The sequence below is a fragment of the Cimex lectularius genome, unplaced genomic scaffold, assembly GCF_000648675.2.
Source record: "Cimex lectularius strain Harlan isolate CLEC.00 unplaced genomic scaffold, Clec_2.1 scaffold82, whole genome shotgun sequence".
Lineage (NCBI taxonomy): Eukaryota > Metazoa > Arthropoda > Insecta > Hemiptera > Cimicidae > Cimex > Cimex lectularius.
Window position 1 is genome coordinate 1,469,473 of NW_019392695.1, and position 144,179 is coordinate 1,613,651.

The window sequence follows — 144,179 nt, forward strand, 5'->3', positions numbered from 1 at the left end:
AAGAAAGACAGAATGGATAACAAATAAAGAGAAAGAAAGAAAGAGAGAGATAGGGGGGAGGGAAAGAAATAACGAAAAAAAAGGGAAAGAAGGAGAGGGAGAGGGTGAGAGTTGATGAAAAAATAAAGAGGGAGAGGGGAGGGAAAGAAAGAAAGAGAAAAGGAGTGAGAGAGAGAAGTAATGAAAATAAAGAGAGAGCGTGAAGGCAAAGAAAGAGAAAAAGAAAGAGAATGGTAGAAAGAACGAAGGAAATAGAAAGGGAAAGAGAATGGTAGACGAAGAGAATGATAGAATGAAATAAATAAATAATGAGATAGTGTACGTGAGAGAGGGAGAGAGAGAGAGAGAGAGAGAGAGAGAGAGAGAGAGAGAGAGAGAGCGTGAGCGTGAGGAAGAGAGATTGGATGACCAAATAACGAGACAGAGAGTTGTTGTTAATCCTCAGTGGTAAAAAATTTGCATTAGAAACTACAAAAAAAATTAAAAAAGACGCTTTAATTGAACATGCAAAAGAAATTGATCGGCAATCGTTATATGAAACAAGAAATATTGACCAAAAGATAGACAAGTTCAACAAGGATATACTGAGTCTACTAAATAAAGATTTAGAAAAACATTTTCTTTATCGTGCCAACGTTTCAATCTTTCAATTAATTAAGGTTTTTAGTTGAGATAAAAAAGTCAGTGTCACGAGCGGGATTCGAACCCACGATCATCGGCTAGATACGCCTCTCCTCTACCACTTGACTTCGATCCCCTCGGGCACCAACTTCCCTTCTCAACCGCACCTTTTTTTTAATTTTCCCTCCTTTTTGCCATTTTTCAAATGTCGTGTAATCTATTTGATTCTCGGCGACAAATTAAATGGCCACGGAGAGCTTTAGTGAAAAAAAATGGCAAAAAGGAGGGAAAATTAAAAAAAGGTGGGGGTTGAGATGGGAAATTAGTGTCCGAGTGGATCGAGGCCACGATAGCTCAAGTGGTAGAGCAGCGGCGTATCTAGCCGTAGATCGTGGGTTCGAATCCCGCTGTGTCACTGACTTTTTTATCTCAACTAAAACCTTAATTAATTCAAATATATTAATTGGTCAAGCGGACCACGAAACTAGTGAATTTAATAAGTTTCTATCTTTATTGAGATCATCTTCAGAGCCTGGGATTTATAAACATTGATTAAATTATACATACATTATACAATGATGTACACAATGTGGAAATTATAGGTTTAATTAAACAAATTCAAAGTGTGTGTTTTCTATGTAAATTGATGACTGTGATTAAACCTAAAATTTCTATCATTGTATAAATTCATTTTCACACCTTACATATCTTTGTATAATTTAAACAATTTCAATTAATTAATCTTTTTATGTAAGGTTTTGGTTGAAATGAAAAAGTTAGTGCCACGAACGGGAAAAAGATTAATTAATTGAAAGAAGTAATTAATAGACCACTAAATATAATGAATTTAATTTAAACAATGTTCATAAATCCCATGCACTGAAGATGATCTCAATAAAGATCGAAACGTAGCACGATAAAGAAAATGTTTTTCTAAACCTACATCACATAAGAACGCATCTCACGACCTCCAAATAATCATTAATTAACGGTCACTAAATACCACACATTTCTAATAAATTAATTCCCACCAGTATTGGATCTGAAGAAAAGAAAAATTCCTATAAAATGGATTACAAATGAAATAATGACGCTCAGAAAACACCGGGACAAAGCTTATAAAATATATCAAAAAATCCAGGCCCTGAGTGATTGGGAAAACTACTTTTATATTATTAAAGTGTTATTGTAATATGTGTTATAATAAATAAATGTGTTATAATAATAAACAGAAAATAAGAAACGAAAAAATAAACACTTCCATGACTTATGTCAGTATAATACAAACACAAAACAAAAGTGAAAAATAGTTACAAACTATGGTGCCGGAAAACAAAGAGATACAATGACGAAATCAAAGTAGATCTTGACGAATTAAACAGAAATCCAAAATCAAAGAAGTCACTATAAGGGATGTATTAAAAGCGATGTCCGGATGCAATAAAGGTAGACGAAGTGCCAATAAAGTTGCTAAAAATCATAAAACATGAAGTGAGTCCGGCACTTAATCACATATTTAATCATATTTGATGAAGTGCCGGACTCATTTCGTGTCCTATCATTTTTCATATCATTGCATCCGAGGTTTTTTCGGACATCGCTTTTAATACATCGCTGGCGGTGACTTCTTTGATTTTGAAGTTTTCTACTGTATATGAATATGCTTGATCTCTGTAGGATCGCGGGATCTCAGGGTTTATTCGGCTTTCAGCATTAGTGTTGCAAAATAAACTGTTTAATTCGTCAAGATCTACTTTGATTTCGTCATTATATCTTCTTTGTTTTCCGGCACCATAGTTTCTGACTACTTTCCACATTTGTTTTGTGTTTATATTATTCTGAAATAAGTCGTGGATGATAAATGTTATGGTTTATTGGATATTATTAAGTCAACTATACTTGTTTATTTCCTTCTGTCTTTATTTGAGGCACGCCTTTCACTCACTGTCAGAATGAATAGTCCGTTTCTTTTGTTACTTGTCAGATCGAAGTCGTTTCCATGTATTTTTGGATGTGTACTTTTTGGCTTTTGCATGTGTCTGTCCTACCAGAACACTGTGTCCTTTTGACGTCATTTATGATACAGACAGAAGATTATGTTGAATATCAGGAACAATGATGCCTTCAATAGTCAAGTTTTTGCCCTGGCATTTGACCTTTAGTGTTCTAATTTTGTTTCCCTTTAACACTTTACCATTTGCTATATAGATGGTTACATCTCTTTCCGGATTCCGAACAAGACACTCAACAATAGACCAAATTCACCGAGTAACGGACGTAATAGAAAAATCTCTCGAAGAAAAACAAATTTGTTCTGCTATCTTCCTTGATGTCTCACAAGCTTTTGACAAGGTCTGGCACGAAGGACTCATCAATAAACTAAAAGGTATGCTACCAAAGCGTATGTCGATATTATCAGTTCCTACCTAACTGACAGACTGTTTAAAGTCAAACAAGAAGATCAATATTCAAAATTAAAAATAATAAATGCAGGAGTGCCACAAGGTAGCATATTAGGTCCACTGCTTTACTTGTTATACACCAGTGATTTTCCGAAAATAGATGGAGTAAAAATTGCAACGTTTGCAGATGAAACAGCGGTGATATCACTAGGACCGACTATCACCCACTCAACCAAAATCCTCCAAAGATAAACGAATAGACAAAAAAAATGGACAATCAAGCTAAATCAACATAAATCAGTTCATCTAATCTTTACAAGCAAAAAGGTGGACCATGTTCCGTCGCTCACAATCGATGGAACTACTATACCATACAGCAATACAGCTAAATATCTGGGAATGACCTTAGATGCCAAGCTGAGATGGAAAGAACACGTGAAGAAAAAAAGGACAGAAATAGGTTTAAGGTATAGACAACTATACTGGTTGATAGGACGTGGCTCCAATCTTGCTATACAAAATAAAATATTATTATATAAACAAGTCATAAAGCCTATGTGGACATATGGTATTCAACTATGGGGTTGTACCAAACACAGCAATATCAAAATCATACAAACACTCCAAAATAAAATCTTACGTAACATGGTCAATGCACCTTGGTACATAAGGAATAAGGACTTACATAGGGATCTTAAGATCCCTGAAGTCACGGCGGAAATACAAAGATTTGCCGCCAAACACCAGGCTCGCTTCAGCCAGCACGAGAATGTGGAAGCGACCAAACTCTTACATAACCGAAACATGGTCAGAAGATTAAAAAGAACAAAGCCATATGAACTTATGTAGTTAAAAGTTAATAGTGAAATGTAAATCTTATTGTACCAATGGTTTTATAAGAATATAAACATTTATTTATTCAGTAATATGATTGTAAAATTAATGGTTGGTCTAATAAGACCAGTTTTAATAAATAAATTTCATTTAAAAAAAAATCTCTTTCAAGAGTTTTGACATCTGTTAATAGGGGCTTCAAGTCTTGTCTAAAAAAATGATTACTAGCTCCAAAATCAATTATAAATGTTATACCAATTTTACTGATTGGAAAGAGATTTGCAGCATTTGGATCAAATAGGTCTACATCTTTTTCTGCACTATTTGCATGCTGTTTTTCTTGATAATGAAACGATAAGTTTCTACGTCCTCCTCTATAATAGGTTCCTTCTCTTTCCCTTTCTCTTCTTGGATTCATGTGCTTGGGGCAACTGGTTTAAAAAGCAAGTTTTACTTCCACAGATGTGACAAGATTTGTCTTTGCTTGCTTTGAAGCTTGCTTCATTGCTGGCTAGCTCTTTTTCTACTTCTTCTTCTCGAGATTTGATTTTTACTTCTTCATCAAGAAGACGAGCCTTTACAAAGTCAAGTTTGATGTTGGATACTGTTTCAAGAGCAGTATTAACTGTATCTTATTGTGATGGAAGGGACAGCAATAAATGGCATATTTTGTCGTCTTCTTGAATTACAAGAACCTACCTTTTGTAAAGGTTTAAGTGAGAATATCCTATCCAAGTATCATGTTGGCTTGGGGGCATTTGTTATCAAAGCGTTTTTGAAGACGCTGGTAGTTTTCTGAACTGATGGGAATGGAGGATATTGCCTGAATTTCTGGATCTTGCAGTGACGACCGTAAGTAATAAAATTTTTGTATGACATTTATACGATTATTCTTGTGAATCATTGACGCATAGGTATCTCTGAAAGTCGGCCAAGTGGCCAAATCTCCGTTGAAATTGAGCAACTGGATTACTGGCAAATCGATGGGTCCGATCCGTCATCTTGCAACACGGAACTGGCATGAAGTGGTCCGTCATTGCATGTAGAACTGGTTCGGAAATAATGACTCTTGAAAGGACAAAGCTTCGAACCAGTAGGCTTTTGTCGTTTGCCTTAGTGTATCTAATGATGGGGTATCAACATTAATCAATTTGGCATATTCCTTTGTATTACGGAATACCGTGCAAAGCTTCTCCCACATGCCGTCGATTCGGGCAATCTGAACCTTAAAAATGTTGAGCCGTGCTGGGTCCTCGTGTAAGGTAGTCAGAATTTCTCCCAGATCCCTAATTTCCTTCAGGTCTTGACTAAGGTTTTGAAGTTCTTCTCCCAGCTCTAACATGATGTTCATATTTTCACGTTTAGATTCTATTTTAACTAATACTAGATTTAGACGACTTAAAATTAAGTTTAGGTAACCACAAATTTGTAGCGACAATTAAAAGTGTAGACCTGAGACCTACAAAAACGAAAGAACTCAAACCCATGGCATCGGAATAATTACTTTAATATTGTTGGCCACAACATACCGCCCACCAAATTTAATTATTAAATTTTAGAATCATAATCATTGTCTCCTTCTGGGAACAAAGGCGACAATTTAACCACTAGACGAATAAATTCACCTTCTGCGGTTTGGACCTTCACATATTGTTGGCTACAACACCTTGAATTATTATTGACTGTGCCTTCGCATCACGAGTCTCGAAGTTTTTCTTCTTATCCTTTTCAGCCGGGATTTCCCTAGTCAACACGTTGTCACATTGGTCGTGTTTCAAAATCGAAGTTATCGTAAGCAACAATTGTTGAAGTTCGTCGCCGTGAGTATTGGAATAACAAAACCTGTGCTTGTCATCGTGTCACAACCTTGGAATTACAGAATACTGCAGTCAAAATATAGTTCACGCGTTCAACAAAACCCTGAGCCCATAACCTGATAAATGTTATGGGTCATTGGATGCTATTAAGTCAACTACAGCGGAAGTGTTTATTTTTTTTTCGTTTCTTATTTTCCGTTTGATTTGATTTCTAAAAACACTTTTAATCATATAAAAGAAGCTTCCCAATCTCTCAGTCTTGCTTTTTTGACACTTTTTCTAAGCCTTGTCCCGGAGTTTTCTGAGAGTCATTTCATTTGTCATCTATTTTATAGGAATTTTTCTTTTCCCCATATCCACTATTGGTACGAATTTATTTAATCAGTACATTCTAGTTGAACTTGTCTATTTTTTGGTCAATATATCTTGTTTCATATAACGATTGTACTTCTTTAATTTCATCCTGCTTTTCGACATCGATTAATTATGGTGTACATTTAGTAAATTCAATTTCGGCATGTTTAAAATATTGAGAAAGGGTACGGCAAAACTTTCCATACATTTCGTTTTCGAAGTATAATAAATACTTATAAGGATTAAGTAAAGGTTACAAATCTTATTTAAAGATTACAAAAAAAAATATTATTGTTGGTATATTAATTTCATTTTTGGTCAACATAAAAACGAAAATGTTCTACAAATACGACGCAGAATATTCTAATTTGGTATGATTTAAAAAGGTAAATCGTCAAATTACTACTTTTGCATTTGACCTCATTTGTCGTGATTCTAGCGTTATAAAACCTTTAAATAACGACTTTCGCCGAAATCGGTGTAAATTAATTTTTTGACTGATGATTTCGACGACAACAAGCTCTAACATAATTTTTCTCAAAAGCTAGTTGGCCGATTTGCATAATTCGTTTTAAAGAACTTTTTATAACTGTATTAAACATTAAAATAAGACTATTATTTCTATTAAAAATATGAGATTAATTTACGACAAATACATAAGTCGTTAAAAAGGTGCGTTCCTCATCATTCAAATGGACCCTTTGACCATAAAATCCTTTTAGTCCTTTTTGAATTATACCTGTTTTAATCGAATATTCCCACGACTTCTCAGAAATCGAAACAACTTTCGAGGTAAAAAAATCGATCCATTTAAATTCAAACAAAAATTTATATTCAGGGATCTCTTGAAGTGCTTAAACCTCATATTAGTTTTGCCAAAAAAAGACCTAGTTTGCATGAAAAATATTTGGTTTTTACAAATTTTTTGGTTATTGATAAACTTTGATAGCTTCTACTATTAGAATAGAATAAATTCAACCACTGATACCGGGCCTACTAATCAAGTTACCTCATGAACTAGGACTCACCGGTGTCCTATAAGCCCAGAACGGGTGAAACAACAGATTTTTGCTGTATATGACACACTCTGCACATTACAACTTTGAGACGCGATTCGCAGATTTATTTATATAAATGCACTAATATTTAAACAATTTTTTGGTGATTTTAACTGTCTTCATTTATAATTTTTAAGTAATTTCTTTTCACAGTATGTATCTATAGGCAGTAACTTCTACTTCCACCCACGGCACATCTTTTCATCTCAATTTTTAATTGTTTATAATACATCGCTTGCTTTAAAAATTATTTCAATTAGTAGTCACTAGTAATTATTATAAATAGTTTTCATTAATCTGAAGGAATGTATGGCTTTTAGTTTTTTCTCTATTTTATTCAGGAGAGAGAGAGAGAGAGAGGAAGAGAGGGAGCGGGAAAGAGGAAGAGAGAGGGCGGGAAAGAGGAAGAGAGAGGGTGGGAGAGAGGGAGAGGGAGTGAGGGATTGAGAGGGAGAGAGAGAGAGAGGGAGAGGGAGTGGGAGCGGGAGAGAGAGAGAGAGAGAGGGAGTGAGGGATTGAGAGGGAGAGGGAGTGAGAGAGAGGGAGGGAGTGAGCGAGAGGGAGTGGGAGGGTAAGGGAGGAATGGGAGGATGTGGGAGGGAGAGAGAGAGAGAGTATTAATGTTTTAAGCTACATTTTAGTTGTAAATGTAGGGTAAGCGAAAACAAGTAGCTTCTACAAGTATAAAGTAAACGTAATAAGAAAAATTTCAGAAAACTTTTCCACTAATTCATACTCTAAAACGTCCCATAGCACAGGAATGGTGAAAATGGAAGGTGTCAACTAAGGGTGCCTCCTCAGTCTATATGTGTTCTTAATATTTATAAATTTGATGACTTGGATCGAAGTATCATAACGATCTGACTGCTGCCGTTTATTTAGGTTTGCTTGCAAAGTTCAATTGGTTATTTATTTCATTAGCATCTGTTTCACGTTGCTTGACAACTGAATCTTTTATTGACTTATGTAGTGTGTCACCATTTAATGACTAAATTAGTTTTATTTATTAAATTTTTTACATAAAAAATTTTAATTGTTTAAAATATTAGTTAACGTTTAGACAAGGCATGATAAGCGCTTTTATTTCTGTATCTCTGTTCTGCGAATTAACTAAAAAAAGGTAATTTCAGCTATTTTTAAATTGTTTAAATCAATACTGTGAGATCTAGGGACAAAACAATACCAACTATTCTTTATTATAACCCTTTTTAAAAAACTGTAAAAACAAACAATTTTATTACATAAAGCTCAAGAAAACTTAGATTGTAAACCAAAACGTTATATGCAGGCTTAACAAAATTATATTGTATTAAAATAAAATATTTTAAAAAGTTAATATATTTTGCTAATTATTTTATTATGCTGTAAGCTTAAAACAACAATTTATTACTCCCCAATTTTGATTATGCAATAGTTCTCTCGCAGCGGACATCCATCACATTGAGCCTTACAAACGACTTTCCTACTAAAACTAAAATTATCAACAAACATCGAAGGATCTACAGCTCTTTTAAAAGAGAGAGAGAGAGAGAGAGAGAGAGAGAGAGAGAGAGAGAGAGAGAGAGAGAGTGAGAGAGAGAGAGAGAGAGAGTGAGAGAGAGAGAGAATAATAATAGAATGAATGAAAAAAAATTACAAAAGAGTGTGAAAGAGAGAAATTGAGAGACAGAGAGAGAAAGATAGTAAGAGAGAATGAGTGTGAGAGAAAAAGAGAATGATAGAAATGATAGAATGAAAGGAAAAATAAAAAGAGAGTGAGAGACAGAGAGAGAAAGATAGTAAAAGAAAAAGAGAAAGTAGGAGAGGGATAGAGAGTATGAGAGATACAGAGAGAACGAGAATGCCAGAATGAACGAAAAAATAAAAAGAGAATGTAAGAGATAGAGATTGAGAGACAGAAAGTTAGAGAAAGATAGTAAGGGAAAAAAGAATAAGAGAGAGGGAGAGAGAAGGAGAATGATAAAATGAACAGAAAATAAAATGAGAATGTGAAAGGGAGTTAGAGAAAGATAGTAAGAGAATGTAATAGAGAGAGAGAATTGAATTGAAACGCTTTATTTATAATAATCGCAGATTTAAACCATATTGACCATTTTTACAATCAAAGAGTTTGATTTTACAAAAATAATTAAACCCCAAATATACAAACAAAATGATTATGGAACATATAATTTTAGCTTTAATCAGTATTACAAAATTTAACATATAGTGTGTAATGTACAATGTAACCTAACATAATTGTATTATAAACAAATGATTTCACTTTACAACTACAATTTAAAAAAAAAGTGTATAAACATAAAATTTGGAAGTAGGAATAAAAAAAAATTAAAAAGTAAAAAATATATAATTATACAATAACCATTTAATAAGTGCATTAGTGAACGCATTTAACAAGGCAGAGAAAAAATGATAAAATTGAAATTAAAAACAAAAAATACAATATATAATAAATTAAGATTTATGACACTATATTGTAAAATGTATATGTAAACATAATAAAAAACTTATATGTAGATTAATTGCCACAGAAGATGATTATACATATTTTGAAATTAGCATTTCTATTTATTTTTTAATTAATTTTCATTGTTTTATATTTTTTATTTCTAATGGCATATTGTTCACGATTCTCGTGCTTTTCAGTAAAAATGAGTTGCTAAATGTTTTGTTTTGTGTTTTGGAATTATCAACTGGTTTGAATGTCGACTATTAATATTGTGTAACAAAGTTGAAGGAATTAAGGATTAAGGGCGTAAGAGGTCTCCAGACCGTTCAAAGCTACGTGAAGGGTTCACAGGTTGCAAAAGTGTGTGGCTTGGGCATAGGATTAGGATGGATTGAAAGACTGGTGTGGAACTTTTGGAATCAGGATCAAAGGTCATTGTGGACAATTAGAAGCTTTAATAATTTGTCAAGACCTTTTGATTGGAATGATTGGATGTGCTGTTTATCAGATGACTTGGCGGAACTGAACAGATCCGATCTGTATATCCAAAGTGGTCGGTGTAATATCTTAAATAGAGCTAGCTGATTTTTGATGGTCAACACAACTTAGTTGTCTCAAGTCTTGGGTATTCTACTTCCTCAGTTTATTTTTTCACGTGAATATCCATGTTGACCATGGACTGTGTACATTTTTACTTATTCCTATCCACTTTTTGCACCTGTCTTCGATAAGCTCAGGGTATTCTTGGACGTTGATTGCTTTAGGGTTAAAAGACAAAATTACAAAATTGGTCAGTAGAATAAAAGGTAGACAGGCTGGAAGAATGTTCCCTTGTGGGATGCCCTTGTCTCTGAGGACTCTGAGAGCAGAGGTCAGTTAAATAAGATTCCAGGATAAGGTAATAAGAGTGGGTAAGAATCACTTAAGTTTATAAAGTATGCTTGATACCAATGAACATCCACGTACGCACCCGAGCAATACTACTGTAGAAGTGGAACAGGAGACCCAGAGACTCGTTGCCATGCTCAAGCATGATTCTCATATAGAGTGACAGTTCTACAAGTTCTCTATATGGAGCCAAGGAGTTGCACCCTCCAAATAAAAAAATATAAGCTTCATAAATCACCTACCTTGGGTGTTGGCAGCCCAAGGTCAAACCTAGGTCTTATCCATCCATCCACCGAGGTTGCTCCAGAGGGTACCAACAGCTAAGTCATATCAGCCCCTAATGCATCTGTTCCTAACACCAAACTTATTCTCTCTCACTCACTCTTAAATACATTCTTTCCTACTTACATTGTACATTGAACATTTACTCAGTTTGAGTACTCGAGATCCTCCATCACCCTTTGCACCTATTTAAAACTAACCTAATTAAGGCTGTTTCCTTCAAGAAGTGGAACAGGAGACCCAGAAACTCGTTGCCATGCTCAAGCATGATTCTCATATAGAGTGACAGTTCTACAAGTTCTCTATATGGAGCCAAGGAGTTGCACCCTTCAATTAGGTGGGACACATCAAGCAACCTTTTTTTCTCATGCCAGACACATACACGGGCTTTGTGCCAACTATCCTATCCTTAGTCAAGTCAGATCCTCCAGTCCACCGACTCTACCACATTCTTGTAATTGTGGTTTTTATAGCATTTTTAGCATCAGAAGGTTAAATCCAGAGGTTGGGACGACCTGGCCTTAGCTGCTCATCCGTCTTTTCCTTACTCTACAGACCTATGTGACCATGAACCAAGACAAAAACCTCCATTTTGCTGTGAAAAAAATGTATGTTTTTCAGTAAAATTATGTACCATATTTTATGCCTGTACTATGTACTTTTAGCATAACTCACTTGTTGTAGCTTTAAGCTGGATTATTGACAGTACCTTTGGATTGGCTTAATCTTTTCTAAAATAAAAACACAAGCATATAGATAAAATTATGATTTGATTTACACAAACTGACACTGTTGTGTCAAAAAAAAGGTTAAATAAATCTAGCAATCATTTTGAAACTCATTTATTGCAACTTCTGCTTATATTTTGCTATTATAAGCAGGCATATTAATTAACAACATAAACTACAACATCTTATTAGTATTAAGAAACATTATTTTACCGATTATAAATCCAAATATGAAAAAATAACTCTTGTTAATACACGTTTTAAAATCAACAATAAATGCAATAAATTTTTCTCAGCTGAATTCGATCTGCTGTTTTTTCTCCAAATATTATTGCGCATGATATTTAAACTCATAATACATCATATTTCTAAATACGTCTGAACTTTACATATTATGAAACTTTGAATCAGAATTATACTTAGAATCATTTATCATCATTTATCAAAAAAAACAATCACCTGACAAAACCGCACTGGCACGTTACAACAAAAACTTATGGAAACAAAAATAACAAAAATAGTACTTGTTTCAAGTAACAGTGTTGTTAATAAAACAAATTCTTGGTTGTCTCAAGTACGCTCTGTGTCCTAAAACAAACCAAAAACAAAAAATATAAAAGAAACTTATCTAGTGTTTAAAAAAATTAATAAATATTACACATTAAGATTAAAAAAAGGAGCTTTGATGATTGCCCTAGATAAAAGAAATTATAGTTTTCTGTAATTTTACCATCATGAACAGGACTGTTAGAACTTGTTAGAAAATTTTTAAGTTCATGGTATTATGGCGACATATTCACAGAAAGCGCACTTTTAAGACTTGAAATATAAAGTACACAACTTGATTTAAGCCCATTTTAAAATTTTATTTATACTTTTTCTAAAACCACCTGTTAACAAACTGAGAATTCTCCATTTAGTTTGTGAGTTGATGAACCTCTAATTTGATCACTACTGATCATTTTTAGCCCTGTCAGAGATGTTTCAACTTTTGCCATCTTTACTGTAGCGCCAAAGCAGAACATCTGACAGACAGAATCAGCAATAGGCAGGCCAAAATGGTTGCAATGACAAAATTGCAATTTCATCACACTGTACACCACATGGAGAGATGTCACAATTTAATACAGATTGCAGATAGTTTTGTAACATTTCTATCGTATTCAAAAAAGTAGTTATCAAAATAGCCGGTTGTCTGTCTCTAACAATAAATTTCATACAATTATGGAGAGAGAGAGAGAGAGAGAGAGAGAGAGAGAGAGAGAGAGANGAATGAGAAGAAAGTGGGACAACAACCAAAATGACTTTAAAAATGTTTCGAGCTCCACTTCACAGTCCTCGGAGTTTGCTGATGACCTGTCTGGCCTGCTGAAGATGTGCCAGAAAAATACGATGCAATGGAAAAACCTGGTCTTTTAACCATCCTGTTTTGATAAATGGAACCCTTCTGGGTTAAAAACCATTGAATAGACACCAGCATGAATTTTCTTTAATTATTTACATAATTAAAAACAATTTTCAAATTAGATTTACACCATTGTCAATAAGGCTCCTTTTAACCTCTAACCAGGTTTGTAGGATAAGAATTTATTTTTAACACCTTCAAGAAGGCTAAAATTAAGTTCAAATTTTTACCCAAGAGAACAGAACTTAATATACATAACTGAATTGGCTTTTATAAAGAAACTTTTGTCAATCCAGGACAAAATCCCCATTTGTAACTACCTTAAACCGATCTGGATCTATGGCATCACAATTATGTAGTTGAATGTAAGAATGGTCAGTATTTGGCCAAATTCTGACACTAGACAAGCCTGTATTCATTCATTCTCTCTCTCACACACTCTCTTTGTCTGACTCTCTTACTTTAGCTTTCTTTTTATCTATTTTTTTTCTTCTTTTCTGTCTCTTTTTTTTCTCATTTTCTTTCCCTCCATTTCTCACTCACACGCACATGCACGCCCTCTCTCTCACTCTCTCTCTCTCTCTTTTTCTCTTCTCTCTCTTTCTCTCCCCCTCTTGATTTAGGCTCAGCTCTGTACACGTATGAATGTATGTATATTTGTGAACAGAGTTGGGTTTGTATAAAGCAGTAGCATGTACCTACTACTGGACTATCAATCTATAACCAAAGATTCGTCTTTATGTAACAAATCAATTACTGAAATGTAAATATGTTTAAACAAATTAAGGCATATAAATAAAAATTTTACAAAAATGTTTCGTTCAAGTTTACTTCGTCTAGTTTTTAATTAATAAATTTGTAAAAATTACCATGATTTGGATAAATTATTTCCGCTTGTGTAACTGACAGCAGTGGGAGCCTATTTTTATTATCTGCTGCCTATGGCTGGAAAGGAGATGGTGAGAGAACTCCGGCAAAAGTGTGGTTCTCGACGGGCAAAAGGCGCAGTAGAAGAAAAAAGACTTTGGGCTTTTTCTCCTGCTTCCGTTCTCCTCCCTGCAGTGTTTCAAGGCGATGTGGTTCGCCAGCCCTTTGAGGTTGAAGTAATGAAGTCCGCATCCCGTGCAAGACAGGAGGCCCAGTTGGAGAGTCTCGCAGGACGGACACTCCATCCTCTTCTGATGGCATTGCCCCAGGTGGTCCGGGAGTTCGGACCTGTCTTCTTTGGCGAAATCGCAATGAGGACATTTGAACAGGACGTGGGAGCGGAACGTCTGGTGACCGAATCCCTCGATTTTAATGTGTTCCGCGACGTCCCTGTCGTTGAAGAAAGTACGACTGCAAAGACAGCACTGGAATTTCGTCGTGAGTGTTACATGGGTCGATGTCTGGTGAGATGTGAGTTCAGAGGAAGAGCCGAACTCCCCTGGGCAGAAACGGCATTTGAAAGGAGCCATTGCGTTTTTCGTTTAAATCGAGTTAAAAATGAACAACCGCTCCTGAAAACGAAACGAAACTGACTTACAATAAATGAAGTCCTGGAAGGGAGAATATTGTAAACAAACAATTCTAAGGATTAGCCGATCCGACCGCTTGATTAAAGATTTTCTTTATTGGTCCTGCAGGAAGATAGTCCGCTAACACCAACCCGTGTTCAAATTTGGCACGATTTTAAAATTTTTTGCCTACTACGCAACAGAACAAAACCGACAAAACAAAAATAAATGTGAAATGTTTAAAATTTTCGACAGATTAAATGATTTATTACATGATGCGGAATAGTCTCCCTGGGTTCCTTTGTCTTTTCTGAAAACTATTTGGTGTCTGTACTAAAATGATTTTAACGTTTTTTTATTCCTGCATTCCCTCAACCTTATTTCTGATCACCCCTTTGAGTTTAGACGCTCACATTGCATATTCAACAGCTGCATCGAGTGCTGTTGGCAGTACCTTTGCTGCTGAAGAGGCAGCTACGTCGGCTGTTGGGAGAACGAAAAATGTGTGCTGCAGCTAGTGAATCAAAATCTTCCGACCGTCAATGTAAAAAATATTCGTAATTCCCTAGAAGTTTAAGAGAGTCCTCTCTTTTACCTACTGCTGAAGTTATCCTATCAACCGGCTATCGCAGTTAACTTTGTAACTACCCAAAGGAAGTATCTTAAGACCATTTTCGAAGGATAACCACTGCTCTCATTTACTGCAATACCCTCTTCAAACAGATGTACTTACGGCTTTAATGACTGGAATTTTCCCCGGTTTTGGGAGCTGTTGGATTAGACTTTGTAGAAGTCGGTAGGGAGTGAAGGCCCTCATGCAACAGGCAGCCGCGACAGCTGTTGAGAGTTCTCTTGCTGCTGCAGGTAGTCTCCCCATCCCGATCAGAATGATCCCAAGTTCAATAGAACCAAAGATTTTAATAACCCAACTAACTCACACTTGTTAAGTAAAAGGACTAGCTTAAGCTTCCTGAGAAGCCCCGAGTGCACAACTGCAGTTTTGAACGTTCTTCTCGGGCTTCTCTGGAAGCTGGTTGCATGTAATTATTTTTTACCTTTCTAGTGTTGCTCCTCTCTTATTACCTAGCTGAGGCGTAGATGCTGGAGTACCCCAAGGAAGTATCTTAGGATCAGAGTACATCACAGACATTCCTACCATTTCCACCTACGGGCTTGCTACTGTCCTCCTTTGCTCTCGTAAAAAAATCAGAAACGTACAATGCCATGTCACATCCTATGAGTTCATCGTTCAAAGGATAACTGCTGTTCCTATCTACTACAATATTTTTTCAAACCAGCTTGGACTATAGATTGACAAACGACTCAAAAGACAAGAAATCAGACTTTCAGACTGCTGGGCAAACGATAAAAAAACTGACTATGCAAAACAAACGCTTCATTTACATCACCATTCTGGGACGGCATCAATCTTTGGAGTTCAACCAAATATTCTAACTTCCAACTTATCCAATTCTTACAATCCAAAATCCTCCGAACCATCATCAATGGGTCTATGTATTCCAAGAATTTTTGTGGACTTCTCTGGAAGCTTACCGAGTCCTCCCTTTTACCTACTACCTGATCAAGTTATCAATGTTTCCTTCCTACAGCCGTCTATCGCACAGGACTACCCCCAAGGAAGTTTCTTACGACCCATCTTGTACATAGTATATACAGCAGACCTATAATTATTCTTTGCTTCATGAAAATCCCTTCATCTCAACTCTCATAATCCTCCCCGTACGATTAAAGCCTCCCTGGCCTCTCGACACCCTGTCAGTGAGATTAACCCCAATACACACTGACTTTGCCAGACAGGGAAATCCAAGGAAAATAGTCAGTTCAGGATGAAGGTTGAATTGACAAGAAACTCCAAATGCCTAAAATAAATAAAGTCACACAATTAAAGGTTGTATGATAATATACGACAAGATTGTCAAAAATGATAGATTTTGGACAAAATAAGTTCAAGAATTAAAAAGGCGGTTATTTTTGAAAAAAAAAATCACCTGTAACCAGTGGTAACTTGAGCCGCGGATTGGTTCAATGTGTTCCTGGTGGCAATATTCCACAGAATTATTTTACAAGAAATTCGTTTGTTCTACTGTAATAAAGAAACGTGGAAAAGCCAAGGGGAAAATTGAAGTCTTGACTCAGCTTATAACCCTGATGTTGAGCCACGTGATGTGGTGGGGCTACGATGCCATTTTGTCCAGAAGCCTAAGCCCGGCTATCTGACGAGTGAACTTGTCAGTTCGTGCTGTTTTCTTTTGTGACGCGAACATAATAGTTTATTTCTAACTAACTAACGACTAATTTAATAATAAACCAGGTGAGATTTCTATTTTAACAGTTAAGGAGAAACCAGGTTCTTTCCTGGCACTTTTTACTTCTGAAGTTGGTGTTTTCAATCAAATTGGGTTATGTGTGTGTGTGTTCGTTTTTCTTGATTTTCAGGTGGTCAAATGGTTTTATTCTTCTTTTCTGCTGTTTTTTCAGGAATTTTGACTTGCTCCGGTACTTTTCGACCCGTACTTATTTTCCTGGGACGACATAATGGACAAAAAGCAAGCCACAGCGACCAAATGCGCCTGCAAGTGTGGACAAGTAAGACTATTTTCAGTCATTTATATATTAAACTATTAAAAAATAATATAATATAACATATAATTCACCGATAAAGCCTAAAATAAGGTAATTGATTTTTGATTCCATGTAAGCCTTACGTTTTGAAATGTCTACAAATATACAATCAAGCCTTGATAAATTAGTGAAAAGTTGAACTACGTCGCATGTTTTTGTAGGATTGTGTTTTCTTTGACTTTCATGAAAATTAGTGTTTTCTGTGCTTTTCCCTTGCCCAGAGTTCGATTGGATGAGCTCAAGTTGGAAAACTGAATTCCGGACAAATCCTATTCTGCTCTATTGTGAGCTTTTATTCTTTCAAAAATATCTCCTGATTTCCAAAATTTAATGGAGCTTTTTTTTCAACAATTAAGCTGAGTGTGGTTCTGTTTGTTGTGGCTGATTCGCCTTTTCATTGCAAATTCCCTTTTTTCCTTTTATTCTGTTACCCTGGCTTTTTTCAAATTTCAAATTAACCTTTTTTAACTTTATATTAACACTTTTAACTTCAAACTAACCCGTTTACATTCCAGATTAGCATTTTTTTAAATTCAAATTAACCCTTTTTAACATCAGATTAACCATTTTTCGTTTCAAATTAACCTTTTTAAACTTTATATTAACCTTTATAACTTCAAAACAACCCTTTTTCATTTAAACTCAACCTTTTTTATTTTCAAATTAACCCTTTTAACTTTCTATTAACGCTTTTAGCTTCAAACTAACCCTGGTGAATTTAAAAATTAACCCTTTTTAATTTCAAGATAACCATTTTCGTCTCCATTTTAAACTTTATATTAACCGTTTTAACTTAAAATTGACCCTTTTTCATTTCAAATCATCCTTTTTTAATTACAAATTAACCCTTTTTCATTTCAAATCATTCTTTTTTAATTAAAAATTAACCCTTTTTCGTTTCAAATTAACTCTTTAACATCAAATTAACGTTTTTTCATTTCAAATCATTCTTTTTTAATTAGAAATTAACTATTTTTCATTTCAAATTAACTCTTTAACATCAAATTAACCTTTTTTCATTTCAAATCATTCTTTTTTAATTAGAAATTAACCCTTTTTCATTTCAAATCATTCTTTTTTAATTAAAAATTAACCCTTTTTCGTTTCAAATTAACACTTTAACATCAAATTAACCTTTTTTCATTTCAAATCATTCTTTTTTAATTAAAAATTAACCATTTTTCATTTCAAATTAACCGTTTTTCATTTCAAATCATTCTTTTTTAATTAGAAATTAACCCTTTTTCATTTCAAATTAACTCTTTAACCTAATTAATTTTTTTTAAATTACAAAATATCTCTTTTTAACTTCAAATTAACTCTTTTTTATTTCAACCAACTTTTTTTAAATTCAAATTAACCCTTTTCCGTTTCAAATTAACTCATTAACATCAAATTAATCTTTTTTAAATTCAAAATAACTCTTTTTAACTTCACATTAACTATTTTTTATTTCAACCAACTTTTTTACATTACAAATTAACCCTTTTAACTGTAAATTAACCTTTTTTTTATTTCAAATTAATCAATTTTCGCCTCAAATCAACCATTTTAAACTTTATATTAACTTTTTTAACTTCAAATCAAACCTTTTTCCTTTCAAATTAAGCTGTTTTATTTCGATTAACTCGTTTTAACTCTATATTGACGCTTTTAACTGCAAACTAATTCTTTTTCAATCCAAATTAACCTTTTTTAAATTTATTTATAACCTAAATAACCTAGATATAACCTAAATTTATTTTTACCTTCAAATTAATCCTTTTTAAATTCAAATTAATCTTTTCTAATTTTAAATTCACCCTTTGTAATTTCAAATTAACCATTTCTTTAAAACATTAAACAGACTAAGGACTTAGTAATCCCTGGATATTTCCGATTTGTTTATATCATATTAATTAATCTCTTTGACCATATGCAAATTAATTATGATCAAAATTAAAAATTATAAAATTAAATGTAAAAACAAATAATTCTTCTATTTATTCTTTTAGTTGAAGTTTTACTTTACTTGCTTACATTTCATACCATATCCAGTTTTTATATTGCATTAAAAAATGGTTAATTTTAAGTTAAAAAGGGTTAATTTGAATTTAAATAGGTTAATTAGATTTTAAAAGAGTTGATTTGGACGGAAAAATAAAAATATTAATCTCTATTTTTTAGTCGGTACCAGTTAACCCAAGTGATTATTTAAATTGATTTTTAGTTTTTATGCAAGTATTGGTTGAAATGAAAAAGTCAGAGTCACGGGCGGGACTCGAACCAACGACCTTCGGCTCGATACGCCGATATTCTAACCACTTTTGCTGTCAAGACGAATTTATTTTATTTGTGATGAAAGATACGATAGCTCAAGTGGTCCGAGCACCGGCGAATCGAGCCGAAATGATTTATAATCAAGCTATAAAAATAATTGGGTTCTTAGAAGATCATATGAAAATTGATTAAAATTTAAATTACGTTTAATTTTAATTGTAATTAACTTTCATAAAATTACGAGGCCAATTATTTTCTATTCAAACAGAAAATTCTCAAATATAAGGAATTTTACTTTATATGCTTACATTTCATACCATTTTTTAAAATGCTTCAATGAAAGGGTTAATTTGAAGTTAAAAAGGGTTAATTTGACGAAAATCTATACCTTGCATCTTGAGGTGTATTAACATAATGGACCTTAACCTTCCTATCTAAATGTATGTAATCAAAGCATCTTCCTGTCTATTCTTGGGTATTTCCTCCGCACCACCCTAGGGCATCGTTTAGTCGTGCAGGTGGGAAGAAATCCTGGCAGAAAATATTAAAGGTAGAGTGGACCCAGAATGGCTTAAAGACAATAATAATAAAATAGAGTCGTATGAGAGGCGATATGAAAAGTTTCAGCTTTTCCTTAGTAAATATCGTATTATGATTATTAAGGGATAATCTCAATACTAATATTAAGGGATAATTTCAATAAATTATTACTATTAACAACAATAATAATGTTTATCCGCGATTATTTTCAAACCGTATTAACTATCGAGCGAATAAACGCTTTTTATTACGTACAGAGGGCAGTTATTTACAATGAGATGTAAAAATTTTCGAAACGATGTCAACGAACGTCATCATCGGGTGCCGGGTGAATCGAAAAGAAATTGCAGTTATATTTATCTCTATATGCCAGGGGTAATAATTATAGCGTGGGTTTTGGAAAGTAGATTGTGACTCAGAGACGGGTTCACCTTCAAATGACTACTATATATGGTTTGCCCCCTTCCCACAAACCTTACCTTACTCACAGACTCTCTTCATTTCATCCACGTTAAATAAATAACAAGATCTACCGTGTCTACGGTTCAACACAAAACGAAAATCGGCAAAAGTTTTGAACATAGATTGTCCTATGTGAATTGGCAGTTTTTCTTATTAAAACACATTAAATGACATATTTTTAAAAATTTCTTTACAAGTAGTAGTTTTAATTCCATAATAGTAACGATGGAAAAACTATTGGTCGTCGTTTTGAAAGATTTTCATGGGGAGATACGACCCGTTGAATGTCGTCACACTATGACGAACTTCTCAAGGAAGCTCTGCGAGGGAAAAAATTAACCCGTTAAACCGTTGTCAAAGATAATTAAAGTTAATCGGAAAAGTTTAAAAAGCTCGATTAAACGGGCTGAAATGAGCGTGAACAGCTGAAACGTCGAGTGATTTCTGTTTCCAAGATAAAACAATTTAGCTATTGAGAGATCATATGACAATATCAGGTCAGTGGGCAAAACAGTCATAATCAAAAACAATTTTTTATCATTAATTTTGAGGCTTACGGACTTAATTCTTGCGCCAATCGACTCAGGAGAGGTCAATTCCGTAAGAACTTGCGCTTTGCAATCGTATATTTTCTTCGATTCAAAAAAAAAATTATGGATAACCTTACACCTTAACCTCAACCTACCTTTAACCCTTTCTTAACCGTATTAACTCAATCTAAACCATCCTTACGCTAACCTTAGCCCTACCTGACCAACCCTAACCCTTCATCCTACCTAACCTAAACAATCCCTAACGCTAGCCTTATTCCTATCTTACCTAACCAGTCCTTAACACTAACTTTATCTAAACCATCCCTAGTTCTAACTTTTACCATATTTAAGCTAAACCTGTTCTGATTTTTCCTTTGATTGATACTGTGTTCACTATAAATACCGCTTACAACTTACATAGCGTAAACCGCCCCTAACGCTAACTTTAACTTACCTAAATTAACACGTTCTTAATCCTAACCATAGTTAAACCATCCCTAACCTAACCTTAACACTACCTTAGCCTAACCGCAACCTTACTGACTTTTTTTCAAATTCAGTTTAAAAACCAAACAAAAAACACATATAATTTTTTTCCACTTGTCAGAAAATAATCGAACCTTGGATATGTAACTTAACCCTTATCACAATATAAACACTAATCCTTACACTAATATAAAAAAAGTTAATCAAATCGTAACCTGTTCGTAACCTAACTATCCTAACCCGTCCTACTGTAACCGTTATCCTAATATTAACCCTAACCCTAATGCAACCTAACTCATCCCTACCCCTGACTTAACCGCAAGTCACGACTATTTTTTTTTCTTTCAAATTCAGATTTTAAAAAAGTAGCATATTTTCTCCGCTTCACGGAAAAACATTAAATCATGGATACATAACTGCACCTACCCCTAATAGAAAAATTAAACCTAACCTAACCCTAATCCTTACCCTAATAGAAAGTATTAATCCTAACCTGGTCCGTCCCTGGCCCTACAAAGGCCCTAATGTTAACTCTAATATACTCGTTATCCTAATCCTAATGCTAACCTTAACCCAACCCCAACGCAACCTAAACTAATCCCACCTTTTGAACTATTTTTCAAATTCAATTTTAAAAACTAACAAAAAACACGCATATTTTCTCCGCATTACGGAAAACATTGAATCTTTGATAGTTAGTCGAGTAATAATAGGGTAGCCTATCCCTAACACCAACCCTAATATTAACTCTAACCCTAACGCTACCTAAAATACTCATCCCTACCCCTAACCTAACCCCATGTCGCTTGACTATTTTCTTTTTCAAATTCAGATTAAAAGTAAATAAAAAAACAGTCGCATATTTTCTCAGCTTCAGAAAACAATTAAATCATGTAACTTAACGGAACAATTTCTTAACCTAATCCAGTACGCGAAAATGTTCTCGCAAAATATTTTGTGCATCCAACCAAAAAACAAATCCATGTTAGAAAAGATTAATGGCGGCTGGTGGTCTGCGGTTTGGGTTCATCTATTTTTGGATGGAAACAATCAATCGAATGATACATCAATATGTGGCTGTATGGCTATGTGCTTAATTATTTGTTTATAATTTTTGTAAATAAACACATTTATTGATTCATTCATTTCACGACATAGTTTACTCACTGGCGATGGCATAATCCGTAAACGTATATGAGTTAACTGTGAAACTATACGGACCCAGTTAAATGATTCAGTATCAGTTTTGTATGTACTATATATATATTGTAGTACTATTTGTTGGAATTTTATGTTCAAAAGGCTTCGACGCTATAATCATCATCAAGAGAAACTTTGTAGGGTTGCTATTGCGACCTGGGCAATAAACCGGAACCACCGCCGAAGTATTCCTGATCTGGCCGAGGCTCGTAATTTGCATGAGTAAAAAAAACGGTTCCCTGAAGCATTGCACAAGGTGCATTTTAACTAATGTCGGTCGCACGTACGGACTAATGGATCTGAAATCCCCTTGTAATAAACGTCAGACAGGCTCGACCAAACTGATAGGACGACAGATGTAGGTTGGCGAAGGGGTTAGTTTGGTTAAGGACGTAGTTTGACTGAGAATTTCTAGGGGGCAGAAAAATAATAGGGGTATGACGTTAAAAATGTAAGTTAGGAAGAGTAAAGCTTTTTTCGTATCTGATTAGGATGAATCCAGCTTTTCTGGAAGCTCTTCTGTTTTATCGTGTACTTCACTTCGAAAGGTATAAACGCTCTAGGAGGTAGGGGAAGGCTGCTTGACGATTTGGCAAATCAGGACCATTTTTGGGGTTGTGATGCTGGATTCAGTGCTAGGGTGGCTGCTTGACGATTTGAGAAATCAGAACCATTTTTGAGGTTATGATGCTGGATTCGGTGCTGTAGGATAGCTGCTTGACGATTTGAGAAATCAGAACCACTTTTGAGGATGTGATGCTGGATTCAGTGCTAGGGTGGCTGCTTGATGGTTTGAGAAATCAGAACCATTTTAGAGCTTGTGATGCTGGATTCGGTGGTGTAGGATGGCTGCTTGACGATTTGATAAATCAGAACCATCTTTGAGGTTGTGATGCAGGATTGGGTGCTATGGAGGCTTCTCGACGGTTTATGCTATTCAGAACCCTCTTTGAAGTGATGATGTTGGTTTCGGTGCAATGGTGGTTGCTTCTCAAATCAGAACTATCTTTGAGGTAGTGATATTAGATAAGGTGTTGTTATAGCTGTTTGACGGTTTGGCAATCAGAACCGTATTTGAGGTTGTTTGAGGTTTCGACTAAAGCGTGCTTTTATGATGTTGTCGGCCTGAATGTATTCTTTAAACCATTATTGAGACATCCTATGTCTTTCTCGAACGTTTTCTAACATTGTGAAACAGTTGCGACATGTTTATGTTGGGTTATGCACGAAAAAGAGCCGAAGCGAGCCACGTGCTTTTCTTTTCATATTCATTGTAATTCATAATTCAGGAGTAAACAAGACGGGCATTGTCAAAGTGTCGGTATCTTGCTGTGACAGGCGTCGTTCTAGTTAATAGAAAAGATTTTGTTGTCGAACGAAACCATGGAAACGACATTATTCGACGCCCCTACTGCCCTGGTTATACCCAGTTTTCAGACGACCCTCGGGCCATTGGAATCGACTCGCGGACCCTCCTGAAAATTTCGACGTCCAGCTTTAACGGAATCAACCAATTTCGGCGAAGCCGAGAAGGAAAAATGAACAATTATTACCTCAGTTCGAGTATGAATATGAATTCGGTCGTATCACTCGATTTGGATACCTCGTGGGCGGCGAAAACGTGGGACCTATCACAATGGTATCTTAAGGATCCTTCCAAGGTAAAGAACGGGAATATTTTTAAATCGACTAATTTAATAATACAACTGTCATCAACAAAGGACGGAACCTAACACGACTACACCCAGTTAACCAATGCAAGGTCAGGGTTTCGGTATGAACTTAAAGAACCTGTACGCTTATATTTTTACTACAAAAAAATCCTTAAAAATCTATCTTTATAAAATCCTTAAAGATCTATCTTTATAAAATCCTTAAAGATCTATCAAAGCATGCTGAAATTTGGTCAAAACCTGCCATATGTAAAATCAACGGGCTTTGTTTCAAAGACTCAAATTTGAGACTTTGGTCTAACGCATTGAATTACTTGGTAACTCGTCCACTGCACTTTTTGCTAACTGTTATCGATTCAAATAATGCCCAAGTTTATGTAAATCTACAACACATTTTGTGCAATGTTCCCCCCCCCCTTGATTATATCTCGGGTCTGGGCAGAAAGAATACAGAGTTGTAGATTATATTACTTGAATCTTTGTTTTTAAATACAACGAATTATTTTAAAAATAAGATACAAATAAAAGATAAAATTAAGTCCATCAACATTGGAACCTATAATGAGAGAAATAGAGCATTATTTTGTCAGACAGACAGATAGATAGATAGAGATAGATAGATAGATAGATAGATAGAGAGAGAGAGAGAGAGAGAGAGAGAGAGAAGAAAAGATTAGATAAAAAGAAAGATAGAGAGCGAGAGAGAGAGAGAGAGAGGGAGAGAGAGAGAGAGAGAGAGGGTTATTGACAAATATAGAGAAAGAAAAAGAGAGAAAGAGAGAGACAAAAAAAGGAAGAAAAGCTAGATAAAACAGGTAGCTAGAGTGAGAGAGGCATACAAGGAGAGGGAGGAGAAAGGGAAAGAGAGAGAGAGAGAGGGATTGAGTGGGTGATTGACAAATATAGAGAAAGAGAAAGAGAGACAAAAAACGAAGAAAAGATAGATAAAACAGGAAGCTAGAGTGAGAGAAGCATATAAGGAGAGAGAGGAAAAAGGGAGAGAGAGAGAGAAAGTTTATGTGTGGGTGAGTGAGAAATCGAGAGAAATGAAGTCAGAAAGAGAAAAGCAGAAAAGAAAAAAAGGTATATAAAAAAAAGATAGAGTGAGGGAAACAGACAATGGACGGAAAGAGAGAGAAAGTTTATGTATGAGTGAGTGAGAAATAGAGAGAAAGAAAGGGAGAAAGAGAGGGGCAGAAAAGAAAAAAAGTAGATAAAAAAAGATAGAGTGAGGGAAACAGACAAAGAGAGGGTGAGGGAGAGAGAGAGCGAGAGAGAAATTTTATGTGTGAGTGAGTGAGAAATAAAGAGAAAGAAAGGGAGAAAGAGAGGGGCAGAAAAGAACAAAAGGTAGATAAAAAAGAAAAGTAAAAAAAAGGAAGCGAACAAAGAGAGGGAGGGAGAGGGAGAAAAGAAAGATAGAGAATTGTGAGAGAGAGAATGAAAAAGGAGAATAAGATAGGAAGAGAAAAATGCGTGTGAAAATGAGATAGATAGATAGATAGAGAGAGAGTGAGTGAAAGTGAGAGACGGTGGCAGAGAGACACAGACAGAAAGTAAGGGAGATCGATGTTAAGGTAATGAATGAGGATAAAATAACAGAGGGAGAAAACGAAATAGAAAAAAAAACTAGAGAAAAGTAAACGAGAAAGAAAGAGTTGGAGGGAGAGAGGAGCAGCCAGAGAGAGTGAGTGAGAATGAAAAAGAAAACACATTTTCCTGGTTAGCTCAAATTGTAGTAATATATCTGAAAATCGCCTGTTTTGAATTAAACCATAAAATGTTCATGCAGTATTTCGAAATCGCAAAAGAATCGATGACCTTTACATCTCTAGACCGGTGCGCGTCATCCATAACGAATTTGTAATTTCTCTCCGTTGTTTTTAAATGGTTTTATCAGCATAGGTGGCTTTTTAGGTAGCATAGGTGCCGCCTGCCCCACATTCAGGAAGTGGAAATATTGATTGCCACTTGTTGGTCAACCCATATGTCTCCTGCGTAACCGGGTCATGTTTATAATGACGCTTCGAGTGAACTTTCGTCTCTTTTTTTTTGGAAATGCTGGTGGAAAAAGAGTCTCACCAAACAGAACCGTAGGTCCAAAGAATAGCCAAAAAGTGCACAAATTTCTAATAATGAAGGTGCACTTTTGGGGTGGTCATCACCGATAGATGCAACACAGACACTTTGTCCCACGGAAGTTTCAGATGTGCCTTCTTTCTTCATTCATCTTCATTGATTCTCTTGGCAAGGAAAACTTATTCAATTTGTATCCGGACTTTGTGCAGACATGCCCTGCAGATTGCTCCGGAGTGTTTTTAGGTTATTGTTGGTGCAACACAAGCTCACCTTTCATTCATTTCCGGTCGGAATAAGGTGGAAAATCGCCACAATATCACGGTGTGGAAATGTCAAAGATTGGTCTTTAATCGCGACGGCAAATTGTACCATATGGCGTTCGGTTTTCGAGGATAAACCGAAATGGGCCCTAAACGGGTGATTCAAGGGTGGCCGTGACAAACATCCAGGCAGAACCGATTGTAAAATCTACTCAAAATCATTTCCGTTTATACTGTTACGCAAGGATTTTTTTTTTTCACTTTCCGCCATTTACGTCCATTTTTTGGCCAGGATCGGGAAAAGGTTGACCAGAACCATTAGAAAAAGGTACAATATGAGTAAAACTATTTTACCTTTTTTTTATGAAAATCGAATCAGAGAACGTTTTGTTCAAAATTGTACAATTTTCTCAATTTATATGATTTTTTATTTCTTGTACTTAGCCCTTTTGTGGTTTATATACTTACATTTTCTTTTTCTACACCCACTGTACCGCCCGCGCTTTGTTGTCTCGGGCAACACCGTCCCACCCACACGTCGACCTGACTTATAAGGTCATTGACAATAAACTGTAAATCAGAAGCGATGGGGTTTTCTATTTCAAAACTGATGAACCGAGACAATCTTTACTGAGGCAGACGAGAAAACAAGGGGGGGAAATATACACTAGAGGAAATGATTTATTATTTTCTACGTTTAATTAGGCTGTCTTGAAAAACTGATGCATTTGTACGTCTAAAAATTTCAAAATTAGCTCTTTAACGTTCGCGTTGGATGAGAGAAAGGGAAACTCGCCTTTCTCCGCTTATAACCCTGACGTCGCGACTTTGTCTTTTCCGCTCTATCATTGAGGAACAAGACGTTCCTCGGTTTACATTTAAAAAATCATAGGCACGCGTCGCCCTGCTTATAACCCTGACCACGCCACCTTGAGTATTTTTCTCTACATCGTCCATTTCTTGTCATGCCACAGTAATTCCTGCATGCATAATTTGTTTCCAAAACCAAACATTTCAAAGTAGTGAGAAAAAGCAGCGGATAAATGGCTCATTTGGAAGTTTCAAAGTCGAAATATGATGGTGTTTTTTCATTGAACTTCAGAAAGTTCTATTGGCTAAGGGACACAACTTGATTAAGTATATTTTGGTTTTAAATTAAAGCAATGCAGTCCACTAGAAACATTGTTTACCAATGACACTGTCTTGCCTCGCCCTGCTTATATCCCTGAAATTTCTTGTCATCCCAAACTACTTGTTCCTGCATACAAGGTCTTACTTCAAAATCCAAACAATGAACACTTTTCTTGAAGAGAAGAAAATTTGGATAAATGGATCATCTAGTGGTTGCAGGTAAAACGATGGTGTTTTGCTCATTGAACTTCGGAAATTTCTATTGGCATAGGGGCACAACAAACTGATTAAGTATTTAGAGTTTTTAAAGCAATTACACCCTACTGAAAGAAACAAGATATTCCTTCTTATGTAATTAGCACTGTCTTGCCTGCTTATAACCCTGACAATCTTCCATCTTCTTTGGTCTTTACTCACTCCATTTTTTGACAAGCACAACAACTTGTTCGTTTCTTGCAACTCACTTCAAAATCCAAACAATGAACCCTTTTGGGGAAGTGACGTAAAGCTGGTGGATATCATCTCCACTTTCATCTTCCAAACTCATCTCGAAGTTTCCATGTGGAGATTATGGTGTTTTGCTCATTTAACTTTTTTAAAAAATTATTTGGCTTAGGGACACAACAGCTTAATTAAGTATGTTGAGTGTATAAAGCAATTACATCCTACTGAAGGAACAAGGCTGTCTTGCCTCGCCCTGCGTATATTCCTGACATTGCTCCTTCATCCTTTAGTTTTTTTTCATTCCATCGACCGATTCCACGTCCTGAAAGTTGTGATTTGAAAACCGCATCTATTTTTATCCGAGGCGCAAACGTAACCTTCAAAAGATCAAGCAAAACACAATTCCTAATTTGTTCATGCTTTATTCATCAAGTACTGTCGAATGCAATCATTTCGGCTAAATCGGTATTTCGTATTTGGTTCATTGATTTAAAAATCCTCCTTTATAAAAGTCAGAAGGTCAAAATCGTAGAAATACTCCTGTGACCTCTCGGTTCCGATGTACAAACATCACCGAGGTCAATAATGCACGATCAATAATATATTTAGACGTAATGAATGGATTACCATGATTCACTGTTAGTATGTTAATCCATTTTGGTATTTAAATGGTCCAAACCCTTGAAACAAGGATCGACAACGGAGTAATTTACTGATATCGTTAGCTAGGAGAGAAAAAGGTCAACAAAACCAATAAATGGTAATTTTTCCCTTATTTTCAGTGTCAGTCGTTCATCGTTAGGTACAAATCATCAATGATGGATGGGCTATTACAATTATCATTATTAAACAGTCAATACAGTTGCTAGTACAAACATTTCAGACCAATCTTTCTGCCGGTATTTATTTTGAGAAGAAATGGACTATGGAGAAAAAACGGTAGATGACACGATGTTAGGGTTATAAGCAGGGCGAGACAAGATAGTCCCACGTACGAACCAAAGAACGTCTTGTTACTTCCAGTGGATTGTATTGCTTTAAAAGTTCAACAAACTTAGTTGTTGTGCCCCCTAAGCCAATAAAAACATTTTGTTAACATTTATTGTTCCACCTGGAAATTTCCAGATGAGCCATTTACCCGCAGTTTTCCGTGACTTCCTGAAAATGTTTTATTGTTTGAATTTGGAAGCAAATTGTGCCCAAATGAACAAGTAGTTTGGTATGACAAGAATGGACGATGGATAAAAAAAGATTAAAGCATGACGCGATGTTAGGGGTATGAGCAGGGCGAGAGAAGACAGTGCTAAGTATGAATCAAGGAAGGTCTTGTTTCTTTCCAGTGAATTGTATTGCTTTAAAAACTCAGTTAACTTATTCACTTGTTGAGCCCCTAAGCCAATAAAAAATTCTCGAAGTTCATTGAGCAAAACAAGTTTATAGTTCCGTCTGGAAACTTCCAGATGACGTCCTTTACCCACAGCTGTCATCATTTCATGAAAATATTTCATGGTTTGAATTTTGAAGCAAATTGTGCCCGCATGAACAAGTAGTTTGGCATGACAAAAAACTTTACTTCCACCTGGAAACATCATTTATCCAGCTTTTCATCATTTCTTTGGACTGAGTTGGCGCCGTCAGGGTTATAAGCAGGGTGAGGCAGTCGATGACTCCCATCATTTATAGAAACAATTGCGAACCAAGGAACGTCTTGTTTCTCGCAGCACTGCTTTTAAATCAGTTAATCAAAGGGGTGAATGTTCCTTAGATTGCTAAATTCAGTAACAAGAAAATCTCACATCTTCCATGAATATTCTGCTGTTTCTTTAAATCTCTTACAAATTAGAAGATTCTAATGGTTTTGAAGGTCTTTCGCAGGATGTAAAAATCAAGCGTGACCCAGTGGGTTTTCTTATCTTTAAGATTTGTTCCGTTTCACTTGGGATTGATAGAAAAGCTACCCAGGAAAGGTAAACCAGGAAGAAAGGCGCCAGGGCAGAGGCAAAAGGAGCAATTCTACAAAGTGGTCCATTAAAACAATGAACAAGAGAACAATGAGTGACTCAGAGGGCGATAATACACGCTATTAAATCCACTTGTCGGAGAAAGGGGGAACGATTCTATTTGTTTTTTCTTTTGATGTTCCGCTGCAGATCCACTCCTTAAAAAAATCAAAGACATTCTAACTTACATTTTGTCCACAGTCGAATCGATATACCGAGTGAATAAATTAACTGCACTCGGCGACCTTGGTCGTGGCTGCTTGATTCACTCGGACATATCGATAATTTTAAGCCCCCGGGTTAAAGAAGAAAGTACTTGGACAGAGCTAATGCGACGACCGTCCTTGAATCGGTGGGAATTGAATGTTCACGAACTTATCGACGAAATCTGGCTTAAAACAGTCCTATGACATCATGTTTCCTAAGGATAAAAGGCCATCTATCTGATGATCTGACATGATAAAATTGTGGCTGAAGGTGTGTAAACAAGTCGCAGCACATAATATTTTCTTTTGTCTTCTTTTACTTGTACTAAAAACCCCAAAACTGCTTAACTGATTTGCTCGGACGCGACTAAACAAAAACCCCACTGACCAACCACTGAAAACCGTCTAACAGACCAAAAACAGCGAGCATTGGCGGACCAAAATGTTCGTGAACGACCAAACTACATGTTCATCACCCGCAGAAACCTAGAAGAAATCTCACATCTTAAATTTTCAGTCGCCAATGTTTATAGTTGGCCTGAGTTGTTTGTCAAGACCTTTTCAAGGACCACTTTTAAAAACAGAACCAGCGAGGTTAGGCGGACCAGGATGATCGGAGACGAGCCAACTCCAGGTTCATCACTTTGCAGACTTAAACAAAAATAGCTCAAATCTTAATTTGCAAGTCTTCTGAAGTATTTATTTCAACAATGTAACTAGTAAAACATAACTTTACTCCTGATTATTGAAAGTCAAAAGTTGTCAAACTGTTCTCACTGTATGTTTCTTCAGACCGACATTTAACCAAACATAACTCTGTATCGCTGTATAACCTAATCTGTCCTAACCCTACCTAACCTAAACCATCCTGTCCCTAACTCTACCTAACTGAACCTAAACCAACACATGCTTATTCCACGGTAACGCGAAATGACATCTAAACTCGGCCTTTGCCCTCTCATATTTTCTCCGGACTAGCATTAAATCATCTGCAATATAATATAGTCGACATATAATCATCGACATAACCTAAACTGATTTTAACCTCTCTAATCTCATCTTTCCTTAACCTAAACCAACCTGTCGTCCCTAACCCTACCTAATCTAACCCAATCCATACGCACTCCACAGTTACGCGAAAATTGTGTATCCAGCCCAAAAACATATCCATGTTAAAATATAAGAGAGAAGAGTATCAAACTATGACTTCTTACATGTAAAATTTATTCCAAGATTGCTAGAAAAAATGTAAATAACATCTAAAACTCGGGCGTCGCACACACATTTTTTCTGCTTTATGGAAAAACATTGAATCATCGATATATAACCTAACGTAACCCTAACCCGGCTCTAATCTAACCTCTCCCTAACCTAAACCAACCTTGTCTCTAACCCTACCTAACCTAACCCAATCCATGCGCACTCCACAGTAACGCGAAAATTGGGACTTAAAAAATAGTATATATCGCCCACAAAAACATATCCATGTTAAAATATGAGAGAGAATAGAAACTCACGCTTCGCACTCTCCCATTTTCTTTGCTTGGCGGAAGAGCATTGAATAGCCGCTGTATAATCTAACATAACCAAACCTAAGCCAATCCAAGCGTACTCCACAGTAACGGGAAAATTATGACGTAAAAAATTGTGTATGCAGCCCAAAAAGCATATCCGTGTTAAAATATGTAGTTTTATCAAACTACGCCTTTGTACTTACTTTATATATANCATTATGTACAATATTGAATCTTAGCTGTATAATCTAACCTAACCCTAACCTAAACTAAACTAAACCAAACCCTCCCGTCCCTAATCTAACTGAACCCATTGGCACTCCACCACTAGCACCAATTGAGCTATCGTGTCCATCCACTCAGACACCAACTCGTCGTCTCAAGTAAGACTTTAGATAAAAAGTATAATTAATACTGTTAATTATGACTTTATTAAAAAAAAAATTCCTACTTTCATAGGATTATTGATTCGATCCTAATTTAATGTATTATTAAACTTAGAATTATACTTAACCTTTACATATAGTTTAACATTCAACGGTTCGCTGTTACCGGATTAACAGCGAGGATCCCAATTATTTTAGTCATATCAGATTAGTACAATGTATAGTCAAATTCCTCTTGCCACCCCGGCGAGCCTCACGGAATCTCACCCCGTCTCCACTAGCCAAGCCGACAAAGAGGCCTTTCGAAGGTTTTTGGTGCAATAAAGACAAACTAATGATAACTGGAATATTTTCTTCGGTGCACGGAAAAATATCGAAACGTGGATATGTAATTAACAATAAATCTAGCTAACTTATCCCAACCCACATGTCCTTAATCCTAATCCTGATTGAACGAACTTAACCTACCCGAGCCATCCCTAACCTTAACCCCTAACCATTCCTAGTCTAACCCATGCGCTCTAAAATAAATATCATCCATTATATACATGCAACAAACTGAAAATGACATATGCATAAAGTTACAAAATTGATCCTCTTTCATGTTGTTAAAATCAAAAGAAATAGTACCGATTTAAATAAGCTAATAGCCAAAAAATCACAAAGCCCCTTAATATGAATCGTGCATGTCCCCTGCCTTTTAACGTTGGTAGTTTTGATAAAAGTATTTTGTAAGTCATTTGCTTAAAATGCCAATCGATTGTTCAAGCGCGATAAAAGATAAAGTGAAATCGTGACGATAGACTCGGTTGCCGTTGGACTTGAATGTGACCAACTTGGGAAAAACGGTTTGCACAATATCAGCTTTTTTTCGGCCTTGTCGAACAAACCAAATATATTCAGGACTATGAAAATATTTTATTCAGGTTAACAAAAGGGTAAAAATCAATTTGAAAGCAAAAGGAAAATTCGACAAATGAAGACACTTAAGGCACAATTATTTACTCGTAGAAGGACTGCAATAAATTACAATTTCTTGATGTCGAACATGATTCCGCAAGATACAAGCACCTTGGAGTATTTCTGGGTGCCAAGTTAACTATACACAGCATATTACTAAAAAGCTTTATCACAGCCATGAAAGGTTGAATACTCAAAAAAAGTACGAAAGTAACTATTGAAAAGAAAAATCTGCTTAATATCAGGCTTGTCCAACACCTGCAGGCCAGATTACAAGACCATAAAAATTGTGCCAAATACCACAAATAATTGGGAGCTTCACTAGATGAGAAAGAATCAATTTTATTCATTGTACCATGGGTCTAGCAAATTATATAACCTGTTTTGAAAATAAATTTCAAACTGGGCACAAAGTATTTTTATCTTCTGGAATGTAAAAAGAAAAACGTATAATGAAAATATATGCACTCACGTATATTCACCGTTTAACCTGACCTAATGTAACCTAACCCAAATATGAATTTAGCCCTAACTGTAACTTACCCTTACCTAACCCCAACTCTAATATAACCCACACGCACTCCCTGGTAACATAAATGCGATGACACGCGAAAACATTGTGCACAATACAGCAAATAATCGGGAATTTCGCTAGATGAGAATGAATTCGTTTCATCCATTGTAATTTGTAAATATATAATCCGCTTTGCATATTGGTTTAAAGCTGAGCATAAACTGTTTATTATCTTCAGGAATAAAAAAAGAGAAACTAATAAAAAAAAATTGGTACTCGCATATTTTCTCCGCATCATGGAAAAACATTGAATCATGAATGTGTAACCTAACGTATCCTAATTCAAAACTTCTTTAACCGTAACTGTAACTTATAACCTAACTCATCCTTAACCCTAATCTAGACTGACTATCCCTAATCCTAACGCTAATCCAGCTCAAGCGGATCCCGCAAAATCATTGGCGCCAAAAAAATTATGCAAAATACCTCGAATAGTAGTTGAGAACTTCTGTATACAAGCATGAATCCATTTCATCCTTGTACCTTGGGTCTAGGCAAACAACATGCTTTGAAAATAAATTTCGAACTGGATATAAAGTGTTTATTCTTTTCTGGAATATAAAAAGAAAAACTAATAATGAAAAAAGAATCACACTCGTCCTAACCATAACTTTAAATATGTAATGTGTGTATATGCAATCTAACCCTAACCTAATCTATCCCTAACACTACCTAGCCTAACCCTAACTGTAACTTACCCTAGCCTCCCTAATTCTAACTCTTACCTAACACATACGCACTCGTCGAAAACTCGTGAAACATACTACGAATAATTGGGAACTTGTGTAGATAAGAACGAATCCATTTCATCCATTGTACCTTGATAACCTTTACATTACTTCGAAAATTAGTTTAAAACTTGGCACAAAGTGTTTGTTATCTGAAATATAAATAGAGAAACTCAAAACGTCATCCCTAACTGTACCTCTAACCCAACGCATGACGCGAAAAAATCGTGAGCCCGACCCCAAAACATATTCACTTTTAACATACAGGAAGCAAAAGATATTTCAACGAAGAACGTGATTTCGAAAGACTTGATTTAAGTCGAATGATCTTCAACCACGATCAGATTTCTATTAAGTTTAACCTGCAAGAAATTTTGTTTCAATCGCATTTATTAAATTTCTTGTATATTTAATTTGTAAGTTTTTCTTTGTTAACAATTCCATAAGTGATAGAAAGTATTTCATTTTCAAAAGGATTTTTTTTTAAAGAAAGGATTTTGAATTTATATTGCAAAATATATAATCGAATTCGACTAAATGATGTTTTCTGTACTGGAATAATCTTAGTTTTCGTAAACTAATGCTGTAAATAATAATCAAACCTACAATTCAAAAAAGTACCACGAATAATTGGGAACTTCCCTCGAAGAGAAAGAATCGGTTTGATCCATTGCACCTCAGGTCTAGATTCTCAAAGTCTGTATTCGCTCTTAGTTTCTTTGGTTTTATAGTGCCTAAATTTTGTTTTTTAATCGAAATTTGAATACTTAAATTTAAAAAATTGACTTAATTCAGCCTTCCGCGTCTGCCATCTTTGGCACGCGCCGGTCGAAATCTTCATGTGACTCAGCGGTTTCAGTCGTCTCTCTTTTGTTTGTCTTATTTCTCTATTTTGCCGGCCGAAGTTAAGCTGAGTAAGGGATTTGTCTGCGTGTGTGTGGATGAAAACGAAGGAGTGGGTGCATCGCCTTGCCAGCTCCTCGATCCGGGTCCGTTGGGGCTTTCAGTCGGTGACATTCTCTCTTCACAGGCGCACCTTCTTGGAAAAATCATTTATTTAACACTCACCCGGCCTTCGTACTTTATTTCAATCAAGGTAAATTGTTTTTATGAAGTTCATCATTCTTCAGGCAAGCCTAAGTTTCTAAGTTCCAAATTGCTTTGGACCTTTTCTCAAGGATCTCTTGAGTACCTCAGGATCAAAATTATAACAGAATAGGATATTATTTTTCGACTTCGAACGTACAGCACATTCCAACAACCGGATTGGTTCTTCATCGACCATCTTACGCCTTTGGTCCTTCTTGTCCTGCCGTCGGCGTCCTATTGGTGCAAAATTACTTCCTTCTTTCCTCCTTACTACTTGAAACTTCAACTTTTGTCTGAAAGATCGCATTCGATTTATATTTTTGGGGATGAATTCTTGTATGATGTTTGTTTTGTAATCAAGTGATGTTAGCCATCCGTTTTATCTTTCAACTGTAGTATTTTGTCTGTGACAATCACACTTCCTTTGAACGTCGAATCCCAAGAAATAGGCTTTAAACGCCATCTGGAAAAACAATCTGTGACGGAATAAAACGGATTTTTGAAGTCAAAAGTTGGCAGGTCAAATTGTGACTCTATTTGCTTTAAAAATATCGACTGTACTGATTCTAACGTTGGATGAGTGATTTCAACGGTAGTTAAGATGTTGGTTTTTTTTTTCTTTGTTTGTCCAAGAAACGTTCTCTTTTTAACTTTTGCTTTCTCTTTTGTATAAACACTACAAAAAATAAATAAAATAAATAAATAATAACAATAACAGTTGTTTTCTAAATACTGGAATAGATTATTATTTATAACATACTGTTTTATGAAAGTCAATGAGGCTATTCCAATGTAGAAAACACCATTTAGTTTAATTCGATTATTTATTTTGCAAGATAAATTCAAAATTCTTTTTTACATTTCTTTAAAACAATTCTTTTGAAAATAGCATGATTTCTATCCTTTATGAAATTGTTAGCAACAAAAACCTTGAAAATTTAATTATAAAATTGCATAAATGTAACAGGTTAGACATAAGACTGGCCGTGGTTGAAGGTTATTCAATTAAAACTTCGTTAAAATATCTTTTGCTTCCTGTATTTTAAAAATGGATACGTTTTGGGACTATATCCACGATTTTTTCGCGTCATGGATTGGGTTAGAGTTAGGGTTAGTGGCAGGGTCAAGTTAGGTAGGTCTAATGTTAAGGTTAGGTCTAATTATGTTAGAAAATTTAAGGTAAGGGTTGACGTTTTGAGTTTTTCTTTTTATATCCCAGAAGATAAACACTGTACTAAGTTTTAAACTCATTTTCAAAGTAGCTTAATATATAACAGTAAAAGGGTTACCAAGGTACAATGGATTCATTATTATCTACAGATGGTCCCAATTATTCAAAATATTTTGTACAATTTTTCACAATACCGGAATGTAGGCATGTTTTATGGCTCGGCTAGGGTTAGCTACAGTTAGAGTTAAAATTTTTTTGAGTTTAGTTTGGTAGAGTTAGGGATGGGTCAGGATAGGGTAAGTTACAGTTAGGGTTAAAAACGTTTTGATATTATGTTAGGGTAAGGTTAGAGATGGATTAGGTTAAATATTCATGATTTGATGCTTTTCCATGAATTGGAGAAAATATGCGAGTACATTTTTTTAAAAATATATTCCAGAACATAATGAACACTGTGCCGAGTTTTAAACCAATTTTCAAAGCAGGTTGTAATTTGGCTATTAGCAAAGTACAATGGATGAAATGGAGTCATATTTTCCAAATATTCATAGTATTTGGCACAAGTTTTTCATGTTTTCAGAAGTGATAGTGTATTCGGTTAGAGTTAGGGTTGGGGGCATGCAGGGTAAAGTAAGTTACAATAAGGGTTAAAAAACGTTTTTTGGGTTAGGTTTGGTAGGGTTAGGGATGGGCCAGGCTATGGTAAATTACAGTTCGGGTTAAAAACGTTTTGGTATTAGCTCAGGTTAAGGTTAGAGATGGGTTAGGTCACATATTTATGATTTGATGCTTTTCCATGAAATGGAGAAAATATGCGAGCGCATTTTTAAAAAATCAGAAGTTAATAAACACTGTGCCGAATTTTAAACCAATTTTCAAAGCAGATTGTAATTTGGCTAGTAGCAAAGTACGATGAATGAAATGGATTTATAGTTCCAAAATATTTGTAGTATTTTGCACATGTTTTTCATGTTACCAGAAGTGATCATGTATTCAGTCAGCATTAGGGTTAGGGGCATTCAGGGTAAAGAAAGTTAAAATAAGAGTTAGAATTCGTTTTTGGGTTAGGTTTGGTAGGGTTGATGGGCCAGACTATGGTAAATTACAGTTAGGGTTAAAAACGTTTTGATGTTAGGTTAGGTAGTGGTTTATTTATGGCATACTTTCAATTTTTGAAAGGAAATTAATAAATATCTTGTACAATACTACATAAGATATGTTCTTATGTATATCATATATTATTTCACTCTAAAACATTAATTTTATTATAGATTAGATTAAAAAAACCTGGAACTGACTTCAGGAAGGAGGACGAAAGGGGTGGTAAGGTTCGCCAGCTCTTTGAAGAACGACGAGGGGCTGGGCGTGACAAAAGCTACCCGTTGGAGCCATTGAGACACAAAGTAGCTAGTCTAGATCGAATCAACTACAACATAGAAGAGCAACCTCTTAACAGAGAGTTCCAGACTCGGAGTCATAAAGTGACGAGCCAATCCAAACAGCCGACAGAGCTGCCAATTTTTCGAAGGCTTCCAAACCTAGGTGGTAACTTGTACAGCTCCCAGAACCAAGACATTCTGTCAAATCGGCCTGTTATATGCGGAAATTATAAAGAAATGGATAGGCACAGCATCAAGAAAGACATAGGAAGTGCTGATATATCAAGTCTTTCTAAAAGTTTAAGGTCAATGAAAGTCGGAAGCCCAAACCAGGTGAGGAAAATTTTCATCTAATAATTGTTAAATTACAAAACAAAATAGCAAAAATTGTTTTAAAATTTATCATAAGTATAATTCACTTAGTTTTTTTTTTCTAATTGTAGTTTGATTTAAGCATCATTAAGTTCAAACTTTTATTCTATTGTAATATCTAAAACTTGCTGAAGTTTGGTTGTTAGCAATTTGATGTTTGATTAAAAAAACAACCCTTCTTTTGAAAAATGGTTAAATATGTAGTCAAACTAGAACAATCCTTTCTCAGTAGTAATTTTTTAAAAAAGTGTATTAAGTGTAATAGTAATAAGTGCAATAGTGTCATTACCCTCCTGTATGTCAGAACATATTTTCCTGCCTGCTCTCCCTGGGTTTTGGACTGTGAGACAATTTACAATTAAAAACCAGGAAGAACAGGCAGACCGGGATGACCAAATGATAAAAGCTACAATCAGTACACTCCAATAAATAGAGTAAAAAAGACAACCAAATTAAAATAAGTATTTATTACCTCTATAAAATATAAACTAAATAAAACGTAAAAAAAAATTTTAGAATGTGGTGAATGATAGCAAGCCTATAAGTAAAAGGCCAAATGAAATGAAATCAAAAATTGCCAAACCTTCTTCTCCTTCGATTATACCTACAAGAAAGCCTTCCTCGATACCGACAAGAAATGTGTTATCTGTAAGTGTTTTGTTTGTTTTTTCTTTAAAAAAATATATACTGACTAATAAATCATTCAGCCACAGAATGCGACAGCAACAAAACCACGCACTTCTATACCTTCGCCCACAACAAAGTCTAGTGTTCCCACAATGAACCGAATCAAATCGCCTACAACTGTAAGTTCATCTCACTTATGGCAAAACGTTAAATTTATTGTTTAATTATTGTTTTCAAAGCCTATCAGTGATTTTTTCTATAGAACATCCATTAAATAAAACACTAAGAAGGCAATTTGTTTCAGGTGAGCGCTCCTCACAAAAATATCGCTGTGTCTGAACCGCCCAAGCCTAAATCACCACCGCAAGATGGTAGAAAAGATTGCCCCATCTGTGGTCGTTTTTTCCTACCCGATCGTCTTGCTGTCCATGAGAAGATATGCAAAAAGTCCAAAACAAAGAAACGGAAAGCGTTCGACCCAGTGAAACATCGAGTCCAGGGAACTGAGGCTGAATCCTATTTACGACAACCAACCAAAACAGTGGCAAATGCTGTAAGTAACTTTTACAAAACTCTTGGCATACAACAAAATTTAATTAATTATTTTAATTTGTTTTTAATTTTATTATTATGTTACAAGTAATTTTATCATCCTTTTTTAAAATTTTATTTTATAAAAGTGGAGACTCTTTATAGTGCTGCATAACACACTTTCCTCATTACAGAGGACATTGTCAGGAAAGGTTCAGGATGAAAGGTCTGAGAGTCCAGGGTTTAGGGATTTCCAGGTGTGAGGATTGTAAAATTATATAGACTAGATCAAATTCTTTGGAGTTAGGAACACTCAGTAAGTCCATTCAATTGTTTTGAGCTGAGTTGTGTTTCTAAGTAAGTCGTTTGTCGATGTTAAGTCCCAAATAGAGGACAACAGGTGGGGAGAAAAGAACTGAGTTTGAGGTGTACAAACTTCTTCAGGTTTCAAAGTCTGTGTGTAAAGTAGGAAGCTTGGACAATAGTTCGAAAGATGTTAGACTGGAGTGGATTCTTTGGAGTTTGGAACACTTCATTGAACCGTTCGATTTTTATTATTTTTTTATTTTTTATTTTAAGCTGAGTTTTGGAGTTTTTAAGTAAGTCTTTTGTCAATGTTAAGTCCCAAATAGAGGACAATGATTGCGGGGAGAGGAACAAAGTTCGAGGTGTATCTTGCAGTTTGAAGGTCTGTGTGCAAAGTAACTGAGACAATGGTTTGAAGGATTCTGTACTGGAGGGGTTTCTTAAGTAAAGCAGTAGTAGATTAGAGGAAAGGTGTTTAGGTTGAGTCTGATCTTCCATTTCTTGAACCATTTTTCATGCAGGAAATTGGTCCTGGAGGTTTCTAAAGACCATTACTATTCCAGATTTGTTAAAAGAATGGCAGTAGTAACAGCGTAAGGAGCAGCAGTATTGAAAGGAATGTCTGGAGTATGTAGATACCCAAAAAGTCCTTGTCTCCTTCTCCCTACCAACTGTACTGCTCTTATCTTAAATTTCTCTAACCAACTATGTTTCCATATCTTGAATTTCTCTAGACGAAGCTGTAGATGTCTTGACAGTGAGTTTCTCCCATCCAACGCACCTTAACATGAATTTCTCTAGCCTGCATCTGGAGTGTATACTTAATACAGAATGGGATCAAGGATGCTGCCTTGCAAAATACCCACATTCTCAGAGTGGTTAGGGAGTAGGATGTTGCGATTCGTACTTGAACGTTCTCATGCCATTGTGTTTCCAAAGCAAGCTCAGATGCCCCACACGATCAAAGGCTTGCCTCGCATCTAGGAAAGCACCCGAACAGTATTCCTTCAATGAAGGATGTCGAGGTAGTCTGGTGTCATCTGAAATGGGATGGATAATAGAGCTTTCAAATATTTTTTTGGGTCAAATAATGGTAGCAAACTTATGGGGCAATGGGATGTAGGGAGATGCGTGAGGTCTTTGAGTTTTTATAAAATTTTGGGATTTTTTATGAATAATTATGTCCAATGGATTGGGGAATAGGTCATTCTAAGGACTGAGTATAAAATTGTGGAAGATTTTGTTGTATTTTTTTTTTTTTTTTTTGGGGGGGGTTACCCTAGAATACTGTACATACAATTTCAGGTTTGACATTGCAAACATACTGATTTTTTCTTTTTTCGTCGGTTTCAGCCTCGGCCGAAGCTAAACTGGAGGCAGAAACATGAAGAATTCATCTCTGCCATAAGAGCGGCCAAAGAAGCCCAAGCTTACGTCGCAAAGGGTGGTAAATTGTCAGACCTTCCGCCACCTCCTCCGTTGGATACCTCGCATTACACGCCTTGCCCGCACTGCGGTAGAAAGTTCAATGAATCCGCTGCTGCCAGACATATACCAAAGTGTGCTGATATGAAACACAATAAGCCAAAGCCACAGAGCAAGGTCAATACCAGAATGAACAGAATAAAATAATAATTTGATTGCAAATTAAACTTTAAATAAATATAAATTGTGATTTGGTTCATTTTCTATGTAACCCTACAGTGTACTAATAGATACAGTACTTTTGTTCTTAAAATCTACAAAATTGAACTAAAATATAAAAACTTTGTTAAAAAAAAAAAAAAAAAAAACTGTGGGGTTATAAATAATAAAAATAAAGCAGTTGATATATTAACGTTTTCTACCCTTGCTTCAAAATGCTCGTATTACTGTTAAAGCTGCTCTGCTTACTAAATAATATTCTCTGAAAGGCTATATTTTTTAATGCTGGAAATATTTTTGTAACTGTATTTTTATCTGTTTGTTTGTTACTGTTTTTGATGGGAAGGGGAGAGGAACTAAGCAGAATGGATTTGTAAAACAATGGAATGTGAGTCAATACGTTTGTTAATGAATTATTTTTATTTAACATTTTGCCTTTTCATTTCATTTTTATCTTAATTTAAATCTTGCAATAACATTTGTTAAAAATTAAAGGATAAATCCTAAGTCTTTAAGAAAAGAAAATTTTAGTTTAATTTTCTTATCGAGCTTTTAGCTTTAGCACTTGAGTTCCTCACCAAAGTTCTCATATCTTTCCAAGTATTGTTGGTTAAAATGACAATTTATTTAGCGCTTTTTTATTATTATTGTATTTTTTTTAGTTTACCGGTACAAAATAGCTTAAAGCTTTGTCATATTTTTCGAATCGTTTATAGTAGAATTTTGTAAGGATTCATAATTAAGAACTGATTGTAAATGTATTTAAGCTATTGTACAGTAAATTGTTTTACAATTAACCGATGTAACTTTAATAAAAGACTTGTAAATAATTACCTTACTTTATGACTTTATAAAGCATCATTTCATAATATGAAGAAAACAAACTATAAATATGAAACCTAGAAGAAAAAGAAATCCACATACTTTTTCCGTTTCACAAAAAAAAAAAAAATCATGGATATGTAACCTAAACCTAATCCTATCTAACTTAACCCTCACTCTATCTAACTTAACCTTTCTCTAATCCATGTGAAAATAATACGAAAATGGTTTAACTGCAAAAAAAAAGCCGTCTAAAACAAACGCTTTCCACTCTCAAATTTTAACCTTGTTAAAATATGAGAGGGAATAGTCTAACCAGAATTTATCAGCTTATAAACAGGGTGTCTCTCTACTCAATGCATTAACTTCACTAGCACATACACCCCAAATAGAAGAAAAACACCATATAAACCATGGACTGATTCTCGACCCTTTCACAGAAATTCAACTTTTTTCTTTTTTGAATTATCTACAGTTTTCATCATAAATTTAAAAAAGCATTGAAAAGAGCGTTCTATTTCCTGTTAAGAAGGAACCCTTCTAGAACATGCAATTTAATTTTTGGTAGCAAAACAAACACTAAATCTTTCAAAAACTGCTAAATTAAATTTAGAAAACTAACCTAATAAAAACGCACAAAAAAGAGAATAATTCAACGTAACTCAAAACATAAAATAGAGGTCATAAATATCATGAACAACCAAATTACGTTTAGTTTTTCTCCTTTTTTGTGCTTTTTTATAAGGTTAAAGTTGTTTGTACAACTTCTGTATTATTTTTCTTTGTTTCTTTTTTTTGTCTGTGTTTAGTATAGATGTTTTGTCTAATTTTTCAGCTTTGGTTGTTTGCTGTGTTTTTGATTTTTTACATTGAATTTTCCCTTTGTGTGTGTGTGTGTTTATCAGGTTAAAGTTGTGTTTGACAACTTCTGTAGTGTTGCTTTTGTTTTGTGTTGCCTATGTTTAGTGAAGGTATCTTGTCTAATTTTTCTGCTTTGGTTGTTAGCTATGTTTATTTTCACTTTTTTATGTGTCTTATTTCATATTTCTTTCTTTTTGTACTTTTTTATTAAGTTAAAGTTGTTAAATAAATATTGCCCAGGACAAAAAGTTAAATTTCTACATTTAACCCTTTTTCACACAGTCACCACTATTTTTCAGCTTAAAATGTCTGCCCTTTTGGGTTGTATGAAATTGGAAAAAAAAGGTTATACCGCTAAAAAGCTTATTAACCGAAATTTGCCAAGCTCTACTATGAATATTTCCAATGAGGTTGCAAATTTAGTTTTTTTACTTAATTTAAATTTAGCAGTTTTTGAAAGAGTTAGTGCTTGTTTGGTAACCAAAAATCATTTAACACCGCTGAGGTCATATTAATCCCCAGGGTGTCTTACAGAGATGAGTGCTGTGTCAATGTTTAAACCATTGCACCAACTGACGCCCTCTCCTGTCATTTTTTATATTTAATCTTGTCAGGTTTAACTAAATTAAAACAAAAAATGAATTATCTACTTTCATTTTGCTCTAGATAGTGCAGTACATGCTTTCTCTTCCTACATAACCTAGCCCAGCCCTAACCCTACCTCTATTTAACTTAAACTAACCAAACCCATCCCTTACCTAATCTAACCAAAAACAATTAATTAAGGTTTTTAGTTGAGATGAAAAAAAGCTAATGGCACGAGAGGGATTCGAACCAACGACCTTCGGCATGATTCGCCGCTGCTCTCCCACCTGAGCTATCGTGACCTCGATCCACTCGCACATCAACTCCCCATCTCAACTTCACCTTATGAGTTTTCCCTCCTTTTGCCATTTTTCAAATGTCGTGTAATCGGTTTGGATTCTCGACGACAATTGAAATGGCAACGGAGAGCTTTAGTGAAGTGTACTTCATTTTTAAATCATTAATTCACTACTTTCGTGGTCCGCTTAACCAATTAATACATGACAATTAATTAAGGTTTTTAGTTGAGATGAAAAAAAGCTAATGGCACGAGAGGGATTCGAACCCACGACCTTCGGCTTGATACGCCGCTGCTCTCCCACCTGAGCTATTGTGACCTTTTTCATCTCAACTAAAAACCTTAATTAATTGTAATGTTTAATTGGTCAAGCGGACCACGAAATTAGTGAATCTAACCAAAAACATTTTTTGGGATGAACATTTCCCAATGATGGTGTGAAATCCATAGGGAGCTTACATTATAAAATGTTAAATTGTGCCCCCAAGCCCAATTTACTGAAACTCGAGGTCTAGTTTTTTAATTGTACATTGTGTTGCGAAATTTCAAATTTCTTGATACCTGGTATGTTGAATGTTGTTATATTTAAATTTAGAAAAAAAAAACCAGGAATTATTTGTTCATTTACCCCCGCCAAGTACACTTTTTCTACTTCAAATTCTGAAACTTGGCATATTTAGAAAAAAATATGAAGTTTTTCTTTAAGTCTTTACAATTTAAGTCTTAAAGTTAAATGAAGTCAACCTATTTACAACCTTGCATACCACGACCAATATTGGTCACTGTCTTTCTTCTCAGCTCTTCATTAAGCTTAAAGCTTTTTAACATATCCAAAAGCTTTTTAAGGGTTACCATGTGTATCCTTTAGGCCTTGGCTTTTCCTCTCCTATGAGTTGGAATTTCAGCCTGCAGCCTTCGCAACAGAGAACGTTCCGCTTTCTTCTTCTTCCTTGTAAAATCTGTATAGGCTTGTTTTTGCTGCTCCTAACGTGCTGTTGAAATGGAATTTGTTTTGATTTCTGTGTTTTGTATGGGAAATTAACTGAAAATTAACGACAACTTATCATCCCAACAAATCATAAATATTTTTTATTAACCTTAAATTTAAGATAAATCATTTATATTTGTCACAAAAACAATATTTACTTATGTAAAAATAAAAATAAAAAATCTATCCAAAATCAACATTTTTTTCTTAATTGCCACAGAGTTGGTAACATTAAAAGTATAGAAAACATATCAACTTTAGAATAATAAATTTTGCAAGTTCAATCTATATAAATTAATAATATCACGACAAAATTAATGTGAAATCAACAAAAAATTTAAATCTTCTAGTAACTGGTTTTATATATATGTATATATATATAAAGGTTTTTTTTACAGCACCAAACTTAAGTTAAACATAGTTTTTATTTTAACAGCCGCAATTTCAACCTGTAAAACAAAAACATTTCGTGAAACAAAATCATTTCATGATACAAAAATACGCACAATTTCACTTCAACAGAAACAAAATAAAAATACTTCATTATATTGTTTTTCTTACGTTAATTTTACAACGAGTACTCGTTCGTCTTATAAGTTCAGTAACATCACAGGATATGTACAATCAGTGTTTTACCTGTACATAAAATTGAAAATTACAACATAAAATCTCACTTGATCCCCCCGAAGTGGTTCTTGTTGAAAAACACTTGTCAGTCTTGTTTAATTAAAACAAAAATTCTCCTCAGTTTCATTGTACAGTATTCATTCATTCAAATTTTGTCACTGGTCTATGGTAGGACTTTTATGGTTCTATGGTGTCAAAATGTCTATGGTCAAAATTGTCAATGGTATTAAAGCAAGATTAAGAACAAGGAAGACTAATATGAACATGAATATGAAATAACTAATATGAATGCTAGTTAGCTGAAGTCATTATAAAGCTGCGAACAATAAAATCACAAAGTAATTTTTGTGAGAAGTGCAGGAAAAGATTGTAAAAAAAACGTAACTGGCCAAAGCAAGATGTTCAGGCAAAGAATATGACAACCAAGATGAACCAGGACAAAACATTTAAAATTGTGAAATAAGGCATAGATTAAGAATAAACTCACAAATTACTCATGTTTAAAAAATAATTCTATCATTTTCAAATGAAGCAAACAGAACGCACTGAGGATGGTGAATGACAAAGCACGCCTAACGGACCAAATGATCAAGTATGATTGATATTAATGGTTATGAAAAATGTAAAATTGCTAAAATAAGAAAGTAAGAAAAGCGGATGGGATAATCAAAGATTACCAATGAAAAAATGTTTCTGTCATTTTTAAATAAAGCAAGCAGATACCCACTGAGGATGGCGAATGAAAAAACACGCCTAACAGACCAAATGATCAAGTACAGGTGATATTAACAGTCATGAAAAATGTAAAATTGCTGAAGTAAGAGAGTAAGAAAAAGCGGACAAGGATACGATTACTGATGAAAAAATTATTGGGTCATTTTCAAATGAAGCAAACCGACACCCAGTGAGGATGGTGAATGACAAAGCACACCTGATGGGCCAAATGATTAAGTACAATTGATATGAATAGTCATGAAAAATGTAGAATTTCTCAAATAAGACAAACGGTCTGAATAAACGGACAAGGATAATAAAAGACTACTGATGAAAACATCTGTCATTTAAGCAAACAAACACCCAATGAGGATGGCGAAATTCTGGAACATGCCGGACAGTCCAAATGATCAAGTATGATTCATATGAATGGTCATGAAATTTGAATACATGACAAGTTTTCTGGGGCTCTTGTTCAAAAATTTCCTTAAACTTGTAAACCAACCAAATTTTCACATTAAAAAAATGTGTTTAAGAACCAGAAGTTTATAACTTACCTACGAAAGACCTAATTTAAACAGATTTTTTTTTTTACTTTCGTAAGAGCAAATGGGATATGGATGCAGTTAAAAAAATATGACAAATCATTTTCAAAAAATATGCTCTTGCCTATGTTACTACTGAAAATTCCAAAGCTGGATAATATTTCACCTCTCCAAGCAATTCATTTAGAATATAAGGATTTAGTGTAGGAAATAAGTAAATAACCCGAAAATTAATTAAAACAAGTGTTTTTTCATTTATTGAAATTGGAACAAAACTGTGCAAATTAAAATTAATTTTGCATTTTTTTAGATACAAAGTTTATTCAGTCAATAAAATATACCAAAAAAATAGATAAAAATAATATATATATTACATACCTAATAAATATTACATGCCTAAACACATTACCCAGTAATTAAAATTTCCTGGACATAAATATCTCAATATGATATCAAAAACCGTGATTGTAAAAACACAGTTCACAAATAAATTAAGCTTCATTTAAAGTCTTATGAAGCAGTTACAAGCAGTTAACAAATAATTTTTAAAAAATTACAAAATATACGTACAAGTACATTAACAATTCACAAGTAATAATCATTCCACAATTTTTACCATGGTTCTAAAAATTTGGGATAAAATTGTTGGCTTAATCAAAATTATTTGTAACAAAATAATGGGGCTGTCGGTGGGTGCAACTGTTTAGGCGTTATCATGGTGCTCATCACTAAGGTAAAGGTCCCCCACTTAATTACAAATGGGCTTTTTTTTAAACACCAACACCCCGAGGTTCGATATGACCTCTGCTGTTGCGAACCCTCATTTAAAAATAAATAAATAAATAAAATAAAACTAAAAAATTAATTAATTAATTTAAAAAACACAGCAACATATAAGTACAAATTAAAAAAATTGAGATCTTGACATTAACTCCACAAATAAGTTTATGAGTTAAAAAAAAAAAATTTGGGTTTTATGTGTTCGACAAATTTATGAAGAATTTGTTTCTTGTTATTATATCAAAATGGACCACTCAGTTTTTCTAGTTATTAAGTCTTTGTCATTTCATTAACACTAGCTATCACTTTTTCATTTGATTGCTCATTCATTAATTTTAAAAAAACTAACTCATAATTATATATAAAAAATCTACAAACCCGCAACTGTTAGTTTCTTGGTTTTATTATTATCGCCTTCGCAGTCTGGATCAGAATCGGATTCCGAACTTGTACTATCCAATGGAACCGGATCACCCAAGTATGGCACATTGTGGGTCTTCTCAAGAGATTGGACTGGAACAAAAGCAAATATATTGCAATTTATTTCAGACAGTAAAGACTAATTTTTGACTTGATTGTGTAAACAGCACAGACACTCTATCATAAAAACTAGGATATTTCATGCTTATTTATGCATTGTGTAAGAAAGGTTCAAGAATAAAACAATCAGATTTATACACCTTTATTGTAATTTGCCTGGACCGATTTAATGTTTAATAATGATCAAAATATTTACAGTTATTTCAGTCATAACTTTTAACAGTTTAGAGGTGAATTTATTATCAATATTTATCCTCACCTAAGACCACAAGAAATTCCACATACTTCAGTCTCTTATTAACCATTAGTTCCTGTGTTTTCTGGAGGGCAACGAAGGTGCAGATAAAGCAGCGAAAGCTGGGATGTCTTGCCCTCCAGACAGAACCACCGTGGTCCGGCCGACAGACACCCAGAAGGGAACTGGTGGCTACAATGAGGAAGACAATTTTCCCACTGTTCGAGTGAGTAAGGAGATAAGTTGAGTTGGGCAGGCTCAAGGAGAGAGAGACAAGGGACAATGTGTCAGCCAGATTTTCCTCATTGTGAGCAGCCGAGGGATGCCGTCCTGGATGCCCTGGATGAAGTCCATCTTCTTTTTTCCAATCTTCCACTTTTATATTATTTCAAATAAAAGACCAGGATGGCTTAGTGATAAGGGTGTTCAACTTATATTTACCACATTAGTGGTCCTGAGTTTGAATCCCGGCATAGCCCATGAGTTTTTAATTGTGAATAATACAAAGAAAGTATTGGGTTTGACCTCTCGTCCACGACACCCAACGGGTAGTTAAACATTAAACCATCCTGTAATAATTACTTTATTCCATTAGTTTCAAATAAGGGTGGAGGGAAGGAAACATAAATTCCTGTGGCCTGGCCAAAGTTTTTTTTAAAAAGGCAAGTCATGACTTAAGTTATCCGGCTAATATAAATACTGAGGAATATTCCCTTCATCGTCAATGTGTAGAAGTCCAGGCGCCACAAATCTGATTTTATTGATGATCCCTGCCTATACATTATCGCAATTATTTAGGAACTCTCCCTTAAATGAATCACTTTTTCTATTTACTGTGCCATCTTGTCTCTTTATCCTCCAGATCTTGGAAACATATCTTTTAGAAATGATGAATGATGGATGATGGAGTGAGTGCAGTGTTCAATCCTTTTTTAAAAACATATCTTTTATTCTGGGTTGACGATTCGTCAAATTTACTCTAGTTTAATATTAAAAAGCACAAGATTTCAAATATATTATAGCTTTAAATTATCCTAACATTAACAGGTTTTTACTATTTGTTCTTACTTTATTCTTACAACAGGATTTTATAATTTTTGCTAAGATCTTTGTTTTTATATTATGTCGATTACTGATTATTCACTTTATCAAATTATTGCAAGACAAAACTTACAGACTGATACAGTCAATAAACCGGTACTAGCATGATTTGTAGCTGTGGCCGAAGTCCCTTCTTTGAATTATCTTCAAATATTAAGCCCTGTTTGAACTTCATCTGTGTAAATTTGTTGCAAAATCCAAAAGACGGCCAATTTTCAAAGAATCATTACAAGTGATTGGACAACGATCATAAGAAAGCTCCTAAACTGAAGCTTCACCGATTTTGCGTTTTGTGGAATTTTGAAGGTTTTTGTGTACTGAACGTAGAGTTTACTACTTACTTCACTTTGCTAAACTGGAATAAATCACTTCAAGACTACACATATTGCTCATGTTTTATGCTGACATTGCACCAACGTTTATAGTGAATGACCTAGGAACATTTTTGTAAAAATTCACATAATAAAAAGAATGCTATGAGGAGTTTTGTGCCTTGTGATCGAAAGATGGGCAAAACCCTTAGATTTCAACTGTACAAATAATTTACTTTCGTATATTCAGTTTGAACTTACTTTGATTAGCCAAAAGGCAGTTTTCACGCCTAAGGTCCTCAATATCTTGTTGATGTATTGTATTCCTTCTGTGCATGGTCTGTATGTGTTCCACAGCAGTTCTTAAGATCAAAGCCCTACTAGCCTGGAAAAAAACAAAACAATAAGGTAACTTTTTTTTCACTGACAAACCAACGGGAATAGGCAGACCGAAATGAGCAGTAATGACCAAACTACAGGTTAGATCTAGTACAATGATTTGAGAGTTCATAGTTTCACTGTAACCACCACCAACTATGATTTTGATTAGTTACCATTTTCTCTCCCCTTAAGGAAGGCAGGGCATCCTTTAGAGTAGTAAAAGTTTCTTTAATAGTTTCTCGCCTCTTCCTTTCTAAAGCATTGTGATGAGCTCTTCTTTCTGCCTAAAAAGAGATAAAAACAGAAATGTTAACCAAACAAAACTTAATTTACAACTTAAATTATTACTGACTAATAAAAAATATATATTGCGTTTTGAGTGTCATGGATGATGGGACCGCTTAAAGATACTTTTCTTCGAATCCTATAAATTTCATATGGAATTTACAAAAACAATAGGATTTAACCATAAAGGAAGGGATCACTAAGGAGAAAGATCGAGTCTGGCAGGACCGAGAAGAGAGACGAGTGACAAGGCGTTGGCCCTTCGCCGGATTTTCCTCATTGTGAGTAGCTGAGACCATCCTGGATTGAGTGAGATGGACACCCAGAAGGGGATTGGTGGCTACCAAAGTTGACCAATTTGCCTACTGTTTGAGCAATTAAGATGACAAGTTGAGTTTGACAGGTCCAAGGAGAGAGACCAGATTTTCCTCATTGTGAGCAGCTGAGACATCCTGGCTAACCAGAATGATGGATAATATTTACCCTCACCTAAGACAAACCTCACCAACACCAAATTCCAGTTGCTTCAGTCTCTTGCTAACTGTTGCTGCCCGTTAGTTCTTCTTTTCTCTGCTGCACCTTCAGTGGTCATTCACTCACTCTCTCCACAACCCTCCTCCTAAGATGTATTCAGATGCTCTCTCAAACCTCCTTCTGCATCGCTTGTAGCTGGGCCCCTCTCCTGTGTCTCCACAATTCCGGCCCGCAGAGAGGACTTCTTCCTGTTTTTTACATTCCAGGGTCACCAGTCAAGGTAGTTTCCCTGTCTTCCACTGTGATCTCAAAGACCTATCGTAAAATTGACCCTTCTTTATTTCCAAACTCCAGGAAGTCCTCAAGGCACTTTTCAGGGTCGCTTATTTCCCTAGGAGTTAATGTCGCCTTTCCAATGTAACTGTACAGTTTCTGGGCTAACGATTTGCAATAACAAAATTCCAGCGCCTCTGGTGTTTCCTGTCATAGTAGGCTGGTTTCTGCCTGTTTTTCCAAGGTTTTAAGTTGGTAATTAATTGGGAAATGCCTAGTATAAGGGCCTATTATTTTCCTTAATTCAAGATATTTTTGTTTGTCTGCTTCCTTTGATTATTTAGTGAATTTGTTCAGTGTGTAGTCATTTCTGTCTGCATCCATTTGTTCAGTTCTGCTTTGGGAGGTGAGTCTTTGCAGTTCTGGTCCGCATGAGGGCTGCTCCTGGTTTTCTTCTCCAGCCTATCACCTTCAATCCCATCGTGCTCTAGCCGACATCCAAGTTAGCAGCTCTGAGTTCTTGAACTGAAGATTGAGAAATCTAAAACCTCCGCTGCTTAGTTGTCTGGAATCTATGAACCTTGTAATCCATTTTCTCTCTCCTCCTTGGAAAATAGATGGTCAAAATTTGTGTCCTGCCCGCACTCCTATTCCATTTGGAAACTGTGTACCATACTAAGGACCCCCTGTTTTCAGCATTTTTTAGGATTTTATGATGGATTTCTCTTAGGGCAGGCTTTATTTCATTTTGTTCTAAATGCCTGTTTGCACTTTTGTATGGCATTCTTCCTCATCTTACTTCTGGTCAAAATAGTTAACTTTTTTATTATCAAACGAGGGTTGATGCTGGGTGTTGGTCTGCGAGTCTGTGAACTCAAGCTGAACCACTTGTTGGATTATTCAAACCTGTGACAGTCCCAATAAGCGGCCTGATACTGGTTCAGCATGAGTTCAAACTGAGAGGTCAAGGCTAGTGAAAAATACCCTTTTTTTGAAGCAATTCGCTGCAGTTTCCTTGGTCGCCTAAATACGGTTCCACTGCGATGATGCACCTTTTGCAAATTTATCTGTCTCATTCGATTTGCTTACACTGTGATACCTACATTTGACGCTCTGCTGCTTTTTATCTTTGTACCGTATTATAAACCATTCCCAAACCAACTTGTGTAGGACCTCCTAACACTTGACTGCCTGTCCGTGCTTTTGCTTCATTATTTCCTTTGTACGCCGTTCAACTGTAAAGAATTCTAGAACAATAGCTCTTGAAAAGAAGTTACACTTGTCTAAATTAACTTACAACGTAACAAAAATATTACGGATCGTCATGCCTGTCATACCATATCCACATTGTTGCCGTTCTCGTTATCGAGCGTCACACACGAATAAATTTCAGAATTAGTCATTATGGCCGAAATTAAGTCAAAACAATGGAAATTGAGTTAATCAAAGTTGTTTTTGGTGTAATCCATTGAGGTGTAAAGTAAACTATAAACTAACCTTGCAAATTGCAAACTTCTATTTTCTAATAAGATTCGTTCGCTCAGGAATGATCCGATGGTTTGAATCGTCGTTCAAAGTTGTGACGTAACATCCGGAGAATATGCAAGGTTGATTCATGGAATCCTTTTAAATTCAATCAAGATAAATTAAAGAAAGAAAGACAGAGAGAGGGAGCGAGGGAGAGAGAGAGAGAGGATGAAAGGAAGAGAAAAGAGAGAGGGGCAAGAAACAACGAAATAGAGATAGATAGATAGATAGATAGATAGATAGATAGATAGAGAGAGAGAGAGAGAGAGAGAGAGAGAAGATGAAAGGAAGAGAAAAGAGAGAGGGGCAAGAAACAACGAAATAGAGATAGATAGATAGAGAGAGAGAGAGAGAGAGAGAGAGAGAGAGAGAGAGAGAGAAGATGAAAGGAAGAGAAAAGAGAGAGGGGCAAGAAACAACGAAATAGAGATAGATAGATAGATAGAGAGAGAGAGAGAGTGTTAGACAAAAAAGAACAGAAGAAGAATGAGAATGAAAAAACAGAAAGAAAGAGAGTAAAGGAAAAAAGAATGAGAGAGAGAGAAAAGGTAAAGAAAATAATGGGACTGAAAAGAAAAGAAAGGGAAACAGTAGGGGAAAAAAGAAAGCAAAAGAGCAAGAGAGTGAGAAAGAAAGAAAAAGAGAGAGAGACCAAGAGAGAAAAAGGAACAGAAAATAATGGGAATGAAAAAAAGAAAGAAAGAGAAAGACAGTGTGACAAAAGAGAGAGAGGGTGTCAGTGTTAGAGAAAAAAAGAATGAAAAGGAATACGAGAAAAAGAAAGAAATACAGTGTGAGAAAAAAGAAAGAAAGAGAAAGAGAGAGACAGAAAGTTTTAGAGACAAAAAGGAGCAGAAAAAAATGAGAATGAAAAAGAGAAAGAAAGAAAACAGTGTGAGAAAAAAGAAAGATAGAAACAGAAAAAGAGAGAGAGTGAAACAGAAAGAGAGTAACCGTTGAAGGTGCAGGGAAAGAAAATAATGGGACTGGAAAAAAAGAAAGGGAGGGTGAGAGAAAGAGAGAGAGAGACCGAGAGTGAAAAGGGAACAGAAAATTATGGGAATTTAAAAAGAAAGAAAGTGTGACAAAACGAAAAACAGATTCAGAGTGTGTAAGTGTTAGCGAAAAAAGGAATAGAAAAAGATTGAAAATGAAGAAGAGAAAAAGAAAGAGATATAGTTGAGAAAAATATAAAGAGTGCGAGAGAGAGAGTGAGAGAGAGACAGACCGAGAGAGAAATAATAGGAATGAAAAAAAAGAAAAAAAGAAATAGAGACAGTGTGAGGAAAAATAATGAAAAAGAGAGAAAGAGTGGGTGTGTGTTTACATAGAAAACGCAGAAAGATACGCCTGCACAAAATCACTAATTCAGCGACAAATGATATTACCCCTGTATAAATTCAGAGAATGTATTGTAAGCGTTAAGACCCCTCTTCGTCAGATCCACTCGGGACTACTAACTGTATAGACTTTAAAATAGAATCCTTTTGTAGTTAGAGTTTATATTAAATAAATGTTATTTAAAAAAAATAGTTTCCTACATCGAAACCATAACTGATATTTAAAATAGTTAATACAAGGAAATGTCTACGTTGAAAGAAAAATTTTTGATGCCAGATTAAAATGATTTTCCTATCATGAAAGTTTCACCTACGGAAATTCGAATCCTTTTTCCTCACCGATTTTGTCAGAGAATCCGATCAATTACAATCATCATAAATTTTATTATCAAGATATTAAATGTTACTGATCCAGTTACTGATGACGGAACTGAATCGTTCATGAGAGCCGTTCACTCGGCGAACGATTCATCTTATCTTGTTTACAAATTTTAGTTTGAGTAGGTTACTTTTATAACATTAATTTTAGTACTTTGTTAGATTCCAGTTGATATTAGTTCTTATCTTAATAGTTTTCCAAATTAGTCGCTTTTCTGTGTAATTTCTTAGAGGTCAACGATAATTTTTCTTCTAAGTCTTAAGTGTTTCTATTTCCTGACTTTTTCTTCTACTACTATTCGGTAGATATGGCAGAATCTAAGAGTTCCGATTCCAGTAAAATGGAAAAATGTTTCGAGAATTACATTTTGATCGACGTCGGAGCGAATCTGACGAACCGAAAATTCAGTCGAAATTTAGAATCCGTCGTCTCGAGGGCTAAAGATGCAGGTGAGGGTTTCTTTATAAAATATGCTTGAACATTTCAGAATAGTGTCTGTAGAATGACCTGTTTCAAGCCAGACAGGACAGTCCAATGAAGTCTTTAGAATGAAGTTTAACAGGCAAGCCGGAACAGTTGGACTGTCAGCTAACGTTCAAGACTTCTAATGAGGAAGAGGATACAATAAGGGTCATAGTGACTAGTCATAATGACCTATGACCCTTGTCGGATCTTCTTCATCATCTGTACATCATGGGTCGATTTGTCCAAAATAGTATTTAAGATTTCGTGTGTTGTCCGATGTTGTTATGACGCCTTATTCCTGTCATGGTACTGTCAGCGTCATGGTACTACCCATATCGTTGAGTTGAGGGCATTTTAGGCCTCTTTCCGACAAGGTGAACTAGTTGAATGGATGGGCATCAATGAGCGTATCTGGACAAGTTTCCAACTTTTTTTATGCTTTCCTACTCCATGGAGACATAGAAACATTGGATGCAAGGTTTCTATGATTCCTTAGCCCTGACATAGTACTGTAAGTAGTGTAGACTATATCCATATCGTTAAGTGGGTCGAGGACATTTAGGCCTCTTTCAGATGAGGCGGTTACTCAATAAATACTGCAGGGATGGAGCTTTTACAAACCACAGTCGTCCACATTATTTTGTATCCATCTTGCTTATTCCAAGGTTTTTTTTTTTTTTAATGCGTTCTTATTCCAAGGAGGCACACATTGAATCCAATGTTTCTATGGTTCCTTCCGTCACATATGGTCACATGGTACTGTAAGTGGCATAGACTATGTCCATATCGCTGAGTGAGTCAAGGACATTCAGGCCTCCTTCCAAAGAGGTGAACTAGTGTTCACTTGTGATTGGCTGACTGGCTTATGTCTTATCGCTTCGGTATGAACCCCACATATCTTAGAATAAAAATCATGGGTTTAATGTTTATGCGATAAATATCTTATCTCTCAGGTGTGAACCCGGCCTAAGGGTGAGCTTATTTGCATAATTTATCCCAAATGAGACACTTGCCAACACCAGGAATCTTTCAGCTTTGTGCTACCTTGTGAAAACTCCTTGTCAGTCGGCTCAGTTCAACTCATCTACTTTTCTACCTGTGCCTTAACCGATATGCTTTTCAATTCCTTCACTTTTGTCCGTCCCTGAAACAAACTGAGAGTTCCCCTGGAGGGAAGGAAAACCGAATTCTTGAGGCCCTGACACTCAATGTCGTTTTTCTGTTGGTAGGTCATGGACATCTGGCTGTCCATGCAACACATCATAATTCCTGGAAGCTTCTATTACGCCACCCCTAGTTCTATTGTCAATGAATCTATTCGTTTGTTTCATTCATATTCCCTGGGTGCTTTTAGAAATGTTTCTTTATTCCCTACTAGAGTTGCCAAGCCGTCAGATGTACAATCCAATATAACAAAATTCCTTACAACTATTGCCATACATTAACGGTTATTTCTCTACTATTAACTCTTAATGTATATTGACATAGATCAGCTTACAATACCACTTTAAAAAGGCAATAATATGTTCATATGAAATTAGCATGTTGGAGGTCTGGAGCGTTGTGGAAACTCTGATGAAAAAGAAAGATTCACAAATACTAAGAAACATTTAATCAAATTTCAGATTTTGATTTTTTAAATAATATTTTTACATGAAGAATTGGGAGACGAGAGTAGCCGAATGGTCAGCGTGTCAGATTCTCAGCTTATAGACCCGGTGGTCTTGGGCTCACTTCCCCCTTCCTCCAAAAATACAGTAATACATTTCATCTCTGGCTGATATTGAAAAATAAGGCAAAAAAAAGATTTATAATAAATGGAGGAACTTTATTTTAAATTAAGTCTGGTGAACTTAGTCGTATCCGATATTTTGAAGCAAATTTACCCCATCATAAAAGTAGTTCATTTACTAAATAATTTTTATTATTAATTCATAATTACATAGATATAAATGTTTAGATAGCTCAACTTTCTATTGATTTAATGATTAAACAATTCACATTGGATAGAAGGAAAAGTTTTTCATTTAGAACTTTTGTTTAGAAAAAAAGGGCAGTCCTTTCACCATTATCTTATCGTGGTTAGAGTAGAGGCATATTGAGCCGAAGGTCGTGGGTTTGAATCCCACCTGCGACACTAATTTTTTATTTTGAAAAACTCGTGTATAATTAATTGAGCTTATGTATAATTAAGAATAAAATGATAAAAAATAATAAAATTTGGTTTTAACCTAGTATCACACCTTTGCATTGTACACAGTCCCGCTAATGTAGTACAGTCGTTAATATATGTGCTTCTATATGAAGCTTTGATTTGCTTACATTTAGAATAAAATGATAACTCAAAATGAGAAGTTCGTGGCATGGGCGATCGAAGTCACAGTAGCTCAAGTGATTGGAGCAGTGGTGGATGATGTGATATTGAGCCAAAGGTCGTGGGTTCGAGTCCCGCCTGTGACACTAATTTTTCATTTTGAAAAACTCGCGTAAATTAATTGAGCATTATCTTATCTCAGCCATTTCATTATTTCATGAGCTGAAAAAAAAATAATAAAACCCTCTTCTTAATAAGTTTTTATTTGTAGTTTGGTCGTTTACGATCATTTTGGTTTGTTTATCATTGCTGTTTGGACCAAAATGATTTGAAACGACTAAAATACAGGTTAATCACCCAATAGACTTTAAGAGGAAATCTCTCATATTTTATATTTGTGAAGGAAAAGATAAAATAAAATCTGAGGTAGTGCTGAACCAGCATTTGGGTCTCTTTATTGGGTCTGTCTTCACTTGCGATTTTGTAGAACTACTTAAGCCCAATCGTTCAGCATGAGTTCACCAACTCTCAGACCAACACTCACCATTAGAGTCTGAGGTGATGAGCCTATAGCCTGATTAACCTTGATAGCCCCTAGTCTGACAATTCTTGCTAGTTTAGTTATTAGTTTATTAATAAATCTGATTTTTGTTTTTTCTATGTTCAGGAGTACAGAAAATAGTTGTATCAACGTCTTCTTTAAAAGGGAGTAAAGAGGCGTTAAGACTCAGTAGGATATACCCTGGGACTCTGTACGCAACTGCTGGTACGTATATCTTTAAATTAATTAGTCTGTAATAGTCCGGTGTAACAGTATTGGTGTGTCAGATGTATTTTGACATTTTGGACTCACTGAGGATAGCGCAATGCTGCAACACTATAACGACTAAATTACAGTTATGAGAAAACTCACTACTCTATAAACATTAAAAGTCTTTTAAACAACAATTTAACATTCATTTATTGTAGGAGTTCATCCACATGAGGCTAAAACGTGGGCAGACGACACCTATGAAGAATTAAAAGAAATCGCAATGAATTGTGAATGTGTGGCAATCGGTGAATGTGGATTGGATTATAATAAGAATTTTAGTCCACCAGAAGTACAGCGACAAGTTTTTGAACAACAGGTTTTTTTTCTTGAATTTATTCCCTTGGGAAAATTAAAATAAAATTTTTAATTTATTGTTTAGGTAAAACTAGCATGCCAATTACGAAAGCCACTTTGCATTCATGAACGAGATGCTCATGATGACGTGATATCAATCCTCGAAGAGCATAAATCCTCTTTGCCCCCTATAGTTTTATATTCGTATACAGGTTCACTAGTTAATGCGAAAAAATATCTCAATCTCGGAGTCTATTTGTGTATAACAGGTATTTTTATGATTAATACAAAAAAAATTAAACAAATTGTAATTTATTTATTTTTTTATAGGTTTTTTGACAAAAGATAGTTCAGAAGATGGCGTCCAATCATTACTAGAGAAGAATGCTATACCTCTAGAACAACTTTTAGTTCAAACAGACTCGCCTTTCATGTATCCAAATGCTAGAGCTGCCAAACTACCAGACCGCGTCAAATCAGCACTTACAGAGAGGTAAATGCAGATCAATTGCACTACCAGCACATTCATTTTTAGATATTAATTATATTTTGTTTCAGGTCATTGTCATTTTTACATCGCTATTGCACTTTTCAAAGAAATGAGCCATGCTCTCTTCCGGCAATCGTAGAAATGGTAGCGGCATTTCTGAACAAATCGCCTGAGGATGTTGCACTTTCGACGTCTTTTAACGCTCTCAAACTTTTTGGCCTCAGCTAAGTAAATTTATAATAAGGTAATGAAACATCTTTATATTAGAAAATTTTGATAATTAGGTGTCATTATTAATTTTAATGTCAATACGCTTCTTGAATTTGAGCACAGGGTTTTTAAAATTTTTTTTTAATGGTATATGAAACTGAGACAATATTTTCTTGTTGCCAAGTATTTCCCATTGAATTATGTAAGTATCAAATCTTTATTATTTATATGTGTTCTTTGCATGAAAAGCAAACCCAAGACTGAGAAAATTTTAGTCTTCTTTTTTTTCATTGGGGTAATACTTATTGATAGAATTTTGATCATAATTGATCATCTCAAGTTCATAACTTTAGTGAAGGTGGGATTTTGTAACAACCATTTTCAGTTTTATTCAAGAATAACTTGATATTCTCTGTGCAGTTTTTTGGGTGTCGTGCCTGTAATTTGGTCATTACCGATCATCTTGGGCTGCCTATCCTGTATGCGATAATACATCTGATAGGCCAAAACAGTGAGGATAGGCAAACCAAGTTGATCTTTAATGACCAAGTTAGAGACAAATCATGCTCTAAACAAAACACTATTTTTTTGTATGTTTATAGTTCATATTTTCCACATGAATCTTGACCTTTTTGACAATAACTACATGTTAATATCTTTTTTTACAGATTGTTAATTTTATAACGGTTAATAAACAATTTAAACATAAATAAATGACATAGCTTACTTTTAATTTAAATTTATAATTTGACTAGTTTTCAATGAACACGGTCACACAGGTTAGAACAGAGATGATCATTTTTGATCAAATCACTATCAACAGTTTATTAGAGACCACCCATGATAATGTTACAATCTATTTTTTTTTATTTATAATTTTTTTGTTCAATATTCTATAGATCAGTGAATGCTTGTACTGTTGTATATGTATATTATTTTTTATCTTTACAAAGTATATTGTTGAGTTTTTTTGTTATATGTCTGTTTAAAAGTTTTAGAAATTTACCAATTTGTGTTGTACTCGTAGCTCAATGGAAGCTGTTTATTTTGAATTTATTTTGCTAGCATGTCGAGTTTATTCTTTTGACGATAATAATTTGCCAAAGATCAAAAATAAATAAATAAAATCAATATTTATTTACATAAAGAGCATATTTTATAAATCTAGGTTTATTTTGTCTACACTGGGTTGTTTTTGACATATTTCGATTTAATGTTTTTTGAATTTATAAATTATTTAATTAAAAAAGATTTATTTGTTATGCCTACTGGCAACGAAACAATGTCTTGACTGTTGAGAATGCAGTAGTATCGCATTCGCCTTATTTGCCTGTTATCTTCGTTGGATGAATTTGTGTTGTGGCATATTTTTTCTTTGTTTTGTTCATTCAGTAATTTTTTTTTTCTTCATGACTTGCATTACAATTTGCAACCGTTTATGGTAGTCGAAGCATTTTCATTTTTAAAAAAATTCTTTTTGACCAGTATCTTGTTTTTGTTGAAATTTTTTAAATGTTGTACATAGAAATCATTAAATAAATTATTAACTAATGAAATTTATAAAATTTAAATTTTGTGATTCGACGTAAGGAATGTGTTTTGGTTTTTAACTTATTAATTAAAACAGAAAATGAGTAAAATTACGAACAAATCCGTTAAAATTAAACATCGAACATTATAAATATATGAATTACAAAATGTTTATTATTTCATTGTCTCAAATCAGGAAATTAACTTTGAGTAACAAATGATTATTTTCCATATTTTTATAAATAAATTAAATTGTGCTGTGATAGTTTGTGGACAATAAGACAGATACTGATTGTGCCTTATATTGTTTCGATCTTTTCAACGCAGAATGTCAAGCACTTTTGTAGCTGAACGATACTAGTAATTTATTATTCTAGATGTAGCATAGAGAAGTTTTAAACCGCATGGAAAAAAAATCAGTTTTATTATATTGTTTCTTAATATTTGTAATTTATTGAAGGCTTTTAAAGTCCAGAGTATACAAATATATTATTCGACTTGAATGTACAATGGAATTTAATATTAAGGGTCAAGTCAAGAAGTTAGCAACTGCAATATCATAAAAATAAATTTAAATAATTGCTAAACATGAGCCGTATTGTTTTGATTTGTTTTTCATTATATGCCGAAGAAATTCTTCAAATTGCCAATGTATATGAACAAAGGTTTAATTAAAGATCAAATATAAAAGTAAGTTTGTTGTTTATTTCATTTTATCCCAAGAAGTAGTAATAGAGTGGTTTGATGGATTTTTGACTGGAGTGGATTATGGAGGTCGGAACACTCAGTTGTAATTGTAATGTGTACATCCTTCTATTCCTGTTGGCCACAGTGGAATATAGGGCGAGCACAATTTTTTTCCATCCCTCACTGTCTGCTGTACAACTCTTGGCCTCTCTCCACGACTTCCTAACTGTCCTTTGTTCCATTCCCAGTAATCATCTCCATGTTTGCCTAATTAGGTCGTCTAATCTTGCGTGTCCTTTGCGGGTTCCATTCTTTTCTAGAAGGCGCCTTCTCTTTTTCTCAGTGTATGTCCTATCCATTTCCATTTTCTTGCATACTTCTGCATGGTAAGCTGGCCAGTTCTTTTCCAGAGCTCTACATTGCTTATTTGTACTGGCTACCATATCCCGAGAATCTGCTGTAGGCAGTGGTTCAAAAAAACCTAAGAGCACTCATCACAGTTTTGTTGACTTACAAGTCTTGGATCTATATAATAGGCCGAACTTGATTATCGTGTTGAAGGGCCGACGTTTGGTTCACCTAGAGATGGATTAGTTCCTCCATATCGGATATAGTTTTATAAATACACAATTGGCTTTCCTAATTCTGCTCTTCACGTCGTCCTCTGTATCTTCAAATTTTGACGCCATGCTTCCCCTAGGTAGGTAAAGAAATAAACTGATTTAAGATTAAAATAACTTGAAGGTCGTCCACTATCAGCGGGCTATCCGTTCTAGGATTTATTCTCATTAACTTTCTTCTTTCTTTTCTTTTTTTTCTTTATTTATTTTTAAGGCTACCCCTTTGGCAGTAATGTTTAGGGCCGTTATTTTGGCTTGAAGGTCACTTACCCTCGGTGCTAAGAGACAGATTCATCTGCAAAATCAAGGTCTTCCAATCTTTCCTGTAATCTCTATTGAATGTCTCTTTTCCTCCCTTCAAGGGAGGACCTCATTTCATGACTGCGTCCAGTACCAGGATGAAAGGGTGGGTGACAGGATGCGTCCTTGCTTAACTCCTCTGTCCACGTTGAACTGTTCTGGAAGCATCCCTTCATGGTTCACCTGACAGATGTATCCTTGGCATATACATTTAATCAGGTTAACAATTTTTGGGGGAATGCCGTATCTTTCAAAATTAACCACATTTGTCCACGATCAATCAAGTAGGACTTTTCAAAATTTAAAGGCTAGGCTGTCAGTCAACACATTACTGAACTATAATTCTCAGTGTATTAATAAGGTCTACAGGTTTATTTTTCTTTAAATCCACTTGCTCTATCCTCAGTCGCTTTTAAAAAATGGCTTTAATTCTTTTAAGGATGATTTTAGCAAAAACTTGGCTGGCTGCTGTCAACAGGAACACCCTGTTGCAAGTGGTAACATCTCCTCTTTTCAGGATCTTTACAAAGATACACTTTTTTTTTTTTTTTTTTCATTCGCTTTGTACTGTCTCACTCTGCCTGATTCGACTTATTATTAAGGCTAAACATTTGTGCACTTTTCGGACGGTCATCTTTTAGTGCTTCGGGTGGGATACCATCCACGCTGGCCCTCTTACCTTTTTTAAGTTCACTTATGGCTTTTATCTTCTCTAGGGTAGGTTTCTTCTATGTTAATGTGAAGCTGTTCACCTGAATGGTATGTTCTGAAATCAGGGGTCTTATGCATTCTCTGTTGAGGATTTCTTAGAAGTGTTCCTCCCATCTTCGAGGTTGATCTTCTTGAGTGGTAAGCAAGTCGTCTTCTGAGAAGTTTGTATTCCTTGTTTAGTTCTATTAGTTCTAATTTTTTTTTTTTTTTTTTTTTTTTTTTAATCAAGTCGGGGGTTCTAAGTCTTTTGTCAATGTCAAGTCCCAAATAATGAGATTTCATAGGAGGAAAAGTGATGACAAAGGGTGCAGGTTAGGTGAAGGTCCTCTTCCTATTTGTCTTCATTGAGTCTGATCTGGCCCATAATTCCTTGGACCATTCTTGTAAACAGGAAAGATTGTCATGGAGTTTTCTGAAGGTTGCCACTGTGTCCGGGTCGGTTTGATGTTTGACAGAAATTTGTGGATTGTATAATGAGTAGAGAATGGGGCCAAGGATGCTGCCTTGCAGAAAACCCGGTTCAGCATAGTGGATGGATTTTCTGATTTGTACTTGAAAGTCAGATGTGAATTGAAGGATGCCCTTGCGTTTCCAGAGGATGCACAAGTCTAGAAAAATGCCCGAGCAGCATTCTTCCCATGCAAGCGAGGATGCAGTGATGTCTACCTCCCTGAGGACTGTCAAATGGTACTGTGATGTCACCTGAACTGAAATTGATGAGATGGAACGACTCTTGAGCTTTCAAGTATGAGATATAGGTGCTTCAAGAGATGTTCAAGGATTTTGCCAAGTGATTTCAGCAAACTGTTGGGGGAGGATGTATTTTACCCATGGAATGTTAAAAGGAAGAATTTTCTTGAGGAAACCTTTTTTTAGTGGCCTAATCCTTATTAGCCAGGAACAGAGGTATATATGATTAAATATTGGTTTACAGAGTGGGAGGAGTCAGAAATCCCATGACTCTGGGTCTACGAGCCAGGAGACGTATAAATCCCTTAATGGAAAAAATTCTTCATCAATAAAATTTTATTAACAGAGATAAACATGTACACAACAGCAATTATTAATAATTAAAGTTAAAAATTTCAAATGTTATGTCAATATAAGTGCATATCAATAAGCATACAGTTAAAAATTAATAATACAATACTTACATCACAATAAAACCATAATGTAGTTTTAACAAGATTTTAATTATAATGTTAAAAAAATAACACTTAAGACAAACTATAAATGACATCTTTGTTGCACTTGATATTGGTAACACTAATTATTTTATGTTTAAAAATAACAATAAAGTCATGCTTTTGGTAAAAACAATAATTAAATGTCTAATGATAAGCTGCAATCTTTCCAAGATTTTTTAATGGATCGATACAAATTGTTTTGAGCAAATTGACAATTGTTTTCCTTTTTGCAGAGCCTCATTTTTGCTGAATGCCATTATTTTGTGCAGTGCTTCCTAAAATGCGACAGTATTATTGTTTAAATTTGACAAGCTATGATGACGGTTACTTACCATCGACGCTGTAATTACACCGTCTTGACCGTTTTTTTCAATTCCGTCTTTGCACAGTTTAATGATTCTTGACACTCCTTGCAACTCTTGGATCTGGTGTACTGCTTCACGTTCGTTGCACAACCTTACAAAAGCATTAAATATTAAGTAAACTGATAGTAGACAAGAGTTATTAATTGAATCTTTTTAATGTTACCTGGAGAGAGTTAAAGCAGCTTTGTATTGGACCCTGTAAGTAGTAGCTTCAATCAGGGATGAAGTCTTTGATGTTAATTCATACTTGAGAAAGCAGAGTATTGCTGGTATGACTCTGATTTCGCATAAATAATGGCGGAATTCTTGCTTGTTTGACAAGTTTAAAATTATAGTGGCCGCTTGCTCTTTCAAAAATATGCTTGCATTAACACCTCCGTTCCTAATCACTGTCAGTATTGTGTTAACACTTCCTTCGTTAACAATTGGTTTCAAGCTTATTTCTTCATGGCTCAAATTTGCCAAACCTGCTGCTGCGATAAGTATCATTTCTGAGTTAATAGCGTGCATAAGTAGTCCTGAAATACAAATTTATCTAAGAATAATTACAATATTTTCCCACTGTTGACAACTGTTCATAAGCTATTAAACTATTAAGTGTAATATACATTAAAAAAAAGAGATTAATAGAATATTTTCAATATAATTACTTGTCAAAGCAGAAACTATGGGCACTACGTATTTTTCTAAGGGTATGATTTTGTATTTAAGCCATGGTCCAGTGACTTGCAACAATAGAAGCATTCCTTCTTTCATTTTATTGTGATTAATTTCAGAAGTTGATAGCATTCTACATAATATTTCCAAGCCGCAACTCTGCAAAATCAAAAAGGTTTTAAATATATTAACAAGTACTATAAAGCACAAGCTTATAGTACAGTATTAAACATTATTTTTTTTAAATAAAGAGCATCAATTTAATTTTAAAAATCAATCAGCATCATGAAAATATTTACTTAAATTTAATTAAAGGGAATGCACATGGGTTGGGTTAGTTTAGGTTAGAAATATTTGGGCTTGGTTTAGGGGCAGGATAGGTTAGGTTAGAATGTTTAGGTTAGGTACAGTTAGGATTAGGGACATGTTAGGTTAAATTAGGTTAGGGTTATGATATTTATAGTTCAATGTTTTTCTGTGAAGCGGAGAAAATATGTGATTTCTTTCCTAAAGAGAATTCACTCCATCTATTGATAAGTTCAGATAATGTAATTTTTTGTCATCAATGCAATAGTTTATAGTACAGTATCAATGTAATTACATCTTTAAACACTTTAATTGCACTCGGTGTGCAGCACACTCTTGCCAATAGTTTCACAATAGAAGTATTTATTGAATCGTTATTGCATGTTTCAAGTAGTTGCACCAGAGTGGTCATTCCTCCGCATCGAGCAAGTAAGTTTCCAAGATGATCTGGTTGTAATTCGACCACATTTAATCCATCCATGACAATGGCCAAACTATCGTTATTCTGTTGTGGTTCCAATACACCAACCATTATCTAAAACAATAGGTTTTATATGAAATATAGCAAACAATGAAACATTTTCATTCGGTCAGACCATTTTTTACCATTTGGTTTGTAAAGTGTAGACTTTGACTAGAATTGTAAAATGTCCAATATTAAATTTAAATTTTTATGTAAATAATGGCAATTGCGTTGTGAATATTTATTTTATTATTGTTCTTCATTGTAAAAGGTTTAAATAATTAAAATTTGTACCTTAATTTGTTCTAATAGTAGAATATCAATCTTTTTCGAAAAGTCCAAAGCGAGAGCATTTATTTTCCATATCAATTCTGGTAAAGGTAAAAGTCTATCCAAAGTAATCGGATCAATCATTTCCAGGACTTGATAATAAGCATCCAAGTTGTTTCCACAATTGGAATGTTCTTCAAGAACATCAATCATGTGATAAACTAGCGATTCGATTAAGGCGTAAACACCATTTTCCAAATTATTTTCCAAACACCTTTAAATAAAAACGCAACTGTAATTGATCATCAATTGAGCTGTTAAGCCGTCATTAAAAATTCACCTGTATATGTGGTCAAACTCTTTTGCAATGAGGTATGTTTGCTGATGAAGAATTTTAATGACTTTAGTTGTCAGTTCGACGAGCATTTTTATTTTGCTGTTCATATCGCTAAATAATGATTTACTTTGTAGGGAGGTCATACATTCGGATGCATAATTTACACGTAGTTCCTCCATCCAAACATCAACGGGTGTTGGATTCAATGTATTGGAAATATTTTGTTTTTTGCCAACATAAGAATTCCTGTAAATAAAAAAATGAAACGTAGCTTGTTTTAAAATAAAATTTAAAATATAAAGTTCACCTGTAGAGTGCTTTTTGGTTGCAATAGTTAGAAATTTTGGACTTTGGTGTCGAACAATGTTTAGGTGGAGGCAGATTTTCGCTTGAACCATATTTTTCAATTGAGGTACATTTGTCCAAGTTGTTGAGTGACCCAAACCATTTTTCCTTTGATGAGCTGCAAAGAGATTGAAGAGACATGGAGCGGTTCAGGTTTGTCATTTTCAGTTCCATCTCCTCTAAAAACGAATATCAAACAATAAAAATTAATCCTTCTATCTAGGGATATATTGAACAATGTAATATAAAGTTATTGTCAGAAGAAAGGAATTTAGAAAATGCTAATAGCACTCGCAAATTTTTTCAGCTTCAGAAAAACATCCAACTATGGATATGCAACCTAACCCCTGTCCCTAACTTTAACCTTAACCTTAACCCTAACTAACCTAGCCTAACCCAACTTATATAAATTCCTTGATAACAAAAAAAAATTGTGTATCCAGCCACAAACATATTCATGTTAAAATTTAATTTTCTATTTTAATTAAATATAAGTAAAATTATTTATGCTGGTTGATTTTAATATTGAATTAATTCAATTTATTTTTGAAAAATCAATAAAATTGTCATGAAATATTTAACTTTTTACTTACCCTTCATTTACCCTTTTTACATTAAAGAATGTGATTTGCACATTACCAACAGAATAATGTTTACTTCATCATTCAAATTGTCAACAATATATTTATTTGTTGTGTACCAATTAAATTTTATAAAAGTTAAACTGATACCTGTAGCTCCAATCGGTTGAATTTGAAACATGTTGGTTATTATAGTTAGTTTTAATCAAAGAATGCAAATCAACGAATTTTCAATGATTCATCTATTATTCCCAAATGAATTTGACTTACCCATGATAACGAAACTTCAAATTGTATTGTAACTAATGCAGTGAACATGGTTTTTATTGATTTATAGGAAAAAGGGTAAAAGGAGTCCATTAAAAATGAAAAAAGATTTAATTATAATTTTTTAAAACAAAATAAGTGTTTAAATTGAATAAATAAAGTATTAATTTAATATTATAATCAATCAACATTCTTGTGAAATTTTAATTATATTTACTTAAAACAGAAAATTAAATTTCAACATGGCTATGTTTTTTATTGAATACACAATTTTGTTTATGTTATCAGGGTATGTACATTTGTTCGGTTAGGTTAGGGTTAGGATATCTATAGTTAATGTTTTTCCGTGAAGTGGAAACTGTGATGGGAGTGTTTTCTTTTATTTCATATGGTTATAAAAGAGAAAAGAAAAGCCAAGTCAACCGTTGAACATGAAAGAAGAAAAGAACATTTAAAAACATTTACACATGAATAATCGAAACATAGCGAGCATATCAGTGGACAGTTTATTTAAGTATTTCGTAGTGCAATTTCTGATTGCAAAGATTGTGAAATAATTAACAACTTGTAAAACTTCCGTCCCACAAGGTAAGATTAGGTGATGTATGGTTAGGGTTAGGGACGGGTTACGTTAGGTTAGGACGACGTTTAAGCCGGGAACACACCCGATGCAACGCCATGCGACGCTACCCGATGCTACCCTACGAAAACCTGGACAGTGGGGATCGCAGAGCGTAGAGGGTAGCATCGGGTAGCGTCGCATGGCGTAGCATCGGGTGTGTTCCCGCCTCCCCGCTTTACCGTGCCGCGATGGGATGCTGAAAGAGACGTAGTTGAATGTTTTTCCGTGAAGCGGAGAAAATTTGCGAGTGTTTTCTTTTCTTTCCTACAGTTAAAAAAGAGAAAAGAAAAGTAAAGGCACAGAGACAGCGGTTGAACATGAAATAAGAAAAAACATTTAAAAAAATGAAGAATAGTACAAAGCGAGCCTATCAATGGAAAATTTGTTTAGGTATTTATTTTATAGCGCAATTTCCGATTGTCTAAATTGAAAATAGTTAACAGTTAGTGTAAGCTCCCGTCCCCCAGGGCTGTGTTAGGTTACGTAGGGTTAGGGCTAGGTTTGGTGGGGCTAGGATTAGGTTACATACCCATTGATCAACGTTTTCCGTAAAGCGGAGAAAATAGCGAGTGTTTTCTTTCCTTTCCTACAGTTACGAAGAGAAAAGAAACGCCATGGCACAGTTATGAAAAAAAAAATTTATAAAAATTTAAAAATGAAGCGAGCATATCAGTGGACAAGTTGTTTAGGCTACGATCTGATATTATATTGCTAAAACATTTTATCATGTTGTATTCATTCCGTTTACCGATAAGATAAGGGAATATGATTTTTTTTTTTTTTTTTTTGTAAATTGCTTATTTTATTTTATTTATTTTTTCTTCTGAATCACTGTATTAAATCATGACCATAAAATTTAGTATGCTGGTGTGAAACATTATTTATTCTTTTTAAAATTACCCATTTTGTATGCTAATGTTGGAACTTAAGTTATAAGGATTTATGTTTCAAAAGGATTAGTGATGCTAAAAATTAAAAAAAAAAAGTGCATAATAATGGTTTTACGATTTCAAATATTTACAAAAGGTGACTATAATTTACAACGTTTAGAAAGTATAATTTGTCCTCCAGATTATGTTATCTATTAAATTTCTTAAACAAAAAACTCCTTTCCTTCCTATAACGCAATAAGTTAAATTATGTAAGAATTATAAATACAAGCCTTTAGCCAATTTATAGAAATAATTTATGTTTTAAATGCTTTCGTTAAAACATCGGGTTATTTCTTCTTCCTGATTTTTAAGAGGAATGAACTTATTTATGTTTTACCGACACTTTTCCCGAATAACATTTAATTGTAAACAGTCAGCCATGCCGTTGCAATAAAATGATTTTCTTATAGCGAAGATAGCCAGAGGTTTGGTAAGTATAAGAAAGTAGATTTTTCTGCGGAAGATTGATGATAGAATGTCTTAATAGAGCTTAATCACAGATAAGTACATAATTACATGGAAATTGTTTTTTAAACAAATATTTAAGCTTTAATAGTTAAGATAATGATAATTTACGGATATGTTGTCAAACATCTATGAGCAGACTCGAAGGATTTAAAATGAAAGGGTTCATCAAGAAAAGAAACGTTCAGTTCAATAAAATGCGATGAGCGATAGAAAAAAGGATTAAGGGAAAAAGGTGCCATTTTCATGACACAAGGTCTCGAATGCCGTTGGTGACACGGCGAAAATTGCTGCACTCCAGCTCCACGGAAAAGCATTGAATCTTGTATGTCCAACCTAACCCTAATCCTAACCTAACTTAACCCTAACAAGGCGGACGGAAGCTTAGAGTAGCTGTTAAGCCCTAACGTTTCTTATATCTTTGTAATTGAACGAATGAAAATAAAATACATATTTTCTCGCTCCTCGGAAAAACAATGAATCATGAATATGCAACCTAACTCTAACGAGGGGGCCAGGAGCTAATAATAGCTGTTAATTAGTTTCAATTTTGACAATCAGAAATTGCGCTTTAAAATAAATACTTCAATTTTCCATTGATATGCTTCTTCATAATTTTTTTCTTCTTTCGTGTTCAACGGTTGACTCTATGCCTGACTTTTCTTGTATATTTGTAATTGAATGAAAAAAAATGAATTCATATTTTCTCGCTCCTCGGAAAATCAATGAATCATGAAATTAATACTAATCGTACATAACCTAACCTAACTCTAAATGGGGGGGGGGGAGCTTAAACTAGCTGTTAATTATTTTCAATTAAAACAATTAGAAATTGCGCTGTAAAATAAATACTTAAACAAATTGCCCATTGATATGCTCGCTATGTTTCGATTCTTCTCTTTTTTTAATGCGCTCGTCTTCTTTCATGTTAAACTGTCGACTGTTCCTTGCCTTTTCTTCTCTGTAACTGCAGGAAAGAAAAGATTTTCTCCTTTCCTCGGAAAAACATTTAATCATGAATTTGTAACCTAACCAAACTCTAACCAGGGAGGCGAGAGCTTATACTAGTAATTAATTATTTTCAATCTTGATAATGAAAAAGGAAAAATAAATTTCTTTTTTAAGGATCGTATGCAGTGTAAACGTCGTGACGTCCTAACCTAACGTACTCCGTCCCTAACCCTAACCCAACGCAAAAATTAGGCCCAAAAACATTTCCACGTTAAAAAGGTTAAACATTTATTGCTGGACCCCTTGGAAATTGCATTTCAGGGATTTTTCTAACAAAACCGGAAAAACTTTGGTACGGATGACATAAGATCGTGGATTAAAGAACTGTTTTGTCAGTCTGATCATTGGTGTCTTTTGCCCTCTGATCAAAATCAAAAGCGAGGATAAATGGACCAAAGTTTTACTTCAAACCCGTTAAAATAATAACTAATAAGCCATAGAATTGAAAGCTTAACAACGAAACTGTCTGAAATTAATTATAAATGAAAAACATTCAACAAATGGACTTTGGAGTAATCATTGTCGCTAATATTATTAGAAGGAATGCTGTTGTTTTTTTATCTTGGAGGAAATTACAAACAGGGCAAAGAGATAAACGGATAACAATGCGCAACTGTTTGCAAAGTAGCACAAGATGGAACCGATTGATAAGAATAGTCTCAACATTATTCAACCTTTAAACTTCATTTCTAATTAGAAAAAGACTAGAAGATCAAATTGATTCTATCGGAATTTTTTTTCGTATCAAAAGCGGAACGGATGTAGCTCAGGTAGGACCGATCCTCTATCTTTTCCTCTTGTGCGATAACACGTTCTTAACTGATGACCTTTTGCAAAACATTTCCAATTGTAAATAAACGTATCTTACTATCTCCAAATCTAGTTTTGTTTTTAATTATGGAATTCCTTTTCCCTCTTTCAATTAAAAACACCCGCTGCCCTTGTGATAATTCTTCAAAGGATTTCGTTTTACAGATGAGCGACTTAATTAAGGACTTCTGTAATTTAATTAAGCGAGGATTGAAATAGAATTGTCGCCCCTTTGCTTGTAAAATCATCGTCGTCGGATTAATTTTCAATTTCTTTTCACACTTGTTTGGTTTGTTAGGGTTTCGAACGCTCTGGATCAAGGTATGGTCTTGAAGAAGAAGAAAACAAATTTAGTTGTTAATGCCAAGCTTTCGACCTATTTTAATAATTAGATAGAACGAGTTTTGTCACTAAGCAGCACATGCTTCTTGAGTGAAGTTAAAGAGCGGGCTTTCCGAATTTTAATAAATAACAACTACCCAAAGACATTGGTTAATAGATTGTTAGATATTAAATCAAGGAAGTTAATAAATGGTGAAAAAAACCCCACAGAAATATGAACATTGTTGTTACAAATACAAGAATAAAATGAGCTCTTTACACACTAAACTAAAGGATAAGGAAGAAAAGTTGAATTTATCGAATATTGTACATAGATTCCCGCGTAGTTAATGTCCAATCAAATACAGGTTGGTCAAACAAAACAGAATAAAATAGAATTTATTGTCATGTTTCTGATTGTGGCAATAAACCGGAACTGGTACCGGACTATCAAAACATTCAATATCAAGTAGGCATAAGTTTGCCTTTTCGAATGTTGAAATAATTAACAGTTTCGATTGCTCAGAAGAAAACTAAAAGAGATCCTACATACTAAACTAGAAAATAATAAATGTAATTTCTTTCAATTAATTTTTTTTTCATGTAAGGTCTTGGTTGAGATAAAAAAGTCAGTGTCGTGAGCGGGATTCGAACCCACGACCTTAGGCTAAATACGCCGCTGCTGTACCACGTAAGCTATCGTGACTTCGATCCATTTTATAATAATTACGATTTTTATAATATCAAAAAAATTGTAAAATAAAATTTTTGATATTACGTCAAACTAATTGTGTTTTGTTCTTTCTGGGCATTACTGAAAGTCCAAGGAAACTCTGGACTTTTTATCTCCTGGCAGTCTAAATTCGTGTTTTAGCATTCCGAGAATACGTAAACAAACATTTTTATAATACCAAAAAATTTGTAATATAAAATTTTTGATATTATGTCAAATTAGATTGTGGTTTGTTCTTTCTGGGCACTACTGAAAGTCCTGACCTTCGGCTGTCCGAGTGGATCGAAGTCACGATAGCTCAAGTGGTAGAGCAGCGGCGTATTTAGCCGAAGGTCGCGGGTTCGAATCCCGATCGTGACACTGACTTTTTTTATCTCAAACCAAGACCTTACATAAAAAGAATAATTAATTGAAAGAAGTAACTTGGTCAATTGACCACTAAAACATAAATGGAATAATTGTAACATTCATACAGATCCTATGGGCTTTAAGTTCAATTTATGAAGGTCTTATTAATTTTAAAATACAATTTTTTTGATAACGAGAGGAGGACCTCTGAGATAAGGTTCCTTGGCAATGTTGGGACTGAATATGTCTTCAAGGAAATTTGAGATCGCCTGTAAAAAAATAAAAAATAAGTCAATCTGTAGACATATTGTTTGTTGTTTTGTAAGTTTTATATAGTTATATTGATTGTTAAATCAATTGTACAAATTTGTTGTTCATAATGTGAAATTAATGTAGACCCTAATGATGACCTTAAAATAGGTCGAAAGCTTGGCATTAGCAACTAAAATTACTTTCTTCTTCCTCAAGACCATGCCTTGATCCAGAGTGTCCGTAAGTGAAAAAGTGGTCGATACTTCTAGTACTGAAAGCAGAAACTTTATTAGGGTTGAGGAAAGGCCACCACATATAAGGAAAGTCAAAATCAAAATTGTCCGAATTCGAAGTTCATGCCGATGGGCCATAGAAACCGAAAAAAACGACCATAAAAAATATTTATGAAAAGTATTGGTCGAGATAAAAAAGTGAGTGTCACGAGCGGGATTCGAACCCACGACCTTCGGCTAAATACGCCGCTACTCTACCACTTGAGCTATCGTGACTTCGACCCGCTCGGAAACTAACTTCCCATCTCAACACCACCTCTCGAATTTGCGAACCATTTCGAAGTCACGATGGCTCAAGTGGTAGAGTAGCGGCGTATTTAGCCGAAGGTCGTGGGTTCGAATCCCGCTCGTAACACCGACTTTTTTATCTCGGCCAATACCTTTCATAATTATTATTAATTGAAAAATGTTAATTGGTCAATCGGACCACGTACTGTAATGTATTTAAACTTAAAAAATCTAAAGTTTTAATACAGGGGTTTCTTCCTTTATTGTGCACGTATTTCAAGTTACATATATAAAACTAGACAAACTGTCTGCTAAAATATCATTTTAGTAAGAAAATGAGTTGATATTCGTGTGTTGCACCCCCAAAAACCTCTGAGTACAAATTTTCGGGTAAATCAAAAAAATATTTTTTTCTTAAATTTTTCGCCTGCCATTTGCCCCAGAAATTTTTGTCCGAAACCACAAAAACTATGTTAATTTTGAAACGACCCCATGGATCCACAGGTAACTTAACTGACGTTTAGAACTTCACAACCTACAGGAAATGGCATAACTTTGAACTCTGTCAATAAATCAGAACCTCAGATATAAAATAAAACCTTGAGGGATTTTTTTTCATTTCATCCTTATTTTTCTAACTTACAGTTATATGAAATCAAATCTTTCTTGAGAGGGGCGGATAGGAAAAAGATTTCGCTCCCCGACCGTTCCAATTACCTCGCCTTGGATAAATTCTAGAGGAGTTATGGATTTTCTAATCGGAACACTGGACCGATTGCTATGAAAATTCGTATTTAAGGGCTTTAAAAGGTGCTTAAAACGAACCCGAATTGTTTCTTGCTAAGAAAATTTTTTGCCCACTTTACTGAAAATATCTTTATGTTTTTGCCACTTTTTATTTATATTATCTTAACTTGTATAACAAGATCCTGTGTATTCTTTTCTTATCTTAGATAAAAAATAATTCAATTATACAAAAAAGAAAGTTGGTATTGTACCCTAAGACACCCATGAATACAAATTTTTGGGAAAATCGAAAACTTATATTCTTGTCTTAAATTTTTCGCCTTCCATTTGCCTGTGATTTGAGTCCTAAAATAAAAAAAAAATAAACAACTTTGAAACGACTCCATGGATCCGCAGGAAACTTTACGGGACTTAAGGGGTCTTTAACATGGACGCAAGGGCCCCAAACCTGGCCTCCGGCAATAAATGAGCGCCGTTGTTATGAAATAAAACCTTTAAAGGGTTTTTAGTTCATTTAATCCTTATTTTTTCTAACTTAGTATGGCATAAAATTCAAACTTTCTTGACATAGGCGGACAATAGAAATATTTTGCTTTCCAACGGTTCTCATTAACTTGAATTTGGGCAAAATGCAGAGGAGTTATAAATTTTCTGAGTGGGACACTCGGACCCCGGATAAAAAAAATTGCCCCCCCCCCCTTAACCAGCCCAAAATTGTCTAATTTTTGATTTCTGTTAGAATTCGTATTTAAGGATTTTAAAAGGTGCTTAAAACGATTCCAAATTGTTTTTTCCAAAAAACTATGTTTTTTTTTGTCTACTTGAACGCTTGTTTTGGTTTTTCCAACTTTTTATATATTTCAACTCATATAATAAGATGCTTCGAATTATATATTATGTAATAAATCTACTGACATATTAAACTGTCATTTTGTTTAGTAAAACGTTTAAAAATAATCTCAAATCATAATTTAAAAAAAACTTTATCAGCACAGAAGACTTTATATAAAACCGATGTGATAAATGTTAAGTGGTCCATAAAAATCATAAAATAAATGTAATCTCTTTACAAAAGATTTACTGTTCAAAAATCACAACGACGTTCCAAGAAAAAATGTACAGATTGTCCCATTATCGCAATTATGATTTGTATTGCTTCCTAGATAACTTTTTAGAACGACGTTTGTTTATTTCCGATATAAAAAGTAGAGAAAAACAAGTTCTTTAAACTCTTATGTGTTAGATCTGTACAATTTGATCAACAAATAATTTAAACAATAAAAAATTATATGTAAGTATTTCACAATATGACAACCTTTGGACTGCTAAGTTGAATTTCGGAGTGAAATCATTTTTCTTTGTCCCCTAATTCAAAGACAACACGTGTTCATTCGGGTTATGTAGTTTTTCCTTTCGCCTGATTAGGAAAAAAACCGTTTTAAATGCTGATTGAGTTGTATGGTTGCAGAATCAGCGAGTGAGCAATAAATATTGCTTTTATTGCGTCCTCCTAACAAAGGAAAATATATTGGAACTAAAGCGAAACACTTTACTATGCACTTATCTACAAAATGAATGATATCAAGCAAGTGAAACTATAATTAAAACGGATTATCATTTTTACTACAAGTCGAATACGAAAATAAAATGTTTGCCATTAAAGTGCACTTCTAGAATAGTAAGAAACCAACGACTGCGTAGGCGTTAGGTGAGGTTAGGGTTAGGTCAGGTAAGGCTAGGTGAAGAAAGGTTAGGGTAAGAATTCAGATTATAGTATCTGTCAAAAGCGCACATTCATTTCACATTTCACCGCATTTCATTTGTCTTGGCTGTCCCGTCTTTCAACTCATATAATTTGGAAGATTTAAATCTGGAGAAAGCTGTAAAACTTCGTTGATCGCAAGGACGTGGAACTAGAGACCGAACGCTCCCGCCTAAACCTCAACCCTTTCTGATGCTTCAAGTTTCCGTTGAAGTTAACTTTTTGGACAGTTGTATAAAGGGAAATATGTAGGCAGTACGTGTAAGTTAAATAAAAACAACAAAGCAGAAAGAAAACAGTTATAAACTTTCCTTCTCGGAAGGATATGGATTACTAAAGACTTGACGCTCCAACTTGAACCTCAACCCTTCGTGATGCTTTAAGTTCCTTTTGGCATGGTTAAAGTTTTTGGCCAGTTTGAGGCTGGAAATGTGCTATTACGTTCGTGAGGCAGTGTGTATGTGTTTAGAAAATATAATAAAAAATTCACTAATTTCGTGGTCCGCTTGACCAATTAATACTTTATAATTAATTAAGGTTTTTAGTTGAGATGAAAAAAAGCTAATGGCACGAGAGGGATTCGAACTCACGACCTTCGGCTTGATACGCCGCTGCTTTACCACCTGAGCTATCGTGACCTCGATCCACTCGGACATCAACTCCCCATCTCAACCCCATTTTTCATCTCAACTAAAAACCTTAATTAATTGTAAAATAATAAAAAATGTTGAGAAGAATATAGCATTGTTTTCTTCTTTTGGCGGTCTGAAGGCCGACTTTAATTGTTGTCAGTTCCATTTTCCATCTAAAGAAATCCACAATCACATTTTCAATTTGTGGGCGAGCCTAACGTTCGGCCTATTGTCGTGCTCAAATGTCCACTAGTGGATCATTCTGTTGTTCATGTAACAGCGATATTGCAGAACAAAAAAAAACGCATGAGATTATTGTGTTTTATTTTGTGCAAAAGAATAGAGGAGATGAATTAAAAGCGAAAAAAGTAACATCCGGAATTTTGTCTTGATTTTATGCTGTAGTAAGTAGTAACCGCAGATTATCCGGAAATGCTATCGTCACGTTCATAAAGCCTATTCAGGTGTTAATCCGCTATAATTGGAAGTCCCCATTCCGGTTGGATTCCCGATTACTCTTCCTTTTCCTTTCTCGTAGATTGGACATTTTTGTCCCGAGTCCTTCGTGTCGAACGGCAACGTCATGTGCACCGGGGAGGGGAAGACGTGAGAATAACGGTCTCGGGCGCGTGCCGGTGCGGGCACCGTGGTAGATGGTCCGTTGGTAGCTAACCAGGTGCTATAAAAAGCAGATGTATGAATCACTGTTCAGCTGGCGTTGAAGCAGATGTCGCAAGGCGGATTCGCTCGACCGTGGGGGGCATCAAAGGAGGGTGCAGCACCCCCCACGGCCAAGTCCCGTCCTCCCCGTGCTTCATCCCCTCCCGTCCTCCCGGATTTAAACCGACCAAAGGGTTGCGAATCTATTTAAATCCCGCACTTCGATTTCTTTTTTTTGAAAATTTTCTATATATATATAATTTATGAAAGTTTTCAGATAAATACCTCATTTTGCCCCAGCCCTTTTAAAAATCGTGTAAACCTCTGTTGACCTTTAAATAACGTGATACTTAAAAAAAAACTTAATATACCTTCTTTTTTTAAAAGAAAAATGACTGAAATTTTATATTTAATTATAATTTTCGGGTTTTGTGAAAGTGGAATGTCATTACTTTCACCTAAATAATGGACGGACTTCATCGTACGGGCGTTAATGTATAAAGTGTCTTCCAATGCAATACTCGATGTTTTTCATGTGAATATTAAACTCAAAAATAAATTTATTGTATATAATAGGCTAAAAAACATAGTAACATAATATGCTGTAATGGGTCCAATGGAGCATTTTTCCTCTTGTTCAATCACGACTGATCGTCTTCGGAATTTTTTGACTTGTGGTCTTCGGCGAGATAAAACGAATATGAAGTTTTCTTGTTAAACAGAAAATCATATATTTCAACATACTCTGCAGCTATTGAAATGCAATTCATAATTGTTTTATGAGCGACACAGCAAACTGTGTTAATTTTTTTTTAATGAAAAAACAACATTGATATCCGTTTTCTGCACCCCAAAAAGCTCCTGAATACAAATTTTCGGAAAAATTAAAAATATATTATTTTCAAAAAGTTTGTTGCCTTTCAATTTGCCTGCGGTTTTATCCGAAAATCATAAAAATTGTCATAACTTTAACTTTCTAAGTTATAATGAAATAAAATCGAAACTTACTTGTCAAAGGCCTATAGTGGAAAGATTCCGCTTTGAAACGATTCTAATTAACTCGTATTTGGATAAAATCCAGAAGAAATATAAATTTTCCAAATTGAATAATAGACCTCTGAGGAAAAAATTGCCCACTAGCTGATCCAGCTCAAAAACGTCTAATTTTTGATTTATACGAAAATTCATATTTAAGGGCTTTAAAAGGTGCTTAAAACGAGCCCAAAAACATTTTCCCTTCTTTGATGATCAGACGATGAAAAATCGTTTGTTTTTTGCCACTTTTCATAAATATTATATTGACTCATTTAGCAAGATACTGTATATTCTTTTCCTGTCGTAGGTAAAAAAAAATTAAATTATATAAAAAAGTTGATATTCATCCATTGCACCCAAAAAACATGAATACATTTTTTTCGAAAATAAAAATTACACATTTTCATCTCTAATTTTCTGACCAAAAATCACATACATGATCTTTACTTCGAAACGACCCTATGGATCCACAGGAAACTTTACAGGACTTTTAAAGTCTTTTAACCTGGGCGCAAGGGAACAAAACCTGGCCTCCGGCAATAAATTAGGACGGCAGTTTTAAAAGAAAACTTTTGAATGTTTTTGTTCATTTCATCCTTAATTTTCGAACTTACAATGACACATGAATATGTAAACCTAACATACTACACATACAACATACAACTAAAACCTAACCCTAACCATACCTAACCTAACTCTAACGAGGGGGCCAGGAGCTAATAATAGCTATTAATTATTTTCAATTTTGACAACCAGAAATTGCGCTTTAAAATAAATACTTCAATTTTCCATTGATATGCTTCTTCATAATTTTTTTTTCTTCTTTCGTGTTCAACGGTTGACTCTATGCCTGACTTTTCTTGTATATTTGTAATTGAATGAAAAAAAATGAATGCATATTTTCTCGCTCCTCGGAAAATCAATGAATCATGAAATTAAACTAATCCTAACCATACATAACCTAACCTAACTCTAAATGGGGGGAGAGCTTATACTAGCTGTTAATTATTTTCAATTAAAACAATTAGAAATTGCGCTGTGAAATAAATACTTAAACGAATTGTCCATTGATATGCTCGCTATGTTTCGATTCTTCTCTTTTTTTTAATGCGCTCGTCTTCTTTCATGTTAAACTGTCGACTATTCCTTGCCTTTTCTTGTCTCTGAAACTGCAGGAAAGAAAAGATTTTCTCCTTTCCTCGGAAAAACATTGAATCATGAATATGTAACCTAACCAAACTCTAACCAGGGAGGCGGGAGCTTATACTAGTTCTTAATTATTTTCAATCTTGATAATGAAAAAGGAAAAATAAATTTCTTTTTTAAGGATCGTATGCAGTGTAAACGTCGTGACGTCCTAACCTAACGTACTCCGTCCCTAACCCTAACCCAACGCAAAAATTAGGCCCAAAAATATTTCCACGTTAAAAATGTTAAACATTTATTGCTGGACCCCTTGGAAATTGCATTTCAGGGATTTTTCTAACAAAACCGGAAAAACTCTGGTACGGATGACATTTATAAGATCGTTACAATGACACAAAATCAAGCCTTTCTGGATATTGGCGGATAGTAGAAAAAATTCGAATTGGAACGGTTCGAATTACCTTGAATTTGGATAAAATCCAGATGAGTGATCCAGCTTAAAAATGATAATTTTTTGTTTGCTATGAAAATCCCTATTCAAGGGCATTAAAAGATACTTGAAACGAATCAGAATTTGTTTCAAAAACATTTTTCTTGCCCTACTCTACTGAAAGCGTCTTTTGTTTTTTGTAAATTCGTTTATATCCCAACTTATATAACTAGATCCTGCATATTCTTTTCTTATCCTTGGTAAACAAAAAGAATCATACAAAAAAGAAAGTTGATATTCGTATATTGCACTCCAAAAAAACGCACGAATACAATGTTTGCGAAAATAATAAAATATATATTTTTGTTTCAAATTTTCATCTTCCATTTGCTTGCGATTTTTGTCCGAAAATCACAAAAATGATTGTAACTTTGAAACGACTCCATCGTTCCACGGGAAACTTTGCGGGGATTCAAAACTTTACAAGCTCCACGTAATGGCGTAGCTTTGAACTCCGGCAATAAATCAAAACTTAGATTTAAAATACAACATTTGCGGGTTTTTTTTTCCATTTCATCCTTATTTGTCTAATTTATAATGATTCCAAATCGAAGCTTTCTTGACATAGGCGAATAGTAGGAACATTCCACTTTGAAACGATTCTAATTACCTCGAATTTGGATAGAATCTCGAGTAGTTTTTTGAGTGTAACACCCGGACCACGGAAAAAACCTTGCCTTCAAAAGATCCAGCCCAACAACGTTTATTTTTTGTTTTCTATGAAAATTCGTACATAAAAGCTTTTAAAGGTGATTAAAACAAGTCCGAATTATGTTTTCAAAAAACAATCTTTTGGCCTATTTTTTTTGCGTTTTTTTGTTTTTTGTAACATTTAATAAATCGAAACTCTTATAATAAGATCCTGCATATTATTGTATTATCCCAGGTCAAAAACCAAATCGATTGATACATAATAACCTTGAAATACATGCGAAAACAAAGGCAAAAACCATAGAATTTAAAAAATTATGCAAATTCCTTTAACAAGAAATTTCTCGCCGGCTGGAGCTTCAACGGACAAGAAACGCACGGACACATTCGGTTTATTAAAGGAGAAAACGTTAATCGACTTTTGTACAGAGATTTATTTTTTATAATGCAACATCGGGGAGAAATTTTCCGACGGAATTTAACTGGCCGCTCCGGCAGCCCGAATATAACGCCCTGGAATCTTCAAGGCGTCTGGAATTCTCCCCAAGTCATATCATTAAAAACGAAAACGAGCTCTCATTTCATCTTCTCGGATATAATAAAGTCGGATTTAAGAGGCAGATTTTAATCTGGAATAATTTGAAAATATTAAAAGGCCGCTCCCGCCTTCCCGGATAATTTTCATGTTCAGTTCAAACCAACTTAAAATCGCTTCAACACTGTAAATAATTATATTAAACTATTGTTTTAATTTAGGTTTAATAATACAGACTGTCTATTTAATTTCTTTCCTAAATATAAATCGAAAAAGGACATATTTAGTAGCTGACTTGGGCTTGCTTGTACTAAGGATTAAAATTTCATCTATTGTTTGTACTGCTTTTGATTTTTTTAGGCTTTATTATATTAAAAATATTCATTTCGTTTTCATGACAAGTGACTAATATAAAAAGCATTCTTTTTGTTCTTGGTTCACTTCCATGCGATATCTAATAAAGAATAAAAAGAGCAGAGTGAATGGAACTCCATTTATCAAAAAGCTTGAACCATTATCTAACTGATAATGGTCATTAAAAGATGAAATATGCTTGAAGAATCCGTTTTAAAAAAAATTATTAAAAAAAGTCCAAGCGACACTTGATCAAAAAGACGGACAATTTAAAGTGATCGATCAAAAGGATGAGAAATAATAAAGCTTGATTTAATATGACACATTTTATTTGGCAAATTTGTTTGATATTTTAAAAACAAATTGTCTGCATATTCTACGATTGCTGACAATTCTATATTTGATTGGCAGAAGACAAAAAGCCGAAACACCAAACTTTGCTTGGACTTTCAGTGATGACCAGAAAGGTGAAACAAAAAAAAAATTAGTTTGTCTTAAAATCATAAATTGTATTTTACGAATTTGTTTCGTATTAAAAAAATAATTGTCCGCATATTCTAGGATTACTAAAAACTAGAATCTTTACTGGCAAAAGACAAAAAGCCCAGACATTCCATGGACTTTCAGTGATGACCAAAAAGGTCAAACAAAAAAAAATTAGTTTGTCTTAAAATCATAAATTGTATTTTACGAATTTGTTTCGTATTAAAATATAATTGTCTGGATATTCTAGGATTACTAAAAACTAGAATCTTTACTGGCAAAAGACAAAAAGCCCAGACATTCCATGGACTTTCAGTGATGACCAAAAAGGTCAAAAAAAAAAAAATTAGTTTGTCTTAAAATCATAAATTGTATTTTACGAATTTGTTTCGTATAAAAATATAATTGTCTGGATATTCTAGGATTACTAAAAACTAGAATCTTTACTGGCAGAAGACAAAAAGCCCAGATATTCCCTGGACTTTCAGTAATGCCCAGAAAGAACAAACCGCAATCTGGTGTGACATAATATCAAAAATTTTATGATACAATTTTTTTTTATATTATAAAAATGTTTGTTTACGTATTGTCGGAATACTAAAACACGAATTTAGACTGCCAGGAGAAAAAAATTCCAGACATTCCCTGGACTTTCAGTAATGCCCAGAAAGAACAAACCGCAATCTGGTGTGACATAATATCAAAAATTTTATGATACAATTTTTTTTATATTATAAAAATGTTTGTTTACGTATTGTCGGAATACTAAAACACGAATTTAGACTGCCAGGAGAAAAAAATTCCAGACATTCCCTGGACTTTCAGTAATGCCCAGAAAGAACAAACCGCAATCTGGTGTGACAATATCAAAAATTTTATGATACAAATTTTTTTGATATTATAAAAATGTTTGTTTACGTATTCTCGGAATTCTAAAACACGAATTTAGACTGCCAGGAGAAAAAAAATTCCAGACATTCCCTGGATTTTCAGGATGGCCAAAAAAGGACAAAAAACCACCCATTCCGCCAGAAAGCTCCTGGATTTGACCCTTCCACCCTTCGTAAGCTCCCAAGAAAAGCCGTAGTGTATATCCTTAACACCCTTAAAAATTCAAATCCGTACCACTCATACCCAGATGCCATGGAAGTTTTCCACGCTCCACTCAAATCGCAAAACCCAAGAAACCACACCATTTCTCAGCGGACCATAAAAAACAAACGGCACTCGGTCAAAAGACATTATAAAAGAATATAATCCACAAGGACGTTTTAATCGATCAATTTTGTTAAGGCCACACACAGGCCAAATCGAAAAAGCCGCTCCTAGAAAGGAAAGAGGAAGCATTGTGCTAAATGGAACACTCGCTGGCAAATGCTTCCTTCTCAATTTCCCTCGGATTGGCTGATCGATTGCGTTTATTATTTCTAAATATTTCCCGCGGTATTTCAAGACGTCATCTATCGACGATCATTGATGACCAAATGGGAAAAGATCTAGTTCGACCAAATATCATAAATTTACTTCCAAGGGGGGACGTGGGAACACAGAACTCAATGGTACTTTTCTCCGTGTTTTGGTCTTCAATCGATTTGATTTTTTACCTAGGATAAGAAAATAATATACAAAATCTTATTGTATGAGTTTATATTTATAAAAAGTGGCAAACAACTAAAAGAAGCGTTCAGTGAATAGGCCAAAAAATTTGTTTTTGGAAAAAAAAACAATTTGGATTCGTTTTGAGCACATTTTAAAATCATGTAATACAAATTTTAACAGAAATAAAAAATTAGACAATTTTGGGCTGGTTCAGGGGGGGATTTTTTTATCCCGGGTATTGTCCCACATGGAAAATTTGTAACTCCATGTTTTTTTATCCAAATTTAAGGCAATTACAACCGTTGGAAAGCAGATTCTTTGTACTAATCGCCTGTCAAGAAATTTTAAATTTTATAATTACTCAATTAATGTACACGATTTTTCGAAATGAAAAATTTGTGTCACAGGCTGGATTCGAACCCACGGCTTTCGGTTAAACACGCCGCTGCTCTACCACTTGAGCTACCGTGACTTTGATCGCACATGCCACAAACTTCTCATTTCGACTCCCCGTTTATTCCAATTTAAATTTTATGTATGACAAAAACCCTTCAAACGTTTTATTTTATAACTACCGTACTCATGTATTGACGGAGGCCAGGAATGTGCCCTTGCGTACAGGTTAAAAGGTTCTAAAGTCCTCTAAAGTTTCCTGCTGATCCATGGAGTCGTTTCGAAGTAAAGATCAAGTTTGTGATTTTTGGCCAAAAAATTCGTGACGAAAATGTGTATTTTTTCTTTTTTTTTTTTGTTCAATGGGAGAATATCAACTTTTTTTGTATAATTTAATTTTTTAATTTTTTTTACCTACGACAGGAAAAGAATATACAGGATCTTGCTATATGAGTCAAGATAATATGTATATATGAAAAATGGCAAAAATCAAAAGACCCTTACATTAAAAAATGGAAAAAATGTTTTTAGGTTCGTTTTAAGCACCTTTTAAAGCCCTTAAATACGAATTTTCATATAAACCAGAAATCAGACGTTTTTGGGCTGGATCAGCTAGTGGGCAATTTTTTTCCTCAGAGGTCTATTGTTCAATTTGGAAAATTTATATTTCCTCTGGATTTTATCCAAATTCGAGTTAACTAGAATCGTTTCAAAGCGGAATCTTTCTAGTATTGGTCTATGGCAAGAAAGTTTCGATTTTATTTCATTATAACTTAGAAAAGTGAGTATGAAATGAACAAATCCCCTCAAACGTTTTATTTTATATCTAAGGCTCTGATTTATTGACGGAGTTCAAAGTTATGTGATGTGTAGCTTGTAAAATTTCCTGTAGATCCAAAAACTCGTTGCAAAATAAACATCGTTTTTGTGATTTTCGGACAAAAATCGAAGGCGGAAGACGAAAAATTTGAGAATTAAAAAAATTTTTTTTTTCAATTTTCCTTCGGGGTTTTGGGGTGCAGAAATCGAATATAAACTTTGTTTCTTAGCAAAAAATAAAACAAAATATTTTAACCTACTTTTCCCAGGCCACTCGCTCGCAAAATAATTATTTATTTCAATAGAAACAGCAAATATACAGTAAAACGTTTCAATTCTAATTTACGTAAATAAATTAAAAAAAAAGATAGATTTTTAATTGGATAGTACAAAATACAATCTCGGACCGATGAACTCAATATTAAACATCGCCGTTATTTAGGGATTATCCTTTATCCACTCTTTTCCCGCCCTTAATCCACTTTATTTCCCTATCTCGACTGTTTACTATTGTTGTTACAAAAGAGAAAAAGATTATCGTATCTCATCACCCTTTACAGGCTTGAAAACGGTCGTTTAAAAGAAAAAAAAATTCCTTAGATTTTTTTTATTTAATATAAAGTTGTTTTTAATTAGATTACTTTTATCTGGTCGGGCTGAATTTACATGGTGTAACAACTCGCTTTCACTATGTATATTATACAAAAAATAAAGATTACTTCAAAACGGAAATGCCGTTATTAAAATTGCTACTTAAAAAAAATTAGAAAGCTTGGGGGTTGACTTGAAAACTAAGCTATGTATATATTTTTTTTAAATTTTAATATTTAATTAGTTATTTGCAATAAATTTTATTTTATTTACAGCCTTGGGGAAAACTGTATAATAAAAGGGTTTTATCGTGGTCATTATTTAAAAGTAGATCCGTCTAGAATTTAGTTTAAAAAAAAGTAAATGCAAAAGGATATTTTCCTCTTTGAAACCGATTGAAAAGAGAGTTTAAAATTATCGGGACGAATTTTCCTAAAAATGGGCGTTTTGAAAATTGAACAAAATCGATCCTGCATCAATATCAAAATTTTTACCCTTAGTCGTTTCTTAAAAAAAGGTCGAATTTTTTCAAATTTTTGCATATTTCGAACTAGGATCACGCATTTCTAGTAGAGAATCATCTATGGGGTTTGTTAAATGTCATTTTGAAAAAAAAAATGAACAGTACTAAAGGAAATTGAAGAGAAATTTGAAAAGAATCCTGGTTAATTTGGACATTCCCTAGGCCCTAAAAGTAACAATTGTTTTGCTTTTTCTCGATTGATTTGTGTTAATTTTGTTCAAAAAGCTTTCCTTGGACGTTTCTTATAAAGGGGCGCGTCTATTATTTTTGCATATTTGGAACGATGAGGGAAAATTACCATGCATGCTCTAGTAGAAGAATCATCTATAAGGTTTGTTAAATTTCGTTTTGTTGTCGAATAAAAAAAAAATATATATATGAAAACAGTTCTAAAGGAAATCGATGAGAAATTTGGAAAATGGTCGGTAACTTGGAAATTTCCTAGGCCCTAAAAGTAAGATTTTCTTTTGGATTGTTATTTTTGTTCAAAAAGATTTCCTTACACGTTTCTTAGAAAGGGCGAGTCTATTATTTTTGCATATTTCGAACTATGAGGGAAAAGTACCATGAATGCTCTAGTAGAAGAATCATCTATGAGGTTTGTTCAATAAAATAAAAAATATATATGAAAATAGTACTAAAAGTAATCGATTAAAAATTTGTAAAATGGTGGAGGATTCGGAAATTTTTTTAGGCCCTAAAAGTAAGAATTGTTCTGTTTTTTCACGATTGTTTTGTTATTTTTGTTCAAAAAGCTTTCCTTTCACGTTTCCTAGAAAGGGCGAGTCTATTATTTTTACCTATTTCGAACCAGGAAGGAAAATTACCATACATGTTCAATTATAAGAATCATCTGTGAGGTTTGTTAAATGTATTTTGTTCTAAATTAAAAAATATATATAAGAAATCACTACTAAAGGTAATCGATAAGAAATTCGGAAAATGGAGAATTCGGAAATTTCTTAGGCCCTAACAGTAAGAACTGGTTTTTTTTGTTCAAAAAGCTTTCCTTACACGTTTCTTAGAAAGGGCGAGTCTATTATTTTTGTATGTCTAGAACCACGAGGGAAAATTACTTACATGTTCAAATATAAGAATCATCTATGAGGTTTGTTAAATTTTTTTGTTCTAAATTAAAAAATATATATGTAAGAAAACACTACTAAAGGGATTCGATAAGAAATTCGGAAAATGGAGAATTCGGAATTTTATTAGGCCCTAACAGTAAGAACTGTTTTTTTTTTTTTTTTTTTTTTTTTTTTTTTTTTTTTTTTTTTTTTTTTTTTTTTTTTTTTTTTTTTTTTTTTTTTACGATTGGTTTGTTTTTGTTCAAAAAGCTTTCCTTACACGTTTCTTAGAAAGGGCGAGTCTATTATTTTTGTATATCTCGAACCAGGAGGGAAAATTACCATACATGTTCAAATACAAGCATCATCTGTGAGGTTTATTAAATATATTTTGTTCTAAATTTAAAAAAAATATATGTAAGAAAACACTACTAAAGGGATTCGATGAGAAATTTGGAAAACAGAGAATTCGGAAATTTCCTAGGCCCTAAGAGTAATAATTTTTTTTGTTCAAAAAGCCCTTCTTGGCTTGAATTTTTGTTCAAGAAAGTTCTCTTCAAACAAATTCAATTTCCCCTAGGGCCTCATTTTTAAACTATAAAAAAAATTAATTAACCAAAAGAATAAAGAAAAAACTCACTGATCGTTGTAATCCAAAAATAAAAAAATAAAAACTCGAGCTTATAAATCAGGCCGAATTGGAAGGCGCGTAAAGATCTTAATGACGGAAAGCACAGTCGTTACCGGTTGGATGTCACAGCTAATATAAAACGCATTCCCTCTTCGCCCGTCCTTCCTGCTCGCCCCTCCTGGTGCTGCACTGTTTACTCTTTCACCCCTCTCCCCGGCAATAAAAATCCAAATGAAGCTGCAAGTAAGTAATAAATGGCCGGGTGTCTTTTAAACGTCGACGGTAGTTTTTGCGTATTTTTAATTTTTCATAAATAGTTGTGGCCTTGACAGAAGCGTTTCGGCGTTTCGACATCTTCAATATGCCAGTGCTTAAAATACTTCCTAAAAGCATGAAAAGCATACCATGAGGATTTTCTGATTTTATAATATTGGAAATATTGTTTGGTATGTGCTACAGGGAGGCTGAAAACAGACTTTGGATGCATTGTTGATCCCATCTAGACAATTTGCACGTTACGAACGACTTACATTCCAAAAAATATGAATAACCGCGCAAGCCTGAAGCTGACAACTGCAACACATTAATGTAGAATTTCGAAATTCTACATTATATCATAAAACGAATCGGTCAACTGCAAATCTAAGCCAACTAGGTACTTTTTCTTTTAATGCACTTTTTCAAAGTAAGACGAGATATTAATTGAAAGAGAAAGAGAGAAAGAGAGAGAGAGAGAGAGAGAGAGAGAGAGAAACAGAAGTGAGAGAGGGAGAAAAAGAGAAAGAGAGGGAGAGAAAGGGAAAAGAGAGATATTGAGAGAGAGGAAACAAGAAAAAAGATTGATACATAAATACCTACATAGATAGATATTGAGAGATAGAGGGAGAGATAAATAGATAGATAGATGGATTGAGATAGAGAGAGTGATAGAGACAGAGATTGAGGGAGAGGGAAAAAGAAAAAAAAGATAGATAGATAGATACTGATAGATGGAAGGAGAAATTGATAGATAGATAGATAGAGAGAGATAGACAGAGTTTGAGAGAAAGAGAAAAATAAATAAATATAGATATATAGTAAGAGATATGCATGGACAGTTACTGAGAGATGGAGGAGAGATTGATAGATAGATAGGAAGAGATAGACAGATATTGAGAGAAAGGGAAAAAGAAAAAAGGTTGATAGATAGTAAGAGATATGCATAGACAGTTACTGAGAGATGGCGGGGGAGATTGATAGATAGAGAGATAGAGATTGAGAGAAAGGGAAAAAGAAAAAAATAGATAGATACTGATAGATGGAAGGAGAAATTGATAGATAGATAGATAGAGAGAGAGAGATAGACAGAGTTTGAGAGAAAGAGAAAAAGAAAAAATATAGATAGATAGTAAGAGTTATGCATAGACAGTTACTGAGAGATGGATGGGAGATGGATAGATAGATAGGAAGAGATAGACAGAGATTGAGAGAAAGGGAAAAACAAAAAAGGTAGATAGATAGATAGTAAGAGATAGAGGGAGAGATAGATAGATAGATTGATTGATTGATAAATGATTTATTTATTAAAATACACGCAAAAGTATGGAGATAAGGAAGAATGGAGTCCCTAAAAGTAAGAATAAATATGTTTATTATATGAAACAACATTAAATCTGTTTTTGGGCTGGATACACAAATATTTCGCGTGTCCATGTTCCTCTAATAATAGCGTAAGGGACAGGTTGGTTTAGGTTACGATAGGTTGGGTTTGGGTTAGGGGCAGGTTAGGTTAGGTTAGGTTAGGAACAGTGTAGGATTTTGCTTGCTGCTTTTCCTCCCCTAGAATCTACATAGAGCCTCACAAATACATAAAACGTGTTCTGCGGTCGCCTCCTCTTCCTGGCAGTATCTGACAGGTTTTCTTCTGTCAGTACTTCTATCCGGTGCATGTGCCTTCGTAGGCGGCAGTGCCCTGTCGGGTGTTTAACCACAATCCTGTTAATGTTGCGGTTACCTTCCAGTAATTCCTTTAAGCTTTTGCTGAAGGTCTTTTTATGACAATCTTCGTGTCTAGAGTCTTGGAATCTTCCTGGAATATGTTCTTAGTCCTTCTATGTCTTTTCAATAGCTGTAATTTCAGGCTGGTAAACTGTTGGGCATTTACCTAAGTTTAAAGACAGTTCAGTCTTCGGATTCACCCCGAGGTCTCCTGCTCCCGTGCCTCTATCCGTTTTTGAGCCGCCAGTAGACCAGTAGGAATTGGCCTTGACAAGTATTTCTTTGGTCCACTCTTTCCTTTCTGGTATGAGTGCTTTGTACTTGTTGGCGCATCTGCCTGCAACTCATGGAATCCATAGGTTTACTTACCACTTAAAAAGTGTTAAAAAATTATAATTTACTTTTAATTTTAAACTATGTAACTCTATTTATCAATTTTCGGCTACGAAATCAGGTATGATATCAACAGAGGGATGCAGTATAATTCATAAGTTAAAAATAGCAAAAAGTGTGACTTTGTGCTTGTTTTTAATTGTCCCACACCCACACATCTTTTAACTCCTTTTTTTAAAGCACACATTGAATTAAAAGTCCAGCTAATAAATCACATGTGAAAACTTCTCTTTATCGCAATCGTGAGCATATTTAAATATTGACTCATACATTTTGGAGGTCATGTTGATAAATACGGTTTTATTCGTGCTCTCGTAAATAGCGAATCCGTCTTTGACGATGCCGGATATGTTTTACCATGTTTACTTAGTTGGAGATTAATTCAAGTGAATGACGCATTTTTTTACATGTTCCTGCTATTAGAAAGATTGGGCTGTGAGATGCAACTGGATATCGCTGAGTAGACCATGTGTGAGAATTCCTTCCTTTAGTGTCCAACTGTTATAAATGCTTACACATTAGGTTATCATCTTACTTAAGCGGACCCAAGTTGTACGGACATCACATTTCTCGTTAATACTATGAAAAGGATCGCCTGGGGAAAACAAATCCTTTCAAGAGATTACCTTCAGAATCTTGGTCTGCTGGTTGACCTGACAGTTCTCACTTTGTGACAGACCTCGGCTTATTGTCATCTTCAGTGGTGGGTTTGGTAGTCTTGAGTATTTGGTTTGTGTTTCAATGTCGTCATTTTTACAGTAATAAGTGTGTTTATTTTTTTATTGCTGAAAACTTATATTGCGTTTATTTTTATCGTTACTGTTTTGTTTTGTCAAACTAATCACTGACGTTAATTTCAAATTTATTTTGATTATTTTCGCCCAGTCAGCACGATTTCGACAGCAGGCTATTGGGTAATTCTCCTATGTAAACTCGGGTTTTAGCTGCTAAATAGGGCGAGCTGTGTTCCCACAGAGAGTTTCACTAAAAGGTTCCTCCATGGGTCTCATTAAGTCATCAGGGGCGAGGCTCGCCGAAAGAAATCTGCACGGATAAACATTATAAACCGTGAATTTTGTTTAAACTATAATAAGTAGAGAACAATAGAAAAATTATCTGGACCGCCAGCTCGTGCTGTATTTCCGCTGTAGTCAGACGCTTGGGCATTTTTGATTTCGTTTTTTGATTTGGTATCTCGCCATCTTCAGTGGTTTGAGTCGTACTTGAAAATAATAGAATGAGTTTTTGCCAAAACTGCGGTTTAGTCCACCCAATTTCACTATGCCTTTTCCGAATAACAGTGGCTCCCCCTTCAAAGATCTCTTTAATTAAAAATTATGTTAATCCACAGTTATTGCTGTCGAATTTTATTTTAAAATGTTGCAATATGCTCTCATGCTGTCTATATCCTTCTGTGGTTCATAAGACAAAAAGTAGAATATCACTAATGACCAAGATGAACTAGACAAATTTTGGGGACTAAAAACGCAACAGAGAGGGAGCTAAACTCAGAGGAGTGATGGGTCACTAGCATCTGAAAACATCTAACATGGGTATGTACAATGATGACCCCATTTGTAGGTCATGCAATGAGGACGAAGAATGCGAATAGCTTAATGGAGACATAACCTGGGATACAAAGAAAACACACGAAAAATAATTGTAGCAACGACAGTCAATGACCTAGTACTTCTTAAAGGAAGAATCGAGACGATTACTTGGGGAACAAAACCCCACTTCCTAGTATCCATCATTATCATCAACCCCTTCCAGTTTTCCTCTAGCTCACGTGCCAAATTCAAGAAGTTCCATGTAAACATTTCCATAAGAGAACGACCAAATTACAAACCTTGTCAATGCTTCCTATTTTTCGGACTGAGATATAAGCTAGGTGGTGCTGAAAAAAGGCTAAATTTATACAGGATGTACCGTGAGCAGATGTCGATATTTCAAGAGGTTATCCTACATCTCAAATCCGACTAAAAAGTCCTTATTGCCCAAAGATTCTCAATTGTATTCGAGATAGTTCGCATTTTAGTTTTTACGACATTTTTCCAACATCCTTTCCATTTTTCCCAAATCAACGTGTTTATGCGCCGACACCAAGAAGGTTCATCGGGAAAAGTATCGGCCGTGTCAGTTACATTGAAAATCTAAGGAGTCAAGGAATGTACAATAAGCCAGAAAGCTACAGTGCTTGGAGAACAAAAAACCCACTTCGTAGTATCCATCATCATCAACATTATCAAGTACCATTGCTTTGAATGTGGGACCCATCCTTTCTTACTTAAAGAGGCTAGATCTTTGGACAAAAACGCCTTTGCCGAGCTGTCAACCTGCCATCCCGATCTCAATCGCAGTTGGCCGAGACTTTTTTGAATTCCCTATACAGTCTCATGGTACTATTGGTATCATATTCAGCTATACAAAATCTTGGAGCTTTCTTTAAGTCTTACCAACAGCCTGGATGCTGAAGCATCCCCCTGTTAGAGTTTTTTCTGGTGTCGACGCAGTTTCCCTCCATGTATTTTGCAGCAGCACATCACACATAGGCTATCCTGGAGTCATCCTGGACCAACAGCTCACATGGACATCAGCACTTAGGAAAGATTGTCTAGAAGAGGTTCAGGATCCGTGTTGGCCTGGATACCGCGTCATCAGACCGATGTTGACATATGGTCTGTATATAAAGTGAGACTCTTGGACACAGATCTACCCCTATCTAGTACTCCATTGTAACAAAAAGAACGAATCCTGAGATTAAAAAAATAACTTTGTAGACACTTAATTGTATTAACCATTAAAAAAACCATAATATGAGTTAATTGTCATAGAAAATTGTGGCAAATCATTCGGCGCTAAGTAAGAAGTTGGGGCGAGTTCCGGCCAGTGGTTACGGAAAACGTTAAGCCTCTTGCACCTTGAGCGTATGGCTCTTTGATAAGGGTACCATCATTATAGTTTCCATATGCCCGTTTGTTACACACCCCTGCTTCAGACGGTGCCCTCACTTTCTCCCTTCTTGACATCGCACAACGGACGGTTTTTCTTGAAAAAACAATAGGTCAGACGTGAACTTTTCTCAATCTCTTTCTCCCTGCACTCATTCTCTCATTCGCTCAATCCCTAGCTCGCCCTCTCTCTCACTTTTTCTCATTCACTCATTATCTCAATCTCTGTCTGTCTGTCTCTCTCTCTCTCACTCTCTCTCTCTCTCACTCTCTCTCTCTCTCTCTCTCTCTCTCTCTCTCTCTCTCTCTCNTCTCTCTCTCTCTCTCTATCTCTATCTCTAACTCTCTCTCTCTATCTCTATCTCTCTCTATCTCTATCTCTATCTCTAACTCTCTCTCTCTATCTCTATCTCTCTCTCTCTATCTCTATCTCTATCTCTAACTCTCTCTCTATCTCTGTCTGTATCTCTAGTCCACCACGCTTTGTACCAAGCTGTGATTATCTCAAGGTTGGTTCACGTTAAAAGACATAATTGCGATAAAATCTGTATAAGTGTTTGGAATTGCAGGACATTCAGCAATATAAATAGTGTATAGGGTGGGACCAAGAATGCTCCCTTGTGGGACGCCAGCTTTTATCTGCCTCATATCTGAGTACTCGTTGCCGGACTGATGAAGTCTCATGGTTGTAAGATTTTATTATTACAAATTTTATAGGTTCTGCCTATATAGCATTCCTTTTTGGAGATGGATATTTTATTTTTTGTACGAATATGGATTTCGTTGTCTTATCCACTTTGATCTCTCAGGACAAGATTTGGATTCAGATAAGCTTCAAGGCTTCAGGTTTCCTGTGGTGTTTGGAAATGCAATAAATCCAGCTATGTTTTTGTTTATCGCAGGAAGAAGGAAAGGTTTCGTTTGTTTTGTTACGAATGATATCAAACATGATTCCTCGGTGAAAGCAGGAAACGCAACGATTCGATACCTTAGCACGCACTTCGGTGCGATCTGATTACATGCGGATCACGGTCATATTTGATAAAAAAAACAATAACTTGTCTAAATTTCTTCCTATTTTGTTTTGTTTTGAGGCCCAAAAGCCAAAACATAATTTCTCACGGAAAATACATAAACGGCAGATGCACACCAAGGCCGGATGTCACCTATAAAGTGTACGACTTGAAAAAGACACTACGTAGAAACCCTTTGAAATGTGGCAACGCCTACTTCCGAAGTTCTCACGATCCGAGGGAAGAGATTGAATAAATTGATGAACGGTTCCTTTTTATTGGGCATGCTTACCGTTTCATTCAGTCTGTCCATTGTGTCAGATAATTGCGTTCGTCTTTATAGTTCCTTGGGAAAGGCAGTTTGAAGGGCATATCACACGTTCTTACTAACAGGCGTATCGTTGAACATGGACATGTTAAACTGTAATAATTATGATATCAAATGTATTAGAAAATATAACTACTACACAGTTCAAACTATTATCAACTCTATAAACCAATTATTTTCAACAACTTTTCTCCATTTGACATCTACCATTTGAATTTTTAGACGTTCCTTCATTTTGGAGACAAGAAAAGTCCTTTTTGACCCCATTCCATATCCTAAAAATGATTTGAAGTTAAACCTAACTTTTTAACTTCTGTTTATAGAACTATCTACTCAATATACTTGAACTTTTCAAAGTGCGGTTATTTCAAGAAAATTGCCATTAAAGTTAAAGGGAGATTTGACGTCAGGGTTATATGCAGGGTGAGTCTTCAATCAATCGACAGAGCTGTTGTGTCACTAATAAGTGTCCGGAGTTCAAAGGTACATAAACACCATTATCAAACACGATTTTTAAAAGGGACGAAAACGAGGATAGCTGCATGAGAAGAGAAAAAACAACCATGACCAGGTATGATCACACCGTTGATCAAAATTTACAGCCCTAAAAACAACAAAACTGCACTGTCTTATTTTTGAAAACGTCGTTCTCTTTGCTTTAACAATTATATAACATAAAATCACAAACAGAAGATGGTGATATGCGTCTGACAGACCATCCCAACGAGGACAGGCAGACCAAAATGAACGTTGACGACCGAATTTTGGGTCCATCACCTCGCAGACAACACGGAGAAATTTCACAATTATAATTATATCTGCTAAATACATAATTATATCTGTTCTTTCATTAAAAGGACCAGGATGAACAGCTACGATCAATATACTCGCTTAATTTCTCTGCTTAACACCTAGCCTAACCCAACTCAAACCTAACTCGACTTAACCTAACCTGTTTCTATCTCTGCCTAACATAACCTAACCTTACCTCTCCCTAACACTATCTCAACCAAACTATCCCGAACCTTAACCTGACCCTACCTATCAAACCTAACTTCTCCCTAACCTAACCCAACTCTTTCGCATTCCACGGCAACGCGAAAACAACTCAAAAAATTATGTATCCAGTCCGAAAAGCCCACACTTTATGCCCTGAAGATGACCCGAATAAAGGTCGAAATGTCGGCAAAATAAAATGAAAAAGTTTTTTGCTAAACTACCTCCTTCTTGACCGAATGTCACTAAGAAACGTACATAAATCTTGTTTTTTAAGAAACATCTGTAATAATATAGGAGATAGATGGGAAATAAATTCCAACTGAGGATCAAATCACCTATTTATTTCACTTGTTCCTTAGCCTAACCTAACCCTACCTATAGGGCCTTTCTTATGACAGCTGCTCAACCTTATAATTTTTATAGTTATTAATCAACTTTAAAACAGATTTCATGAGCAATTGTGTTCTGCGATATTCCTGGCTTGCCCACCACTGAAGATAGAAATTCCGAAACACTTCTGACAGCCAAAACCAGAGGTGGTAGCCGGACCAAGATGATGGAAAACGACTGAACCAAAAATAACTTGCCGATCTCCCACACATTTTTATGACGTGACTTCGTACTACCTCGTATTTGCCACACAAGGTTCTGGGTTCGAATCCCGACTAAGCCCGTGGAATTTCAATTGAGATTAATTTGGGATAAGTGGTGTGAAGTAGTTTCGTCCACGTCAGACAGGCAGCTAAAAACTAGATACCAGAATGATCGGAAAGCACCGAACCCGTTCATTACCCAGTAGACCTCAAAGAGAGATCAGGTACCAGCGCATTTTGGTTAATTTAAAACTGGGTAATCCCTATGTTTTAAAGATAATAGATCAACCCACTAGAATCTGAATATACACAAAATAGAAGACAATAAAATCTGTCTCGATCATTGCTGGTTCAATTTAGTTTTCGTATATCTTGTGTCTAATTAGTTAAAGAAAAACACTGGAAATTTTATATTGAAAGTATTTTTGTTGTATTAAAGTTGCAATGAAACTTGAAACTGGTTGAGTGTTAAAAGATGCGTTTGAAAAGTAATAGAAAACGAACTGTGAAGAATGCCGAGACCAATTGCTCGTCTCACTTACTCACCCGGCCGGCATGAGTGTCCATGTGATACCGATGAAAGACTGCTGCTGACTAATCATCGCTCTGATGAAAAAAAGTCGGATCTGAGTCAAAAGAGAGCATTCTTCCAGGGCTTAGCTGTTCCATAGAAGCTGAGCGTCGGCCTTGTACGCTCTTTGGCAACAATAGTTTCAAACTATCCGCCCCAAATCCGTTATGAAACGTTTTGGTTGTGGTGTCAATGATTTACTAACGGAAATGGATTAGCCCTGGGTAAATCTGTGCATTAGTTAAATGTGGTGAAGAAAGAGCGGGCCTTGGATCGGGACCGGCTTTCGAATAAATCTCGTCGTGACAGAAAAATAAATATGCGCTAATAACTGTCAACCGTAGTTTCTGAAACGCCGATTTCACACTGATGAATATACATCGCCTCAGACTGCTCTTGACGAAATAATTCCAAATCATCGCTTCATTTATGCCCCACATAACCCACGTCGACGCAACACGTACGGCTCAGCTTTGATTTATGCCGGTATTATTATGAAAGGTGCAAATTGCTAGCAACTCTGTCCAACAATGTATATATTGTGCTTACCATCCTTCTTTGTGGCTTCAGAATCACCCATATTAACGATTCATTATGATTACGATATGATTCACTATCAAGAAAAGCCATAAGGAGAAAAATACTCATCCGTGTTCAATAGACAAAAAAACTAATTAATTATAAATACAAAAACACAAGAACTTTTCTAGTGGGTTTTTCCCTAATAATTAGTGAAAATTATGAACAAAAGAGATAAACCTAATCATACCTAACATAACAAAAACCATCCATAACTCCGCCCTAACCCTATCTAATCTAAACCATCCACTCGTCCCTAACCTAACCCATACCATTTTTGTGCCTGAAAAACGTTTTCCAGCAATGTGAAATCCATAAGTATCATTATAAATTGTTAAATTGTGTTTCTTAGCCCGATTTTTGAAATTCGACACAAAATCCATCTTTGTTAAATATTGTACATTGTTGCCCCCCAATTTCAAATGTCCTGTTATTTGTTATATTTAATCATGTTATGTTTAAGTAAATTTAGACAAAAAATGAATTCTCCACTTTCGTGTTGCTCCAGATACTCCAGTACACACTTTCTCTTCCTACATAACCTAGCCCATCCCTTACCAAACCCTACTTGACACAGTTTAATCCACCCCTAACCCTACCTTTCATAACCTAACCCGTCTTAACATATTTTGAGCGTGAAGAACATCTCACTGCGATGTGAAATACACAAGTGCCTAAATCTGACATAAATTGTTAAATTGTGTTCCTGAACCAGATTTACTGAAATTCGACACATACAAAATCCAGTTTTCTTTAAAATTCTACATTGTGTTTCGGAATTTTAAATTTCCTGTTGTAAGTTATGCTTAACTAAATTTAGACAAAAAAATATTTCTCTACTTTTGTTTCGTTCCAGATGGTCCAGTACATAGTTTTTCTTCCTGCATAACCTAACCGAATACGTCCCTAACTTTACCTAACGTAATCAAGCCCTAACGCTACCTAACCTAACTCGTCTCTACCTCTACATAACCTAAACTAACCCAATCAATCCCTAACCTAATCTAACCCAAAACATTTTTTGGGATGAAGAACATTTCCCAACAATGGTGTGAAATCCGTAGGGAGCTTACATTATAAAATGTTAAATTGTGCCCCTGAGCCCAATTTAGTGAAATTCGAGGTCTAGCTGTTTTTTAATTGTACATTGGGTTTTCGAAATTTCAAATTTCCTATTACCTGGTACGTTGAATGCTGTTATATTTAAATAAAAAATAAAAAAATAAAAAATGGACCAATATTGGTCCTGTGTAGATCTCTTCATTAAGCTTTTTAACATATCCAAAAGCTTTTTAAGGGTTACCATGAGTATCCTGTAACCCTTAGCTTTTCCTCTCCCAGGAGTTCGAATCTCAGCCTGCAGTCATCGTATCAACAGAGGACAGACATGTTCCATTTTCTTCTTCTTCCTTGCAATACCTGTACAGGCTTGTTTCTGCTGCTCCGAGTTTATATGCCTCTGTTCCTGCGATGGTCCCTTAATGAACCTTTTCGCACGCCTCTGTTCTGAAATACATTCAAATTGAAACGAAGTCTTGTTTTTGGATGGATCTTCGTTTTTGACGGCATGGTATGCTGCAAAAGGGTTCAGGGCCGATAGGTGTTCTGAACGAACTTCCTTGGACACTTTTCGGCCCTCTTTTCTTGCATGCTCTGATACCCAAACGTACGTTTGATGTTTTCACCAAACGGCTCTGGATTCGCGTTACCATTGACGAAAGAAGCGAGCCAATTTATTTTTCACCAGTTTTACTTCTTATTTTTATTTCAAATACTAAGAGGTATTAAAGGATACATGGCGATGGTGACAATGATGGATTCTAGAAAGTGGGACTTCCCCAAGCACTGCATCAGTACAGCCTTCTGGCTTATTGTTCTTTCCAGCCAATCGATTCGAAATTAATTGTTGCGGTTGTTTAACATGCGAAGATTATGTGGGTGGCTGTTTCTTCCTCCTCGTTACATAACCAACAAATAGGGTCATCGGTGAAATTACCCATGTTACTGTGTATTTACTGAGTCTAGCACCGCTAGATTTTATCCACTTATCCCATTGTCTTTTTTGGATTCATTCTGTGATGAAGGACTCTATGTTTGTTTTTGTTATGAATAGGTTCAGGACTATATATGATCTTCCTCTGGCCAATGTGTCTGCCTTTTCTTTACCCAAAATGCTCTTGTGTCCCTGTATCGTGATACCCAATCATCAGTATGTTGTTTATCCTCAGGTTTTGATGATGTTGGATGTATTTGCTGTCTAATTTTGTTGTGATTTTTTTTATGCTTTAGTAGCTTGTCTGTGCGATCTTGTTAGGATTTTTTGTGAGTGTAACCTCATTAAAGATTTTCTAATACACAGGCATTGATGGCATCTCAGGTTAAAAGACTTCCCTAATGAGTTCGATTGCTCATACGGCTTGTAAAGAAATGCCTGATCCGTTTGCTTCATTTGTTTTAAAGCGATCCATCTGTATGCCATATGATTGCATCCGATGTCCTCCGGAATTCTTCTTCTTGGAAAACTGTTATAAGATGTTGTAGATGATGATCAAGGGATGGAATAAGGGTCGATTCCTGTCCAATTCCACCAAATGCCCAGTTATCTTATTGGAAATGCCTCTTATACAAAATGTAATGATATATTTGCTAAAATAAGAAATTGATAATTGGCCGAATCAGGAAGGAACAGATAGGGCAATAAATTTCTGACACTTATCGAGCGTGTAACCCAAGCATCGAGGCGGCACAACATCCTGTAAATGTAAAACTCCTCTCTGCGATATGGTCGCTATCTCTACGGCCGTATGACGTGGAGCATTTACGATAAATAGCCGACTAGCAATTCAACGAAAATAACACATCATAAACATACGAATAAAATGGACACGACCCGTAGGCAAAGTGGATCGAGCTGAATAGATAATTTACATATAAGGAATTTTGCCTAAAAAAAGAAGGAAAACAAATAAGAAAATTAATTCGAAAAGTCTCTCAGTCCCAGGTTTGTTCAGGTTAACAAAAAGGAAATGCAATACACATTCAAATTTGATCTTTTGGGGGAAATAGGCCGAAGGTGTGTCGGAGGTTTTTTCCTTGGCTATATAAGTCTAGAAAACATAAATCTAGTTATACTGGACACAGTTACCACAAGACGTAAATTTGAAATAGGGCTGAATTAAATTATTCAATCTACAAAATCTTACAGTTAGTTCACTGGTGTGGTCTGGACAACCGCCAACTAATGGAAATGGGTCTTGTCTCTGTCTTTTAGAATAAAAGTGACTAATGAAACCGGTCACCTGCCCTTGGGTGAAGCTTTAACAAGAAACAGGATAAAAGACAAACATCTCCAGAAACATTTGCCAGGTCGAAAACATAACAGAATTCTGCGGATAAAAGGATGTCCAGGATGTGCGGGAACTATCATACAGGTTAAGAGTATTAACGTTCAGAAAACTTCCAAGAAATTTTAAAATTGCGTTTTTTTCCCTTATATAACACCCAACAAAATGAATGAGAAAGCCAATGTTTACTTTAGTCAATTAGTGCTACAGGCAGGCAGGTCATAATAATAATAACAATGCTTCATTAATACAAAACGTTTACAAAACAAAAATATATGCCATAACATAAAATAACGGCAGGGATAAAAACCGTCTGCCGGAGGTTGAAGCCACAACCATCAAAAATATATAAATAAAAATAAAATAATAATACAATAATACTAATTTAAAAAGGAAAAGGACTATTGATCATAATTGAATTCCCTAATTAGATCATGACGATACGATCAAGCCTGTCGTGCCAATCTGATCAATTGCAAATTGTCCCTGCCATTAAGGAATTCGATTATCTGGGTTCTGCTGAGCTTGCTGTGACCTGTATGGGGATATCTAAATTCTGGGAGGATGGAACGTATACCCAAGAAATCCCATCCTCCCTTTGTCTGAGGTTACAAAGAGTACAGAGGGATAACTCGCTTTCTCGCCACGGAGTGTAGTTAAGAAAAACCAACTCGCCTATCAATTTAAAAAACCAGCTCAGCTCCATGGACAAAAGTTCTGTGTTTCTTGAATTAAGGGACAGCAGATCTTTATACAAAAGAAAACGATTGGACTGTCGAGCCGACCGCACACGCTCTTCCCAGTAACATTCGTCCATCATTTGACGTATAACCATCAACTGGGCGCACCATTTATCCCGATCCTGGAAGTTAGAATCAAAAGGGCATGAGTACTTTTCCGCCAAATTAACCCAGTGCTTGAACCAGAATGTTTTTTTCTCGGTAACCTCAAAGGCTAGAGAACGAGAAAGGCGGTGAGAAGGCAGATTCAAAGTCTTGATGCAGTATCTAACATGGAAACATGAACCAGAGAGGTTGAAGTCTCAATAGAAACCATGTAATTTGGTGTTATGAGGGGAAGCTCAAACGACTTCTTTATAAAGAAACGTTGAAATTGTTCCACCAACTCCTGTCGTTGAAACACTGGGCACCATAGCACACATTGAACGGCAAACCGCTTTGAATAAGCTCTATCTGGTGGAAGGAGGGACTTGACCGTTAATGATGAGTGCCTTCCAACAAACGATTTATCCCAAATTTAGCCGATGATATCCTCTCCGTAAAATGCCCAGTCACTGACGGGGGGGCAGGGTAATACCAAGATATTTGTAATGGTTAACGACTTCAATTCGGTTTCCTTCATATTTCCATTTCTCATTAGCAGCAAGACGACCTCCTTTCTGAACACCATGATCTTAGATTTATTTAAATTGACCTTGAGGTTCCATAGATTACAATAACGTTCTAGGATATTTATGTTGTTCTGGGGAGTAAGCGGGTCTTTAGCCACAAGAACCACATCGTCTGCGTACATCAGGACCTTCACAACTGTTCCCGCCACTCTGACACCTCCCTCAAGTGTTGCCGGAAGGTCGTCAAGAAAAAGAGAAAATAACAAGGGACTGAGCAAACAACCCTGACCAACCCCCGAACTAACGAGGCAGGCAGGTCATTGTTAATTTTTTTTAAACTTCAAATTAACCATTTTTAATTTCAAATAAAACTTATTTTTACTTGCAATTAACCATTTTATACAATTATATAACTTATAATTTTAATTGTAATTAATGTTCATATCGACTTGAAGGAGCCCAATTATTTTATATTGTAAAATCGCAATTATACAGGATTGCAGTAGCGACTTTATACGCTTATTTCTCATACTATCTCATAACTTTTATAGATTTATAATCCACAATACAAAAGAATTCAACTTTTTTTAAAATATTTTTTATTATATATTAATAATTAATTTACTTTAACTTTAGAAAACTTTTAAACGTTCCAAAGTTTCAAAATCATAGATTCTGAAAGTCTATAGACCTCATTCGACCGCTCCTCACGACTTCAACAAATTATGAAACAACGGGACACCAAGAAACACGCATTAGGAAAATGCGTAAATTTACAAGGTCGGTTTGTTTTTGTCAAATCGTGGCGGCCCTTCCGCAAATTCAAATTTCAAAGACAACGAACACTGATAATTGTTCCAATTTTTTAAAAATAAATGTATTTTTAATTATTTTTTTTAAAAATAATTTGTTGTTGTTTTTGTACAAAGGATGTAAATTTCCAAGGCTCCAATTTCGAGATGCAACACTGGCGATTAATCAAGAAGTGAATCGATTCGGGCTGATATTTAGGTTGTGATTAGAGTCGGAGGAAAGTGACATTCAGTCTACAGTCATTCGGCAGTCTAACTTTCATCTACTTTCCCAGACGAGTTGAAATTGATACGGCGTCAGATTTTCCATTTCTTTCGATTTTCCGATAAAAAGACGGCTCCGGAACGACAAAACAACCACGGTCAAAATGTCATATTCATATTTGTTTAAATACATCATCATCGGTGATACAGGTGAGCGATTTCTCAAGGCCTGTTATTATTATTATTTTATTTTACGATTCGATTGTTTAGCACGTAGCGGGATTCGGAAAAAGCGATTTTTTTATGTTTTTCAGTCCGCCTTTTATTTAAGTAGAGGTGAAAAACCGTTTCCCCGTTCAATCTGCGTCGTTTGTTTTCCAAACATCTGTTTGTTAGAACGGGCCTTTTTTCCAGTCTTCAGGACCATTTAAGACAGTCAATCTAATGTTTTTTTCTGTTTTAAAGGTGTTGGCAAATCCTGCTTACTTTTGCAGTTCACGGACAAGAGATTTCAGCCTGTCCACGACTTGACGATCGGTAAGCCTCTTTTTTTTTTAACATTGTCACTCGGTTCCGAAACCATTTTCCGTCCTTAGTTGATATTTATATAATTCGAAAAAAAGCTTTCTGGCCGGATTTTATTTATAATATCGTCATTTATTTATACATAATTACGCATATACTTCGGCCCCCCCGGGCTCAGGCCTTCGCTCAAATTGGCCTTTTGTTCACTTTTTACAGACTGTGGCTGTACGATATACACTGATGGATGACGCACCACCCTTAAATTTAATATATTTAGGTTTATTAATATTTTGCATACCAAAAATAGGTTTGGTCGTAAAAAAAAGACATTTAAAAAGAAAATGTTCATTACCTAATTCTAAAAAAAATATTGAGTAAAGAAAAAAATGGTAAAAAAACATTTCTGCGCCCTTTAATATCGTGTAATTCCACCTCTGGCACGAATCACGCAACACCCAAAACGACTTTGCACTCCTTGAAAAAAAAAATCTTGATAAAATCCTGAGGAATTCTTTCCCATTAATTAAGAACAGCTGTTTCGACTTTTTGAAGGTATTAGGATTTGGTTTTGCCATAGTACTCGTTGTTTAAGTTGGTGTCAGTTGTGATTCGGTTCAAATCCAGACTTCCATCCTGCCACTCCAAGCACTCAATTCCAACCTCATTCAGGCAACCATCCACAATACGTGCTCCTGCATCCTGCATTAGCAAGAATATCTCACCAGTGTGAGGACTCAACAGACCATAAAGGAGAGGAAGAACTCAGGAGACCATCCGATACGATAGCTAATGATAGATGGACGATAGATGGCTCTAAAACAAACCGAGGGACCGGATCCGACATTTTTTGTACAAACCCAAGATACGAACAGTCAAACTCATTAGGGAAGTACACTTCAGTCTTTCAACGAGCCTTAATCTTTCCCAAAACAAAAAACAAAAAAAAGTTAACTAGCAGATTTGGGGAGCAAATGGAACTACATGTTCTTCGAATATGTCTTTAAGTACCTCTGTGAAGGGATCATTAATCTGGTGGACAGAAGCTCAACAACAAATAGCTACTCAATCACTAGGCAGCATACAAAGATTAGCAAATCTATGTATTACAAGGGCGGTGAGAACATCCCTTACAAATGCACTAGAAACTCTGCTAAACCTACCTCCACTGGAAACATTTATACAAAGAGAGGATAGGCATACCTCATTTAGTCTCCAAAAACAATCAGATTGTATGGGAACTAAACAATTTGGGCACACAATCATAATTAATAAAATCAGACACCCATTCTTAGAAATGGGGACTGACTATATGCTCAAGATATGAGCAATCAAACTTATTACAGAAGTACACTTTACGTCTTTCAAACAGAAATACATGCCATCAATGCTTGTGCCCTAGAAAAACTTAAAAATCAAAATCTCCAAAACCTGAGAAAATACAACAACCTGATGGTATTTTGGGTGGTAGAGAACAGAAGAATGTTGGGTAATGAGAAAGCAGACACGCTGGCCAGAGGAGTATCCATAAGACCATACATAGGCCCTGAACCCATACTTGGGATAACAAAAACAAATATAGAATCCTCCATCGCAGAATGGATCCAAATAAAACAAAAAGAGAAGTGGATAAACATTAACGGCGCTAGACCCCAGTAAACTTATGATGAAACAACCCTCACTAAGACTGGCTCAACTCACTGCTGCGATTGGAGGGGCTAGACAAAGAGGAGTGATAGCACTATTAACCAGTCAGTGGCATCTGAGCAAACATTTACACAACATGTGCATATATAACGATAATCCCATCTGCAGGTTAGGCAATGAGAAGGAGGAAACAGCCACCCATATCATCTTCGAATGCGAAGCAACAGTAGAATGGAGATTTAACCTAACATTCAGAAAAAATCTAGGGAATGAAATTATAGCAGTGGAAGTCAGTGACCTGATACTTCCAAGAAGGATTGAGTCTATTGCGCTCAACTAGGGAACTAGGAAGGTACATTAATCCAGAAGGCTGCAATGCCTGAGGAGCACATACCCTGCTTCCTAGTATCCTCATTACCATTACCCCTTTGAAGTTAGAAACCTTCCTCATACAACCAATTCGGTGTGGGCGTCCAAGGTAATGCCACTGCAGAACATCAATGACCCGCCATGGAATGCCATCTGAAGAACCATACAGCATAGGGTATACCTTTCTCCTGAGGGTCTCCATGTGAAATTTTGCGCATCTTAAGATTTGAGGCCATCTCTCACTTCAAGAGAACTCATCCCCAATCTTCCAATGTCCAATTCACATTTCTCTGTGCGATTTGAAGCCTGTCCGTTTTCTGAGCTGTGGTAAGAAGAGATAAATCCACGAGCTAGGAGCCTGGGCCCTGAGGTTATTTCATTAAGGCTTCTTATTACAGTCCTGGTGGAAATCAAATCATTTCGTACTTGTGTTATCAGATTTCTCATCTCATTTCCCGTAATGCTGCGGTTTTGTAGAGCCTGATGACGGATGAATCTATCATCTCTCCCATCTATAGACCTAGGTCAACCCTGTCTAGTGTGAAACCCTGTTTCTCTGAAGCGCCGAACAACCTTCCTTTTGTAGAGTGATATACTTTCAGTCTCCTGGGGACTTCATGCTGGCTCTATCCTTCCTCTAATAATGTTATGACCCAGACACTATCATACGCACTCAAATGCTTGACTGGGGCCATTGAAAAAGGTTTAAGAATAAGAATAATGTCATATGAAATCAATGAAGGAAAAATATTAACTGAATGAAAGCGATCTTTAGCCATAGCAGAATGGAACCCCATAATGCTACTTTTTGTGCAGATAGGATTAATCAGTACAAAAGTAAATAAAGAAAGTAACCAAAGCATTATTTACTATTTATTTTGACTACGATAGATCCTAATTACCTGTAACTAATGTAGAAAGATAATGAATTTAATTTTAATCTAAATAAATTGAGTGGTGCATTAAATTTGTCCGTTGGTGTATTTTGAATAAAATGTTTAAAATAAATAAAAATGCCGAGTTTGTAAAAAGAAAAACTCTCGTCCACCCTGTCTATTTTAAGATAAAGCTCAAAGAAATTTATTATTACAGATTATTCAAAGAATTTATCAATTTGTATATTGATTTAGATGAATAAGGCATTGTTTTCTTTAAACAAAGTTTCAATGACAAATTTTTATTTTCAATAGTATATTGTTTTTACTCCAACCAATCATGACATTCATAGATAATAATTATGGAAAAAAAGTATCAGACTTAGACCTCAGTTTTATTTTCCTGTTGTTAATAGATTTATTCTGATTGAAAACAATGCGTAGGTTGAAAGAATTCAATTTTATTTTGCAGTTTCACATGTCGATGCACATTCCCAGGAACAATAAAGAAAAGTCATTATCACATAGAAATTACATAACAACAAATAAGAATTTTTTGTTTAATACGTCCATTAACTTTTATATCTACACCAATTAATTAAGACAAAAATTTGGCTCTCCAGTAATTGGTCTTAGCGATCTTACATTTTTTTATGGAACTTTTGAGACTATTCTTCATTGCCTTAATTTCTTCACACATGGTAAATAGGCTATACTATGATACAAAAATTAGCCTATTTTAGTGGGTTTGTGGGGGTGGTTTGTATTCCACCATAAACCCACCCATTCACTCAACCACTCAAGCTGTTAAATACATTCATTCTAGATAAGAATAACCTTGTGTGGAAAGCCATCATATGCGTCTGTATGCATTTATTCGGTTCAGTTCCAATCATATTTTTACTGTCATCACTGCTGTCTTAGAATGCCTTCAAGATTCATGGACAATGCACACCTTGTTAGTATATTGTTAGTATACTACCAATAAGTGTTTACAGCTATATGGGCACTGCAAAAATATATTTATTGTGATTTAAAAAAATTTATTGTAAAAGTTGAAACAATTCAATTTTTTTTGTAGCTATTTCACATATTGATTATCATCCCCCAGAAACAAAAAGAAAAAATCATTTTTTGTTATGATTTTAAATGTGATAATGATTTTGCCCTTAATTTGACAGTTGGTGAGTGAAACAACTGCAAAATATAATGGTATGTTGGCAGTTAGATTTATTGATGATCATGTCTATTCAGTACCATCATTTAATGCGACGGAACACATTGGTGTTATTAATATTCCAATTTGCTCCTCTGTTTGATATAAAAATTAGAAAATGAATGACAATAATTAGGAATGACCCTCTGTATACCTACTTACTTAATAGTAATAATTATTCGGAGGTTGTGAGATGCGTTCTGTTGTGACGTAGATTTTAGAAAAACATTTTCTTTATCGTGCCAACATTTTTAGTAGATTTTAGAAAAACATTTTCTTTATCGTGCCAACATTTTTATCTTTATTGAGATCATCTTCAGGGCTCAAAGTGTTTGTTTTCTGTGTGATTGTGCCATTCTTGTGTGTCATGTTGAGAGTGCCCACACACACTAATCACCACACAGTAATAATAATAATAGTATACTTTATTATTTGTATAGTACATAACAATTAAATAAGAAAAACAATGTATTATACAGTATGGAAAAAGAAAAGCCGTCTGCCGGAGGTCGCTGGATAATATAAAAGAAATGATAATGCCTCTTTTTTTTTACAATTAAATGAAAAGTAAGAACTACTACTTAATAAAGAAAAAATAAAGAAAACAATGAAGATAAAAGAAAAACAAAGATTCATTTGAAATTGAATTCCACCACTAATTCGTGCCGGTAGTGCCAGGCCTGTCGAACATATTTAATTAAATTCTTAAACTTACATTTAAATAGAAAATTAGGCTGGTCTTTTAAAAATACAGAATAATTCAAGTGTGAATGGCGGATCTCTGACAAAATGGTGCATTCAGCCAAAAAATGAACCATGTCCTCCTTAACACCTGATTATATGGAGGACTCCGTTCATGTTCCAGAGTCCGAAAGAGGGCACCATTCAGATATAAAAGATAACCTCTGATCTTGAAAAGCCAGCGAAGTTCACCCAAAGACAAGCCTTGCGAATTATCTTTAATTAAGCTAAACATACCTGAGCTGCCACCAAATGTTTGTAAAATAAGAAACGTGAAGTAGACGAGACACTTTCCTGAAGTACAGAAATAAATATTAATTTTAAATTAACAAGTATTTATTTAAATATAACTGGCTAATGGAAAAGGGTTCACGTGACAACTCATTATAGAGGTCGTTCCACACCCTAAACCAGAAAAAAAATTAGAAAATGTATGAATAATTAGGAATGGCCTTCTGTTATATATGTCAATTTTCCAGTGTCTTCATTTTTATTTAGTAAATATAATAAATTTTGTAATTTTTTCCATCAAGTAATGATTCTTTTAAATATGGGTAACTCATTTTCAGTAGTTAAAAGGTTTGTAATTTATGTTTATTCTACTATTATACATTATGTTTTTATGTGAAATTATCGGAAATGTTTAATTTAAAGTGTAATATTATAATTACACATACATAAAAGATGCTTATCCACGATGTTTTTAAATATAATTAAAAAATTTGATGGAATCAGAGAGTAAATTATTTATTTCCCCTATTCAGGGTTAGTGTGTGTTTTATTATGTCAGGGCTAGTGGTTAAAAATATAACATTCAGAGATTTATTGTGGTTAATGTTCATTGTCTAATCTGACAGAATACAAATTTCACGTGCCAACCCCCAAACAAAAGAGTAATTGTAAATATTTAAAATACATCATAACGAATAAGATTTTACGTGCTGGCTTAAAAATATGACATTCAGAGTTTTGCTGATGTTAATGGTATTCGTTTATGTATAAATACCGTCGTTTAATCTGACAGAGGACAATTTTGCAGTTAACAACACCCCTTTGTTGAAGTCAATATTTTGCAGTATTAGATCATCATGCATGGTTGAATTAGGAATTTTCCTACTATATTAAAATACAACGTGTCACAAGATTTCATTGTTATTGCTTTTTGATTTTGATCTGAGCATTGTGTTTGGCAGTTTCTTCCATAATATAAACTTACTAAAGATTTGAACAAATATTGTAAAGTGAAATGGTCTTTTGTCCATGATACCTGGCAGGCCAGTTGGTCCTGACACAACAGATAGACATTACATAGTTATTTTGATTTTCACATATTGATTATAATCCCCCAGAAACAAAAAGAAAAAATCATTTTTTGTTATGCATTTGAAATGTGATAATGATTTTGCCCTTAATTTGATAGTTGGTGAGTGACTCTAAACAAAAAATGACAGAAAAGCATAAATCAACTTAAAAAGTCTTTGTGCAACCAATGAACATCAATAAAAGTTAGAATTGTTGAAAAAGATTGTTTCGTCTAATAACAGTAAGGAAAATGCCTTACTTAAACAAGAATTTAAAACTACAAACTCAAATATTTCTTATTTTTAGATTAATGTTTATCATTTTATAAATACTTGATCCAAGCGCAAATAAAAAAAATGTTGAATAAGTAAAAAAGCAAAGTAATTCCTGCTATACAGAGGAGGGCTTTACGTCCAACTGCCCATTGGTTGTCATGGACAAGGGGTGGTTGGACCACTTTACAATACATTTTTCATACATTATAAATTAAAAAATCGTGAGCTCTACCAGGAGTCAGACGCTCTAACCACTTGGCCACCACAGTTCCCAAAATTGAAGAATATAATTTATTGATTTAAAATAATTATTAATCTATCACTTCTGTATATTGGTTTGTTTCTAATATCCACTACTTTTTAAAAAATTACCGTTTATTGTGTTATTTATTAGAAACCAAAGCAACCTATTTCATTTTTATGTATTACTTCTTTATTTGATCGTTACCTATCATTTGCCTGCCCTCACTGGGTTTCGTTTTGACATTTCTCATCTGACAGACCAACCCAGTGAGGAGGATGGAAAGATCGTAATGACCTGTAACGATCAAATTTCAGGTTCGACACAACGCAGATCAACATATTGAAACATTTTTCATTATTATCACTATTATGTTTTTTTATATTTTTATTATAGGCGTTGAATTTGGAGCTCGCATGATAACTATCGATGGGAAGCACATAAAGTTGCAAATTTGGGATACTGCAGGCCAAGAAGCATTCAGGTCTATTACAAGGTCTTATTATAGAGGAGCTGCAGGTGCATTGCTGGTATATGACATAACGAGAAGAGAAACATTCAACCATCTTACTACATGGCTCGATGATGCAAGGCAGCACTCTAATTCCAATATGGTCATAATGCTTATTGGAAATAAAAGGTAACTTTTTTTTTGTCCTGTAAGCAGTAGTGTTTTAATATTATCGTATATTTTAGTGATTTGGAATCAAGACGTGAAGTGCAGAAGGAAGAAGGAGACGCTTTTGCTAGAGAGCATGGACTAATATTCATGGAAACATCTGCGAAAACTGCTTCAAATGTTGAGGAAGCATTTATTAACACAGCTAAAGAAATTTATGAAAAGATCCAGGAAGGGGTTTTTGACATCAACAATGAGGTAGATATTTAAATTAAAAAATTTAAACCTCCCAAACACATATTCTCCTACTGACCCATTAGCCTCCTAACGTCCAAAATCCTCAAAAGACTCCTTTAAAGCGATTAATAACTATCCTAGATACTCGTAAAACCATTCCTTCTTGCCGGCTTCTGTCCTCATCATCAGCTCTAGAGAGAGTATTTCCTAGGCAAGTTCTTAGATGGAGCACAGGTTTTTGATAGTGCCTGCTTTCTAACTTAAACCCTTCCTACCCCCTTCTTATTACGTTATCCTGAAATCCTACCTTAATGACCGCATCTTCATAGTGAGATGCGGCAAAGAGTTTTTAGAAGTCGGACAAGGGAATATTCTTAGCCCCATCCTTTACATCAGGGGTCGGCTTTTTCATACGGTTTCAAAATAAATTTTTTTATGCTGGCCACATATTCAAATGTAACTTAAATAGTGCTTTTTTATCATATACGAATATAAATATTATTATGGGGAGTGGGGATTAAACTTGTGCAGTAAAATAGGTTTCCCACTATGCTTCTGTTAGCGCGCATTGTTGTCACCGGCCACATTTCGGCACTCTCATGCTCTAAGTTTGTTGATTTTTCCTAAAATTATATTGGGCTTTGGCGGGCCGCGCAAAAAGTTGCAAAGGGCCAGAGGTTGCCGACCCCTGCTTTACATCATTTATACTACTGACCTACCTGTGCGGACATGAAGAAAAGACCTACCTATGTGAAGTAAAGCCCCATTTCGAAGCTTGTAGGGTGTTGGGGGTATTTTTGGAATTTATTCGGTGTCACAGGCCTTTAAGTTTAGTATGGCTCTGGCAGTGTTACTGTGAACACTGTTTTTCAATTTGACCTTGGAATTTTTTTGAGAAAAAAATCAACATATTTGCCCCGTACTTCGGGAGAATTTATTAATCACAGTTGTAAGGAACATGTTAAGAGAACTGAACAATTTGGACAAATATCAAGACACCAACCAAGAGCCATCCAACATAGGGCGTGTCTAATCCTCTAGTCAAAAGTCCTCAGAAAAATCAAAGCTCCTTGTTACATCACTAACCTCACTATCCACAACGGCCTCAACAGTCTGTTCCCGATTCCAAAAGTTTCACACTAACCCTTCGAGCCATCTCTTTACATCCTCATCCCGACAACCCACCACATCACATTAATTGACGATGGCCTCGAAATTTTGTCCCTTAATCTTTTAATCCCTCACACTGAATTACTGCGTGTTTCTTATAACTGAGTTTCCTCTGGGTGCCTGTAAAAATAAACTTAGTTAAATATAAGATTTTTTGATAATTTTGAATAAAAAATTTAATTGATTTTAGGCAAATGGAATCAAAATAGGACCACAGCATTCCCCATCGAGCAACAGTTTACCACCAGGCGCACACGAATCATCACAAAGCTCCAGTTGCTGTTAAAAAAACAGTCTGAAAATCGTGTAATATCTATTTCTATATTTACTATTGTGTTTATTATTTCTTTTGAGTCAAGTTATATAAAATCAGATTTATAAATTGCGTATTGTAAAACACAACACTTCACCTGTGCTCGGTTTTACTATATGTGAGTCGATTTTATGTTCCGAAATTTAATTTTGACAAAACATGATTGTATTACATTATAATATAAGTGTAAAAAGGCAGGAGATGTGCAATAGAGTGAAATTAAGCCAGTTTAAAAATATTCATCAAAGTTTTTATTTGAACAAATGTCACACTTCGTTATTTTGTGGTTGGTTATTATCACCCCTAGCCGATTAAAAAATAAATAAATAAAATAAAGCATGCAATTATTATTGTTTGAAGTATTCTCCTGCCCATTAGGTGTTATTGTAGTGAAAGTGATATCGTTTAATGTAGTTTTATTGTTAGGAAGAATTGTTGGATTATGTAGGTGTTTGTGTTTTTTCTCAGTATGAGTTTTTATTTTATTTTAGAATTTCCCATTGCTTAAATTTTGTATTTATAACTGCACATAAAATTTATATTGCATCGTTTCTAAGTATCGACAAGATTAAAAACTTTTTTACATTCTACACAGGTTTGAATTTAAATTTGCTGACTGTTTAATACATAAAGCTCAACGTCTTTCATAATTTTTTTTTTATTCATCCGGCCTTCATTGCTAGTATTGTCTAAAATCTAATTTTGGAAAGTAACAGAACTGTGAGACCAAAAGTGAGTAAATTTGAGTTGCAATGAAGAAAAAAAAATAATAGAGATAGTGAAATTTAATTTTATATCATTTACATCGCATTAATAATGTGACAAATGTATTTTTTATTTTACTTTGTGGAATTAGACATAAGTACAAACTAAAAATATAAAAAAAGCATGAATATAAAATTATTACCCTTTGTTTTTATTACTAGATAAGATGTATATTATAGTTTTTATCTAAATGTATAAACACATTTATAAAGAAGGTATCTATTATTATTTCTAGTAATGGTGGCAAATCGACTGTGTACTTTTTATTTATAGTCATTGTGTTGTAAATACAATTTAATTTTTTTGTATTAAATTTCTTTTTAAAAGGCGTTATTCTCGATGTATACGGTAAAACTGGGTTTCACATCTTGGTGCTGTGTATTATGAAAGAATGGGCAGCTGTATAGATTTTTCCAAGATTTGAAGTTTTCTTTTAATTTTTAAAATTTGAAGTCAACAAAATATCAAATTTCTATATTTTTTATTTAGACAGAAACTTATATTTTTTAATTTTATATATACATTCGGTATACAAGCTGTATATTAACAGATACCATCTGCTACTTCATTCTCCAATTTATTTAAGTTTAATGTGTATTTTGGCTGTAATACTGTGCATACTTTTAGTCGATAAAATTCTTCCAACAAATAATGATTTCTCATGATGAAAATCCTTCAGTCATTAGTTTTAAAAATGTCGTTTCAGTAATGTACATTACTTAAATAATAATATACATTATTTTTATTTTTAATTCATTTTTTGTGTAGTCAAGCTTATTATTAGATCTCTTAACAAACTAATGAAAAATGAAATATTACCAAAGTTTAAATTCATATAATTTGAAATTTGTTTCTTTAGTTTATTTTTTGTTTTTAATTTTTGTGTATATATTTTTTTAATTTTTGGATGTGCATAAAAATGATTTAACTATTACAAAAGTTTATTTAATTATATCTATACATCACTCTCACTCTTGTCAAATAACTGTCTGTTCATGATGGTTTTATTCTCTTTCTCTTACCTGTATTTAACACTTCAGGAGTTATTCAACATACGTCGATGTACAAATCTCATATTTTATGTAAGGTGTGAGGTTCCCAGAGTTCAACAACAGTTGTGTACAATTGAAGTTGCAAAGAATTATATTGCAGTTTTGACTTTTTTTATGTTTTGGTCTCCGCTTTGACCAACTTCTTTTTGTGGTAGTTAAAGGCCTATAGTAAATATTTATGGTGCTTTCTAGCTACATCTTTATTCTTTGGCTAGTTGTTCAGCATGTTCGTTTCCTTCTATACCTGTCCTGGAATCCACCTCAACCTTGTTTTGTTCTCTTAGGCCCATTAGGACACTTAAGCAATTCCAGGCTACTTTTGAGCTAAAAGCGTATACATTAGTGTTGTCCAAGTGTGTGCTTTTTCTACCTTGTTTTTGATTAAAACTATGTTCGTTTTACATACTTGCCTCTCTTGAGTCTGGCCACTCTGTGTTAACTTCAATGAATTTCCCTCTCGTTAATTATTATTAACAAGGTCATTTCACAACTTAAAACGAGACTTTTTAAATAAAGCTATTTTCATTCATTCTCTTTCTCTCTATTTCATTTTTTCTTTCTCTATCTTTCTCTCGACTCTTCTTTCTTTTGTTTTCTTTCTCCCTCTCATTCTTTCTTTTGTTCTCTATCTATGTCATTCTTTTTTTGTTCTTTCTCTCATTCTTTGTATTGTTCTCTTTTGTTCTATCTTCTTTTTTGTCCTTTTTCTCTGCCATTCTCCCTTTTCCACTGTCATTCTTTCTTTCTATTGTTCTCTCTCACTCTCTCTCTTGTTCTTTATTATCTATCTCCTTCTTCGTTTTTTATTTCTCTGTACCACTCTTTCTTTCTCTCTCAATTATCTATCATTCTTTCTTTTTGTTCTTTCTCTCAATAAATTTTTATTTTGTTCATTTATTCTCTCTCCTCTCTCTCTCATCTTCGTCTCTCTATCTCGTGTCTCTCTCTCTCTCTCTTCTCTCTCTCTCTCTCTCGTCTNCTCTCTCTTCTCTCTCTCTCTTCTCTCTCTCTCTCTCTCATCTCTCTCTCTCTCACTCTCACTCTCATTCCCTTCTCATTCTTTTCTGACTGAAACACATCAGCCCTGATGATAAAACTGCAAACTGATTACATTGGGATGTAGAAAAATAAACAGAAGAACTTTTCACATTTTATTTTTAAAAGACAGAAGATTATCAATGATATTTTAAAAATTGATTTGAACAATTTTCATAAAATCGAAATTGAAAAGTTACAGCTTAAAGAGAAATTGTTTCATATATTTATTTTCGAATGTAAAAAAATAGTCATGTTCTTGCCGTTACTAAGAATCCAGTTGATCATTTACCAGTAGACCTTGTGTTAAACCCTGAGTTAGTTGTCTTACTGCTTCCTTAGTCTAAAAACAAAATTTGACAATGAAAAATGAAATAAAAATAAATTGATATTGTATCTACTCGACTAACCTTGTCATCTACTTCAATTTGCTGCATCAACCTCTGTACTACATTTAGATGTTCCAATGCAGCTTCTTTTTTATCTTGAGCGTACAAATGCGATATATAATTAATCCTAATATTGACATCATCGACGTCCAATTTAATAGCCTGTTCAAAACATTTTGTCGCATTTTCGTGGTGTGACATTCGCTGGAGAACGACTGAAACATCAGCTATTAACTACAGATTTCTTGTGCCTTGCCTATTGAACATACTTCCTAACAGCATGAAAGACAGGGCGTGACGGTTTTCCAATTTTATCGCGCTGGATAGGAAGTGAAAAGCAGATGTGTATTGTTTAGTGTGTATGTGCACGAGACCGAGGTTGAACAGGGTCTTCCAATCCATCGGGTCTAGATAATTGGCACGTTTCAAACAACCTATAGCCTTTAAAAAAAATCATTTAGCACGACAACTTTTGAAATATGGAAATTCACTCACTGCGACATATTTCCCTTTTCCAAAAAAACACAATCCCATATTGTTCCATAAACAAATTGATTCTGGAAGATATTGTCCAGCAATCTTATATTTAGATAGAGCGACTTCATATTCTTTTTCTTCCTAGAAAATAATAAAAACTGTTTCAGATAAATACATATTTTTGTAAAAGAATTGATTGAGATTTTACGATTTGGTTTTATTTTTACATAAATACTGAACTGCACAGTGGTTAGAACACTCATATTTGCCATGCTAGTGGTTCTGCCCAAGGCTTTTTAATTGATAATAATTTGAAAAAGTAATGTAAAATGGTTTGACCTCTCGTCCGCAGCACGTAACGGGTAGTTGGACGTTAAGCCCTCCTTTAAGACAGAATTTACTTTATCTTGCCTGCAGGTTAATGTTCCTATGATGATGATATTTAGTATTCAAGCACTGAAGCTTGACTTGTACTTTTGCATTCACTATTTTGGATGTGACCTTTTTAAATGCTAATGCTTTTAGAGCCTTAGGATGTCTTTGTTAGTGCTTCTTTTATGATTTTCTACTAGCATACATTGTGCGTTCTTCCCTAATGAGTTTGATTTCTTGTATTTTCGGTTTACGCTTAACCTGATCCAGTTCCTTCACTGGTTTCTAGTTTCTCTTGTATAGATGTTTTTCTAAGGCAGCTGATTAGATAGTCATTGCCCCTGCGATAAATTTGTCAATCTTCACTGCCTAATTTTTGAGAAGCTTGTTTTTTGTTGAGTTTTAGCCCACCAGTTTAGTAAACTATAATCTTAGATCTTAGTACTGCCATATATATATGGCCCTGAAGGGTCCGGGACTTGGTCGGTTCACATGTCCTGCATAAACCTCTTGGACTTGTTCACAAACCCCAAGATTTTGGACCATTTTATCTTGGGGAGTGATTTGGTAATTACCACTCCTTCAAAAGTTTCGAATCTATACGTAGCGTACCTATCACACTCTGCAAGGTAGTGCCATGCTGTTTCTTCTTTTATTTCCCAAAAACAGCAAAAGGGGTCTGGTAAAATACCCATTACGAAAGGGCGATGGCCCGTCAGAATACCTATCAGCCTCCTAATTCCCTTCCTTGAGTTAGAGAATAGCCATTTCGATTCTGTTGGTTTGATCTCCTTCACAAACTCCTTCGATTACCTGTGTCCGAGGGTTAGTACTGCCACACATAGCCAATAATTTTGGGTTTTAGCCCTCAAGGTTTGTTTATTAGGGTTCTTCTTTTGACCATGTTCAGGGATGTTCCGTTTTGAACTGCAGTGCTTCTTTGCTTCACGAGCCTACCATTTCGTTTACTTTTCTTAGTAAATGCAATTTGTGTTGTTTTCATAGGAGCTTTGAGTGCCATTGCTACCATTGCTCTACCATGTTGAGTGAGTACACTTCGACATAACCTGGGTGCAGATGTTACCCACATTCCACAGCAGAGGTTAAAGTACTCCCTGTTGGCACCCTATTGCTGTAACAGCTTCTTTTTGAGGAACAAGGATATGTACTGTTCTGCTTTTTAGCCGTTGCTTCAAAAGGAGTGTGAACTTTGATCTTTTGCAATCATGGTCTACCTATTAATTTTGGTTCTCTCTCTCTCTCTCTCTCTCTCACACACACACACACACACACACACACACACACACATACATACAATAAACCTCCCTGATCCAATTACGAACAATGCTATGATATGCAGATGGTGCAGTATCGCTGACCACTGAAACCACAATGAGGCTACAGAGGAAATATGTAAAACTCTTTCAGGTCGTGTTGGATAAATGTTGCCTATTGGAAACATAGGCAGTGAAACGGGACAAAATAAGCTGTGTAAGATGAAGTATTGACCTTCTTCAGGGTACCAATAACATGTGAAACTTTGGTCTCAACATGGTACTTTGGCAGCATGGAAAGTGCTTTACTATTTAATTACCCTCTGGATATGAAAAATATCTAATGAATATAACATTTAATATGAAATTACAAAGGTACCAAATTTTTTTAAATTCTGGTGACAACATAAAATTCCAGATTATTTGTTCAAAAAACAAAAACAAAACACAGAGTTAACTTACCTGACAGATAGAAGCAACTGCTAGAAGAGCTTGCATGCTTTCTCTGTTAATAGCAAGGGCAAGGCCGAAACTGTTGAAAGCTTTAGCGGTTTCTCCGACCTGCAGGTAAAGCTGGCCCAGATCAGTCGCCAGCTCCCAACTTGATGGAAACAACCTTTAAATGTAGAAAAAAAAGCATAAAATAATGAATTCTTCAGGTTGAAAACAACGCAAATTACTCGAGAGCAATGTGATACACCTCCAAAGCACTGTTTATATCATTTTCTGCGATGTAAAGTCGTGCGAGGGCATCATAACTTTGAAGCGTCCTGCCCAGGTGGACAGCCTTTGTCAAATATTCTCTCGCTTTTCCTATTCTACCTAAACTCACATAACATACCCCTGAAATTCAAAATTTAATAGTCAAAAGATGTAATAAAGAAGCTTTATTTAATCAATAATCAATAGAAATTAGAATGTGGGAGTGAATTATTTTGCAGTTTGTTCATCCCGGTTTGTCTCATTTCTGTCGGGGATTTTGAGTGGTGTCTAAGATCTGAATAAACTGCCAAAGCGCGTAAGGCAAAACAAGAGAAAAAATGGAAACTGTGATGATTCAAGATGTCCAAACTAAAAGTTCATCCATCCTTTGTCCTATGTGTACACATGATGAGAGAAAGAACGTGGGAGTGCAAAACACACACACACACACTCTCTCTCTCTCTCTCTCTCTCTCTCTCTCTCTCTTTTTATACACTGCTGTATATTTCTATAAATAAATTGCTCATTCATTCAGTCATTCTCTTTTTCTCTCTCCTTCTTTCTCTTGTTCTACCTCTCTCTCTACATATATATCTCTTTCTTTGCAAAAGAAAGATAAATAGATAAAGTACAGTATAAAAATATAAGACAGCATTAATTTTGTAATTATACAACATAAATAGAATTACCTAAGTTGTGATATATATTCCAATTAGGTGTAGCAACCAATTTTTCTGCTTTTGAGAACGATTCAATTGCTTGATATTTTTGTCCTAATAGAAACCTAATAAATAATTAAATAATTTAGTTAATTGGTGATGAAGAAAAAGGTGGACAGAGATCAAATAAATGCACTTACCAACATTTCCCCAACTGGCAAATGTTCGGGATGCGACCCGGATTCAGAAAGCAACACTTCTGAAAACATTCGAGCGCCTCTCTCACTTTTCCTTCGTGTTGGAATATCATACCCTTGGAAAGGAAAATTTATAAAAATAACAAATGCTAATTTATAGAAATTACATCAAGCATAATATTACAAGGACATAGTTTGCATATTCGTTGCAGCCTTTCGATTTTGTCAGGTCTTCTTGGATTATCAATTTGCAAAGGTCAAACTCTTTTCTTACATAGCGCATGTGTATCAGCCAGTTATTCGATTCGATGGGCTGGAATTCTGGAGCTGTGAAAGATAAATAAACAAATAAATAAAAGTTAAATAACATTTGAAGCCAAATATTGGATTTCCTCATTAGGTGCTTGAGATATTGTCAAATACTTCAGATAGCTTTAAAATTATATTCCACATTTATTTGTACATATATAAAAAAATTCAGTTTTGGTGATAATTACATAAAACTTAAATTCTACACACAATCCTTAAAAAATTGATTAGATAATGCGTTAGTTCTTAATAATTTCTCATTTTTTTCAAAGCTGGATATTTTTATATGGGTAATAAACTAATTGAAATGTACTGTTTGATTGAAACTAATTGAAAATATTTAAGACGTTCTACAGATAAACTGAAATAATCTATATTTAGAATTGAACTAATATGTTTCTAGAACGTAGTAGATAGATAATCATCATTTGCAAATTCCCATAAGAAAATTTCCAATCTCTCTCACTCACACTCTCACTCTCTCCCTCTTTATGTATGTTCCACAATCATTTTGTTTGTTTATTTTGTTTTTATTTACTTTTGTAAAACCCAACGCATTGATGGTAAAAAAGGTCAATAAGGTCAATATGATTTAAATCTGCATTAAATCTGCAAGTATTATAAATAAAGATTTTCAATTCAATTCTCTCTCTCTCTATCTGACTCTCTCTTTCTTTTGGTCTCTCTTTTTCTTCCTTTCCTCAATCTCTTTCATTTGTTCTACTCTTGTCTTTCTTTCTTTAGTTTGTTCGCTCACTCACACTCTATCTCCTTCTCTCTCTCTCTCTCTCTCTCTCTCTCTCTCTCTCTCTCTCTCTCTCTCTCTCTCTGTTCTACCTCTCTTTTTCTTTCTTTTAATCTATCTCCCTCAATCTCTCTCTCTCTCTCTCTCAAACTCCCCCTCACTGTCTCTCTATCGCTCTTTCTCTCTCTATCTGCTTCTCTTTCTTTTGTTCTCTCTCTCTCTCTCCCCCTCTTTTTTTTCTCTCTCTCTATCTATGTATATATTTTTTGTTTCTTGGTCTCTCTATCTTTTGTTCCCTCTCTCCCTCCCACTCTCTCTCTATCTTTTGTTCCCTCTCTCCCTCCCACTCTCTCTCTATCTTTTGTTCCCTCTCTCCCTCCCACTCTCTCTCTATCTTTTGTTCCCTCTCTCCCTCCCACTCTCTCTCTATCTTTTGTTCCCTCTCTCCCTCCCACTCTCTCTCTATCTTTTGTTCCCTCTCTCCCTCCCACTCTCTCTCTATCTTTTGTTCCCTCTCTCCCTCCCACTCTCTCTCTATCTTTTGTTCCCTCTCTCCCTCCCACTCTCTCTCTCTCTCTCTCTCTCTCTCTCTCTCTCTCTCTCTCTCTATCTATCTATCTCTCTCTCTCTATCTCTCTCTCTCTCTATCTCTCTCTCTCTATCACTATCTCTATCTCTATCTCTATCTCTATCTCTATCTCTATGTCTATCTATCTATCTATCTATCCATCTCTCGCTTTTGTTTGTTCTATTTCTTTTCTCTCTCTCTCTATATGTCTATCTATGTATCTATTTTTTTGGTTCTTGGTCTCTATCTTTCTCTCTCTCTCTCTCTCTCTCTCTCTCTCTCTCTCTCTCTCTCTCTCTCTTTATTTTTCCTATCTCGTTTGTTCTATCTCTCTCTTTCTTTCTTTTCTCAATCTCTTTCATACTTTCTTTCTTTTTCTCTTCTCCCATCTTTCTTTCTTTCATTTGTTCTCTCTCTCTCTCTTTGTTCTACCTCTCTTTTTCTTTCTTTTGGTGTATCTCTCTCTATCTATTTCAAACTTTCTTTTTTCCTACTCCATCATTCTATCTTTCATTTGTTCTCTCTCAATTATGTTCTATTATTCTTTTTCTTTATTTCGTTTTATCTCTCTCTTTCCTTTTTTTCTCAAACTGTCAGAAGTAAAGGGTTGGCAAGGTAGGATATTAGGATGTGGTAGTAGGTAGATGATACTTTTGGTTTTACACAGCATTACAGCATGCCATCGATTGGAGATGAGAATGTTGAGAAAGATAGCCGAGCTGCTATTGAAAGGAGGCGATAATGTCTACAATTCGGTGGCTTTCGTTATCTATATATGAAAATGAATATTTCTAATATATTCATGGAAAAACTTTATAAAGAAATGTGCAAAGTAGTAGGTATAAAATAATCCTGCTATGTTTTGCTTGCAAAAAGATGTGAGCAACGTACTGGTCGTGAGTTGTTTATTACGTGCAACGTACTTCACCCATTAGGAAAAGTGAGTGAAAAGAGAAGAAAATCGAAAAATCTGTTTTCCAGTGTACAAAAGGGACTTTCGAAGTTTTCCATCTCCCGTGTACCTTTTAAAGCAGGCTTTTGATGTACATTCGGATTTGCAGACATCGAAGGCAGTGTACCGTTCATGATATTCCAAGGAAATCGGCACTCAAATCCGTGGAACGTTTGCCGGATTGTTGACAAAGTCGTCCCCTTGACGACGCCCACCTCCAGCAGAAGACCTGCGTACATTCGACAAAAACGAAGTTTAAATATGCCAAATGGCAATGGTAAATTACCCTAACAAAAGGACAATGGGATAAGATAAAAATCCTATCTCGGTCAACCCGTAACAGGATACAGCAGTTAAATACTGTCAAAATAACAATACAAATACAAAGATAACTTTTTAACCCATTGGCAATTAACTATTATTTAAATGCAGTTTGGTATTGTACCAAACCGACCCAATATTGAAGAGACCAGGAACAGGACAAAACGGTGCGATTAGGCGGACGAACATGATGGGAAAGGGCCAAACTACTGGTCATCAACCAGCAAATCCATGAAATCTCACAATTTTAAATATTGCCACTTGCAATTGACTGACGTGTTTTCCTACACAAAACTCCATTACTCCATTTGATCTGAACTACAGCTACTGCCACGAACTACTGAGGACCCTACGAGTCCTTTATCCATAAGAGCAAAATATATACTTTTTGCAATTGCAGTAACCCTGGAATGGAGGAAGAAAAAGATCCTCCATGGAGAGCCTTACGAGACCTTTGTCCAAAAAGAGCGACAGAGATAGTTCTGGCAATGAGAGTAACTCTGGTTCAAGAAATCAGTAAAAGGGCTTCCGCCGACCCATTGATCAGACAGATATGAACACATGAAACGGATTGATGTTAGTGAGTAGATATCTTGGTATGGGATCCTGTGAGAACTGGGAACGAAGAAGCAGATAAACAGCAAACTTAGCACAACGAGGCCACACGACCCAGGCTATACGTCCCTAGTTAAAAAACAAAAAAATACACTTCGCCTGGGTCTAGAAAGTAATACCAGGTTGCGCATAGGTGATGTTTGTGTTGTTATTTATTGGAACGAATGTATTTATTAGCACGAATGTATGGGCTACTAGATTATCATGTTTTTCTTGTAGGAAAGACCAAATTGTGTAAATAGTTGTCAGTGAAATGGTTTTCTAATCTATTTTAAAATTTGTTTATTCAAATCTAGCTTTTGTCTTGTGTGATAAATTGTTCACTTGACGGGAAATGTATGGGAGGGAGGAATTCAGATAAGGCTCTCGTTTCCTACACGTTTCATTCAAAAAGTCTAGCACTTTTTAGCATCTATTTCAAATCTATTAAAGGACTGCGCTTAAAAGGATTTTAAAATTTCTCTGGCAATGGAGCATTATGGGTCTCATCCTATTTACCAATATTCAGTAGCTTCTTGAGCTCTCTTTGAATGATGCAAAACGTGTAAAATGAAACTGAGAATAAATTCAAGATCCGGCGTCTCACAAGGGAGCATTCTCGGTCCCATCCTATTTGCAAATATCCATGAGCTCATTGTGCGGTGAAAAACGACAAAAATGAACTGAACGGGGATAAATCGTTAAATAAAGAGCCTTGGTCATGTCTTTACGTTAACATGAAGGAACTGTGAACATCTTCACAATGATTTCTTAGAGACAAAACTTATCAAGCGTTTCACAAGGGAACATTATGGGTCCAATCCTATTTACCAATATCCAGGAGCTTCTTGAGCTCTATATGAATAGTGCCAAACATGAAAAATAAAAACTGAGGAAAAATCCAAGACATGTATTAGATATTATTTATTTATTTGACAAGATATTTTCCAACAATAAGAAATTTGCTTACATATGTATTTTTGAGGGAAAGTGGCGGGGCCCTATGCGTTCTTAGAGACAAGACCGATCCGGCGTCTCACATGGAGCACTATCCGTACCATCCTATTTGCAAATATCCATAGCTCCTGATTTCATTAAATGGTACAACACGTCGAACATGAAACTGACGTAAATTCGTTACATAAAGAGCCTTTGAATTTTTTTACGTTAGCATAAAGGAACTGCGGATTACTTCCTAATGAGTTCTTAGAAACAAGACGTATCCAGCGTCTCACATGGAGCACTCTCCGTACCATCCTATTTGCAAATATCCAGTAGCTTCTTGAGTTCATTAAATGGTACAGCACGTCGAGCATGAAACTGACGTAAATTCGTTACATAAAGAGCCTTGGTATGTTTTTACGTTAGCATAAAGGAACTGCGGATATCTTCCCAAAGAGTTCTTAGAGACAAGACTAATCCGGCGTCTCACATGGGAGCACTTTCGGTCCCATCCTATTAGCAAATATCCAGTAGCTTCTTGAGTTCATTAAATGGTGCAGAATGTGGAAAATGAAACTGAGTGCAAATTCATTAAATAAACAACCTTGGCCATGTCTATGGGGTGCCACAAAGCCATATAATAACCTTAGAAGAATTCAAGAATGATTCTTCAAACTATTGTACCCCATCCCAAGAAACTTCCATGTCGCCTAAAAACGAAGATGGGCCTGAGACCTATTCGGCCTTAATCCAAGTAACAGTTTGCTATGTCTATAATCCATGTCAAGGACATAACCGAATATTTGTTTAAACAAATATTTTGTTTAAATAAAACGGACGTGGACGAACGTGAGTTGGCAACGCCGGCCGGGTTATCAATCCCTTCCAGTCTCGTATCGTTCAGGTTTTCCAGTCGGGCTCAGATTCAAACAGAAATCGTGGACGACCGTCAGACTCTGCAGACCTGGAGATTCTCCTCGTCCTCCTTGTGATGTAGCCGGGTCTCGTTTTCACCCGGTCCGACCCCCGAAGACGAAACGAGGGACGCCGTTCGTCCATGTCAAACGAGTGCAAATGCCATTTCAAGGAGATCAAACACAAAACCCCTTGTGAAATGGTAAACAAACCTCGGAAACTCATCCTCGGACTTTTTCTCCTCCTCCTCGTCGACGTTATATGGGTTTGTTCCTCAGAGCTGACAAAGGTACGGACTGTCATCGTCTTTATTGATTGTCTCATTAATCTATACTCAAATCAGCCCATTTATTACAATTGAATTTATAACCAAAACAATAACCATTACCAATAATTTATTTATTAAATTTTACTAAAATAAACTTTTCATACGTAACACTTAGTCTCAACTGTCTTTAGTCTACGTGTTTCATCTTGTCCTGAGATATTTGATATGACTTTTCAAATCAAACAGCTGGCCTTTCAGCCTGCCTGATAAATTAACCATTAGTCAGTAATCACCAACTGTGCCATGCAGCCTTCGATTGTTTTTGGCATTGATATAATTCCTTCCATCCAAAATGGCTGTAAATGCAAATATTGACAGTAATTTGGCTGTAATGGTTATACCAAGTCCTGGCTTGAACTTCCTGTCGTCCTCTTAGCACGGGAAGTTAAGTTAATCATCAAAATAAGGCATAAATTCTGTATATTTTGGGGTAAAATTGGACGTCATATTTTGGCTCTAATAAAAAATTGCATCTGTAAGTCTTAAAAACTGACAGGTTTCAGTCGAGAAGGAAACCATTCCTTTATAATCTTCTATACTTACATGATGGATGTAAATGCAAATATTGACAGTAATTTGTCAAATGGTTATTCCAAGTCCTGGCTTGAACTTCCTGTAGTCCTCTTAAAATGAAAAGTTAGGTTAATCATCAAAATAAGGCATAAATTCTGTATATTTTGGGGTAAAATTTGACATCATATTTTGGCCCTAATAAAAGAAGTGCATCAGTAAGTCTTAAAGCCTGACAGATTTCATTAAGGTTTCAGTTGAGAGGGAAACCATTCCTTTATAATCTTCTATTCTTACATGCTGGATGTGAATTCAGATTTTTAAACTGCTCCGTCAAATGGTTATACAAAGTTCTGGCTTGAACTTCCAGTCGTCTTCTTAGCACGAGAAGTTAGGTTACTCATTAAAATAAGGCATAAATTGTGTATATTTGGGGTAAAATTGGACGTCATATTTTGGCTCTAATAAAAAATTGTATCAGTAAGTCTTAAAAACTGACAGATTGTATAAAGGAAACCGTTCCTTTATAATCTTCTATACTTACATGATGAACGTAAATGCAAATATTGACAGTAATTTGTCAAATGGTTATTCCAAGTCCTGGCTTGAACTTCCTGTAGTCCTCTTAAAATGAAAAGTTAGGTTAATCATCAAAATAAGGCATAAATTCTGTATATTTTGGGGTAAAATTTGACATCATATTTTGGCCCTAATAAAAGAAGTGCATCAGTAAGTCTTAAAGCCTGACAGATTTCATTAAGGTTTCAGTTGAGAGGGAAACCGTTCCTTTATAATCTTCTATACTTACATGATGGCTGTAAATGCAAATTTTTACACTACTTTGTCAAATGGTCCTATTAAAATGAGAAGTTAGGTTAATCATGAAAATATGGCATATATTCTGTATATTTTGGCGTAAAACTTGATGTCATATTTTGACCCTAATAAAATAAGTGCATAAGTTTGTGTAAGTCTTAATGCCAGACGACTTTGTATAAAACAAATGCAATACATATACACAATTCAATAGAAAAAAGTATTTAATCCAAAGAGGAAATGTATAATTTAAGCCCTTGACTTCATAAATGACGAAGAAAGTTTGCTCCAAGGTGCCTAAAGTGCCTTGTGCACAGCACCCATTGCATATTTTAATCCTTTAAAATACTTTAAAAATCTCAATATGACTAACAGTTTCCCTTTTTGTTTTTTTTTGACCAAACAATTACTATTTCAGTAAATGCCATCAGCAAAAGTAAAATTTTTTCTTGAGGAAACAACAAATACGTGTGACATATGAAATATTAAAGGCGACGTGCATTTTTATCATAGTTTGGAATTTTTGCTTGCCATAGCTCTTTTAACACACACCTTAAAATCTGTTTTTTCATCTAGGCTGTTGTTTATTTGCCTTTTTACTGAAAAAATGCATTTTTTTTAATACTTTGTAGTGTCTCCTTATTTGACACATGGTAGTTGAGTAATTTTTGAAAATATTTTTTTTACGCAATTTTTTTTTACGCTTGCAATAAGAAATTTACAGAAACTTTAAAAAAAGTTCGCACAATGCAAGGAAAAATTATGTAATGATTAACAACATTCCACTTCCTTTATCAAAAGTTATCTTGGCTCAACAAATCTGACAATGGTAATAAAATTGTTTTGTATTTCAGTTGATTTAGATGAAATTTAGTCTATTTGGATTAAATATGTATAATTAAATTATGTCCATAAAAATTTCCTTTTGATTAATTAATACTAGGCTGATCGATGAGGTAAATTTTTCTCTCTCTATTTGTGTCGAGTATGTACATTTTGCTAGTTTTTGTTTATTCTTGCAAAATAAAAAGTACTATTCCTTATACATTGTTATTTTTATATTTTCCAAAAAAGTACTTGAAATCGATTGAAAATAAATTGTGCTACAAATTGTACCCTACAACACATTAAAGTATAGTGTTCAATTAAAAACCTACAGCATCTACATTAATAATAATGCTTCCAATTGAGAGGACCTACCAGCAACTGAATGTAGCACTTCAACTTCAGAAGACGTACCAGCAACTAAATTAACAATAACATTTCAACTTCAGAAGACCTACCAGCAACTGAATTAACAAAATATTTCAAATTGAGAGGATGTACCAGCAACTAAATTAACAATAACGTTGGAACTTCAGAAGACCTACCAGCAACTGAAATAACAATAGTGCTTCAAATTCAGAAGACCTACCAGCAACTGGATTAACAATAATGCTTCAAATTCAGAAGACCTACCAGCAACTGAATTAACAATAATGCTTCAAATTGAGAGGACATACCAGCAACTAAATTAACAATAACGTTTCAACTTCAGAAGACCTACCAGCAACTGAATTAAAAATAGAGCTTCAACTTCAGAAGACGTACCAGCAACTGAATTGATTAACAATAACATAAATTAACAGCCCATTTCAATAAAAAATAACAGAAATAAATACCCTGTGACATATCATCCTAGTCTATTTTTTGTGGAGGGGGTTGTAGCTTAAGAAAAAAGGTGATTTTGTAAAAAATTATGATGGACCTGGTAGCTTGGTCAACCTATTCTCAGTAGTATTGGCTTTTAGGCACACTTCAGCATCTTATTAATAATTTCGTGTCCTTTAGAAAATAATATATAGCAATTGGTGGGTACCATGTAAAAAAAGTTTTTCCTACCTTTTCCACTAGAAGAACTTAGTTTTTTTTTTTCTATTTTAAATGGTGAAGCACATTGTGACAAGATTAATTTCAAGTAGTTTTTGTTCATTAGTAATTTTTTTCCTAGATTACTCCTCAAGCAGACACTTTAATATAAGTTTACAAGACATTAGCACTATACATTAAACAAATGCACTATTTTTTTCCCAGCAAATGTATATATTTTAAAATCTTATTCTAATAATAGTGTACTATTTATTTTATTCTATTTATCACAGCAGCAATTTGTATTATTGTTTCAGTACATTTATCAGAAGGAGTCATTTGAAAAGCCATTTTTTAGTACATATGTAAAAACATCCATGTTTACTCTGTACCTGCTGGGTCTTTGTTTCTATCCCCCATGGAAAGATTACATTAATAAAACTCCCAAGTATACAGTAAGTTATCGTTAAGTGAATAATAAATAGTAGAATAAAAAGTTTGTTAAAAAAAAGTTCATTTCAGCAACTAGAGACAGAAGTTGAAGAAGAACCTGTACAAACTGAAGATAACGGAAGTTTGGTAATTTATATTTTTTCTGTCGTTCCCCCCCCCTGAGAAACATAATTTTGTGAATTTCTTTCAGAGTCCTCCGACTTACGTTCCATTAAAGTGGGGTGAAAAACCGGAGAAATGTTCCGGCTCGGAAAGCGACGACGCATCATTGCACAAAGCAGTTAAATTTTGCAAACTCGCCGAGGTACGTGTTACGTTTTGATATCGTATATATATCTGTGTCTATTTTTTTTTCATTTGTAATTGCAATTTGTAAGTATAAACTTACATAAGAATTGTCATTTACAGAATTTTTTTTATTAGGCTCTACTATCCCACATGAATTTGTTAAAATATTTTTACTCCATGTGAGTATTTAAAAGAGCTATATTTTTAATTAACAAAACTTTTTGTAGTGGCGATAACGTAATCGATGAAGTTCTACTGAGATACGATCGCTTATTGAAAACTGTAACAAAAATTGAATTAACAAAACATTTTTGCTAATTATTACAGTACATCAAAAAAGGTTAATTTTGAAACTATTGTTATTATATTCAAAAATATTTCTTTAATAATTGGTAGATTAAAAAAATAGTTAATTCATAGCATGTTGTGTAATTGTATTGTATTTGGTTTAGCTTGATTATCTATTATTTAAAGATGCTTTGGGTTGTGTTTATTGTGACTTACATTGAACAGTTACTTAGCTTTCACTTCAACAGGTTCGCCATATGTCAGAAACGAATGCGAGCGATGCGTTCTGGGCCAGGCTCTCTTACCACGCGAGCATTAAAGCCGGCCACCTTGCCAAAAGGGCTGCCAACAGATTGTCGATAGAACAAGTGGCAAAAATAGCCTTCACATTTTGCCTTTTGGTAAATTTTCATTATCAAAATCTTTACATTATTATTATTACATTACATTAAACTGTAGGATTAAATTTCCTATTTATCGCAGTGGTTTGTGGCCAATTATACATTCCAAGCAGCCCTCGTATATACTGAAGCAAGTTCGGTAGCCCTGCTCTCTTCATCATCGAGCATTTTCACATTACTTTTGGCAGCTATATTTCCTTCCAGTGTTGCTGATAAGTTCACCCTATCTAAGTTTATTGCAGTAATTTTCAGCATCTTTGGTTTGGTAATTATATTTTCTACAAAATCACTTAATATACTGTATTTTTTATATTAAATTTCCACCTTTATTCAAGGTAATGGTGAGCTTGTCAAATTCGAGGTTTGAAATAAACTTATCTCTAGGAATAATACTGTCTTTAGTTAGCGCTTTTTTCTACGCCTCTTATCTTGTCTTTCTACGAAGACTAGTAGACAATGATGATAAAATGGAAATACCGATTTTCTTTGGTAAGGATTTTTTTCTTTTATTAATTTTTCTTTAATTACTTTTATTCATTTTTATGGATGCTACTGAAAATAGGTTTGGTTGTAAAAATAAGACATTTAAAAAGAAAATGTTTATTGCATAGTTGTTAAAAAAATAAAAAAAATAAAAATATTGAGTAAAGAAAAAAATACAAAAACAAATAAAAATCTAAAAGAAAGCTTTTTGACCCCTTTAATACCGAGTAATTCCACCTCTGGCGCAAATCACACCCGTTAAATGCCTTTGGATTCCTTGGAAAAGATTTCTGATACAGTCCTGAGGAATTCTTTCCCATTCATCAAGAACAGTGTTTCCAACTCTTCTAGAGTTCGCCGGCGTACTCGTAGCTTAAATTGGTCCCAAATGTGTTTGGTTGGGTTCAAATCTGGGCTTCGAGCTGGCCACACCAAGCACTCAGTTCTAACCTCATTCAGATAGTCATCCTCAATATGCGCTCTTTGGGGCCTGAAATTATTCTGCATTAGCAAAAATCACTCACCGATGTGGGGGGGGGGGCAAATGGCACTACCACTTCTTTGATTATGTCTTGTAAGTACTTCTGTCAACAACCATTTCGTTGTGGGTGTCCAAGGAAATGCCACCCCAGAACATCAATGACCCACTTTGGAATGCCATACAGCATGGAGTGTACCTTCCTCCTGAGCATCTCCGTATAAATTACGCCCATTTGAATTGAGGCCGACTCTCACCTCATCTGTAAAGAAAACTCGCCCCCAATTTTCAATGTCCGATTCACATGTTCCCATGTGAAAAGCATGGCCATTTTCTGAGCCGTGGTAAGAAGAGGTCCGTGAGCCCTGAGGTTATTTTCATTGAGCCTTTTTCTTACAATCCTAGAGGAAATTGAAATATTTTGGATTTGTCATATCAGATTTCTCATCTCATGAGCATTCCCGTAATGCTGAGGTTTCGTAAACCCTGATGACAGATGAATCTTTTGTCTCCCTTGTCCGTAGAACTAGGTCTACCCTCTCCTGAGCTTCTATGTGAAGCTCTGTTTCTCGGAAGCGTCGAAGAACCTTTCCTGTTGAAGAGTGATTTACACTCAGTCTCCTGGTGACTTAACGCTGGCTGTATCCTTCCTCTAATAACGTTATGACCCCTGACACTGTCATACTAAATTCCTGACGAGCTATTGAAAAATGTTTAGGGAAAAAAAATCAACTGTTAAATTTTGATAAAAAAAAAATCAACGAAAGCGGAAAAACATTTTTAAAAAAATTTCTCAGATCCTAAGGCCAATTGGCAAGAACGTAGACATGTGTCTAATATTTTTTGGCTTAATTTCACCAGTTTTGTATTAAAAAACTTTACTAATTATTTTCACTAATTTTGTGGTCCGCTTGACCAATAAATATCTTTCAATTAATTAAGGTTTTTAGTTGAGATAAAAAAGTCAAGAAAAATGGCAAAAAGGAGGGATCGTGGGTTCGAATCCCGCCCGTGCCATTGACTTTTTTTTATCTCAACTAAAAAACTTAATTAATTGAAATTTACTAATTATCTTATTTCTAGGTTTTGTAGGTCTTTTTAATTTTCTCCTGTTGTGGCCGACATTTTTTCTTTTACACTATTGTAAATGGGAGTCGTTCGAATGGCCGAACAAGCATCAGTGGACTTGCTTAATTATTAACGGTCTAATAGGGACTGTGTTGTCAGAAGCTTTGTGGCTCTGGTGAGTCCAATATTTTAAATTTACTACTAAATCCTTTTACATTGATATTTTTCGTTTTTCCAAGGGGGTGCCTTTTAACGTCGTCACTAATCGCAACACTGGCCCTGAGTCTGACCATACCTCTATCGATGTTGGCAGATATGGTGTTATCAACAGTTGCGTATTCAACATTTTTCTACATTGGTTCAATACCGGTTATCGCTTCATTTATATTTGTTACTTTCCTACTACACCATGACAATAATGATCCTTTGTATCAGTTGTGTAAAAGGGTATTGCCTCAGGAATCAAGGTAATTGTTGATTTTCTTAAAATTGCTGCAAAAAAAATTTTTTTAATCTAATATTTTAACTTTTACAGGTTATCAGATGCAGAATTAGAGCAGCGTGAATCATTGATAGGTATTAACGAAGACCACGAAGCCTAATATTTTTTTTTCAATAATTGGGTAAATATTACTTCACTGTTGAGAATTGTGTAATTAAAATGTAAGATATTTCCGTTCGAATTACTTGATAAACATCAATTTTTTTTCTATAATTTATTTTATATTTTAAATTATTGTTCTATCACATTGTACATTGGAAAAGAAGTCCTGTATATAATACCAGCTAATATAAAGACATCCTTAAATTGTTTTAAAAGGGGAAAAAACATTGGTGCTGGAGGTGCATTTATTATAGATCTTTTTTGTTCATTCCCTAAAGCAAAATTTGACCTTTGGAAAAAAAAACAGTGACTTTAACATCCTATACAGTTTACACATCACTGTGAATATTATAAAAAAACAAACGCAGTGAGTTACAAATTTGCTTGCAAATTATGAAACATTTTTTGAACAAGAAATTTTTTCTTATATATAATGAAAGTGAAGAGGACAAGCTGAGATGGGAATATGTTATATGTTCCTTCCCACTTTTATTTCTCAAATGTTTATAAAATTAAATAGCCCACATATCACATGTCAGTTTAAATTTTCTGATTTATTCTTTCATAATTGTTTCAAATAATATCTAAAAAAAATAATATAGAAAAAAACTCATTACGTTGTCATTGTTTTCAATCTGAAGATTCACTTTTTAATGAGTGAAAGAAGGTGGGCACATATCATGTCAGTTAAATTTTCTGATTTATTCTTCCAGAATTGTTTAAAATAATGGCTAATTTAAAAAAATCTCATTATGTTGTCATTGTTTTGTATCTGAGTATTCACTTTTTATGGGTGAAAGAAGGTGGGCATTATTGTAATTAATTTATATTCAATTGTATATTTTGTATTTAAAAAAAATAAAAAAATAAAAAAATAACCCATAATGTCACAGGTAAGTCACAGTTTTTATAGCTAGTTTTGGCCCAGTTATTGGTTTTTCACATTAGTCGGACTTCTGACTGTAGCTTCCCAATTCATTTGTTGGTCATTTTCTTAAAATTGCGTCTACTAGACCTGTGGCATTCATGGTTCACAGTATGCCACCAGGTCTCTGGCCCAGATCAAAATTTTCCTTTTTCATCTTCTTGAATTAGGAAGTTTTTAAATAATTAAAAAATACAATAATTATGTTGTTTACAACTGACAGTTAATAAATTGTAAAATTAGTGAAAACCGAATAATATTGGGAGTAGGTAAGTAAACCACGTTTGAGAGACTTTGTGGCCTAGACCAAGACCTGTGGCATTAAGGGTTAATTAAATAAATAATATTTTTATTAATACTCTCTATAATGATTTTGTACTGAATGATTTATTATTTTTTTATCGTTGTTAAGGTACGTAAGTATAAAAAAAAATTCGTTTTCATTCCAGGCATTATTTAATTATTTTAATTTGATTTTTTAAAATTAAAATTTAAAACGCTGTTTTTGAGCTTTTAGCTAGTCAATTTGCAGGTATTAGCCTACTTATAAGGAAAAAACTCACTACATTCTCGCTCGGTCCAATCACTTTTTACATTTAGATCTAATTTTAAATCAATCACAAAATGAAAAATAAGTCAACGTGCAAGCATTCAATTGCATGTTTTTAAATACGCTTATTGTGATAAAACTGAAATCGGTTTATTTATTTATTTATTTGTATTTGAATATGGCAAGTTGGTATTTTAAAGGCATATCCAGCATTAATTTCTATATTGACATCAATAAATGCTGGAAATTTTGTAATATGCAAATTTACTTTGAATCGACTGATATTTTTGAAACGAGACTTTAAAATTGATTTGTTCTTATGAACCGGAAAGGAATATTTTTATTAAAATAGTGCAAATAAGAAATTTTAATTAGATTTATCATTGCAAAATTAGATCAATTACAAAGTTGTAGTGCTAATCATTAAAATGTATGTAATATTTAGCTCGACTTTTATGCCGATTATACACTCCCCATTATAAAAAAAAAAAAAATATCGACTTCCATCCTTTTTGGGATCATAAAAAGTTTTTTATAAAAAATCCTGGGGTCCTCACACTCCTTCAATACAGCTGCCTATAGCATTTCAAGGGTCGTACGGGGTTGATACCGTGATGGAACCTTTCTTTTCAGACTTCTTCAAGGATACGGATAGTTGTCGGGTTCAGTACTTGCCATCCAGAATGTGATAGACCTTCATGTCAATTACAATTAATTAAGGTTTTTAGTTGAGATGAAAAAAAGTTAATGGTACGAGCGGGATTCGAACCCACGATCTTCGGCTAGATACGCTGCTGCTTACCACTTGAGCTATTGTGACCTCGATCCACTCGGACATCAACTTCCTATCTCAACCCCACCTTATGAGTTTTCTCTCCTTGTCCCTCATTTGTCGTTGAGAATCCAATCCGATTACACGACATTTGAAAAATGGCAAAAAGGAGGGAAAACTCATAAGGTGGGGTTGAGATAGGAAGTTGATGTCCGAGTGGATCGAGGTCATGATAGCTCGGGTGGTAGAGCAGCGGCGTATCTAGCCGAAGATCGTGGGTTCGAATCCCGCTCGTGCCATTAGCTTTTTTCATCTCAACTAAAGACCTTAATTAATTGTAATGTATTAATTGGTCAAGCGGACCATGAAATTAGTGAACTTCATATCAATGTTTCCACATGACGTTCTCCAGGCTCTTTCAATGCTGGATTTGTTAAAGGCCACACTCATCTTTGATGTGTCCTTGAATGGGATTTTTTCTGCTCTATATTCTTTAGCGTTCCTTTGAAAAATATTAGTCTCTACGGTGTTCTGTGATGAAGTCTTTCACAGGCCTCCTTGATCTAAGCCTGTCTTCTCAATCGACACCGAGATTCATACCGTATTTCAGTGATTGAGTTTTTAGTGCGAGAATGTGTTGAATCGTTCAGATCGCTTTTAATAAAACGGCCATCTGTCATGGAATGCCTTGAGTGACTCCTAGTCTTCCTGTACTTTAGTTCTTGAAATTGACGAGCAATGATTCTCACCAATTCAACTCGGCTTAAACGACTCATGACAAACATAATTAATGGAGTAAAGAAAACAGAGGTTACTTGGGGCTATTAAAAAACAATAAAAACTGTCTGAAAGGAAAAGGTCAAAAACTGAAAAATATCTAGATTTATAGTTCTTGCGATATTTTCTACGGGGAGTGTATAACGTCCGTAATAACTACAAAAAAAAAAGTGCTGCATTCTTTTCTTAGATACAAATTAACATTACACCAGTACTGAAAATAAATAAATGAAACAATGATTTTACAACTTTTTAAATAAAGAATTTGGAATTGTTCGGAATTTACTATGTTGCATTCTATGTTTTGCCTTATTATTGACAATAATTGAGTCGGTCTGATAACTAAGAAAGGAAATGGAATGTTCTAGGTTTATTTTCCCCTGTTTATTACTTATTAAGCGTTTAATATATCATTTGGTAAATTTTATTATGCACAAATTTATAATAATTGACTTTATGGATTATAATGTCAATTAATCATTGTTGCATGTTTTTAATTTAATTTTAAAGGATATTTTGGCTAAAAACATTAAATAAATTGCTAAATTGAGTATACACCACACACTATAATATCTGCATCAAAACACTTGCTTTATTTACATTTTATTATTGTATATTTTTAAAATTTCTTTTTCATTGTAGTATAACTTCCAAAACTTTTGATAGTTGGCCTGTCAGTATTGTATTTTGGCTGAATTATGCCAAAATATAAACACCTGTGACAAATCAGGCAAACCTTTTGGAAGCCTTCAATTTATTTTATCCACAGCACAATAATAAGCGTTTAAAATCCACTGATCTTTAAAATTTTATAAATTCCTAAATATATATTTAAAAAACAGTATTTTCTATAATACACTGTATTACGATTTTGAAGGGACCAGAAATTCCATTTTGTTAACAAGTTTAAAATTTACTATTTTTTTTTTGTTTTCTTTAAAATACTTTATGTATGTTTTAGATTAACTGAGAGTAATAATAATACTTTTAAACGGTACTTTGTAAGAACTCAAAATACTTTCGTATTTTCTTATATTAAAACGTTACTTTCGAGTTAGGCACTGTTATTTTAGGCACTGTGCTAAATGCTATGTGTAATAAGAGGCGTTATTTGTTTAGCACTAATTAATTTTTGTTGCAATGGAATAGAATAAGACGTTACCAAAATGTGTACCTCCAGGCATAGGTAATGGTGCAATATATTAATATTTATGTTGGTGTTATGTTAAAAAAAAGAAGTTTGATATTTTAATTTAAAATTTTACTTTAAATAACTGTGATAGCTGGTTAATAAATATGCGTGTGATAAATATACATTAAACATTAAGAATGTGACAGTGTCACTCATATGTTACATTATTCCTTGTCCAAGTTTGGGATTTTGGATTGTTAAAAGAAGTTGCAATACGAGTATGTGAACGTAGGAAACCATCAATAATTTTTATTTTATAAATGAAGAGCACTGGAGAAGTTTTAATTTCTTCTCTTCCACCTCATTCCTTTATGTTTGTAATTGTATTCTTTTTCTTACTGTATCAACTGTAAATAAATATTTTAAGTTTATATATATATTGATGTATACGTAAATGTATATATTATGCGTACAATAAAACATTTAAAATTGTAAAAATTTTGTGTCAAATTTGTCACCTTGAGAAAATTGTGTACTCAATTACCCTGAAGATTGGCAGTGATATAATCATAGCAAGAATTAAGCTCGTAAAAGAGATAAATGTAAAAAATCGGAAATTTCTTTTTAGACGATGTTCAATGTAAACAACCCCGCTGAGTCAACTGGTGCAAGAATTACAATCATAAATCTTATAGCTTATGAAATAAATGCAAACTACAAATTAAAATTTTTTGAGGAATTTTTAATGTAAATAACATTGATTATTTGGAGATCGTGAGATGCGGTCTGGTGTGACGTAGGTTTTAGAAAAACATTTTCTTTATCGTGCCAACGTTCTGATCTTTATTGAGATCATCTTCAGGGCCTGGGATTTATAAACATGGTTTGAATTTTACAAATACATGTAGGATGTGGAAAAAATTATGAATTTATAATGAATAATGCTGGATTTAAAAAAAAATCTAAACTTTTCTAGCATTGTATAAATTCATAATTTTTCCCCACATCCTACTTGTATGTATAAACATTGTTTAAATTTAACAAATACATGTAGGACGTGGAAAAAAGTGAATTTGTACAATGCAAAAAAATAATTTTATATAATCAAAATATTTCTAATCACTCAAAGTATTTGTTTTCTGTGTAATTGTGCCATTCTTGTGTGTCACGTTGAGAGTGCCAGTGAGATGTTGATGTTTTTTGTTTATATGTGTTGGATTTTGTAGGGGTGGGGAAGGAAGTCGGTATAGAAATACATTTTTATATGAGGAGTCGGCTTCTTTGAGGTGAAAGGATGGGAATTGTGGGAAAAACGTTGGAAATGGTTCGGCCAGATAATCCTTTCAGGATTATATAGAAGGGGACAATTAGGAAAAGGAAAGCTAAATTGTTGAAAAATTAGACTGTAGAAATGTTTGGAATGTGATGAATGTTTTATATGTTATATGTTTTGTGTGATGTGATGATATATGTATGTTATCGGTATTAACATAAAAAGTCTTCCTATACCAACTTCCTTCCCCACCCCTTCAAAATCCAACGTATATAAACATAAAACAGCAATATCTCACTGGCATTCTCAACACGACACACAAGAATGACACATCTACACAGAAGACAAACACTTTGAGTGAGTAGAAATACTTTGATTGAATATAAAAAAATATATTTTGCATTGTATAAATTCACTTTTTTCCACATCCTAAATGTAATTGTTAAATGTAAACAATGTTTATAAATCCCAGCCCTGAAGATGATCTCAATAAAGATCGGAACGTTGGTACGATAAAGAAAATGTTTTTCTGAAACCTACATCACACCAGACCGCATCTCACGATCTTCGAATATATCGACTAACGGTCACTAATCACCACACTCCCGTAAATGACATTATTGAGTCAATTGGCACAAGGATTACAATCATAAACCTTATATTTACGACATTAAAATTTTTGCCAACAATTTCCAAAGTAAATGACCCTGTTGAACCAATTGATGCAAGAATTACACTTCTAAACCTTACAGTTTAACGAGATAAATGTAAAAAAATTGAATTTTTTTAAAAACGATTTTAATGTGAAAACCCTGCTGAGTCTATTGGTACAAGTATTACAATTGTAAACCTTCTAGTTTTCGAGATAAACGTTAAAAAAAATTGAATTTTTTTCACAATTTTCAATGTAAACGACCCCACTGTGAGTAAATTTTATATTTTAACGTCAAACAAAAAATAATAATTGTACTTTAATTTAAAAAGGGTTGTAACAAAAAATATATTTTTATAAAGACAAATAAAAGAAATAACATTTGATTTTAAAAGTTGTGTAAAAATTTTAATCGTATTGTACAATTAATGTTTAAATTATGGAACAAAAATTAAAAATTCTAATTAAAAAACAAAACAAAAAAATTTTATATGTAATTTAAAATGTGATTTTTGCATACATTTGGCCTTCCAAATTAAGAATTTTAAGAGGATAAATTAAGCTTGGATGGCAATTGGATAAATTAGTTTACGAGTGAATGTTTGGAGTCAGAGCATTATAACACTCAGAAGGGATATAGCTAAACTAAGATAGAAGGTTTGGGATGTTTGGGCGTGAAATGACCTTAGCCATTAAAACGCCCTTAAAAATTAATAATAATAATNAGTAATCCTGTAAACGTAAACAGAATATTTTATATAGATTTTTTTTAATGAAAACTTAAAATCCTGCATTATTTTCCGGACAACCCGATATTATAAAATAAAAAGATTCTTTAAATTAAAAATAATAATTAATAAAAGAAATTGTAATTTTATTTGGAAATAAATTGTAATAAAAGATTTAAATTTAATTAATATTTTGGTCTTGTAGTTATTTTGGTTTGAATTGAATATTAGAAATTCATATATCAAAAAAAGGTGTCTGATCGATAAATTAAATGAATGTAGTCAGGTCCTCAAATGAAAACATCAGGGGCCTTGTTTTCGGTTCTCCGGATTCAGGGTTGGTCCCAAAAGAAAAGAGACACGCTATAAAATAGGTAGCAGAGCGTGGTTATTCTTTTTTTTTGTAATTGTACTTTCTTCCATGGTTATTCTTTTTGATTATTGGTGCAAGAATTACAATCACAAACCTTATAGTTTGAGATAAACACTATCTACCAAAAAAATTGGAATTTTTTTCCGGAGATTTTTAATGTAAACAACACTGTTGAATGTAACAAGAATTACAATCGTAAAGCTTATATTCACTATTTTTCGTGGTCTGCTTGACCAATTAATAACATTCAATTAATTAAGGTTTTTAAGTTGAGAGAAAAAGTCAGTGTCACGAGCAGGATTCGAACCCACGACCTTCAGCTTGATACGCCGCTAATCTACCACTTGAGCTATTGTGACTTCGATTCCCTCGGGCACTAACTTCCCATCATTGGTTGCTGAGAACCCCACCTTTTGAATTTTCCCTCCTTTTTGCCATTTTTCAAATGTCGTATAATCGGATTGGATTCTCAGCAACCAATGATGGGAAGGTTGAGAAGGGAAGTTAGTGCCCGAGGGCATCGAAGTCACAATAGCTCACTCAAGTGGTAAATTAGCGGCGTATCAAGCTGAAGGTCGTGGGTTCGAATCCCGCTCGTGACACTGACTTTTTTATCTCAACTTAAAAATCTTAATTAAGTAAAGCTTATAGTTTACAACATAAAAAAAAAATTAAATTTTTTTGACAATTTCCAAAATAAATGACCCTGTTGAGCCAATTGGTGTAATTATTACTCGTACACCTTATAGTTTACGAGATAAATGGAAAAAACCCAAAAAATTGATTTTTTTAAACGATTTTTAATGTAAATGACCCAGGTGAGTCAAAACTTTTTGATTCGCGAGAAGCTTAAAAAAAAAAAAAAATATGACGTATCTTAGGATTTTTCACAAAACTTACCCCCTGTCTATTAAGGAATAAGAATACCAAGTTCATGAAAAACTATCAACTTTATGTTACAAAAGTATTTACACTTATAACACATAGAAAACATATGTGATCACTGTCAACATAACTCAATAAATATTTCTTTAGATTTACAATTATTAAGTTTAACAAATTGAAAATCTTTAAAACAGAATCAAAATTGTTTTTTCTGTTTTCGTTTTCTCGATTTTGACATCTTCTTTGTTTTCATCGTTTTCAGATTCTTAATTTTCGACTTTCTTTCTTCCTGTAAAAAAAATAATAATATTAAATTCTAGATTTGTTAAGCTGGATAACGATTATTCGGAAATCGTGAGATGCGGTCTATTGTTTTCCTTGTTGTTTTTCTGAAACCTATTGGGTTGTCCGGAAAATAATGCAGGATTTTGGTATTAAACAAAAAAAAAGAAACTAGTTACTTTAAAGCAATGTTCTTTAATCAAAATAATTTCCCATACTCTCAATACATTTCTCCCAACGTGTTGGTAACTTATTAATTCCGTCTGAGTAGAATTCAGAATTTTTAGAATTGATAAAGTCAATAAATGCATTTTCCAGTTCCGTTTGATTTTTGAATATTATGTGTTGTAAGTAGTGGTCCAGGTGTCTAAAAAAATGGTAGTCAGTAGGCGAGAGGTCCGGAGAGTAGGGTGGGTGAGGCAAAGTTTCATAGCCAAGCTCCAATAATTTTTGTGACGTTACACGTGACACATGTGGTCGAGCGTTGTCATGCAACAAAATGGGCCCTTTCCGATTGACCAAAGAGGGCTTCATTACTGCCAATTTCTGATGCATGGTATTAATTTGGTTACAGTATGATTCAGCATTGATGGTTTCGCCAGGATTTACGAAGCTGTAGTGTATTAAACCAAATGAAGCCCACCATACCCTAACCATTACCTTTTTTTGATGAGTTGGGGGCTTTGGAGCTTCTCCTTTGTCGAGCCACTGTCCAGAACGTCTAGTGTTATCGTAGAGAATCCACTTTTCGTCACATGTAACAATTCTGGCCAGAAATGGGTCATTTTTGTTTCGACAAAGAAGTGATGCACAAACATCAAAGCGCTGATTTTTTGGCGATCGTTTAATGAGTGTGGAACCCAATTTTCGAGTTTTTTCACTTTTCCAATCGCCTTGAGGTGGTCAGCGACGGTCGTTTTACTGACTTTGAGTTGCTCTGCAAGTTCTCGAACAGTTGTTTTGGGGTTTTCTTCCACCACTGATCGCAGAACATCATCATTAAGAGAGGAAGGCCTTCCACGACCTTCTTCATCTTCAAGGCTGAAATCTCCCTCCCGAAATTTTTTAAACCACCTTTGCACAGTGCACTCATTAACACAACCCTCGCCCCAGACTTGGTTAATGTTTCTAGCCGTTTGGGCTCCGCTTCGGCCGAGTTTAAACTCGTAAAAGAAAATCGTACGAAATTCTCGCTTTGACATTATAAGGATGACTGAATTATTTCCAAGTAGCGGAATGCTACAGAGGTAAACAAACAATATCATTTGGAAGAGGATTAATAAGTGTTGACATTCATACAAATGAGTAATCCTGTAAACGTAAACAGAATATTTTATATAGATTTTTTTTAATGAAAACTTAAAATCCTGCATTATTTTCCGGACAACCCAATACATAACACCAGACAGCATCTCACGATTTCCCAATAATCATTGACTAATCACCACACATTTCTAAACTGTATAATGTTGTACACCAAAATACACACCTCTGTATTCATTTGAAGTTGTTTCAATGCTGATTTGTAATCATTAGCTCTTGTTGCATATATTTCCTCATCAATTTTCATTTCACTAACATTTGTTTTTTTAACATCTTTCAATTTCTGAATAAAACTTGTAGCCTGGCAAATAATTAAATTAAAGATAAATACAAAAAAGCGATTTAGACAACTGGATATTAAAAAAACTATATATTGTATATACTTGTGTGGCTGTCACTAAAGTTACTGCTGTTCCTTTGACTCCTGCTCGTCCTGTTCTACCCGCACGGTGAATATAGCCTTTAATAAATTTTGGAGGCTCATATGATATAACATATTTCACGCCAGGAATATCGACACCACGAGCCATTAAATCCGAACAAATCAACCTGATAAAACAATTAAAAAAAATTAGTTTAATAGAAATGGATTAACAATATATCATGGAATAGTGGAAATACTTACATATCAATTTTTCCACCTGCAAAATTCGTGATTGTTTCTTCCCTGACATGCCTCGGCAATGCCGAAGATATTTCCTTGATTACTAACTTTGGATTGAGCAATGTCAGAAGATTGGATAACCTGTGAGCGTTTTCTCCAGATTTTGTGAAACAGAGTATTTTCTTCCATCCCATGTTGAGTAATTGGCAAACGACTAATGGTTTTAAGGCTTCGTTGACAGTTATGTAAAATTCTTCCAGTTCAGCAGGTGTTGTGAACTTTCCAATAAAGTCACCAGTGTTTCCTAAAATTATTTTGATTATGCTTTTTATTTCAGTTAATTAATTTTGTTTTTAAAATCCCTATTTAATGTACTTAATTTTTGCTGAAAAGCATTTCTGTAATGCCACAATCGGATTTTCATACGTGTAAGCTGTGTGTGGTGGATCGATAATTATTCAGAAATCGTGAGATGCGGTCTGGTGTGATGTAGGTTTCAGAAAAACATTCTCTTAATTGTGCCAACGCTTCGATCTTTATTGAGATCATCTTCAGGGCCTGGGATTTACATTTTCACCTCAAAGAAGCCGGCGCCTTCCACAAAAATGTCTTTTCTATACCGACTTCCTTCCCCACCCCTTCAAAATCCCACATATATAAACATAAAACAGCAAAATCTCTCAACACGACATGCAAGAATGGCACAATTACAAAGAAGACAAACATTTTGAGTGAGTAGAAATACTTTGATTGAATACAAAAAAATATATTTTGCGTTGTATAAATTCACTTTTTTCCACATCCTACATGTATTTGTTAAATGTAAACAATGTTTGTAAATCCCAGGCCCTGAAGATGATCTCAATAAAAATCGAAATGTTGGCAGGATAAAGAAAATGTTTTTCCGAAACCTACATCACACCAGACTGCATCTCACGATTGCTGAATAAGTGTAAGCATTAAGCCAACTTGGTGATCAACTGTTTTTTTTTTTTTTTTTTTTTTTAAATATGTAATGCCCCATTTTTTTACACATTTCATAAGTCCTTTTCCATTCTAAAATCAATAATAACAATTCAAAAGGAAACCATCAATTCATTCTTGAAATATTGAAGTTTTCCTTCAGAACTAAATAAGTTCAATTTAATGTGTTATTTGAATTTTGAGAAATTTTGAGTGTCTGGTATCATTTTTATTAGAACGGAAAAGACTTCCAAATTTTTAAAAAAATGGGGCATGACATAAAATATAATAAACATAAACTTGATCATCAGGTCGGCTTAACATGAAAAATTTAACTTTGTTAATAAATTATAATTAATTAAGGTTTTTAGTTGAGATAAAAAAGTCAATGGCACGAGCGGGATTGTTAGGATGGGAAGTTAGTGTCTGAGTGGATCGAGGTCACGATAGCTCAAGTGGTAGAGCAGCGGCGTATCAAGCCGAAGATCGTGGGTTCGAATCCCGCTCGTGCCATTGACTTTT

At 34.5% G+C, this 144,179-nt stretch overlaps 9 protein-coding genes and 1 pseudogene across 14 annotated transcripts in view; 5 read left to right on the forward strand and 5 right to left on the reverse strand.

Moving 5' to 3' along the window:
• Positions 1 to 8,058: 8,058 nt before the first annotated feature.
• LOC106664114 (zinc finger C2HC domain-containing protein 1C-like) lies at positions 8,059 to 42,369 on the forward strand. 3 transcript variants are annotated; one of them, XM_014389548.2, is made up of 7 exons: positions 8,059 to 8,206; positions 16,834 to 16,941; positions 37,944 to 38,384; positions 38,940 to 39,071; positions 39,131 to 39,229; positions 39,355 to 39,603; positions 41,241 to 42,369. In XM_014389548.2, exons 2-7 carry the CDS (start codon positions 16,891 to 16,893, stop codon positions 41,517 to 41,519), a joined length of 1,251 nt encoding a protein of 416 aa, XP_014245034.1. In that variant the 5' UTR covers positions 8,059 to 8,206; positions 16,834 to 16,890; the 3' UTR covers positions 41,520 to 42,369. The 3 variants fall into 3 exon arrangements, with proteins under 3 accessions (XP_014245034.1, XP_014245035.1, XP_014245033.1); XM_014389549.2 differs by lacking the exon at positions 8,059 to 8,206 and adding an exon at positions 16,568 to 16,666; XM_014389547.2 differs by lacking the exons at positions 8,059 to 8,206; positions 16,834 to 16,941 and adding an exon at positions 23,946 to 24,118.
• On the reverse strand, positions 11,968 to 14,375 carry LOC106664116 (zinc finger protein 64 homolog, isoforms 3 and 4-like). The gene is made up of 2 exons (XM_014389550.2): positions 13,708 to 14,375; positions 11,968 to 12,021 (listed from the first exon to the last, which is right to left on the reverse strand). Exon 1 carries the CDS (start codon positions 14,293 to 14,295, stop codon positions 13,723 to 13,725), a length of 573 nt encoding a protein of 190 aa, XP_014245036.1. The 5' UTR covers positions 14,296 to 14,375; the 3' UTR covers positions 11,968 to 12,021; positions 13,708 to 13,722.
• A 2,879-nt stretch (positions 42,370 to 45,248) lies between the features above and the next one.
• Positions 45,249 to 52,842, reverse strand: LOC106664099 (protein max-like). Of its 2 annotated transcripts, none has more exons than XM_014389510.2 (6): positions 52,689 to 52,842; positions 50,493 to 50,603; positions 50,200 to 50,323; positions 48,130 to 48,264; positions 45,647 to 45,721; positions 45,249 to 45,534 (listed from the first exon to the last, which is right to left on the reverse strand). In XM_014389510.2, exons 1-5 carry the CDS (start codon positions 52,752 to 52,754, stop codon positions 45,693 to 45,695), a joined length of 465 nt encoding a protein of 154 aa, XP_014244996.1. In that variant the 5' UTR covers positions 52,755 to 52,842; the 3' UTR covers positions 45,249 to 45,534; positions 45,647 to 45,692. The 2 variants fall into 2 exon arrangements, 1 of the variants encoding a protein (XP_014244996.1); XR_001340135.2 differs by having other exon boundaries at positions 45,518 to 45,534; positions 52,649 to 52,819.
• A 1,881-nt stretch (positions 52,843 to 54,723) lies between these two features.
• Positions 54,724 to 61,408, forward strand: LOC106664098 (3'-5' ssDNA/RNA exonuclease TatD). The gene is made up of 6 exons (XM_014389509.2): positions 54,724 to 55,046; positions 58,044 to 58,142; positions 58,346 to 58,506; positions 58,570 to 58,753; positions 58,815 to 58,977; positions 59,043 to 61,408. The coding sequence occupies exons 1-6, from the start codon at positions 54,905 to 54,907 to the stop codon at positions 59,200 to 59,202; spliced, it is 909 nt and encodes a 302-aa protein (XP_014244995.1). The 5' UTR covers positions 54,724 to 54,904; the 3' UTR covers positions 59,203 to 61,408.
• A 2,678-nt stretch (positions 61,409 to 64,086) lies between these two features.
• Positions 64,087 to 69,119, reverse strand: LOC106664133 (protein inscuteable homolog). Its single transcript, XM_014389575.2, has 9 exons — positions 68,962 to 69,119; positions 66,925 to 67,141; positions 66,621 to 66,863; positions 66,305 to 66,554; positions 65,843 to 66,082; positions 65,235 to 65,400; positions 64,748 to 65,102; positions 64,552 to 64,675; positions 64,087 to 64,494 (listed from the first exon to the last, which is right to left on the reverse strand). Exons 1-9 carry the CDS (start codon positions 68,963 to 68,965, stop codon positions 64,396 to 64,398), a joined length of 1,698 nt encoding a protein of 565 aa, XP_014245061.1. The 5' UTR covers positions 68,966 to 69,119; the 3' UTR covers positions 64,087 to 64,395.
• A 33,929-nt stretch (positions 69,120 to 103,048) lies between these two features.
• Positions 103,049 to 113,298, forward strand: LOC106664130 (ras-related protein Rab-2). Its single transcript, XM_014389573.2, has 5 exons — positions 103,049 to 103,268; positions 103,524 to 103,595; positions 110,643 to 110,886; positions 110,943 to 111,123; positions 112,463 to 113,298. Exons 1-5 carry the CDS (start codon positions 103,223 to 103,225, stop codon positions 112,556 to 112,558), a joined length of 639 nt encoding a protein of 212 aa, XP_014245059.1. The 5' UTR covers positions 103,049 to 103,222; the 3' UTR covers positions 112,559 to 113,298.
• A 2,273-nt stretch (positions 113,299 to 115,571) lies between these two features.
• Positions 115,572 to 122,282, reverse strand: LOC106664060 (Bardet-Biedl syndrome 4 protein). 3 transcript variants are annotated; one of them, XM_014389435.2, is made up of 10 exons: positions 122,152 to 122,282; positions 119,692 to 119,834; positions 119,511 to 119,623; positions 119,341 to 119,435; positions 118,630 to 118,792; positions 118,412 to 118,565; positions 116,322 to 116,444; positions 116,096 to 116,267; positions 115,848 to 116,041; positions 115,572 to 115,780 (listed from the first exon to the last, which is right to left on the reverse strand). In XM_014389435.2, exons 1-10 carry the CDS (start codon positions 122,213 to 122,215, stop codon positions 115,706 to 115,708), a joined length of 1,296 nt encoding a protein of 431 aa, XP_014244921.1. In that variant the 5' UTR covers positions 122,216 to 122,282; the 3' UTR covers positions 115,572 to 115,705. The 3 variants fall into 3 exon arrangements, with proteins under 3 accessions (XP_014244921.1, XP_014244923.1, XP_014244922.1); XM_014389437.2 differs by lacking the exon at positions 122,152 to 122,282 and adding an exon at positions 120,287 to 120,320; XM_014389436.2 differs by lacking the exon at positions 122,152 to 122,282 and adding an exon at positions 120,005 to 120,276.
• A 2,526-nt stretch (positions 122,283 to 124,808) lies between these two features.
• LOC106664128 (solute carrier family 35 member F5) lies at positions 124,809 to 134,604 on the forward strand. The gene is made up of 10 exons (XM_014389566.2): positions 124,809 to 125,142; positions 128,673 to 128,810; positions 128,878 to 128,934; positions 128,999 to 129,112; positions 129,633 to 129,785; positions 129,868 to 130,050; positions 130,121 to 130,274; positions 131,830 to 131,989; positions 132,054 to 132,281; positions 132,350 to 134,604. The coding sequence occupies exons 1-10, from the start codon at positions 124,996 to 124,998 to the stop codon at positions 132,414 to 132,416; spliced, it is 1,401 nt and encodes a 466-aa protein (XP_014245052.1). The 5' UTR covers positions 124,809 to 124,995; the 3' UTR covers positions 132,417 to 134,604.
• On the forward strand, positions 129,312 to 129,426 carry LOC112126622 (annotated as a pseudogene).
• A 5,927-nt stretch (positions 134,605 to 140,531) lies between the features above and the next one.
• The window catches only part of LOC106664149 (probable ATP-dependent RNA helicase Dbp73D), a 10,694-nt gene continuing 7,046 nt past the window's right edge, over positions 140,532 to 144,179 (reverse strand). The window contains exons 9-12 of the mRNA XM_014389599.2: positions 142,716 to 142,998; positions 142,474 to 142,639; positions 142,257 to 142,391; positions 140,532 to 140,774 (exon numbers count right to left, since the gene is read on the reverse strand). Coding sequence (XP_014245085.1) covers positions 140,682 to 140,774; positions 142,257 to 142,391; positions 142,474 to 142,639; positions 142,716 to 142,998 — 677 coding nt within the window. The 3' untranslated portion in view covers positions 140,532 to 140,681. The remainder of the gene's footprint in view (positions 140,775 to 142,256; positions 142,392 to 142,473; positions 142,640 to 142,715; positions 142,999 to 144,179) is intronic.

What these genes read in the sequence shown, in the direction of transcription:
- LOC106664098 (XM_014389509.2), top strand. Translation starts at nt 54,905, where the DNA reads ATGGCAGAATCTAAGAGTTCCGATTCCAGTAAAATGGAAAAATGTTTC. An exon ending in GACTCTGTACGCAACTGCTG is followed by an intron (nt 58,143 to 58,345) that starts GTACGTATATCT and finishes CATTTATTGTAG; the next exon opens with GAGTTCATCCACATGAGGCT. An exon ending in GACAAGTTTTTGAACAACAG is followed by an intron (nt 58,507 to 58,569) that starts GTTTTTTTTCTT and finishes TTTATTGTTTAG; the next exon opens with GTAAAACTAGCATGCCAATT.
- LOC106664128 (XM_014389566.2), top strand. Translation starts at nt 124,996, where the DNA reads ATGTCAAACGAGTGCAAATGCCATTTCAAGGAGATCAAACACAAAACC. An exon ending in GTTCCTCAGAGCTGACAAAG is followed by an intron (nt 125,143 to 128,672) that starts GTACGGACTGTC and finishes TTATTGTTTCAG; the next exon opens with TACATTTATCAGAAGGAGTC. An exon ending in ATAAAACTCCCAAGTATACA is followed by an intron (nt 128,811 to 128,877) that starts GTAAGTTATCGT and finishes AGTTCATTTCAG; the next exon opens with CAACTAGAGACAGAAGTTGA.
- LOC106664116 (XM_014389550.2), bottom strand. Translation starts at nt 14,295, where the DNA reads ATGGCTCCTTTCAAATGCCGTTTCTGCCCAGGGGAGTTCGGCTCTTCC.
- LOC106664060 (XM_014389435.2), bottom strand. Translation starts at nt 122,215, where the DNA reads ATGAACGGTACACTGCCTTCGATGTCTGCAAATCCGAATGTACATCAA. An exon ending in AATATGCAAACTATGTCCTT is followed by an intron (nt 119,624 to 119,691) that starts GTAATATTATGC and finishes TTCCTTTCCAAG; the next exon opens with GGTATGATATTCCAACACGA. An exon ending in GAAAAGGGAAATATGTCGCA is followed by an intron (nt 116,268 to 116,321) that starts GTGAGTGAATTT and finishes TTTTTTTTAAAG; the next exon opens with GCTATAGGTTGTTTGAAACG.
- LOC106664130 (XM_014389573.2), top strand. Translation starts at nt 103,223, where the DNA reads ATGTCATATTCATATTTGTTTAAATACATCATCATCGGTGATACAG. An exon ending in TGTCCACGACTTGACGATCG is followed by an intron (nt 103,596 to 110,642) that starts GTAAGCCTCTTT and finishes TTTTTATTATAG; the next exon opens with GCGTTGAATTTGGAGCTCGC. An exon ending in TTTTTGACATCAACAATGAG is followed by an intron (nt 111,124 to 112,462) that starts GTAGATATTTAA and finishes AATTGATTTTAG; the next exon opens with GCAAATGGAATCAAAATAGG.
- LOC106664114 (XM_014389547.2), top strand. Translation starts at nt 23,996, where the DNA reads ATGAACAATTATTACCTCAGTTCGAGTATGAATATGAATTCGGTCGTA. An exon ending in CGACAAGAAATGTGTTATCT is followed by an intron (nt 39,072 to 39,130) that starts GTAAGTGTTTTG and finishes TAAATCATTCAG; the next exon opens with CCACAGAATGCGACAGCAAC. An exon ending in CCAAAACAGTGGCAAATGCT is followed by an intron (nt 39,604 to 41,240) that starts GTAAGTAACTTT and finishes CGTCGGTTTCAG; the next exon opens with CCTCGGCCGAAGCTAAACTG.
- LOC106664133 (XM_014389575.2), bottom strand. An exon ending in AACCAAAAAGCACTCTACAG is followed by an intron (nt 66,864 to 66,924) that starts GTGAACTTTATA and finishes TTTTATTTACAG; the next exon opens with GAATTCTTATGTTGGCAAAA. An exon ending in TACTATTAGAACAAATTAAG is followed by an intron (nt 66,083 to 66,304) that starts GTACAAATTTTA and finishes CTATTGTTTTAG; the next exon opens with ATAATGGTTGGTGTATTGGA.
- LOC106664099 (XM_014389510.2), bottom strand. Translation starts at nt 52,754, where the DNA reads ATGACTAATTCTGAAATTTATTCGTGTGTGACGCTCGATAACGAGAAC. An exon ending in ACGGCAACAATGTGGATATG is followed by an intron (nt 50,604 to 52,688) that starts GTATGACAGGCA and finishes ATCTCTTTTTAG; the next exon opens with GCAGAAAGAAGAGCTCATCA. An exon ending in CAAGAAACTAACAGTTGCGG is followed by an intron (nt 45,722 to 48,129) that starts GTTTGTAGATTT and finishes TTTTATGTACAG; the next exon opens with GTAAAACACTGATTGTACAT.